At 41.2% G+C, this 123,605-nt stretch overlaps 2 protein-coding genes and 1 long non-coding RNA gene across 7 annotated transcripts; 1 reads left to right on the top strand and 2 right to left on the bottom strand.

The window, feature by feature from the left end:
- Positions 1 to 992: 992 nt before the first annotated feature.
- Positions 993 to 66,613, bottom strand: MARCHF6 (membrane associated ring-CH-type finger 6). Of its 2 annotated transcripts, none has more exons than XM_073237834.1 (26): positions 66,373 to 66,613; positions 50,407 to 50,503; positions 49,549 to 49,622; positions 47,471 to 47,614; positions 42,809 to 42,881; positions 40,267 to 40,435; positions 36,941 to 37,130; positions 35,451 to 35,512; positions 34,802 to 34,834; positions 32,678 to 32,729; positions 29,280 to 29,338; positions 27,940 to 28,020; positions 27,620 to 27,688; positions 27,466 to 27,540; positions 26,568 to 26,702; positions 24,691 to 24,810; positions 23,782 to 23,882; positions 21,139 to 21,276; positions 19,953 to 20,157; positions 18,015 to 18,084; positions 15,009 to 15,205; positions 14,214 to 14,348; positions 9,762 to 9,851; positions 7,704 to 7,836; positions 6,572 to 6,707; positions 993 to 3,736 (listed from the first exon to the last, which is right to left on the bottom strand). In XM_073237834.1, the coding sequence occupies exons 1-26, from the start codon at positions 66,389 to 66,391 to the stop codon at positions 3,646 to 3,648; spliced, it is 2,748 nt and encodes a 915-aa protein (XP_073093935.1). In that variant the 5' UTR covers positions 66,392 to 66,613; the 3' UTR covers positions 993 to 3,645. The 2 variants fall into 2 exon arrangements, with proteins under 2 accessions (XP_073093935.1, XP_036880916.1); XM_037025021.2 differs by having other exon boundaries at positions 15,009 to 15,190; positions 66,373 to 66,612.
- A 17,321-nt stretch (positions 66,614 to 83,934) lies between these two features.
- On the bottom strand, positions 83,935 to 98,310 carry LOC108396097 (uncharacterized). Of its 4 annotated transcripts, XR_005063142.2 has the most exons (6): positions 96,989 to 98,310; positions 95,824 to 96,066; positions 92,101 to 92,346; positions 87,352 to 89,796; positions 87,027 to 87,198; positions 83,935 to 84,488 (listed from the first exon to the last, which is right to left on the bottom strand). It is a non-coding gene; the product is annotated as an uncharacterized lncRNA (long non-coding RNA). The 4 variants fall into 4 exon arrangements; XR_005063143.2 differs by lacking the exon at positions 95,824 to 96,066; XR_012131827.1 differs by lacking the exons at positions 87,027 to 87,198; positions 95,824 to 96,066.
- Positions 96,315 to 116,623, top strand: CMBL (carboxymethylenebutenolidase homolog). Its single transcript, XM_017658818.3, has 7 exons — positions 96,315 to 96,574; positions 104,556 to 104,586; positions 105,920 to 106,153; positions 108,173 to 108,280; positions 112,622 to 112,764; positions 115,054 to 115,145; positions 115,877 to 116,623. The coding sequence occupies exons 3-7, from the start codon at positions 105,939 to 105,941 to the stop codon at positions 116,054 to 116,056; spliced, it is 738 nt and encodes a 245-aa protein (XP_017514307.1). The 5' UTR covers positions 96,315 to 96,574; positions 104,556 to 104,586; positions 105,920 to 105,938; the 3' UTR covers positions 116,057 to 116,623.
- The last annotated feature ends 6,982 nt before the right edge of the window (positions 116,624 to 123,605 follow it).

The following is a 123,605-nucleotide window of genomic DNA, read 5'->3' on the forward strand; positions in this document are numbered from 1 at the left end:
TATTGAAGCAATCTTGCAACAAAGGAAAAATAAACCAACCAATAAAACCAGGCTACAACTAACATTCATTTTCTTCATTTTGTTCTCTAGACTTATTAAGGCAACAAATGACCACATAAAAAACGGGAGCATTGTAGAATATATACACATAAAATTGGTCTGGGTATCTAAGGTGTTTGCTTTAACAGAAAATTGAAAGCCCAAATAACTAAGTGTTCTATTTAGTTTCTGTAATGGTCATTTCTAGGCTTACAGTCATTAGATTTTCATTTAAGGTACAGTATTACTTTCATGACCACAAAATGAGGCACTCATACAAAATAGATGGGAATGAAAACAGATATATACTGTCTCATCTTCATGTTGTATTAATACCAAACATATTGTTGGTGATTATTTGAAAGAAGCCCTTACTTTTGATGGCTGTTTTAGAAAGGGACATAGTGTAACTGGCTTAAAAGAAAACATCTGATTGAGGGGACAAAACCAGAGATACAAGACAGTTCAACCAAGGAAGTTTTAGACAATCTCCAAAATGAGGTTTTTAATAATACTTTAGTGGTAAAACATTTTACTTATGTCTATCCTTGATGGAGACTGAAAAGGTAACATTTTAAAGGAGGGTTTTAAACATAATCAGTTAATTGTACAATGTAAAAAACTTATCACAGTAAGTAGAGAGCTTAAAATACTCAATCCTGAAAATGAGGTAAGTAGCTACCTTGCAAAATGTGCCAGTGTTCTCCTACTGGTGCTACATCTGTGTGTGTGTGTACATGTGTGTGTGCACCCGTGTGTGCACATAAATGCAATGGAATGTAGAAATATCCAGTGTTTTTTTAAAAAGTCATCAATTCAACCTAAACTCAAGAATTATACTTTAATAAAGCATTTTGCCAATATAGAAATGACACACCTAAGGTCAAATCATTTGAGAAAAAGTTATTCTCTATTACTTGAATAAGGGAAAGAAAAAACACAAGACGAGAATCCACAGTAATAACAGCTATATTAAATGTTGAAATAAAAACTACTTTTTGTTTACATCTGGAATTGAGATGTCCAATCTCCATTGTTTCTCCAGAGAACTAACAGGAAAAAATCATCTAAAAACATGGAGCTTTTTTAAGGCTAGCTGTACACAAACTTCACATTGGCATTTTCTTCAGTTTTGATCTCAACTATTAGTACTTCATAGTTTTAAAATCAAACATAATTTGCTAATATTAAACAACTGCACACTTCATATTATGACCATTTGATAACTGGTCATGTAAAACTAACCCCAAATGTTGATTTGTCTTCAATATATAAATAGTAAAAATTAAGCAGAAAGGTCTTCTTTCCTAATTAACTTCCTTGAAAACTGTTTTGCCCAATGTAAAATGAAGCAAACTACACTGTTAAAAAAAAACTTTTTTTAAGAAGTGCATCAATACTAGCACATTCTCCACTAGAGGTTTTAAATATTTGTAAGACTATTAGTTAATAAGAACATCTTGGTGCTACCCAAATTAAGTATTATGCCAGCAAAGGCTTTCCTTGCAGATGTACTCATCTTACTGAAAACAGCAGGACAAAGCACGACTGGAAAGCCCAGGGGTCCTTATGACCAGAGAAAAGTTACCTGCCAGTGAAAAGGAGGGCAACTTGCTAGCCATTCATCTATATCTGTATTTTTTTTAACAAAATATCTCATAAGATTTAAAATTTTGTAGAGTAACAATTTTTAATCTTTTGTGGAATCTGCCTAAATCTTTCTTATAAAACAGATGTGTTCCAATTACTTTATATAATATCTACAACTTCTCTGAAAAATTAAACCTAAATTGTTATATGCCCAATTTGTTATTTTTCTCCCAAAGAGCAATTTCTATAGACATATACCACAAAAGGTGGCATTACGTTTTTAATGCTCCGAGTTTTTCACAGTAGAACTGAATTTCTAAGTAAAGGCAGGGCTAGCAAAGACTATTTCAAACACAAGAGAAGGGCTACTACAAAGTGCTGAGAAGTGTAACACTGAATCCTATGTCAAGCATTTTTTTTTTTGATACTGATGTTTAAAAATATATCTCAAAGTGAAGTTAATTGCTTACCTCTTCAGGAAAATTGTTGAAATAGAAAACAACTAGAACACATTGCTTTTTATTTTGGTAGCTTATGTTTGGCTGACTTTCATGTTTTAAAAATCCTCATTTGAGTCTATGGATTTTAATACTATGTGGAAATTCCTTTATAGATTCTGAAGACTGACGCTGTCTATTTTCTCTGAGAACTTCTAAGTTCTCATTCAAAACAAACACTCTCCTTCCAATATTAACGATCCATTAAATAGTTGGATCATGTGCCCAACCATTCTCATTATTTCCCTACACTGCTAACTTGGAGCTTTGGTTATTAGAGAAAAATCAAGTTTATAAGTGTTCAGTTTTCTGAAATTTTTACAGCATGTTTCCAACAAAATACATTCTATTCGCCTATGTTAAAAGGCCAGTTCAGCCAGTTTCCTTCTGGGCAAATAAAATCAAGTTGGTTGTATTTGTAGTTTTATTTGTAAACAAAAGCTTTGGAAACTTTGGGATTTCCTCATGGAAAACTAGGAGAAAAGTACCCTAGTCCTCAGCCAATGTGGCACTAGCAAGCAGGACTGGGTATTCTAACCAATCTAATGCTGTCAGGCTACAACTACAAACCACACCTTCATTTAACAAACATCTCAGTGTGTCCTAACTCCAGTAAGACTCAGGACTGGTGGTGACATTATCCCGTAAGATTTATGATCTTGTATAACTTTTGGCCACAGCTGCCAAAAAAATAGCTGCGTATGGGTATGGGGGTGGGGAGGACTCATAAAAATCTTCTTCTGGACTTTTTTCCCTCTAAGTATAGACATGCCCCTAACAAGCACAAAAACCCAACCCCCAATGCTGATAACTAGGGATATTAAATTATCAAAATTAAAAATAATTTCCTCATCTAGCACAAGATACTATACAATATTACAAACACAGACACATGAAAAAGAAATCAAGCAGTAGAAAATGTACAACAGCTTTGGTGTTATACAAAATAACTTCCAAAAATGACTGACAGTGAAGCACAGAGTTCATGTTTTCCTACCACAGACACTCCACTGCTGATTCTACTTGCTTCCGTTTCTGTCCTTGCTAAGATCTGAACAGCCCAGACGGACAGAATGTACAGTTTACTTAGTACGAACTGCTAGGAACACATGACACTGCGCTGCAGGAGATGTCATTATAGTCTTGCCTCTGCCCTATGGCTCTGCGGCATGTTTCCTGTTGAGATCACAGCAGGTCCAAAATAAAGTGACAACTAGATTTAATAAATTAATATACATTTTGTTTAAAGATGTACAATGCACATTCTGTTTAATCCAAGGTTTTGGGGTATCCCGGAACTTCTATTTACACATATACAACTCTCAGACGGCAATGCTGAAGAGGCAGGAAGGGCAGCAGAGCCTTGCACTGCCGCTCTGAACGCTGAGAACACGAGTCAAATACATTTTAACTTAAAAACAACGCTGAGAAATCACTGGGAAAAGTCTCCAAAGAGAGAAGTCCACAAAAAAGGACCTGTAAAGGCGAGGGGAAGGTCAAGGTAGCTGAGACAACCACTTTATTCTTGGGACAACTGTGGAGGCAGCGGAGATGTGCCTTGTTTGCCAGATTTCCGTTCGTAATTCACGAGGCGTTGGCCCACCAGGTATCTAGGTTGTAAAAACAGGGTTACTCCATGATCTTACATATTAAAACATTATTCCTAAGAGCAGCCAGTGATACATTTTTTTTAATGCAATCTGATCTTCACTCCCACTTAAAATTCTTCAGAAATTAGGTAGCAGAGAAGTTGAGAATGAACACCTGCAAGAGGCCCAAAGCAGGCACGTGCTGGTGAGGTATGGCTTTGTGGGAAGCCGTGGGAGCAGCCAAGGCTGGAAGGCTCAGGTGCAGTGCAAAGGAGCACGTGCTCCAGTCCACACATGAGGGGCTCTCATGAACACTGGCACCGGGAGCTGAAGTGGGTCAGAGAGTCAGCTTATTCAGGGGACTTACTGTTATGGATCACATTTCATGAAAGAGCTTAGTAGACAGACCTGAAGAAACAGACTAGAAATATGACAACGAGTAAGTGGGGTAAGGAGGAAAAGTAGGACCTGAAAAGCTCTAGTTCTAGAGAAAAGGAGAAATAAAAAGACAAACACTTCAGTGAGGTCAATGGGTAGATGGCAGAGAAGTCAGTATATGCAAGTGACAGAAGGTAGGACGCCATGGTGCAAGAAGAGAGTATTCAGTGTTCTTAACTTACCTGGTGTGACCACAGGGAGGTATGGCAAAGGGCACAGGACTAGACAGAGACAGAAGCTACCGTGGCTGGAATGGCACAGCTAAAGGCCCTCCCCCAGGACACTGCATTCCATGAGGAGGGCAGGAGTTGCAGAGGAGAAGCAGTGATGTGGGGCAATGGCCTAGAGGTGAACCCCCAGAGGACAGTGGATGACAAAGGTGATGACAATGAACTGGAGGGTCTGAGGAATAAGTGTGCATGGTACCCGTTTGGAGGCAGCAATGCAGATCAAGGAGCCCTGAGTAGTGCAGGGCATCTGTGCAGAGGACAGGGAGGGAGAGGAGACCCACGCTGGGGGCCCCGTGTGACAGGGCTGCCAGGGAGCGGGGCGCTTTGAGACCAGTCTCCTTATCAGTGAGGTAAGGACAATAGCCCTATGTTCTGGGATTGTGATGAGAAACAGAACGCACACAAATAATTGGTGATAAATGAAGGTCTGGCATGTGCAAAGGGCTCGGTGTAGTAACTTTCATTTTTCACCATCACTTTTTCTATCACTCTTCCCTTCGGAGAAGGGAAACCTAATGAAATGCTCTGGCAAAGTTCCCCAAGTAGCTTAACATTTCACTAATCCCAAGGCTTCTTCATCCATGATCTCATTGTTAAATCCATTTTCTTTTTGTTTTAATGAATTCTTTTCCTGAAGTTAACCATCCCTTACCTCACTGTCCCCCAACCCACCAGTGTTCTGAGGCTGTGAGGGTTTTGTACCCCATACACAATGGCCCCACCTGACTGACACACCCATGATCACCAAGCACGCCGAGGTTCACCAAGGATGGAGTTAGCACCACAGCAACAAAAGCAATGAAAAGCACAGAGAGAAAATCAATGACAGTGTACCTGCCCAGGACCAAAGAGTGAGTCGGGGGCAGGAGGCAGAGACTCTGAGCCCACACCCCACTCTCCCTACTGTGGTAGTCCCTGCAGGCGCCCCCAGCCCACCACAGGCAATGGCCCACACTCAGCACTGCATCCAGGCCCAGCACTTCGAGTGGGTATCAGAGGTGATGGTGCAGGGTCTGGCCTCAACAGAGCCTATGCTTCAACAGTATCCTGCACGAAGGAGCGCGGGGATGGTAAGAGTGCACAGGGCTGCAGGGAAAGAGCGGAAAGGAACAGGTAAGAAATGATGAGAGGTGGGTGGGAAAGGACCACGGGGAAGACCAGGAAGGGCAGGTGACAAGCTGGACAAGACAGCAGCAGGGAGCTCCCCCAGGGCATGTGCCACGTGCATGCTGTCAGCAGCACTGACTCTCCTGCTAAAACCAGGGAACTGAGCAAAACTGACTTTCATCACTGAAATCCTTCCCTGTCCTTACATGTCTGTCTTTCACAGACTTTATACACAGAGCTCCTAAGTGTACTTGTGTCAGCAAATGCTTTGGAGAAACCTTGAAAACAGTGAATTTCATTCTTAAAACCCCTTGTAAGAGCCCTCAGAGTAAACAGACCATATGATCTGTTGTCCAAACCAAGGCACTCACAAGTAAAAGGGGGGGTCTTGTTAATAATGAAAAAAGGCAACATGTGTAAGCTGGGGCTCTTTTGGGCAAACCAGGACAGATAGTTATGAACTCACTTTCTCTGCCAGACACTATTAAAGCCGAGGAGGATGCAGCCTAGGTTAGGACCTGAAGTCAAACAGCTCTTATCCCCAGAATGTGTCTTCCTTGGCTGTCCTCAAATCTCTTACTGAGATTAGGTTTCAAGAGTTGCCAAAAAACAGAGAGCCTATGACACTTTTGCAAGAACTTTACAGGCTTCCTTAGCACTTGTCAGAGAAACCCAAAGGCCCTTGGTTGCAAGGGCTTATGTAGGCACCGCTAATTCCTGATGTAGGCTTTTTATTTTTATCTAAAATTATTTAGTATGTCATCAGACCAAAACATATGAAACAGACTGAAAACTATTAAGGAATGGGCATTAAAAAATTTTCCTCCCAAAACCAGTTTCTCTTTATCTGCTGCATTTCCATAAATGACAACTCCACATTCCCAATTAGTTGGCCCAGCTGAGTCTTTGATTGTGTTTTCACCTTCCACATCCCATCAATTAGCAAATCCTTTCATTCTACCTCAAAATATATCCAGAATCTGAGCACTTTTTCTTCCTGTGATTTATCACATTAGACACAAAAATTAGGAAATGAGACATTTTAACAAGAGTGGCTGGATGAATGGTAGTATAGACTTACTTGTCATTTTTAATATGTTCATAAAGGCGCTTAAACTGGCGGACCTGGAAGGACAAGATCCCCATCAATACCACAACCATCAGTAAAAATGGGTAAATCCGCCGGTGGACCAAGTTTTGCATTTCTGCAGTAACACCTGTAAAACCAAAAAAGGAAAACTAAGTATATACAGAATGACAGTGAAACGATAGTAGTCCTTTCCTTAGGAAGATGGACTAGTGGCGCTGAACTGAATCTCACTATGGACAAAACGGAGTGGGGCACAGAGTGAGGCAGAACTGGGGTGGCCACAAACCAGAGGGGCCCTGAGGACTACACCAAGGAATTGCACTGTGTCTGAAAGGCCCCAGAGGAACCAAGGAGAAGATGTTCCCCGAAGAGTGCTAAAAGGTCACAGTAGCTGCAGGGAGCCGAATGAATTAGGTGGCAGCTTCAGAGAAGGGAAACCAGCTAGGAGGCCACTGAGATTCAGGTGGGAGGTGCAGGAAATGAGAAATGGTTCAGGAAGTTGGGTCCCTGGGACTTGGACATGTGAATATGGAGGGCAGAGAGCCTCAGGCAACACAGATGACCTTCAGGGTTTCTGACTCATATAACTGGTTGGATGATAATGCTAGTCACTAAAGAGGGGATTCAGAAGAAAAAGATCTGGAGGCAAAAACTTTGTTCTTGAAAGTCTGACCGTAAGCTGGGTTTAAGGTCCCATGAGGATTCCTCAGTACACAACTGATAGGACAATAACTAATTGTTGAGGTATCACTAGTTAGCATCTCTTCCTTTCTTTTCCTTTTATGCCAAAGAACATTTTAAAAATTTAACATAGCAACACTTCCCCCTTAATTTTTTAAGTATGTGCTGAAAGCACTTAAAGTCAGGAAAAGACAACCTGAAGGAAATCTGTTTCTGCCTATTTTGGGGAGAGTGTAAATGTCAATACTTTCTCACCTGCCTAGAGAAAAAAATACCAGAGAGCTTTATGATCCTCCTAATTCTTCTGAAACTACCATTTTAGCTTGATTTGTATTTACACATAAAGCATTTGGAGCAAGACCGCCTAGGATAGTGGGAGTGACAAGAATGTAATGATGCTACCAAAGGTACTCTCTCAAGCTCCCCAACCAGCATTACCCACCTAGTAAAGGAACAACACCGGATGCTACGACATAAGGTACACACAGGGAAAGTAAGAGCACAGAGATCACTGGGGCAGCCAGCTTTCGAATGATATAGTGAAGGTCAATGTTCCGGATTCCATTTGCATAAACCTGAAACATGGGAAGAAAATTGGAACAAGGATACAATACAAATTCCTCCAGATTAACATGTGATCTCTACTGAATCCAAGCTGTGAGGAATCTACTGGTCATTTTTTTCCAAAATCAAGGCAAGTTCCAGAACACAAACATAAGTACAGTGCCCACGAGTTTTGAAAGGAAGTCCATTTACTTCCATATGCAGTTAAGTTCATAACTGCAAAGTTTAACTTCCTTACACCTTACTTACAGTTAACTCTGCTAAGGAATGAAATAATAAGACACCAATCTACAATCATTACACTAGCCTTGCACTCTATAATACCAGATGGCATCCAATATTAGCTGAAGACCAAATAACTTCATACTTATCTTGTGTAAGAGTGATCTGTGTTGATTACTCACTCAACAGTCTGATCTATCACCCAAGACTTCATTCACTTTATCTCAGTGTAAGCATTATAAACAGGAAATACGTTTCCTAAAAGCTTATAGAAACAAAATTTAACCAAAAGGTACATTATGTAAAAATTTAGTGTGAAAGAAAATCTGCAGTTGTTTTTTAACTTAAGAATTTCTAGAATATTCCATCATCACACACAAAGTTCTACTGAGTGTACTGCAGAGAAAAGAATGGATGGAAGTGGGAAGGCTTTGAACAATGGAAAATAAAGACAGCATGCAGAGGGGACCAGACCCAAAAGTGTTGTTCTCCTTGTTGCCTTGGCACTTTCAACCTCCCCAGGCCCACAGGCACACAGCATGGTGTGACCACCTGAAACCTCATGAGGGGGCCAGAGCAGTCAGCTATGAATGACAAACAGGCCTAACACTGCAAAGGCATGCTGCTGATCTCAAAGAAACCTATTAACCCAAAAATACATTTAAATCAATGCAGCAAGGCATCCCAGTGTTTCTCAACCGTTTTACTTACACTTACACGTGTGTATGAGAAAAGAATGCATCTGAGAGCAAAGTACTATAAAGGTCAACAATGTTTCACAACCTCCAGCTGTAATTAAGCCCTTAGTCTCCATATTCCTTTGCAAGGAAGGATCAGTGTCTCCCCTGGAGACTAGGTGGACAAGCTGGCACTTGAGAGATGCATGCAAACACAACAGCAATTCCCTGGCTCTCTCCAGCCTCACACATCTCCAGGTACAGAAATTTTTTTGCCAATTTTCTTGTGCATACTGGGCTGAGAAACAGTGTCTTTGTTTTCTATACATCAAAAGGAGGTGTATCTGTACTGCTACCGAACTTTAACACTTTATATGGTGCTGACCTAAGTAAGGACAAGAGGGTTATCTGCAGATATGTTTTCTAGGTAACTAAAATTTAAAAGAAGTAAGTACCAAAATCTGTTACGTTGGTTATTTTGGATTGAAATCTTCCTAAAATTAATTACCATACTCCCTGGCCTTATCATCACAATGTAGACACACTATTTATCTTTTTCAAGGTTATCACAATGACCAAATTATCTGATGGTTCTGTAACACTATAGTCCTAGGTGCTATGCAGCTAAAATATTCCCAAACAGCTCTGCTTTTTTAACCTATTGTTTTTGTCTTGCCTTGAATAATAACCTCTCTTCTCTACTACAGGTTTAGAAACCTAAATAGCAAGTCTTCATCAGAATTCCTGCCCTGAAAAAGACCCACATGTGGTAATTGTTGCCTTTATTTTGGCAGGATTCTAGGTACTTTAAGCTACTGGTTAACCTCCAGATAAGGGAAGTCTTAAGAGTGGTAGATGAAAATCAGGGTGATAAAACGGCAAACTGTCTCTCTAAGAAAAAAAGCTATATATATATATGCTTATTTAAAAAAACACAGAAAACTCAGAAGTGGAAAATGAAAAGAAAGAGTCCTATCAGCCAAAAACACAATCACCACCACTCCTAGTCTTTTGCTGCAAGCTGCTTTTTTGCTTACCTGCTCAATGACGGTCTTCAGCCACCACTGAGGCCCCATGAGTGTGATAGCTGCAATGATCTTGGCATGCAGGACTCCAAGTGCCCAGTCCTAGGATAAGAAAAACCATTTAGCAGATGTCTGTTTTCAGCAAAAGAGCCAGTAGAGGGTATACAGTTTTCTTGCACTGTTTCATTTCAAAAGAGAAGTTCTGCAGGATTAGTGGCAATTTTACACAAGATTAACAAATGCTGGAAAACCTAGGGAATTTTTCCCCCAACAGCTCACAGTTGGTGTTTCCATCAAAACTCATTCTCTTATCTTTTGAAAACCTCCATTATTTTCCCAAGAAAACATGTGGACCTTAATGAGATCTCAACGAGCAAATGAATAAAATAGTGCCATGACTTTATTTCATCAAACCAACCTCAGGCTGCTGTATTGGTTTTGACTGAGGTAATTATGTCAGAGTAAGTCTGTGGAGCTGTGTTTGGCCTAAACCATCCCAGAAGGCTTCTGGTGTGATGCACTCCCAGTTCTGCTGGTCTGTTAACTGGAACCTCCCTGCCACACTGGGCTCCGCCCTGGGCCTATGGCCTGCCCACCCTGCTCTGCACTAAGCAGTGGACATTTAGGTTGTTTCCAAATTTTGGCTATTCTAAGTAATGCCACAATAAACACAGGAGCGCATGTATCTTTTCAAATCAGTGATTTTGTTTCTTCAGGTAAATTCCTTGTAGTGGAATTGCTGGGTCACACAGTATTCTATTTTTGGTTTTCTGAGAAACCTCCATTCTGGCTACACCAATTTGCAACCCCATCAGTAGTATATCAGGGTTCCATTTTCTCCACACCCATACCAACACTTTTTATTTAATGTCTTGTTGATATTAGCCTTCTAACAGGTATAAGGTGCTATCTCAGTGTGGTTTTGATTTGCACTTCCCTCATGATTAGTGATGTTGAGCACCTTTTCCTGTGTCTGTATGTTGGTCATCTGTATGTCTTCTTTGGAAAAATGTCTACTCAGGTCCTCTGTCCATTTTTTAACCAGATTACTTTTTTTTTGGTATTGAGTTGTATGAGTTCTTTATATATTTTTGGTATTAGCCTCTTATCAGATATATTACTTGCAAATATATTCTCCCATATAGTAGCTTGCCTTTTCACTTTGCTGATGCTTTCCTTTGCTATGCAAAGGCTTTTTAGTTTGATGGTCCCGCTTGTTTATTTTTGTTTTTGTTTCCCTTGCCTGGGGGGACATATACAAAAAAAAATTACTAATGCTAATGTTCAAGAGTTTACTATGTTTCTTCTAGGAATTTTACAGTTTCCTATCTTATATTTAAGTCTCTAATCCATTTTAGTTTATTTTTGTGTATGGTGTAAGACAGGGATCCAGTTTCATTCTTTTATGGTCCTGTTTTCCCAGCACTATTTATTGAAGAGACTGCCTTTTCCCCATTGTATATTCTTGCTTCCTTTTTCATTATTTTAATTGACTACATAGGCATAGATTTATTTCTGGGCTCTCTATTCTGTTCCATTGATCTATATATCAGTTCTTTTGCCAGTACAATACTGCTCTGATTAATGTAGCTTTGAATTATTGTTTGAAATCAGGAAGCATAATACCCCCAGCTTTGTTCTTTCTTAAGACTGCTTGGACTATTTGGGCCATTCTGTGGTTCCATATAAATTTTAGGACTCTGAGTTTGATGAAAAATGCCACTGGTATTTTGATAAGGATTGCACTGAATCAGCAGTTTGCTTTGGGCAGTGTGGTCATTTAACAATATTAATTTTTCCTATCATTGGGCATGGGATAGCTTTCTATTCAGTTGTGTCATCTTCAATTTCTTTCATTAGCATCTTACACAGTTTTCAGAGTACAGGTCTTTCACCTCCTTCGTTAAATTTATTCTTAGGCATTTTATTCTTTTTGATGCAACTGTAAATGGGACGGTTTTCTTAATTTCTCTTCCTGTTTATTCATTATTTGTATGTAGAAATGTAAGAGTCTTCTGTATACTGATTTTGTGTCCTGAGTTTTACAGAATTCATTTATTCCTTCTAGCAGTTTTTTGGTGAAGTCTATGGTTTATACAGAGTACCAAGTGAGCTGCAAATAGTGACCATTTTACTTCTTCCTTAGCAACTGGCATACTTTCTAATTTTCTTCACTGATTGCTACAGCTAGGACTTCCAGTACTATGTTGAATAAAAGTGTTGAGAGTTGGCATCCTTGTCTTGTTCCGGATCTTTGAGGAAAAGCTTTTCCACTGAGTATGACGTCAGCTGTGGGTTTGTCATATTGCCTTCATTGTGCTGCAGGATGTTCCCTCTATACTGACTTGAGTTTTTATCACAAATGGATGCCGCATTTTGTCAAATGCTTTTTCAACATCTATTGAGATGACCATATGGTTTTTATCCTTCCTTCTGTTAATATGGTGTATCACAATGATGGTGGATATTAAACCATCCTTACATCGCTGGAATAAATCCTGCTTGGCCATGGTAAACGATCCTTCCAATGCATTTTTAAATCTGGCTTGCTAATATTGAGAACTTTTGCATGTATGTTCATCAGGGATACTGGTAATTTTTTTTTTTGTAGTGTTTTTGTCTGTCTGTTTGGGGTATTAAGGTGATACTTGCCATGCAGAATCAATCTAGAAGCTTTCCTTCCTCAATTTTTTGGAATAGTTTGAGAAGGATAGGCATTAACTCTTTTTTAAATGTTTGGTAAAATTCTCCTCTGAAGCCATCTGGTCCTGGACTTTTTGTTTGTTGAGCGATTTCTGATTATGCTTTAATGTCATTACTAATTATTGGTCCGTTCAGATTTTGTTTCTTCCTGGTTCAGTTTTGGGAAATTGCATGTTTCTAGGAATTTATCCATTTCTTCTAGGTTGTCCAATTTGGTGGCATATAATTTTTCATAGTAGTCTCCTAATTTTTTGTATTTTTGTGGTGTCAAGTGTAACTTCTCTTTTATTTCTGATTTTGAGTCCCCTTTTTCTCATGATCAGTCTAGCTAAAGGTTTATCAATTTTGTTTATCTTTCCAAAATACCAGCTCTCAGTTTCACTTTTTTTTGTGGGCTGTTATTTAGTCTCTATTTCATTTATTTCTGCTCTGATCTTTATTATTTCCTTCCTTCTACTAACTTTGGGCCCTGTATATTTTTTCCTATTTCTTTTAGGTGTAGCATTAGATTGAGATTTTTCTTGTTTCTTGAAGTAAGCCTATAACACTATAAACTTCTCACTTAGAAATGCTTTTGCTGCTTCCCAAAGATTTTGCATTGTTATGTTTCTATTTTCATTATTCTTTAAGTATTTTTTTATTTCCCCTTTAACCTATTTATTGCTTAGTAGCATCCTGTTTAGCCTCCATGTGTTCCTGTTCATTCCAGTTTTTCCCTGTAATTGATTTCCAGTTTCACACTGTGGTGGTCAGCTTTCTCTCCAAATCTGATCTGTGAGTCTACTTGCTCCTTCCTGAAATACATTTCTTCTTTTCTTACCAGTTCCTCTGTACAATACTATGTTGTCCTGGACACTGTCCCCTTCTGAAACTTACAAAGCTAGGTTAAGTATCTCTCTTCGCAGTGCTGCAGCTCCTTGCACTAGCCCCAATCCCAGTACAGTCTACCTGTGCACCAGTCTATCTTTCCCATCAGCCTGTGAGGTTTTCAGGAAGCCTCTACAGTGGCCTCATTTCCATCTGAGTTATACAGTACAGGGTTTTGGCACTCATCAAAGTAATCAAATACTTGCTGTTAAATGAAGTTTATGGAGGTTTTTAACCTGGAATGTAAAGGAAGGGAAATATGTCCCAAATAATTTTCATTTCTAAAAAATCCATTGTAATATACTTAAGAGGAAATAAAAACAAGGCTGAACAGCCTTTGAATGGCAGAAGTCAATGCCTAGCTCTTTCACCTAATATCTCTTAAGAACCTGAGGTCTATGATGCTAACTGCAAGTTCTGAGTATACTACGTAAAAGTTCAAGTTCTTTTTCCATAAGCTTTAAAACCTTTACTGTGACCTAAATAATCCTCCAGAATGCTTTTTAATAAGCCTGTGACTTTGTGGGGAAACATACTGTAATTATTCAAAAGTGTAAGTTGCTGTTTAAAAGCCAGAAGAAACAAGGCATTCTACCCCAATTAAAAAGTGAAAAGAGCAATACGTGTTAGTTTGTGTCTTTAATTATTGGTGAAGCCTAAATGACTTCTGACACTTTAACCTACAAGATAAGATCTTCAAAAAGAGTTTTTGACCTGCATATTTTTAAAGCAAGAGATTAAAATGCACTATTTAAACATATTACGAGAGTTCCAGGAATAGAAAAAAATTAAGGAATCTTTCTACAAAATGCTTAAAGATCACTTAAAAAATTACGTATTTTTTTCAAGTCCAAATCCTTAAAGAAATATCATGAACAGAAGATAAATACTTACCTGCCATGGGTAAAAAAGAGGGGTTTGATCCAAGGGAACCCTCAGGGGTGCAACAATGACCAGCTCAAACAGGAGCCCCAGAAGGAGTGGGACGACACCAGCCAGTAGGATGGCAACTATCAATGTCTTCATTATCTATCAGGAAATGGAAGCCATGTTATTAAAGACAGTCTTTCTGATGATGGCCAAACTCTTTCTTCCATCTGAAAGTTTATGTTTCTTCTCTACTATGATGCCTAACAGACGAATATATTACCATAAACATCTTACATGCTTTACTTTACGTTTGAGATTTGAATGTATAATTATAAAATCTCAAGCTGTAATGAAAATGTGAAATTACTAACCAATGTTGCTATAAAATTATAGAAAATTCATTTTATTACATATATTAACCAGGTAGCTATGTGGTTTTTCCCAACCCCATCCTCAGGAGTAGGCTTTTGTTTGTTCAAGAAAAGCTACTGAATGTCCCAGGCCTCTGATCCAATGGTGACCAACCCACAAGCCGACCCGTGACCTCTGAGGTAGACTGGTATAGAGAAGGGCTCCGCATAACCTTAGTTAAGGTAATTAATCATGCTGAACAAATTGGCTCCCTCTAGAACAGTGAAGTCCAAGAGAACTTAATATCATGATAGGAATATCCTGTATCTGTCTTGTTAAATAAGGTAGCCATTAGCCACATGGCTACTCTATTAGCACAGTTCTAGAATTTAGATAAGATTTAAAGAAATTACTAGAAAAATACCTACTACTGTCAAGAGAAGATTAGTCATTATTAGAAAAACCTACCATGAGGGACCACTCTTTAACCTTCTGGAAGATCACTCTACGTCCCTGCGGCATCCACGCCACCAGCACTGTCACTGCCCTTATGGTCAGCCAGCAAACATAAAGACCACAAGCAGCTGTATAGAGCTCATGTATTTTGGCAGTCCCCGTCCAAAATGACATTAACCAACGGCCAGCAAATACTGAAAATAGAAAGGCTGATAAATGAGACATGTGACTATATAAAGAGAACTGTTATCTTGATGTTCATGTTGTTCTAATAGTATATTCAACCATTTCAATCATTTTAAGTGATTAGTAAAAAGCCATCACATCTTAATACATCAGTGTCTTCATTCTAAATAACCTCCATCTGCCCCCTCCACCAAAACTCTAAGGAATGCAATTATCTGATTAAGACACAACCAACACAGTAAGTACGTCACTGGGGATAAGCTCTCCCATGATACACACTCTGACCAGCTATGCCAGTTACTTGTTCTTTCAGAAATGAAAAGCCTTGAGGAGGTTGTTTTCATTGTTTTTATCACCAAATGAAATTATTATGCACATAAAGGACAAAAAGTGGAGAGCTTATTTTCTATTACTTGTGCTGTGACTACTTTTAATATTTAGGAATATTACAAATAATTCAGAGTAACTTTCAATTGGTTTGTTCAAGACAGAAAACTAAGCTTACTTTGATAGGAAGTGGGCACAATAACATTTTAAAGCACAATAATCAAAGGACACCATATTAATTTTCTGGGGGAAAAGTAAGATCTAAATATACTTACATCTTAGGAAACTTAGGAAAATAGATTTGAGAGCTATCTAAGGGACTGCCTCTCACAGATTACAAATAAATTCTACAATATGTCCACAAAAATCTAACTCTCAGGCAAGATCATTTAAATAACTTTCTTTATATGGCTACTTCTTAATAAGGCTAGAGAGAAGAGAACATCAAGACCCAAATTTCCAGTGTATTTTTTATGGATTGATTTCTCCTTAACACAATATACTGTCATTTTTGAAAACCTAAAAGGAGCTATTGGCTATGCTGAGTATCTTCTATACATAATCTAATTAATTCTTCCAACAACCCCCAGCACAGCCATTACCATCTCAGAGATTAAGAAACCAAGGCTCACCAATAGAACTTTGCCCAACCAAGGTCACACAAAGGTGGAGGTTGAAATGAACAAAGCTCATGCTCTTGATCACTGAATCACACAGCCTCCAATCAAACTAAACCAACTCAACAGGCAAGCCTTTCAAGCCATAACATGCTGATAATCACAGGTTTCTTTGCAACCTCATAAAATAGCTTAGGTGTGAAGGTAGCTCTTTTTAAAGATAAATACATGTAAATATTACATAAAATAAACACATTTGGTGCATATTCACCTGAAGCTATAAAAATCATCACTGATTGCTCTGTAGAAATGTTTAGTATTCTCTACATATATTTCTAGTCCAAGGTGTTTTGTTGCTGTTATTGTTTGGTTGGTTAGTTTTTAAAAATTTAATGACCATACTTTATATACTTCTAATCAAAAGTACTTCTGAAAGGACAGGGTTAGTTTCTACTTTGTAGTAACTTAGTATCAATTAAACTGTGGCTACAGGAATGGAACCTGGTCAAGGAAAACAGCATCCTCACTGCCTTAAATGTGCACTATAATACCAATGACTGCTGTGATTAAACATAAATGCATTTCCTCTAGATGGTGGATGGAATTAAAGGGAAATATTTGTTAACAATTTTCAATGTAATTAAGGTACTTTTAGTGCCAAACTCAGCTACTAAAACTAGGATTCCTTCTTTTAACTTTCTTAATATCTCTGATAAAAACGTGAAAATGGAACATAAAAACCATAAACACAAAACTGCCTTAAGTTCAAAAACTAGGTATTCTCAGCATTATGCTTACTACATTGTACCCAATGGTTAATTTGACTTTTATCATTTCGGCAGCTGTAACATGAGGAACAGTGAGCATTAGAGCAAAGTCCTAGAGGTCAGAAATCATTATGCAGAATCAGTAAAAATTTTTGATTTAAATTTTTTTTTTTACCAATTTAAGGCAAATCACAACTTCTACAGATTTGAAAATTTTTTAAATTTTTTTAGAAACCTCACTTGAAATTAAATTTCCTGCTTGTTCCTTCACAGCCTTAGCCCTCATGAGAAAACTCATGGGAAAACAAATTCAACAGAAATTTGATTTATAAAATTATACTTGGTTCGATAATCAAGATACTAACACAGTATACATTAGTATGGTTGGTAAAAGCTGAAATTTATCTTCCACTTAATGATCATTTAAATGGCTAATACATACCAGCATGATTTAGAATTTTCTGGCTGGCACTAAGCACAACCTGGGCTGGGGAGGTGGGGGACAGGGGCAGCAAGCTGTTGCTGCCCCCCAGAGTCACTGGTTTTGGACTCTACCCCCAGTTACCCCTGACCTCTGCAGAAGAAGACAAACTACTGTATCATGCAGAGCTTCTTTCTTACATTTTAGATGAAGAAACACTGTTTAGCTGAAATTTAAATATTAGTATGTGTGAATACCAGATGATAAAGGGAATCAGTCTGCCTTCATAAAGGTCTCTCTCTAGCAACAACAGGCACTGAACAGGAAAAATAATTACATAATGAGGACAAATAATTAACATCAAATGGTTGGCTTGAAAAACTGACTGAAGCCACAGAAATGACTTTTGAAAACCCATACTGTAATAAGACAGTGTTCATGAATACTGAGTGACCACAAGTACTGTAATTCCAAAAATGTGTTAAAAATTCTATCTTGACTTTGTGCCCCTCTGCTCCAATACAAATAAGTCCCATGAGATGAAGAGCCCTAAACAGATCAATATTCAGCCAATCAAAAATAAGGGGAAAACTATTTTACACTTATATTTTATGAACGATACATCTGACCAAGATATGCCCTTTTAAAACAAAGCATCTTTTCATAATGTCATTAGCAGAGAACTAGGATAAGCTCATACCTGGTAGAGTAAGGCATATGAGGCTGGCAATCAATAAAGTTATACACATGAAGACAATCAACAAAAATATCTGTAAGGCAAAACATGAAGAGTGCATAAATGGTTGATGTGTTCAACATTTTTATACCTCTCAAAGAATCAACACATTTCTCTCAGTAAGAAGAAATTGCCTATATTTGCATTTCCAGGTTTCCCTACATTTCATATAAAAAGAAAACTTTTATTTTTCATAAAATTACCTGTAATTAATTTAGGCCAAAAGAAATTAAGTGTTCATTTTCATTATGAACAGATATATCAGCAAGTAACAAGTACATTTTTTTACAGGAAAGCATAAAAACAATCAGCTTAAATTAAAATTTTCCTTCACTGTTAATTAAAACCAAGAATACTTCATCAAATTTTCAAAACCAACTTTTCATGAAAGGAAAGCTTCTTGTCTCTATTAGAACTTTCTCTGACAATGTTGCTATCTACCCCAGCATCACAGACACAAGAGCCACTAGCACTTGTGGGCGATGAGCGCTGGACATGAGGTGGTCAGTGAATGAGTAACGCAGTTTCAAATTGTATTTATTTTGTGTGTATGCATACTACCTATAAGAAATGGACTCTTTTTTTTCCTTTTCCAGGTTTATTGAGGTATGACTGACACTGCAGTCTATCAGAGTGTACAATGTGATTTGATATACCTGGACACCATGAAGGGATTCCCCCCTTCAAGGTAATTAACACATCTATCACACCACATCTTTAAAAACTGGATTTTTAATTAAGTTTACATGTGAACTGTTTATGTGTAAACAGTTGGTGACTCCTGAACTGAGAAGTGCAGATAGAAAGGGAAGGTGCTGAGAGAGGGAAGCAGCTGCCCTGGGCAGAGGCGGTACCTGCTAACTGCCTTCTGATCGCCAAGGGCAGAGGAGCGTCTGAGGCTCCATGAGTTGTCACAGCGTGAGGAACCCCCGAGGAGCTCCCTCTCTGACCTGGGCCAAAAGGACCACTGCCCATCCAAGAGCCTCTCTCTCACAGCTTCCCCTCCTCTCTCACAGCTCCTCCCATCTTCTCTTGCTTGCTGTAAATTTTCCCTCACTATTGAGTAAAACTAAAAATATTCCTTTTTTTTTTTAAATCAAAAAACCCCATCCCATCCTATAGGTACATTCAATTCCCAACAGTTACAAACCTACCATGTCTAACCTGCCTCCATCCTAGAACAGCCTGGAATGCCCTTTCCACTTTCCATTTTGTTCTTTCTGGCTTCCTACTTGAAAGACTTAAAGGTATCACCTCCTCCATAAAGTTCCTGGGACACCTTTCAAAAGACTTCTGCACAGCAAGGAGTGGCCAGTTGTGTAACATGCTACTAATACAGCAGTTGAGATGAGGGCCAAGACCTGATTACCAGATTAAACAACATAAAAGTCACTAGCAAACCCTGTCAGGAACAGTTTTGGTGGAGTCTGGGGGCAAAGTCTCACTGGGACAGGCACTTCCTTAACCAATCTGGTCTTCACTTTCATCAGATGCAAACATGAGATTACTACTACTACTCACAGTTTGCAGTATTGGATGAGAATTAAATCGGAGAAAAACATTAAAATGCCCATTCCAAGTCCTGACACAGGACACAGAGTTGAAATGTATCAATAATGTTAATTTCTTATTTGCTCTAGGTCCTTTATATTGTTCCTTTCAAACAGCAGGGAGCAACAGCACATGGAGTCCCAACACTAGCCACATTTCTAAAATGAGACAAACCTATCTGATATTTATATTTACTATGCTGCACAGGGAGAGGACTAACACTGGTGTCCTTGTCAGGAGACTGTAAGACACGCCTGCGAGGAGAATTGCATGCTACCCCAACAAAGGCACCAAAATTTCTTGAGAGATTTGAAAAACCTCGACTTCTGGTTTAGTCTGTATAGTACCTACCCTGAGTGGAAAATTTAAAGGTCGGCGGTAGGGCTGGAAGCCAACAGGCCCTCCCTGCTGGAGAATGGCTTGGTGGGCTGCATGCAGGCCTTCCCCCACCACAGGAATAGCATTGTTATTCCGAGCATGCTGGTTATTGTTAACTTGTTGGTTTGCACTGTTCTCGTTTTCTTCCTGGTCTCCCAATAAATAGGAATGAAGATCCCTGTGTAAAAATTATATAAGTGAAAATTCTCACTTCAGACTAGAATAAAAATGACAGACATGAAATTTACTTTCTCAATACTTATTACATAGGGTAGAAAAAGTGCAGAGAATCTATACACAGCAGTATTTCCTCTTCTGGTGTAAATGTTGGTGCTGGCTTTAAATGGAACCTTTCCAAAAGTAATGTTAGTTAACATACAGAATACTCCATATATTCAATCTACTTTATGTTTTCTTCAGCTAATTACCTAAGAAGAAATCAGTAACTGAAAAAAAAAAAAAGGTACAATGTACAAGATACTCAATGAGATCTTCAGGGAAAAAAACCTTCTTTTCTTTTCTATATGTGGCTACGCTGTCTCCTGTGACATGTAGCTCAACTACAACCTCCAAGCCACAAACCAGCTAAGGCAAAAAGGAGGCAGCTGAGGGGGGCATGGGTCACTTAGAGATTAATCAAATGCAACCAAATGCATTATTTCATATTAAAGTATCTATAAGATGCCACACATTAAAAAAAAAAGTTTAAAGTACAAAGATTTGGCTTTTAAATAAATACGTAAAATATATATACATACAAAAAAAATGCAACATGCTGACTGAATGAGAAACCAAATCTGAGAAGAGCTCATTTACCAAGTTAAGACTCCAAAAATAAGGATAAGTGGGTTTGCTTTTAATGCACTAAAAAAAAACACCTTATTTTTACCCTGTGAAACGGAACAAAAGAACCTGAGGCAGCAGCAAGCCTGTGTAAGAGGGTAAAAACACACATATTTTCTCCATAAAATGATGGACAACAATTAGAAAAAGAAAAATGTAAAATTTTTGGAAATAAGCATCATATACACTTGCAGATATCACTACATCATCTTCTATTAAAACTAGTATTTCCTAAGTGGGACATGGAACTTACTTGTCAGAAAGGTTATGAAACCGACATAAATGACATGCCTATGGGTCACCTGCCTGTACTTACAGCAAGTATCCAGCAGTGACAGTCCACGCTCGCACAAGCCCCTTCAGCCACTGCCGAGTGTGTCCTTGTTCAAGTAAGGCTGGCAAGACAACCTGAAGCAGAAGCAGCTCCAGGGACAGTTCACTCACAGGAGCATCACTAAGACAATTACAAAGAGCCATAATTTACGATGTGAATTCCATTTTCCATTATAACTGTATCATATTAAAAATTTAATGGGATGACAGCGAATAAACTCACTGTCTGTATCACCTCACCTCCATTCTCTTTTGAAGCCAGCAAGGCCTCTCCCTCAAACTGCACCAAAACTGTTCCTGACAAGGGGTCGCTAGTAAACTTCATTCTGTTCAATCCGATGGTCAGGTCTAGATATTACACAACTGGTCACTACTTGCTCTGCAAAACACTTTCTCCTCAAATGACTTCCCAAGACCCACTGGCTCCGCTTCATCTACCCAACCTGCAACAGTGAAAGGCCCCATGCTCTGTCCCTTCTCCTCTCACCTCCAGGTGCTCTATGGATGAATGCAACCTTGAATGGCTTAAAATATTACCTGTCTGTAAATTTCTAGGTAGTACTCAGACACCTTCTCCAACTCCTAACTTACCTATCCAAAGGGCCAACTCAAAATTTCATGCAGTCATTTAGATATCTTAACCTGATCATGTTCAATATCAGAGTTCCACTTTCCCATTTATCCTGCTCCTCCACAGACTTCCTCACCTCCACAAATGGCAGCTCCATCCTTCCAGATGCTATAGACAGAAACTTAAATCACTGACGGCATGCTTTTCACCCCACACTCAAACAGCCAGAGAATTCTGTTGGCTGTACTCTAACAATATCCCAATTCCAACCACTTCCTACCTCCACTGTTACTTCCTTCATCTCAGCCAAGCTCACCTCTCACCAGGACCATTGCATTAGCCTCCCAGCTGGTTTCCTGTTTCTGCACTGGCCACCCTGATGCCAGCAGCCAGAGTGCTCCTCATTACATCTACGTAGGATCACTCCTCTGCTCAAACCCTTCCAAGAACTTCTCAAACCACTCAAGTTAAAGTCAAGGTGCTTGCAGTGGCATTATGAGGCTCTCTGGAATCTGGCTTTCTAAGACCTCTTCGACCTCATGGTCAACTACTTTGCTTTCCTTTGTGTACTGCAGCCAAACTGGCCTCCCTGTTGCTCTTCAAACAGACTTGATGCCACTGTACTGCTCGACTACCTGCAAGAATATTGCCTTCAGGGATCCCCAAAGCCCATTCCTTCATCACCTCCTTCAGGGCATTCCTCAACCATCACCTCCCCAGATCCTCACCAGTCACTTCTAAATGACAACACCATCCTGGCCACTCTCTATCCCCTTTCTTTACTTCATTTTCCCCACAGTACTTGTGACTCTCTGCCACATCACATATTTTATCTATCTTATTTCTGTCTCCCCCCTGATATGTATACTCTACAAGGGCAGAGATTTTTCTGGACTCTATTTTGTACAATGGCCTCTCTCTCTAGTTCATAGAAAAGTATCTGGCATATACAGGGCCCTCAATTTTGTATGTAAGAATGGACTAAATACTGTATACAGCACAAAAACCTAGCTACACTTCTAGGTGTAGCTGACTACCAAAATGGGTGTATCCCAACATATAAAGCCAGAACCTGGGCTCTCTGGCCCTCACTATGACCAGACCCACATACATACAGAGATGGTGATTTTACTCTATGGTTAGGCAAAGGCTCAGAGACTAAAACCTTGATTTGGAATTTGAGGAAAGACAGATAACAAACATGGGGAAGAAGGCCATTCCAAACAAGAGAGAGAAAGACAAGCAACAGCCTGGTGTTTATGGGCAGATTTGAGATTTGATGGGGTTTGAGCATGTCTAGAGAGTAGAATTCAAGTCAGACAATGCTGAGACAAGATGCTGGAAAGGCAGCATGAGATTATTCCAAGCCTTGTTTGTTACTCTAATTAACCCAGACATCATCACGTAGAGTGTGCAGGAAGAGGCAGGGACATTAAGAATGAATGATAAATGGAGAATAATTAAAACGCCTAAACTAAGGTCATAAATGTTAAATCAAGTTGGATTAGATAAGAGATCTTAAAGAACTGGAATTAATAAGATTTAAAGACTAATCAGAACAAAATATGAGGAAGAAATCCAATTTGCCTGGCAGAGTTTTGGTGTAGATGATTGAGGAATAGTACAAGTGACTGAAAAAGGGAAAAAAGGAGGAGTGGTGGAGACTAGTTTTCAGGTACTTTTGCTTTTAAATAAAAAAGATTTTCCATTTATAAGCCTTATATCCTGTTTTTAATTCATAATTAAATGTACAGCTATGGCCACATTCCTTCTGATGTGCTTTTCATATAAACATATGCTACTAACATAGTCTGATTAGGTACGGTAAACATTTCAATGCTAAATAAAGGCACACTTCTTTGGCAGGAAAATAAAGTCTGTCTTCCTTTGGAAAATATAACTGCTAAATTAATATTTATGTGACCTAGAACATGGCAAAATTTAGCTATCAAATGATAACCAGTACGTATAAGAAATGAATTTTAACTGTACATACTCTGAATATCAAATCCATAACAAAGTTAAATTAGTAAAGCTTCTGATTTTCAAACTTACCTATAGAGCATGACATTGTATGGAAGAAAATGAGGCAGCAGACTCTTAATGATACGTATAGGAAGCCAAAGCATCAGGAGGACAATGGAGCCAAAGACAATCTGCAGGAAGAGGAAGGGCAGGACCATTTCCAACTGCACTGTCAATCATTCCAGGGAGAGACATGCCGACTTCTGAATATACTCAAACAAGATGTAGTCCAAGTCTACACCACCTGACACAACACATTATGCTTGGGTCACTCTGGGTAAATAACGTGTTCCTGGGACAGCTGCTCCTCTCTCTCTCTAGGACACCAGGGCTGGAGCCACAAAGGATAATCACTGCATGGTATGTGATGAGAAAGTCAGAAACTCATAATGAAGGATAAGAATTGTATGCGACTTAGTAAGTCACCTGTGACCATTATAAGACATAATCCTTATTATCAGCTACAAAAATTTCCAAAGGGCACAATATTGCTTTTGGAATTTTATTTTAGAAAAACTTTAACTAGGTAATTTCTCTTCCAGGTGGGGAAGAAAGTTTGAGATGCTTCTGTTGAGAGTTTAACTTAAAAGAAGTTAATGAGTATCTATTCCTTTAATGCAAATTAAATATAAACCAGAAACCTCTAAGTTGGCAATCAAGTATACGACTGAAGAACTAGAAGGCATTTTTGTTTTAGTAGACGTAACCAATGAAACACCTACTTAACCAAGTAACACAGGCTTAGATAAACATAAGTTATTCAATCTATTCTATCAGTCCCCAGACATCATCATGTAGAGTGTGCAGGAAGAGGCAGGGACATTAAGAATGAATGATAAATGGAGAATAATTAGAACGCCTAAACTAAGGTCATAATGGTAAATCAAGTTGGATTAGCTAGCACACTTTACTTCAAAAGCAGTAAAAAGGTATTCTTACCACTGACAAAATAAATCTTCGGAGATGCCTATAAATAGGCAAGTGGATCATTTCTTGTACTGGATTAAAATCTGGATCATTCAAATTCCTTAGAAACCACAAAACACCAGGTCGAAGTACCTGCAAATATATTTAAACACTTTAAGTACCCACCTGTCTTCAGGCTCTGCAAATGAGCTAAAACATGAACAGAAAAATAACCTCTTAAAATTATTTTGCCATCTTAATAAAATGGACCCCCAAAACTGCATATGGCTTTTCTGGGAAAAGAAATTCCTAAATCAGAATTTTTATGAAAACTATCCTGTTTGATGTTTTTAATCATTCAATGAAAAAAAATTTATTAAGTACAATTTGTCAAGAAATCTAGATTTCCAAGACGAAAATCAAGTATTTTTTAATAAACTGTTACTGTATTTATCATCTGGTGAAAGGATTAGGTTGCAATTTATAAATGTCCCAAAGAGAAAAATCTAACTTCAGTCTTACACTTCCTAAGAGAAATTATGTTAATTAAGAAACACTACAGTTTCCCATTATCTTCATTTTACTATCAACTTTTTTTTCCCCTTTCAGTGGGAATCATCAACCCAAGAGGTTGTGGGTGATGGGGTAATGGATGATTCTGGATATTAGTCCTGGGTGGTCCAAACTCACTGAGTTACCCTGTGCAGAGCACTTCATTTGCCCCAACTTGATTTTTCCTTCTTCCAAATGAGGTTATTATATTATATGACCTGTAAAGTTCCATCTACTCCCATATACTATGATTCTGTCTAAAAAAAACCCACCACGTTGATAAAATGAAAACATTCAGTATAAAGTGTGTTATCACTTAATGTAATTTAGAGGTCACAAATAATTACAACTTTAAAAATCACTATATTGGGTTAGTCTCAATCACTTCTTTCAAAGAAAGAAAAAAGTCTTCTATTTGCAAATAGAGCTTGTAGTCTCAGGCCCCTTCCAAACTCTTCAAATCTCTGAAAGAGCAAAGAACGCCAAGAACAGCATTAAGGCTTTGTGCTTTTGTGTGCCACACACACTGGGAGTAGTTGGCCTGCTCATTCCAGGCTTGCACATCTCTACCACTGCTCTTAAAGGAGTAAGTTGACTTGTTCAATGGCTGCAGTCCTTCCTCAGATGTAAAATCAAAGAGCATCCTGTCTGCTTCTCACCATTATCCCACCATATGCACAGTGAGCAAATGCAGTAATATTTGGGGAAAGAATGCACAGCAGCAAGTAGACTCATCAGAATTACTCCATTTTATACTTCCTATTGGTCTACAATGACTCAGCAGGAGATATACACTCATCAAATACTGACCTCATTTTCACTGCCTTCAATCACTAAGGACTTTGTTCTAAAAATAGGATTAGTAGAGGTACCCCCTTGACAAGTGAACTAGAATCATAAAGGAACCTCACTGTAACTCTGTACTTACAGTGCCTGCTTCAAGACCATTTTATATACCTGATCCTGCAACACCATATCCTTTGCATATTTCCAGCACTATATTTCCTTGAATGAAGTCTAAGACAGGCTCACATCACAGAGAATTTGAGTAAAGGATGATAATACATACCAACTAAAATAAGTACTTTTATTTTTTTCCCTCAGTCTATTCATCTTTCATACTCATACCTAATTATACACAGAAATATTCAAACTTGTCAGGTTTTGAGACAAATGACTGAAAACATTTTAAAGCAACTGAGCCAAGCTCATCTATCAGTAGTTCCCTCTTAGAACAAATAACAGAGAAAATGATTTAGTTAGGAAATCACCATAGCCTTTGAGGCATAACTTGTGGCTAAAACAAATGTTTCTTTCAAAATATACCGCATGGTCACATTCCTACAGGAAGGACTTACCTCTCTCAGTAACAGAATGAAGGAGGCGAAGTAGAACACATACACCATTCCCACAAGCCAATGCAGAAACATGGTGGTACCTGGAGCTGACTGAAAGCTCAGTTCTCGATCTTTCAGAGTAGCATCAAACATTTCCTGAATCAAAATAAACAGGTGAGAAAGATTTATACCACTTACATTTGCCAAATTAACATCTCTATCTTCCAGAAAGTGAATAAATATGCATGTAGGTTATGATGTTCTAGGACTCCAGTTCACTTAATGCCATTTAATGGTGTCACGGAAATATATGATACTATTTCAAACACTTTAAAAAAATGTAAATATAACAAGATTGATAAACCAATTGGCGAATAAGAACTTTCCTAATACTGCTACTGTGATTTGGTTAACAATACCCTCTTTTCTTGGTTACAGGTATGTAATTCCTGACAAATTACAGTAAGGTTTGGAAGAAAATGTCATCTTAGAACTACAGGCAGCTTTTCCACATATGAAGTATTTTTGGGAAAGTCAAAAACTGATGATCACTGACAGGCATTAAAGACTATAATCAAGATTGTGTATATTAGTCAAAACAAATGGTTAGGGTTGAATTACTACAAAGACAGTCTTATCAGATTGCTCTTTTTTACATCATCTTGGCATTATAGTAAAACTTAAAATTCTCCACTGGTTATTAGAAAGGTTCCAGTCAAAATATTCTGACATCAGAAATTTGCACAAAACTTCAAACACAGGTACTCAAGAAAAATTAGCAACAATTAAGACTCCACAATGATAACATTCTCAGAAAAAAAAAATTATCATCAAATATTAACTTCACTTTAAAAAGAAATCATTCCTAAAGATCTTTTTTAAAGCCTTTATTAGGTATGATAATGAATAATAAACTCACCAGGGAACAGATATCCAGCCACCAGCCGCAAATGAGAGGGAACACTCCAATTTCCACGACCACTAACAAAGAGACCTTAAGTAAAAATACAGGTCATCAATATCACCCAAATGGGAAGAAATCATCCAGTTTTAACTTTTAAAACAAGAATTACCTTAACAACAATATAGCAGACTCCTAGCAAGCGACGAGACCTATGAAATTTAACAAGAGTTGCCAAGCCCTACAGCATCCAGTCAAGGAAAAACTGAGCATTGAAAACTACAACAAAGGTAATCATTTAGGTAACACTTAATATTATTTGATAGACAGAACTGACTTTTTTCCTATTTTGTCTGCCCTCATCCTTACTACAAATACCTACAACTTTTACTTAGAGGAGAGGAAAAAGGGAAATAGTTTTGTTTTTAACAGGAACTTCCCTTTGATATGAATAACATTACCAAGCACACAAGTTGGTTCACGAAAGGATACATGACAAATTATCAGCGTTATTGCTAAAAGTATATAACCAACTATGGTTGTGATTAGGCCTTCAAAATGAGATGCTTGGACCTGGAAATAACAAAGAAGAGGTTTAATTTTACCACATGACCTACACCCCAGTTTAACAATGCACAAAACAACCTGCTCAGACTAAAACTGAACCGTCTAGGCAATCTATAACTAGAAAACAACTGTAAAATCCCTTTGGATGACATCTCTGCCAGACAGACTCCCCCACTGACTGCTACCTATTACCAATGGGTGAGGAAAAATTAAAGAATTACATTTTACTGAAGTAGACAAAGTAAGAGTAGAGTGAAATAAATTTTACAAAAATAAGAAGCTGTAATACAATAGTCTGCACTCTCCTCCACTCTGAGGTGGCCTTGCTAATGGCTGAGTGCAGACAGGAACAGCATGTTGTCCACACAATGCTCCTGGCAGGGATGCCCTAGCCACCCCATTTCCTACCCTAGATGTGACTTTGTTACGTTTCCCTTGCTCTCCAAATTTGTTCCATTCTCAACTTACAAAGTGTAAGAGTTTGCACTTGGAAGCGGCCAAAGTTTGGAGAAGTCAAAACTTAACAAAGCATCTATCTGAACCTTCCACGTTCCTACATTCAACTAGTGAGAATTCAGAGAACTAGGGAAAATCAGTATTAAATAATAGCACATGACTCTTTTCCCTTACATAAAACTTTGGAATGTGGTATCTCAGGATTCACATATACAAATTGAACAGAATCTTCCAGATATGTCAGCTCTTCCCTAAAAAGACTAAATCTTTCTGGGTTGCCCCTTCCAAAAACATAATAGTTGTTGTCCATGCAAACACTTATCTACCTGTGAAAATCAATGATATAATTTCAAAATTAAAACAAATTCTTTAGGAAACACTACAGCCCATCATTCCAAGACAGACCAAACCTTTTTTTAATCGACTGACATACTGTAACATTTCTAAATTCACTATGGGGCAGCTGGGGAAACAGGAGAGAAGGGAGCATAGGAGTTAATGGCACCGGTCAAAAATCAGCCTATAAGAAAACTTCCCTGCAGTAGGACTCTGGCCCGCCCAACTGGAAAAAGACAGTGAGTTCATCATGGGATTCAGAGCACATCTTCCTAAGCTCACAACATGACCTACTGTGTGTCTTGAGCCACTGTTAGTTTAAAAGAGAAGAACGAGACTATGTTGGACAACTATTCCCTTTGCATAAGACAGACTGAGAAGTGAAGTAACTCTTTACAACATTATTACTTACTCAACAAACATCAAATTTGGAGGTAATTAATAAGTAAGTTTTTAAAAGTATTTATACTCACGTGTTCTTCAAATCCCAAACCAACGAGGGAGAAATGACCAATGTGGTAAGGGCAAAATGCTAAAAGGGGGAGAAAAAGACTCAATGAAAATTTCAAAATCAAAACAATGAACACTCCTAGTACCAACCCCCACTAAAAGGAACAACAAGAGCTTCTTGGAGAAATGGAAGAACTCAAGAGTCAGGGCCAAAAATGTACTGCCTGGGACATTCTCTATAACCAGAAAACAACAAAGTTATCAAAATCTAATAGGTGTATGGCAAACACAGACCAAAGAGAGGATATGAGCATCAAAAAGAATAATGACTAAAACTGATGGAAACACACAGCATACATACAAAAATATGTGAGTTCATAATATTCAAAGAAGGGAAACCAAAAACAAAAACCACAAAATGGAGAAAAGCAATGTAACAGAAAACACTTTCATCACCAAAGAAAGTAGTTAGTGCATCAATTCCTTAACCTGCAAACTATGAAGAGAAAAAACTGCACATCTGTCCTGCTGCTTCTGGACAAACAAGTTCAGGTTAATTAAACAGTTCTAGCTGATAAAAACAAGTTCTTCTTAACAGAAAAACCAGCCAAGAGGTTAAAAAATGACAGAATTTGAAAATCACCATTTTGCAATGCCTAATAGAATAAACTATTTCAGGCAAGTATCATCAAGGGTAATAAAGCCATTAGGTGAAATGGTGATGTAACACTAGATACTTTCATGATACTAAAACAAACCCCCTGCAGATTATTTTCTTAAGGTTACGGGAAAAATGAAACCTCACAATAGAGTCTTCAAGATACCACCACCTGTACCACCAACAAAGGTGGATAACCAGGCATCATCTCCCTCCTGATACGTCATATTAATAGGCCAAAGCAAGACCAGTAGAAATTTTGTCCCATGGGCATCAGCAGGAAGCAACAGGACAAACAGAACATGAGGCATCTGCAGATAGCTAACCTAGTCTCTCCAACAAATCAATGGCACCACAGGGTAGAGGCAGATGAGAGGAGCAAAGAGAAGAGTATTCTAGAACAAAAGGAATTTAAGACTTAACAGTCAATGTGTTGGCTTTAATGGATCTTCATTCAAACAAAAACAATCTAAGAATTTTTCATATGGTGTATTATCAGGAAATATTAAGTTCTATTATTTAGTAAAGTGTGATATTACAGTTCAATAAGAAAACATAAATATTTTCATATTAAGAATTTTCATAGTTTGTTCTCAAGTCTTTCTTGCCATGTCAATAAAATTTTAATTTGTTCTTCATAATAAAATTTAATTATCCTTTCTTTATGGCAAAAATAATTTAACAGTATAGATTATTAGGGAAAGGGGAAGGGGACCTCAATCATGAAGACAAAAGTCAGTGACTCTATAGGAATTTAGCCACCAAACCTTTTGGATCAAATATTCCATGGGTAGAAAGTTTTGAACAGTTATTCCCAACATATTTAAATATATGTAAAAATTATACACACAAATTATTTCACTAATACATTATGTGTATTATAAAGCACAAGAAACTTTAAAGGGTAAGAAAAAACTATATGCAAAATTTTTCCTACTTTGACTCTGAGGATGACTCAGGCCACTGGGAAAGGCAAATTTTCAAGTTTCAACTCTATGTATGTAAATAACCTGAAGCCCCGATTGCAACAATTTCTACTCCATTAGGCAGCAACCACTAGATATGTATCCTGAAATTAAAGTTAATTTCTCACTCCCTTCTATGGGAGACAAAAGCATTGTAAAGTCATATTTTGCAAAGTACATGACCACTAGTGTCCAAAATATGCCAGTGACAAACTGCAGTAGAGCGACCTAAGGAGGAAAAAACGTGTGCTTAATCCCACTGTGTTCACCTGAAAGGAAAAGTATGCTCCTGAAAAGAGGAAAACATCTTGTTTCATTTCAAAATATCCCAAGTATAATGTATTTAAGTTAATTAGACAAATTTTTTTTGTAGTATATACTTGGGAGGTTCAGTAAGAAAAAAATTTATTTAGATGAGACTTGCTTTATGTAAATGAACGTTCTTATTTCTACAATTCACGTTTCAAAGGTGACTTGTTCCTCCTGACATTAACATTAGGTATTTCTTGCAAGAGCAAAGACTAAATTCTGTAAGTTATTTTTTTTCTCTCAAAGAAAACTTGGTCAAAATCAAAACAGTTTCGCAGTCTATATATCAATTATTTTACATAACGAAAAATATATGCAGAATAATCTGCTAACACGTTTCTGCCCCCATATGCAAGGGGCAACAAGAATGAACTTCCTGTTAATCTGTACCATCTAAAGTATCTACTAGAATTAAAAATCAATGGACCTTTTCAAGACATTGTTTCAACAACGTATCTATAAACTTCTTTTGCTCTTTCATAGATAATATTCAGAAGTTAATTTTTTGCCACATCCTCAAATCAACATATTCAGTGTCTTTTGACCACATGACTTCTTGTTTAAAACGACTATTTTCTGAGTCACAATACAGTGCTCAACAGAGCAAATAACTTGGAATTCAGTGGAGGAATCTTAGAAAATTTTTATTCCTCCTCTTCAGCAGAACTCAGGGGTAACTCACATGCACTAAGGAAGGAAATTCTCAAAGATCACCCCGCTAGAGAGATTTGTAGCCCAAAGTTCATTATGAAATGCAAGTCACAGCACAGTCTAACAATAGCCCGATATTGTCAGATTCCACCTTCTTTCCCTCAAGAAATGCAGGCATTAAATTCTAAGGCCTTGGTTTACTTGACTGTTTCTCTTATCTTCCCAAAGCAGAAAAGTATGTCAACTCTGTCTCCACAAGCCTCCCCTTCTCTAATTATTCCCGGTGGAAAGGGCTCCTGTGTACTGTGACAGAACCCTCTAACTATGACTGTGAAAGTGTTTGCAAGTGATTTCACATTTACTGGAGTCTGGTTCTAAGGGAGTTTCACACTTGGGGGTTGGTTGATCACTATGTTCTCTCAAGCCTCTCTCCATCTCTGGTGACAGCTCCCAAGCCAGGGTCTCTGGTAAGGCCTTGGTCAGCATTTTGACAGATGAAAACAAGATCTTCCATAAGGAAGAACACCCAGACAATAAGCACAATATTAATTTCAGAGGTGAGATATTACATATTCTCAAGTCAGTCTAAAACTGGCTTCTGTAAAAAGAGATGGGAATGCCCAAGAGGCACAGAACTCTGTTGTAGTAACTGTGGTCAATGTTGCCCAGGAGAAAAAGTATCTGTATATCTCGCACCTTCCTAAATAGATTACCATCTGAACATGTTTCATATGGTCCTATGTTTAAAAACAAAAACAAAAACAAAACCTACAATAAGGCTCCTAGAAAATGAAGCTCCTACCATACTACCATGAATAAAAGCATGAATGCCACTTACCAAAAACAAGAATGAACAGTGTGTTTAAAGACACCACCCAGAAGACATGTTCCTAAAGGAAAAGAGCATTAATAAACTATTCAATTCCTATTTTATACATGTTTAACTGACTACTCCACTTAGACTAAAATTTTCACTCTGTAATTTTGAGATTTCATTCCAGAAATTATTATATGCATCTTATTTTTCTTTAGATACCTCACAAAACTAAACCTAATAAAACTCCAAGTTTATAATGTTGCATGTCGCAAAAAATCAAAGAAACCAATCCATAAACATCTCTTTAAAAATTAATAATCCACCACAAACTACATGGATTGTCATAAGTAACTACCAGGTTTCACTTTAACTAAATGACACTGAAAAATTCCAAAAGGAGAAAAATCTGAAAACCACATTAATTTTGAACAACATACCAATGTAAGCTGCCCTGTGCTTCTTTCATGGCTTCTCTGGCCTGCTCACTCCCTGTGGCATGCTGATTTTCTTTGTTCATGTCTCAGAATATTCACTCTCCCATGGCTGCTGATTCACTGTCAGCTGCATTATCACCTCCAAGATGCCTGCTACCCCTCCCATCACATACACCTTAGTCATGCTCCATGCCGACACTCACTAAATGTCCAAGCCCATCTCCCCACCACTGTCAGGTTAAACGGTCCTTCCACAAGGGGTCAACACTGTAAGATTTGCTTTTTAAACAGATCAATCTGATCATGCCCCAGTTTGCCACAAATCCAAGTGGCAAGAAAGGAGATTAGTTTGCCCAAGAGATGTTTGCTACCTTCTTAATCACTGCACACCGGCTCCTATCACTTGAATGTTTTCAGCTTTTCTACCTCAAGGGCCCCCAAACTGTCCTCTCCAACATAGGTGGTGCCTCAAACTAAAAAATTCCTGGCTGACAGATTCCCCTGCTTTCAGACAGACCTAACCAAGCCTTTTTTTCTGTGCCTCTTGTACCCTATGCACACCTCTTACCACTTTTGTCACCCAGTACCTCCAAAGTTCCTTATTTACATGTTCATCTTTCTCCACTAAATCATAAAGCATCTTTGGGAACAGGGACCTTATTTCATTAATCCACGAATCTCCCAGTAACTATCACAATAGGTGGCAAGGGTAGATACTAAAAATAATTTTCATTATGAATAGAGTCATCCTGTGAACATTTTTTTCCAATAATTAGAATGGATATGAGACAATACTACTGCCTTAGCAACTGCTTGTCATTTATCCATGAGACTGACAAGGTGGATATAAATGAGTATGTAGCCAAGTAACACCTTCTATGTTGACCTTGATCAGACCATGAGTAGGAGCACACTAATATCCCATTCTCACTAATCTGTGCCACCAAATACATTCCTCACATCCTCACACCATCAACCTCAACTTCTTATTTTGGCTCCCATTTGGAACCAGCCCAAGGAGGAAGCCAACACAACACCACAGAGAACAGAGGAAACAGACAGAAACTATTTGGGTCTCTGATGACATGGTTGGGTCTCTGGATCAAGCACCCCTGAGCTCATCCTTCCTCTGGACTGCCTCTTCCCACTGTTTCAGTCAACAGGGCTTATGCTACCTGCAGTCAAAATCATCTTGATACCCAAAGCTATTTAAAATCCCAAATGACAAGTGGTTTTGTATTACAGAATCTGAAAGCAGCATTTTTCCTTTGAAGAACAGGTTCTTTAAAGAATTGCCCCCCACCTTTGAGTTGTACTTTTTACTGATTAGGTGGGGGTTCAGCAAACAGTGGAAACCTATGACCACCTGAGGCTCTTACAGTGAATGGCTCAAAGCTGTCCTGTTTTCATTAGTTCAGGTATTAAACATTGCAAGGTGGAACTTAAAAAAGAACATGTTCTTCTTAACTACCATTAACTTTGTGTTCTGTTTTCTTTCTAAAAATCAAGTACTTACTAATTAATTTTTTAAATAATATAACCTTTATGGCTCTGCCAATATTTTCAATATACAAAACAAAGACTTCCTTTGACATCAAAGACATTCTGATCTTTACTATAAAAGCCAGTATATATTATACATTTGAAATCATATCGAATCACTCAGATAAATAAGCCACAACTTTATTAAAAATATATTAGCTTTACTTACTAGAAAAACTAGTGATCCATCAAGTCCTAGCATCTAAAATAAATAATAATATATATTAATTCAAGATTCAACAGGATTTTTTTATTCTATTTATGAAAAAGGACCATTTTCCTTTCAGTATCTTCAAACATAGTCCTTTACCCAGTTTCCAATACAGTCTATCATTTTCAGAGAGTAAAAACTTCTGTTTATAGAGGTTTTATATTTTGGGTCTCCTTTTATTCCAAATCATATTATTATAAAGTTGAAAATTTCTATTTGTGCTTAATTTTTACATTAGATATGGAGCCAGTCAAGATTTCATGACTAAAACTCTATTTTTTTGTCAACTGAAACATTAGAATACCTCAATTTAAATTGTTAAATCATTTTTTGAAAGTTCATAATTTCAGGTTAAACATACCCTACATGGAGCCTAAGGTTTGTATTAAAAGCCAGAAGACAGAAAAAGAATCATTCCTATATCATCATGTTTTTAGTATTTTCACCACAAACAACATATCATTTAGTTTTCTCTAGAAATTAAAGTTCTATTGAAGTTTTCACTAAGTGTAACTACATAATTAGTGTATACGTCTAAATATATGTCCAACTTTAAAATATACTACAGGATCAAAATACTAGGACACTTGATAAAAAGAAGTCTTACTCTTTCCCATGTTAGCTCTTCTGCAGCTCGGTCCCATTCTAAAGCATTCCAGTTCATGTCATCTGGAAATGTAATTGTAAATTAGAGATTACTGATAGAACTTGAATTATAGGAAATAAGAACGCATTCTTTTACTTTGGTGTTTTCAAAGCTGCTGCTGAGAGGCTAAACCACACCTAAAATTTTACCATATTGAGTATCTGCTTGTTAGGCAATAAGAATACATATAACAAAAGTAAATAAGGTGATTCTTCTAAATCACTGTAAGTGCTAGAAAGAAAATAAATAGGGTTATATGAAAGAGAAAATTCAATAGCTCTGGAATGAATCAGAAATGAATCTGGTGGATTTGTGAAAAGGAAGGAAGCCAGGGGACTAGAATTCTCTGGGTGAGGAGGAAGATGACGGGAAATACAGTGTGAAGGGCAGGCAGAGCTCAGATCACCTAAGAGGAATGTGAAGCCTGGACTTCGTTTTGTTCTTTAAAATAATGAAAACACCACTGCAAGATTTTAAAGGCAGACAGCAGTTATGATCCCATGTGGGTAAAAATCCAGTGGAACAAGAATAAAAGGAAGACCAGCAAGGAGTACCCGCACCAGGCCAAGGGAAGGATATGATACAGGCACTAGGGGAGCAGCTGGCTGTCTTCTCAGAGCCTTGGAACATCTGCTCGCCTCTCCATGCAAAGGCCCCTTGTTGCCATTACACAACTCACTTCTTCTCAGGTCTCAGCTCAAATATCACTTACTCTGAGATAACCAGGGAATCTTACTTAAAATAGCTCTCTCTTCAGTCACATCCTCAGAGCAACCTGTTCAACAACATTCAACATGGTGTACAATGGTAAATTCATTCACTTGGGCATTCCTCCTCTTTCACTAAATCAGAAATTCCATGAAGGCAGGGGCCTGCTGTCTGAGTGCCTGGCACAGGGGAAACACTCAGATACCAGACATAGTACAGCACCTGACAGGAAAACCTGGGGGTGGGAGGAGAAAAAAAGGAGGTGGTGAGCTGCTGCTAGCTAACTAGCGGGCTCAGTCCCAGATCTTCCTTTGCATTCTGGAGTTACACTGCTAGCAAATGAGGAATTGGTTTTTTCTTTGGGTGGCATCCGGCCTGCAGGGTACACGTCAAGATTTCTTCTTTGATATAAAGTTGCACTGACTCAATAGAAATGGCAAAGGAAAAAGGAAATCTAGCAAATTCCTTAAAAAAAAAAAAACAGCTCCATTGCAACCTACAGTAATTTCTTCCTATCCACCCTGTAAAAGTCCTATGTAAAACAGTATCTTAAAACACAAAATGTGCCCCTCATAGAAAAAAATGTGTAGATCTATATGTGAAAGTTTGTCAAAATAAGGTAAAAATAGATTAGAAAAAGAACTGCAGGCCCACTAAATTATAAAGTCCTAATCCTCCCATGGCAAGCTGGGAATGGACTCATGGTCATGAAGGAAGGGAGAAGAGAGGCCGGCAGCCATTACCCTGGGCCCCATTGTTGGCATCTGCTGCATCCTCCCCACCAGCGTCATCTTCCTCCTCATTCTCCTCTTCCTCCTCTTCTGCCTGATCATCCTGGGCATCGGGGTGTTCCCCCACCACTGCATTCTCAGCTGGTGGGTTAGCTGCCTGGTCAGGAGCAACATTCTCAGCACCATTTCCTCCTGCTGGAGCCTAAAATGACAGACGAGCCCAGAAATTTAGCTAATTTCTCTCAGTTTTGCTGTATCTCCAAATTGCACTCTCCTTTCCAAAAAAACAAAATTATCAAATACAAACTCCACTAAAATTTCAAAATACATCTCCCAAAGTCATCTTTTCTAAAATTATCCAACTTATAGATCAACTTGGTATACAAGAACATGAACTCACTTCATAGTGTATATATGCATTATGATTTAGGGATTAGGATTTCACAAAGAATTATAGAAAATGGGTTCACATATCTGGCTATCTTGACTACATCATTCCATAATCCTACTTCTTTTTTCTTTTAATATTTATTTGTTTATTCATTTATTTATTTTTGTTACGAACCAAACATCTTTAATATTTCAAGTATGTTACTGATGGGGTAACAGAAACTCCCATTCATGCCAACAAGGCAAGAATCAAGAACTCTGAAAGTTAAAGCAATTACCTCTTTGGATACATTAAAAGCATTAAAGTATGTCAAAGTGAAGAAAAGGAGGCATTCAGCAGAGCAAAAATAGTGTCAGGCTAACTGTCTAAGAAGGTAGCAGAGAACTCCTTCTGGAATTCACCGTCCAAGAAACAGAGTTGCTTCAGCAAAAAGAGGTCCAGATATGGGTTCTGAATGATCCTTTGATTGGTCCTTACTACTAGTTAAAGGTAAGCTCAAACAAAACCAAGCTTCATATTTCTCATGACTGCAGTTGATTCTTGCAAAAAAGAGAACCTTTGGTTAATTCTCACATGTAGGCTGAGCAGAAGGGAGCAGCAGTACTCAGCCGGTAATCCCAACCCCAAGCTGACATCTCTGCCTCCAAGCTCTGAGCTCCTCAGGTAGGACTGTTTGAAATTACTCTGCACCAGCATTTCCACAATCTGCTCTTCCTTGGTATGAATGTTGGGTTTCAGCCACTGTCCAGAAAACTCCTAGAGACGTCTGAAGACATCTCCTGGGCCCAGCTACATCCTCATAGTGGCACTTCCTGAACTCCTGGTCTGGAAGGTGCAGAGTTGGGAGGATTCCTTCATGACACGGGTTGCAAGGTCTTCAACAGAGTCTTTATTGAGGTGATCTGGTAGAAGACCAGAAGGCTCTTGTGGACTTGGACCAAGGGAGTCGCTGGTTGATGATATCTGACTCCTCAGCTATGATCGCATTTGGTGGTGACCTTATTTAAACATTCTGGACTTCTCTATTTCTTTTGTGTCTCTGGGTACCCTTAAGTCCCCAATCTGGAACTCTGGAAAAGACTAACTCAGACTTCTAGACAGGTGCCACCTCAGAGGGTAGGGGAATTGGGGACAGGGGCAGCTCATGATGACACTCAAAGTCCCACAAGCAACTCTGGGTAAGGGTCATAATCCTTCATTATAAGGCATCTTCTGCCTTTACTGACTGATTTCAGAGATGAAAATATATTTATTTATGTATCTGTTCGTTAACACGCACACACCAACTAAATTTCAAACACTTGAGGAAAAGGTTTCTAATTTCTGCTCAGCAGATTAGACTGTGTATCAGCTCCCAATGCATCCTCGTCTGGCTCTTCCTGAGTTCTACTACCTACCAAATGCAAAGTTCATTAACACACTGGAATTAATGAAGAATCTAAAAGAACAACTGCATTAAATGCTTTAAAACATGAGGCAAAATAACAAAAGTAAGAATACTAGATTAAAAACTGTGTCCTTAACAACCTAAGACAGGCATAGTCGCAGGGGGGCCATCAGGTGAGAAATTGGGGATCAACAGAGGTGAGGCTTAGAACCTCACCCCCCCTATTTTGAGAGAAATCTTCTGCATTGGTGGATGTTTTATTGCCCTTGTCTAGCTTGGATTAACACATAGTCTACAGGCACACACCTGATCATCTACATTTGCTCTCTTATAACACTAAACTATGTTTTCTACCTTTATCTTGCATCTACCTACCACTTCAGCATTTTATTAAAAAAATAATAATAAAAATAGTAATAAAGGGAGAAATGTGGGATTCACATATAAATCAAGCATAAAAATCAAACAAATATTCATATTTGACCTGATTGTTTATAGTTCATAATGAGTGATCAAAAACGAAAGTTTTTGTGATGACTGACTGCCCTTGTACTGTTCACCATGTAAGAACTTATTCACTATGTAAGAATTTGTTCATGTAAGAACTTGTTCGTCATGCTTCAGAAGATTGGAGACTGACGAGAATTAGGCTGGGGGTGGATTAATGATTGTGCATTGAGCATTGACTTCCCTATACAGAATTTTATTGTTAACAACCATTTGATCAATAAATATGAGAGACGCCCTCTCAAAAAAAAAAAAAAAAACGGTGTCCTTCCTTCCTTTATAGTCTCATTTTTTATAATATGTGTGGTTTTCAAAAGATCAGTTGCACTCTTAATGCAGTAGAAGACAAGTTATGGCAGAACTTGATGAAATCAAACTACACACTGGCAAAAGCAGATCCTTATATGAAAGATTATTTATTATTTTGAGTATCTAACAGTCAATTTTTCATAATAAAATTTTATGAAGTGCAAACTGTTTTCATATATAAGTAGCTAATTTTTTGACACTTTCCTTCCCATAATTTCACAGCAAGATGCTAATAATAATTTCTCATCTCCTCCTCCTCCTGATGCCTCTAGCAATGCTCTTGCATCTAAGCAAGTCATCTCATAAAGCAAAAGTAAAATTGCACAAGACAGTTATCAACACAGTGTTGCAATTTTTCTACTTTTGGTAATGTTCCTACTGGGTGCAGCCAAGGCGAGGCATTGACATATGAAGAACCCAAAGGGAAAAGAGGGGAATCAGCCTCCTTACTGTCATGCAGCACATCAGAGGCACATCCAGGAAGTCTTGTATCTTAACCTCCAGGCCAGTGTAGCAGCACTCTGGTGCACCCCTAATATTGTTCCAATCTCACCAGACAACCAAAGGGCAAAGTAACAGGAGCCTTCTTTTGCTTTTACACATCTCCCTTAATCTTCTCCCAAACGTTTTCACTGTCTAGCATTGCCATGAGTGACACGGGAGTCAGAGGTTTGGGTCTTAAAGGGCGACAATAATTCTCATGTGCTATCCGAATAAAATCAGTTCAGGGGTGGAGGGAGTCACCTCATTTTGGTGGTGTCCAGCAGCATTGAAGGGCGGGGCAGCATGCTCCAGCCAAACAGGCGCTCCCCCATGGACTATCTGCTCTCGCAGCCACACCAGGCTGATGAATGCACACAGTGTGCATGTCACCACAAAACAACCCTGCAGACAGTCTGCCAATAAATTGTCCCTATTAAAAAGAAATTACATAGAATTACTCCAAAGAACACTTAAGATTAAGAAATCAAAGGTAACAACATTTCATGTTACATTAAAATTTCAGAAAGAATAGCTAGAAAGGCTTTGGGTGAAAATTAGTTTCTCAAAAAGCAACTATAATTATTTCTGAGAAATTCATTCTATTTATGTGAAATTCTATCCTATAAGCTGGCTAAGTGTTTCTACTCATATACTTGCATTATATCTATTTATAATATAGTGAACAAAGAACAACATCAGAAGTACATAGAAATTAGCTATCCAGCCTTTCTTTGAACATGGCTTAGAAACAGGAAAGTGGCAGGCAAAAAACTGGACAAAGGCCAGGTACATATGTAATTTACTGAAGGTGAACAACTCTGTCAGACCCTGGCTAGGAATCTCCTTATCCTTATTTTATATACAAGTTTAACAAACTTGGTTGGCTGATACCTAAGCCCAAGCAAATGAACAGAATCAGCAAGTCAGAAAAGTGGAGAAGCACCTCCAGGAAGGCCCAACAACGTAAACGAAGGCTGAGACTGAAATCAGTGTGCACTATGTACAACAAAGAAGTCTGTAATACACTTTAGAAATCTGTCACTTAGGAAACAGATTAAATTTTGATGCTAACTACAAACCTACCAAAAATGTATTATTAGTTCCTCAACAAATTAGTTCCTCAAGCAAATAAAGTATGCTTTCTTTATAATTATATGTGAAAATACATTTAAGTAGTTTAACACTGAAAACCTTTGTTCTTTGCCTCTCTGAAGTGTCTTAACCTTTCCCAGCCTATGTCTGATCTCAGAATAATTCCATAACTCAAGAATCTTGATAGCCTCTGGAGAAACCGCTCTCATATGGAACTCAAGTCACCTTTTCTAGACAACTGAGATACTGACCAGTCGCCACACTTAACTCTCACTACTGCAGAGGTATACAGAATCTTCGCCTTGAACTAAATGGAACAAGACTGCGCTGTAGAAATGGTTCTTTTACTAGTTTACGGACTTTCAAATGTAACTACCATCACTCTTAGCAGTCACTTCTTGTTTTTCTGACTTCCCCTGCTACTTCGAATATTCACCTTTTTTTCATGTACAATTCTGAAATGAAAACCAAAGGTTAATTATATATGTCATATACAGCAAGACGTAATGAATGTCTGCTGAGACACTTAAGACTGATTATTCCTGCTACTACATTAAGACTGTGTTCTGGATAGATGAGATGAAAATCTGATGTCCAGAAATAGGGATGTTGCTCTATTTGTTTCTACCGCACCACTTCAGAGAAACTATGTATTTTTTTATACAAAGGGTTATATCTTCTTACACAATTCCCAAATTTTCAAGTGTGTCAAATTACTGGTTCTTCTTTTTGTCATTGTCACAGCCATTTAGTGTCCTATTTCCAAGGCCGTTGTCTACTGCTAAATATTCAAAACTGTTCTTCAATAATGAAAACAAAAACAATTTTAATGTAAATAAGGTTTAAGTTTTAGAAGTTTTTATCTATTGCCTATACTGCCAAAGAAACAGACAAGTTGAATAACTTGCCTATTCTATATGAAAAAGTTATGACCAACAAGTAGGAAAACCAAATCGCAGACATGTCTAATGTTTCTAAGTTATTTTCAACCATGATTAAAAATGATGCAGACACAAGAGACTTAGAAGACCTCCTTCTTAATTCCTTTTCTATCTTTTGCCATTTAGCTTATTTTTATGGTAATATACTCTGCTTCTATTCCATAAAAAGTCTCACATTATTCTTTGCCTTTACTGACACAGGGATCAGAAACCTAAGGACAGGTGGGTACAAAATATTTAGCAAATATATGTGCAATCTTTTGCAGGTTTAACAGTCTAATGATCTTGATATAGTTAATTACTTATAGCATTTCTAATTCTGACATCAGTGATAAATAAAACACATGTATCTTTCACAGGAGAACAATTACGGTGAACAAGTTTTTAGAGTACATACACCAATAAACATGGGAAACATTTTAAAAATAAATTTGAATTCAAATGTCTATATTGTTAAACACACAAGTTTAAAAGACCTCTCAGCATATGAACATAATAGCACATGCAGCCTGTTTAATAAGCTGTCTCTCCATTTCAAAATAATGTTACATCCTTCAGTTACATCCTTTAAGATGGGTATGTTTTAAAACGAACATCATTTATATACGTCAGCTACTTCTACTATAGCTATCACTGTTAGAATTAAGACTAAGTTACTATTTGTCCTCCAAACAGGACTTTCCGAATTATAACAAAAATAAGTATGTGAAAGCAAAAATGAACACCAGCTATGTTGTGCAGCCTTGCACTATAGAAGATTTAATACTCACGTGGACAGCATGTCCAGTGGCAGTGTCAGTAGTGAGCTCACAGAGCCAGTAAACAAGCACTTGTAGATGCGGCCTAGCAAAAAAGGGCAAGATGGAGTACAGTGACAACTCTCATAGTGAACCTCACAGTCAATTAAACAAGAAAAGTGGGGCACCATGAATACCACCGAAACATGTACTTTTTGCAAGGCTGAGTCTCAAAATACTAAATTTTGTTTTGTTTAAAACATAACAAGAACATGGTCAAGCATAATAGTGACAATGAAGAGTAAATGTTACACAACAATGTTTAAAATTTAGATTCTCTCTAGATTTACTTTTTTTATTTAAAACAAAACAAGAACATGGTCAAGCATAACAGTGACAATGAAGAGTAAATGTTATACAACAATGTTTAAAATTTAGATTCTCTCTAGGTTTACTTTTTTTATTGAATAAGCTTAGAAAAAGGAAAAAATATCTAAAGATCTGCAGCATTACAACAGATTTTTTTAAACCTAGAATTCTAAAATTCATTAAATTTACTCAAAAAAAGTTTCAATTTGGGGGGGTATATATTTTTGAAATTAAGAGGACATTACAGTAGAGTACATGCTCCAAAGCCATGAATAGCAAAATAACAACCAATTTTTTAAAAACACAAATTCAAGAGTCCTGAAAAACAAAATATCATAAGTCTGGCCATGAAGGGAAAAGATGAAGTATGGATAAGTACACAGCCATCCCCTTATGTTCTTAGTCAGAAGAGGCAGGTGGAGATCTGGAAATGGGGCCAAAGAGGAAACAACTGAGATTTTCTTTCAAACTGGAACTTGTACTCAACTTGTACATTACTTTAGGCATTCATACCCTATAGCCTTGTGTCAGAAATTTTCAATGACTTCAATGGCTGTTTTCAAAAGCCAAGTCAAAATGGAAAGGTAGGAAAAGATTTCTTGTAATAGAAATTACTTACATATGTATGTATAATATTCAAAGCAACCATGCTTATAATGAAGTAAAACTGACAACAAACCAAATGTGTATAGATAGGAATATGGATTCATATGTAGTCCTCTTTACCATACATGTTATGCATCCATTAAAAATGAGGTAGCTCAACATGTTCTTAATTGGAAAGGCAGCCAGGGAACATTACTAACTTAAAAAAAATGCTACCAATTATGCATTGTATGATCTAATTCAGATTTTAACTGTGTGTATCTGTAAACAAGTCAGAACAGAAATTAAGCTTGTTAACTTTGTTGATTAAATCTTCTAAGTCCTTACTTAATTTTTGATTACTTGGTCTACTAGTTTGAGAGAGGAGTTACCCTTCCATTGTGACTGCGAATGCCTCACATACTTCTAAGTCCTGTTTTCCACTGCACAAAAGTTTTTAAGTTTTTGCACTAGTGGGGGTGAGGATTTAATAATATGGGTAACTGTTGAACAACTGTGCTGTATACTTGAAACCAATATAAGATTGTGTGTCAACTGTATTTCAATTAAAAGAAGTTTCTAAGTTTTATTTTCATAGTGAACTATCCTTTTATTAACATGAAATGTAGCTTTTCCCTTCTTAAAGATTTTCATCTTGAATAGTATCTAGCTGAATAATACTGTTCCAGTGTTTTGTTGGTATCTGCTAACAAACTCCTCCACTATTAACCCGGGCTTACCTCTTTGTATTTACCTCTTGTAGTGGAACCCTTTTATGTGCACACAACCATGATGTTCTTTCTTGCAACAGAGAAATCTAAACCCTTGTGATCACAGATGCTGCAACCTTATCCTTTCCTCTTTTACTTTCCTCCTGCCTCTCATTCCTCTTTCCTGTCATTTGTTGGGTTTTCCAAATTTTATTTGTTATTTCCTACTCCCATTCCCCAGGATAAAAATTCACCATCCTAATTCTGTTCTTAAACAGTTACCTTTAAGTTGTTTTGTACTTAGTAAGGTAAAATTGACATAAATCTTAAGTGTACATCTGGGTGAATTTTTATACATGTATACATCCAGATAACTGCCACCTAGGTCAAGATACTCAACATTTATAGCCCCCCAGAAGGTTCCCTCAAACCCTTCCTATCTCTGGCAAAAGGTAACCACTATTCTGATCTCTTACCACCATAGTTCAAGTTGGTCTATTTTTAAATTTCACGTAAGTGCTCCATATAATCTTTTTGTGCCTGGCTACTTTTTCACAAAGAAGTGAAATTCGTGTTATTCCACGGCACAATAATCAGCTCCTTTTCACTGCTATGTAGTATTTCATTGCAGGAATAAACCACAATATATCCATTCTACTGTTGTTGACAGGCATTTGGTTGATTGCAATTTTTACCTACTATTAGCAATGCTGTTGTCATCATTCTTATAACATATGTCTTTTAATGGATGCAAGGTTCTAGTTTCTGTTAGCTATATTCTCAGAAATGGAACTGCTGGATTTAAGGTATTTGTAATACTTAGCAATGGTAAATACTGCCAGTTTTCCAAAGTGGTTATACCATATATACTTTCCACCATCAATGTATGCATGTTCCAGACACTCCACATCCTAAGAAACACTTGGCATCGCCTTGTCTTTAAATGTTAGCCATTCTGTTGAGCATGCAGCAATATCTTCTTGTGTACTTCCCTAATGACTACTGATGTTCATCATCTTTTCATGTGTTTACTAGCAGTTTAGATCCCTTTCTTTCCAGAAACACCTGTCCATATCTTCTGTTCACTCTAACTGGGTTTTCTGCCTTTTTCTTACTGATTTTGTAGTTCCTTACATACTCTAGATACATGTCCTTTGTTGGGTATGTGTACTGCAAATATCTTCTCTCATTCTGTGGCTTGCCTTTCTCTCTTAATGGTATCTGAACATGAACAGAAGTTCTTAGTTTTAATTAAGTCCAATTTATCAGTATTTTCTTTTATGGTTAGTCTGTACGTTCTTTTAGTAGTTCTTTGGTTTTAAAGTTCACAATCAGGCTTATTTATGATCCATCTCAAATTCATTTCTGTGTCAGGTATAAAGTAATGATAGCATTCATTTTTCTCCATATGGCCATCTAGTTGATGTTATACCATTTACTGAAAAGACCATCTATCTTCTATTGAACATACTGAGTTGTTAATCACGTGACACTGCAAGCATGGGTCTAGTTCTAGACTCCATTTGGCTACCCTTATATCTTAATGCATAGTTACACTATATTTTCCTATCTATATTTAAAGTATCTATAATCTTCCCATAAATAAGACAATCCACTTAAAAAAATTCTCTTTCCTATCCTCCCCTCATAATTTCTCCCATGTGAAAATCACCTAGAATTTTAATTTCACTGTTACCTAAAAATTATTACTATAGATTAAAATAACTATATTATACTGTAAATATAATTGTGATTTAGGTATAAGAAGCATTTCTTTCTCTTTGTAGCTCACACCTTTCTCTCTCTTTGACTCCTTGCTCATTTTAGTGAAGTATATTCTCAAACACTTTTCTCATAATATTTGAGGTGGTAAACTTTCCAAGCCCTTGCATCTACTGAAATGTCTATTTTGTCCCTCCAACTGAGAATAATTTATAAGAAGATTTTAGGTACAAAAATTTTGTCAAACGTTGAGTCGGCTGTCTTCCAGCATTTGAGAGCTGACTTAAAGTCTGATACCAGTCTGATTTTCATTATTACTTTGTAGGATAATCTGAAATCATAACATCTGTTCACCATTCTACTGAGCACTGGAAACTATAATGGGTCTAGATTTGTGAGTCTCTTTCCTTTATCATGGTCTGCTCTGTCTCTTTCAGTCTCAAAGAGGTCTCCCATTTCCTCATGTCTGTTACCTCTTTTACCTTCTCACACCACTTACCAGACAGATACTGAATCAACGGGACATAGCCTCCATCTCTCAATTTTTTCCTCATACTTGCAACCTCTTGTCTCTTTGAGTTACATCTTAGAGAAGAACTCTTTGCTCAATCTTCTAGCTCACTAATTCACTCTTAAACAGTACCTAGTCTGTTCTTGGGTGTATCTCCCAAGATTTTTATTTTCGTAAACAATCATGTTTTTTTGTGGGGTCATGAGGATATTAATTATTCTTATTCAAAAATGTTTGCATTTAACTCCTTATTTATACACTCCGGCACCAAATGCTACCTGTCTACCCCTTTCTATGTCTTTAAGAACAAAGGACCCAAAAGGGATCAACTGAGGTTAGTATAACAACCTCCCAGAGAGCCTCCTGTATTTGAAAAATAAGCCTCCCAATTATTCAGGACTATTAGATACATGAAATGAAGGTCTTTTAAAAGGGGGAAAAGAAATCTCAAAATAAGCCATCTTTTACAATCCTTGAAAGCTCTAATATACTTCAAGAAATAAAATTCAAGGCCCTACCAATTATGGTTTGATTTTGCTTTTTCAATTCTTTCCTGAACTTTCATTATTAGCCTCTGTGTGCTGTGTTTTTAGTTCCTACACTCATCTGAGAAACTGATGTTAAAAAATAATCTTAATCCAGATTAGTAATGTTTTCTAAATGAGGCTTTCCTAATATATGACACTATAAATCTAAAATTAAATAACATTCAAACAAAAATGACACCACATTACTTTATAATATTAAATAGTTATGTAATGTTTAAGTAACTCTAACCACAGAGGAATGAATACTCACATGCTGTAAGAGGAACAACTCCCAACCAGGCAAAGGCCACAAGTGTATAATGAAACCAGTATCTTATAGCAGTGCCAATACTTGTAACCAGTCCAGCAAATATATCTTGGATTGGAAGCCGTGAAGGCATATCTGGGGAATAAACTATAAAAGAAAGTAAGTACATATAAAATTTCATGAAGATTTAAAAATAGCTTAATGAATATAAAATATGCATGCAGAGCTATCTTAACCTCCAATATTTGTACTGTACTTAATTTTCTCCTATAAAAAGGTAAATCAAATATTATGACAATACATTTACCCATAAATCATATATGGAAGCAAATCACATGCGAAATGTAGAAGCCAATAAAAAGGCCTAGAGCAGGAAAAATGATCCAAGGAAGTTCACATCACTTACTCACAGCCATGAACTTCATGCACAGCTAATTTACACATTTTATCATGCAAACAATGTAATTATCTATTTCTCAAATTATAAAAGATCGGATAAAGCGAACAGGAGCAAAGGGTTAAGCTGGTGGTATGTCATCAAAAAAGAACTGTTCTCTCAAATACAAGCCTTAGACTCAGCACTCAAAAATCACAACAGTCAAAAAAAAAAAAAATCTGCCACATTTTAAAAAGATGTCCTTTTTAAATGGTTCCATTGAAAACTACTGCTCTGCCACAGGATCTCAGAAAGAATACATAGGAAGAACAACTGCCTCTTTCTCCAGTAAGGACAAACAAGAAAATGTGATGTATAAAGTCTTTAAATCAATGATCCAAAATTTATGAAAGTACAGTTTGCAGCTACAAACACTGACAAATAAACATGTACAGCAACTTTTTACAACACACCCAAAAGTAAAAAATTACTTACATTAAGAAGATACTTATACATAAGAACAAATCATTAAACCAGTAAATAGGGTTTTTGAGAAAGAAAAAAATAGCATTATGACTGTCAAACTAAAACTAAAATGTACAAACACAAAGCACTTACTGGCTTCAAAGAAAAAAGCTCACATGAATACGTCCTCTCAATCAAACTCCATGGAAATAGTCAATTATTTAGTCTTACAATTTGCTATAAGCTATAGAGTTTTTATGTGCTCCAGAAAACTAAAGACCACAAAATAACACAATTGCTGCTTTTTGATGATGATGAATATAAAGCTCCAAAAATGAAACTGTAAAAACTTTGATCATTTATACTTATTACATAAAAACAAAGTAAAATGAATATAAATTTACAGCATTTATATTCAGAAGCTCGATACTTAAAAAAAACTAAAACACAAAAAGACTTTCAGAGGAAAGCAATATACTAGAATTCCAGAATGAAAATATGCTTCAAATTCTTGATAATTTGAAGTTATTTAAAATGAACATTAAATATCAATCAATAGGTACAGGAATTACATAATTGAAATTTTAAGTACCTGCAAAATATTTACTAAACGTTTACAAAATATTGAGCTTAAAATGTCTCATTTTAAAAAAGGTGAATTAAAACTTTTTAAAATTATTATTCCAACACAATTTTAACTCAAAAGAGAGCTCAAATTTCAACACTGCTGGAGATTTGATAAAATCACGGCATTATTAATTCTTCTGGGTGAATAATGGTATTACACTCATGTTTTTTTAAAAACAAGCCTTACTTCCTAGAGATAATACTAAAAATATGCACAGATGAAATTACAAATGATGGGATTTGCTTTTAAAACAATGCAAGGGTGGAGAACAAGAGCACAGATAATGCCATGTAAAAGCCAAAGTTGAAAAATGAGTCAAGCTAAGTGATGTGTACATGTGGACTCATTATACCTTACTGTATGTTTGAACTTGTCCATAATAAAAAGGAAAAAAAAAAATACCCCACAAATAAAATCTCTCTCACACGCACGTATGTATTTGTTAAAAGCTGGCATGAGTTTTTAAAAATATTTTCCAAAATGTTATAGCAATACTTTCTATTACTATCAAAGACAAGTTAAATTGAGAAGAGTTGCTTTCAAAAAATGCTTAAACACCATTATGCAGCCAGTATAAGCCAAAAACACAGGGAAAATTTGTAAAGAACTTACTTGGTGTGAAAGCAAATCTATGCTTGCATAATTCACAGTATTCTTTTCGACTGTGTTTCAGCCACTGAACTAAGCTGCAAGAACAAAGACATTTATAAGTGCAGTGTTTGTAATAAACTTTAAAGTTTCAATGAAAACTAATTTCTGTTTTACAAAAACTACATATCATAGAGCTTTTACAATTCTAACAATTTCAAATTTAGAATATTCTTAACTTTTTATAACTGATGTTTCTAAGAGTACAGAACTATAACAGATAAAGATAAAACAGTATGTATTTCTACTCTTAAAAAATTGAATTAATCTCACTTGTAATCTCCTCAAAGCTAATGGAATAAGAGACAATCGCCAAGCATGAACATCCATTGTAATACTGGTCTGATAACATGGCTACCCTGCTAGCTAGTGTGAATGCTGATTCTGTCATTAACCGGCTGGTGGCTGTAGGACCTAGAACAAGTAACTTAACCTTTCTGTGCTTCACTTCCCTCATACGCCACCTCACCTTTTGTTGTAAGAATTAAATGAGTTAAGATGTGTAAAGTACTGAGTACAACTCGAACAAAGCATTTCATAAATGATAGCTACTATCATGTAAAACAAAACTAGGAAGTCTTAACACCTCCAATGGAAATAAAAAGCTCTCCATGGCAGAAATAAACAGATACGTGCACCTGGAAGACAATACATCAAAATGACATGGCATGGTAATAAGTAATTTGGGTAATTTCCAAATTTTCACAACAAAGTTTTTAAACAATAACCAATTACAGAGGAAGTTCATTGAAACAATCCCACTTATTACAGAGATGACAGAACTGAGGCCCAGATACAACATTTTCTAAAAGGATGACTCACCATTCTTGATGGATAAACTTAATACTGCCAGTACATACACAGGGATGATAAAGAGGTTTCTCAGGTGTTCCTTCTGATCGACACACTCTACATATGTCTGTTAGTGAAAAAGAAAACTTTCATTATCTTTGGTTATAACTTAAAAAAAAAAAAACAGACCACCCAAAATTAAAATGCTTCATGTTAAAGAAAGAATCACTTGGTAAACATGAACCAACAGCACAGGAGAACTAAAATGTACATTAGGATGATAATCAAGTATATATCTGAAACAAAAAAATTTCCTAATATATAAAAAGGCCAATTTACCTTTGAATAAAAACTCTGAAAATCAGAATTGAAAATAACAAATGGTTACTGAACTCTTCCACAACTAACAAATACTAAATAGAAACATGTAAAATCAGATCATCCTTAGTGTCCTAAATTTTAAAAGTCAATCCTAAATTTAAACTCCACAAAACACATCTAAGGACTTAACATACCAACAACAATGGCCAGGCACAGGAGACATACTTTTCATTTCACCTCACTCCAGGAGAGGGAGAGAGAGAGACAGAAGGACAGGGCACTCACTCTCCTCTGTGTGGGTTGTGTGGGGAGTGGGAGGGAAGGGGAGCAAGCAGGCAGGGTACTCCAAGACCGTAAGGTGCCAGGCCAGAAAAAGATGAGCCAGGGCAGAAGCTACTGGAGCCCAAGGCTACCGGGACTGCAACAAAAAGGCAACAGCTCACCTCTCATACCCCTCACCCACACCCCAGGTGGTTCTCAGAGCACATATGTCCCTCTCCTTGCCTCAGGTGGCCAGCACTGTATGGAAAGGGAACCTGCCAGATTCATTCTGCTTCATCACTCCACGGTGCTCTTTCCACAGGACCACCAAATAACACTAATTTCAACTTTTATTTAGACTGTCTACTTCATGATCCACCAGGCACACCCCAAGTGGGCAATCTGAGCAGCAAGAGGCAGTGTGTATAAGGGGCAGAAACTTAACGCAAACTTTTCATCCACTCTCTTACAGGAAATTCCTTGCTAATGGGAATAATTGCAATCCAAACCCATCACTAATGGATTTAATGGGCCCGCAGCACCCACCGGAGTAGGGTGCACACACACTAAGCAGCATGGCACGCAGTCTTGGTCCTTTAAGAATATCACTAACTGGCGACTGTTCAATGTTGCAACTGAACGGATAGTGTGGAAGTTGATGGATGCTGGGTACCAACAAGCCAGACAAATCTCTCCACCACCCCCAGAAAGGCCATGCACCATGGCCCACGGAACAGCTATCATGTGCCAACCCTGTCCGTGCAGGAGCTTGGTGGGATTGCCCGGGATGAGTCAAATCAAGCCAGACTCCACTGCCGTGCCTTTCAATTTCAGCTTTGGAACCAGACCCTCCAGCCACCACCACCGGAAAGACTAGTTTCCTGGAGCTGCCGACACGTCATGAGAACAACGCCAGCAATGTTTATGAGCAGAACTATACGGGATCTGAACCTCTTCAAACCTCCCACTTTAACCTTAATGCTTGATTAAAGAAAACATCTCTGGCAAAAGCCTCCACCCTAGTCCACCCTGCACCATCTAAGACTGAGCTCTAGCAGTGCATTACAATTGCCTGAGCCACACCGCCTCAGTCAGCCTCAAAAATTATATCTCTTGACACAAACAAAATAGAACCACACACCCATTCCACGACTCCCAGTACCCAGGCAGCTCGCATCCACTTGGCTGAGAGCAAGGAGGCACCCAGAGGCAGGCGGCGGAGACGGGGACAGTGGTTCCCCTGGGAGGGACCACTGTCGCGTGGGAGACCCATGAACGCACATTTTAACTGGACCAAATATTAAATACCCTGCGCTTAAACTGAGATTACCGCAGCTGCTGGTACCTGACCTGCCCGGCAATGGATCCTCCTTAAAGGATTTAAAGCGGACTTATTCCAATTACAGGACCTCGAAGGAGTCCAGTGGTGTTTTCCCTCACGGCTCCCTCCAGGTGCGAGTTGGTAATTTGGGAGTCTGTTACCTTCCTTGGTTGGGGTAATCAATTACCTGGCTCCCTTTACGGAATGGAACCCGGATTCCCCATCACCGTGGTCGTGGCACCATTGGCACTACGACCTCCACCTGAATAGTTAATTGGGCCACGGGATATGTGATGGATCCAGCATTGTCTAGAATTGCCAGAGCCGCTGGCACCCACAGACATCAATAAATTAGGGAATTACCACGGTTATTCAGATAGGAGCGAACAAGTGCTCAAAGCTTTCGCAGCATCACGGTACCAGCCAAACGCACTTAGATGCCTGTGGATTACAGATAGGCATGTGTTCTGCACCGTCAACCAGGAAAAGTGGGCTGACCGCACACGTGGATGGGCCTGTCCTACCTCACCCGCCTCTCCAGTCAGCTCTAAAGCGGCTGGCAGTGGGACACCATGCTCACACTGATGGTCGCCACGGAGCCCTGCAGAAGCACGGTGACTGGTCAGCCACCGTATATGCAGTAATGGACTGCAATAGGGCAGGGTCGGCCCTTGTTGGCAGGGATGCAGTGATGACACAGGGAGCAACAGCCACATGGTGGGAACCACTGAGGGCCAGGTAGGCTCGCCAGCGATCGGGACCAGCCCCACCAGAACAACCCAGGCACAGGTGGCGGGAAGGAACTGCGGCAGGAACACACAGCGGCCAGCACAGCACATTTCTGCCACTCCCAGGATGGGGGTGGGTTGACTTTCATAAGACCGGGTCCTTCTGAACGACCAATCAACACAAAATATGCAAACACAACACACTTAAGTCAAGCTCCAGGGCTCTGCTTAACACAGTCCAGAGTAGAGAACTGGGACTCAACAGGGCTTATGCAGACAAAATATTTTCATTTATTAACACTAAGATGTTTTTATTCTCATGGTTTTGCCAGTGTACGGTGGAGTTTTCCAGATGCTACCTAAGACAACTGACTGAAAGCAGTCACAGATGAGAAAAATCCAGCTGCTTCCCATCAAGCCAGACATTTAAGAGATTTGCAAATATAAAACAAATCCACTCTTCTCACCAGTATTTTGGGTTTGAAGTATATAATTTTTGTGAAAAAAAATTATATTAACAGATAATGGGTGTGCTGTTAGGTGAGTTAATATTTCCAATTTTTTTCATTTTATTTTCTTGTATGACAAATAAAAACCCCTCTGAGTATCTTTTTAAAAGTATAAAGGGATCCTGAGATCCAAAAACTTAAAGAGCCACTGCTCTATAGTCATTCTTTTGTTCTTTCTGTATGTGCTGCTCATGGAGCCTTTGGGAAAGAGCAGAGAATAACTATGATTGTCTCAAAATATAAAATTTTCATTATCTTATCAGGGGCTTTACAAGCCTCTGTTGATTCTATGAACACAGAACTCCAAAATCATCTTGTTTTAGAGCCATGGAAATCTTTCACACAAGTATAAAATGAAATTATATCAAAATAGAAAATAAGGAGCCCCTAAATCAAAAACAAACCAAACAAATTAACTTACAGGTATCAAGCTTAACCACAGAGAATAATTATTTTAGAGCCTTTAAAACAGTAATATGATCATACATCATAAGGATATCCTACAACATAAGGAACTGCAAAGAAATCCCAAACAATTCAGTAATCACTGTATTAATAGTAATAATACTGGTAGTCATTTTTATACTTGGAGGATAAAGCCAATTAGTAGGATGATAGTGGTATTGTTGATTATAAGTTTTTTAAAGAAATTATCTCTTTGAATACAAAGTTACTTACAGATGAAAATATATCATCTGGGATTTGCTTTAACATATTCCAGAAGAGGGAGGAGGGAAAGAGTTGAGATGAAAGAACTATCAGCTGTACAGTTATATCTGTTGACTCTAGATGCTTGATTTATGGAGGTTTATTACTCTTATTTTGTGAGTGTTTTAAATTTTACATAATAAAACTTCTTTTAAAATAAAACCAAACATGCAATTTGCCAATATCACAGCTGAACTTTTACTTTGACACTACCAAATCCAATTTTATCAATGAAGCTCTTAAGCAAGAGGGATTACCCACAAATTTGAAAAGAAATGTTAGCAACTTTCTTACTTCACTAGTCATGTTTTTAAAAATGTGATCAAACTTTCACTGGCTACATCTTCATCAGGGAAGAAGAATAAGATTAAAATTTCTGTCTCAGCATTCCTAAAAACCTATTTCTGTGCAATCAACAACATATTCCTAATTTAAAACCATTTAATCTAAATGACTCTGCTATGGAATTTGGTCCAAAAACAATTATCACAGATCTCTTGTGCAGTATTGACTGTTTTTTCCCACATGATGAAAATGCGACTAGATGGTTTTTTTCAAATAGCACCTTATGTATAAATATTTTCCTAAATGGAAAGGCCAAGATTTTGGTGTAAATCAAGTAGAATGGCGATAAGCCCTTGCTGTAAAACACTTGTAAGGCAACCACTTGATTGTTTAGCAGACCCTGAGTCCTGTTAAGATTGTGTCACTAGCATATCCACATCTTACTAGGGAACTGGAGGCTGGGAAAAGCTGCCAAGGAAATAGGCTGCACCTGCTCTTGCTCTATATATTCTCAACTAAATCTCCTCAGCTGGTCTGTGTGTGGACGGGCTAAAAGGAATGGAAGCCTCTCACTGATAATCCATATTCCAGCAGAAAAATCTGAAACAACACATACAAATGCAAAGATAAACATTTGTTCTGGAAGAGTTATGTAAGAAACCATTAACAGTTGCTACCTTTGGTGGATCAGGGTTGGAGGAAAGAAGTCTTTCCCTTATTTTATATGTGTGTGATGTCTATAGTATATGTTTTTGTAGTATTTTGTTTTTAAAATTAATTATTTTCTTATGTATTTATGTTCAAAGACATGTACAAGAATGTTCACAGCAGCACTATTCATACTAATAACTAACCAAGCGGCCTATCAACAGCAGAATGAATAAATTTTGGTGTATTTATACAATGAATGCTATACGGCAATTAAGACTAAACCAACTAAACTATGAACCACAATTTGGACCTCAAATTTAACATCAAAGCAATGTTGAGTGATAAAGAACCCAAATACAAAGAGTACCTATTCAAACAGTAAAAATGAAAAAAACATACTCTTACCATATGATTCAGCAATCCTTTTCCTGGGTACTGAACCTACTAAAATGAAAACCTATTTGCACACAAAAGCCTACTGGAATATGTATCCTGGCTTCATTCATAATTCCCCACATCTGATAACTGTCCCCAGCATTTCACAACTGGGGAATAGAGAAACAAAGTATGATACACCCTACAGTAGAATACTACTAAGCAATAAAACGGATCTATGAATGCATGCAACAATACAGATAAATCTCAAATGCATTAAGTGAAGGAAGCCAGACTGTATGATTCCATTTATGACGTTTTGGAAAAGGCAAAAACAGTGGTACCCCAACTCCCTCTGCATGCTCACCCATCAACCTTGGATCTGCTCTGGAGAATCACTGTCTCCTCCCCAGAAACTACAGACCAGCCTGGTGCTGACAGCTCCACATTGGTCCAGTGAGGTTTGAACTACAGCTGGGAAGAGGGGTCCCATCCCTTCCAAGTCCATACTGACTTGGATACTCTTCCTCTTGTCCAGGGTACCCTTTATAGTATTCATTATATCCTCATAGTTACCCTCTTACCATAGCTTAGTAAACTTTTTCTAATTAAATTAGTGTGTTTTCTGCCTCCTGACTAGACCCAGACTGCAAAGAAGATAGAAGATTCAAAGAAGAACCAAATGGAAACTTTAGAACTGGAAAACAGGGAGTGTCCCTCCTGGACTTAAGCTCAACAGCAATAACTGCTTCAAGAAAAAGCACTTTTACAATTCACTGGAGTTGCCAGTTCAACTAGCTGCTTTTTTTCCTCTACGAAACACCATTTCTACCATGGAAAAAAAAAGCTGACATAAGTTTTCAAAGTTATCTGGGTACCTGGCAGACATTTTGTCACAAAACAATAAAGTGAGCCTAGGAGCCAAGGAAAACAACTGACAATATTGACTGCCAATGATAAAAATCACACTTTCAAGCAAATATTGGGATTTTGGAAAACGTGTATGCACCACAATGAGCATGATAGTTTCCCCAATTCTTTCGAGATAAGTGAAATCAATAAATGTAAGCTTTTGTATCACATATGAAATCTAACAGCTACCAAACAATCAATACACGATGTTAGAAAATCATTCATGAGTAAAAAACAAACCAATGGATTTTTAAGATAGCCTTATTTAAGAACAACTGACATATAATAAAATGCACTTATTTAAAGGGTTACCACTTGATAAGCTTGACACTGGTACAACTGTCACCATGATCAAGATAAAGCACAGATCCATTACAACCAAAATTAACTCATGTCCCTTTTTACCCTTTCATACCACCCTTCTCTCACCCCATGCCTAGGCAACCATTGATCTGCATGCTACTATAATGGATCAATTTCCATTTCCTAGAGTTTCATATAAGTTGAACATACCCTCTTTTGTCTGGTTTTCACTCAGCATAATTGTTTTGAAATTCATCTATGTTGTGTGCATCAACACTTCATGTCTTCATCGCAGACTAGTATTTCATTGTATGGATATATGAATTTGTTCATTCATCTGTTGATGGACATTTGGTTGATGCAAGTTTGGAGATTTTACAAATAAAACTGCTACATAGGTTCATATACAAACCCTTGTACACATTGACTTCTCTTAGTAAATCCCAAGAGTACTATTGCTGGAACATATGGTTAAGTGCATGACTTTTTAAGAAACTACTATACTGATTTCCAAAGTGGTTATACCACTTAACATTCCCACCATCAGTACATGAAAGTTCCTGTTTTTACACCTTCTAACCAACATTTGGTATAGTCAGTCTTTATAATTTCAGTCATTCTAATAGGTATGTGGTGATGTCTCATTGGAGTTTTCTTAACAGCTTTACTGAAATATTATTTACATACTCCCAAGCTCAACAATTTAAAGTGTACAAGTCAGTGGTTTTGAATATATTTACAGTTATGCAACTATAACCATAATCTTTTTAAAAATAAACATATAATTTTTAACTTAAGTATAGCTGACTTTTTAGTTTCAGGTGTACAACACAGTGATTCGACATTTATATACACTATGAAATGCTCACCATGGTAAATGTGGTTACCATCTGTCATCAAACAAGTTATTTCAATTATGCTGTACTGTTCATCCCTGTGACTCATTTATTTTATAACTGTAAATTTGTACCTCTTAAGCCCTTTTACCTATTTTACCCATCCCCCACAGGGAACTACCAGTTTATTCTCTGTATTTATGAGTTCATTTCATTTTGTTTGGTTGTTATAATTTAAGATTCCACACATTATATGGTATTTTCCTTTCTCTATCCAACTTATTTCACTTACATATACCCTCTAAGTCCACCCATGTTTTTGCAAAGGGCAAAATTTCATTATTTTTTATGGCTAAGTAATATTCCATTGTTTATACCAGATCTTTTTTATACATTCATCTATCAGTAGACACTTAGGTTGCTTCTGTATCTTGTAAATAATGCTGCAATAGAGGAGTGCGTATTTTTTCAAATCAACCACCATCATCTAAGTTTTTAACATCTTTATCATCCCAAAAAGAAACTTTGTAACTGTAACAGTCACTTGACACTCTGTTAGCCCTCCCCACTAATCTTTCTCTTTATATAGATTTGTTTATTTTGGACATTTCATACAATTTGTAATGTAACATGTAAATGAAAGACTGGTTTCTTTCATTTATCATGTCTATGAGGTTCATCCAACTTGTAGCATATGTCAATATTTCATTCCTTTCAATTGCCAAATAATATTCCATTATATAGATATACCACATCTTGCTTATCCATTCATCAAATGATAGACAATAGGTTGCTTCTACTGCTTCTGAACATATATTTTTAATTATTTTGCATATATACCTAATATTGGAATTGCTGGGCAACATGGTAACTCAATTTAACTTTGAGGTTAATCAGTTACACTACTTTACATTCCCACCAACAATAAATGAAGGCTAACTTCTCCACATCCTAGCCAACACTAATTATCTGTTCCTTTTGATTATAGCCATCCCAGGGGGTGTGAATTATCTCACTGTAGTTTTGATCTGCATGTATCTAATGACTAATGTTGCTTAGCATCTTTTCAGATGCTTATTAGCCATATGCATATATTTTTCAGTAATGTGTCTGTCCAAATCTTTGAGCCATTTATTAAACTGTTATCTGTTATTACTGTTTTGAGAGTTGTTTTTACATAATTTAAATAAGTCATTTATCCAATATATGCTTAGCAAACATTTTCTGTGGTTTGCCTTCATTCCCTTAACAGTGATTTTCAAATACCAGAATTTCTGAATTTTGATGCCAACCAATTTATCAATTTCTTCTTTTACAGGTCATGCTTTTAGTATTGTACCACAGAAATCCTGACCTAACCCAATACCACAAAGATTTTCAACTACAAGTTTCATATCCACGTCTAATATCCCTGTAAGGCAATTTTGGTATATAGTACAAGATATGGCTCAAAGTTCATTTTTTGCCTATGGATATTCAATTATTCCAGCACCATGTGTAATTATATTTCTCCACTGAATCGCTTTTGTACCTTAGTCAAAAATCAATTGACCACATATGTATGGGTCTATTTCTGGACTCCCCCTCCTGAACCATCAGACCAATGGTTTTAATTTAAGGTGATTAAATTTTTAAAAGATAATTGATGTGTTTTCAGATATAACACTACTTAAGGAACTACCACTTGTTTTGGCGTATCAAAGAATATCAAAAATTATTTGAAGATATGCTTCCCTTTTCAACCTGTCTGTGTGAAGCTTAATCTTCTTATACTTTGAACCAAAACACATGGCAACAGAGTAAATGCAGAAGCAGAGATGAAAATCCAATTGTCTTTTAATAATCCAGACATTAAAAAGAGATTTGCAAAAAACTAAAACATGCTACTCTGCTCCTTATAGTTGTCTTGGATAATACATTTATTGTAGTTATTTCTGTTAACAAGCATTGTGTAAAGTTCTGTTTTCATTTTGTGTGTTTGTGTGTATCCTCAATGTAAACAAAAATCCATTGGGTCCTCAATTTTTAAAACTGTAAAGGAATCCTAAAACCAATGGCCTTCAAACTGTTCCACTCAGTAGAAGTGCCTCTAAGCAACTCTGCCATGTCTAAGAATGGGGGGAAATTAAACCTATGCAGGAAACAGTGTTGGCACAGGGCCTAAGTACACAGGGGGTCTTCAATATTTGGTAAGCGGAGAAGAAAAATAGACAAGAAATCTCCAAATCTTTTATAGCAAAAGTGCTAAAATAGAGGTGCACACTAAAAACAGTAGGTCTTGAAATGCCTCAATGGCTTCCAAACGTTCAAGAACTCATCATACCTCATGGGCTTTACTGCATCATTTCCTCTATCTCCACCGAAGTCATTTGTTCAAGTCCTAACCCCCAGTACCTCAGAACGACTGTATTTGGAGATGGGGTCTTTAAAGAGGTAATTAAGTTAAAAATAGGTCATTAGAGTGACTCCTAATCCACTATCAATTGTGCCTTTATAAAAAGAGGAGATTTAGGATACTCAAAGAAAGAATACCACATGAAAACACAGGGAGAAGACAAAAATCTGTAAGCCAAAAATTCTGAGACTCCTCAGAAAGAAACCAGCCCAACCAACACCTTGATCTCAAACTTCTGGCATCCGAAATTGTGAGAAAATAACTTTGTTATTTTAATAGAAGGTTAAAGAACTTTAACCACCCAGTCTTTGGTACTTTGTTACGGAAGCCCATGCAAATTAAGACAATGTCCAAGCCTGCACTTCCCTCCTCCCATTCATAGTTAATGCAACTAACTACATCAGAAATCAATCATTTAAAAATTCTCCTTCCTGTATCACCTCATCAATCATGATAGTCTATTGGTTTTATCCTCATCTGTTTTTTCTTTCTCATTCTTTCCATTCCCACTGCCTGAATTTAAATTTCTTTTATCTTGATGAGCCCACTGCAATAGCATTCTAAAATACAGCCTGAATTAGAAAGTTTTCCCTTGGAGTCCTGCTTCCTGCTACTTTTTTAAGAACTCTTTCCACTCTACCTGTATTATAATAAAAATAACTGAATTTCATGTCCTTACAGGGGAGAAATAAAAGCCACTAAAATAACCCTGGTCTGGAAGAGGACACCAGGGTATCCCACATTACTCACTCACAGCAGTCCAGCCTAGAAGGTACTCATGTTCAACAACGTAGGAAAAACCTTTGGGGATGTCTCCCAGATCAAAACTGGACACAGCCAGCCATGATTTTTTTCTTTTTTAAGTTAGAATTTAACTGACATATAACATTATATTAGTTTAAGTGTGCAACATAAAGATTCAATATTTGTACACATTGTGAAATGATCACCACAGTACATCTAGTTAAATCCATTACCAGTTACAATTCTTTTTTTGTCATGAGAACTTTTAAGATATACTCTTAGTAATTTTCAAATATATAACATAATATTAACTATAGTCACGCTATAAATTACATCTCCAGAACTTACTTATTTTATAACTGGAAGTTTGTACCTTTTGACATGATTTTTATTGTTATCTTACCCACCACCACCCAGCTACCTGGATCATGAGACCTGACCCAAGATTGGCCAATCAGATTCTAGCTTCCAGAAATTTGGTTTAAGATTCAGTTGGTTGGGGAAGAGATACATTCAAGGAAGGAGCCAGGGACAGTGGCAATATAATTTATGTCTCACCTCTGCTCAAAACCCTCCCATGGCTTCCTCTCATTAAAGTAAAAGTCAAGGTAAATTCTTGCTCCCCCTCTACACTGCCCACTGGCCCCATGATCTCTCTGACTTCATATTTTACTTACTCTACCTACCCCTAACTCATTCACTCCACTGCAGCTACTCTGGTGTCCTGTGGTTATTACTTGAACATTCCTGGCATACTCCTATCTTAGAGATTTCACTTTGGCTATTATTCCCTTAGCCTACAGAGATTTATATGTCTAACTCCCTCTCCTCCTTTACTTCTCAGTGAGGCCTTCTTTACTGTGATATTTAAACCTGCTACCCTGTCTTCATATCCTGGTACTCCTATTACCTCAATTTTCTGTTCTCCACAGCACTTACAACCTTCCAGTTATGCCATATAACTTATTACATGTTTGTTTTCTGTCTTCCCTTCCTCCCTTACCAGAAGCAAGCGAAAAGCAAGAACATAAGGTCTATGAAAGAAGGGATTTTACCTATTTTGTTCCCTGCCTGGCCTAAGTGTGCAAAAGAGTGCCTGGCTTGTAACAGGTGTTCAATAAACATTTGTCCAATAAGCACATGTCTGCTTGGTCATTAGCATGCCAAAGCAGTGAAAGTTGATCAGCTGTGAGAAGAATGAAGCAGACTTGTCTGGAAGCAGAGATGAAAGACCATGTGGTTCCAGAAAGAAGGTAACTAACTACCTGTCTGGTTCTGATGGCTTCCCATCCTTTGAACTCATGCCTTCCCAATCTATGTCACCTCATTTTTTTTTTGATGTTATTAATCTATAATTACATGAGGACTCCCCCCTTCAGCAAGTCCCCCTCACCATACCCCATTAGTCACAGTCCATCAGAATAGTGAGATGCTGTAAAATCACTACTTGTCTTCTCTGTGTTGTACAGTCCTCCCCGTGCCCCCACACACATTATACATGCTAATCGTAAGGCCCCCTTTCTTCTTCCCCGGCTTCTCTCTCCCTTCCCACCCATCCTCCCAGTCCCTTTTCCTTTGGTTAACTGTTACTCCTTTCTTGGGTTCTGTGAGTCTGCTGCTGTTTTGTTCCTTCAGTTTTTCCTTTGTTCTTATACTCCACAGATGAGTGAAATCATTTGATATTTGTCTTTCTCCACCTGGCTTATTTCACTGAGCATAATACCCTCTAGCTCCATCCATGTTGTTGCAAATATTAGGATGTTCTCTTCATATGGCTGAATAATATTCCATTGTGTATATGTACCACATCTTCTTTATCCATTCATCTACTGATGGACACTTAGGTTGCTTCCATTTCTTGGCTATTGTAAATAGTGCTGCCATAAACATACGGGTGCATCTGTCCTTTTCAAACTGGGCTGCTGCCATTCTTAGGGTAAATTCCTAGAAGTGGGATTCCTGGGTCAAATGGTATTTCTATTTTGAGCTTTTTGAGGAACCTCCATACTGCTTTCCACAATGGTTGAACTAATTTACATTCCCACCAACAGTGTAAGAGGGTTCCCCTTTCTCCACATTCTCGCCAACATTTGTTGTTGTTTGTCTTTTGGATGGTGGTGATCCTTACTGGTGTGAGGTGGTATCTCATTGTGGTTTTAATTTGCATTTCTCTGATGACTAGCGATGTGGAGCATCTTTTCATGTGGCTGTTGGCCATCTGAATTTCTTCTTTGGAGAACTGTCTGTTCAGCTCCTCTGCCCATTTTTTAATTGGATTGTTTGCTTTTTGTTCAGGTATGTCACCTCATTTTTGCCACAGTAAATATAGAACATGGTCAACTGCAATACACTTCAGCATCATACCTTTCCAATGAACGTTTCATAAAGGATAAAGAACAACTGCTTTGGCATTCCATAAAAAAAGTTGCTGGTAAGATTTTGTATTATGTTCAGCCAGTGAAAGGAGTAATTTGGCAAAATGAAAAAAAAATCAGCTCTGTATGTCACTGGACTGAAATGAGCACTCTACTATAGCAAAATGTTTAATATCTTCATGAGAGTTTCATACATCAATACTTGCTTGAACATTTATTCCAATGGTGCAATGCTTTTTTTTGAAAAATGTATATCCTTGAACAAAGGGCAGCTTTTCTCCTCTGAAACTGCTAAGTCTTGATGCACTGCAGAATCAGACTCCTAATCCACAAAATGTAAAGGTTGCATATCTAAGGTCTCCTCCAGCTCCGAAGTTTAAAGATTTGATGATGGCCAGCAATTTACATAATACATCTGCACTCACACAAATGCTTAAGAATGATTCATCCATCCTCTGTGTTATGAAAGTGGATTACAAACCCATTAATTTTACAAAAATAAAATTTAATACACTAAGAACTTTAGAGATCTTTAAAAGTCTAGCAAACAATATGAAGGGTCAAAATTCATCTGGCAAATAACCAATTTTCTAACAGAATTCAGTATTTTTTACTACGAACACAAAACACTCTGAGCATTTATAACATCCTATATGGTACCACTAGAGGAAAGCAAAGTGCTATTTTTAAAATAGAAGGAAGAATTACACTATTTGCATGGTTGGTACTTTAGTAACATTCCTAGTCTGTTTGCTCAAACATATTTTTAAAAAATAGAAAAGTGAATACCAGTAACACTATGGTTAACAATGGGTAATAGGATTAAAAGATTCTTTAAAACTTAATTTTCTTTATGTTTAGTCATATTTGTTTAGTCTCCTACAAAAAGAAACCACCTTATTTTTGTAATATAAAAACCACTTGCATTTTTTAAATTTAAGAAGTGATCTGTAATAACTAATCTAGCAAAAAGAACAGCTGTTTCCAAGCTTTTGGGCATCTTATCATTTTTATCATGAAATCCTCTGTAATCTCCCTTTTCTCTCCGTTTTTTTTTTTTCAAGAGAAATTTAAATTAATTTACAAATTAATTTGAAATTTGAAATTTTCAAAAGACTTCCAATTTGGAATTTTGCAAAAGTTGGCATAAAAGGTATTAAAATTCACTTTCATTTCACGACTGATAGTTTCATAAAACAAATGCAAAATAAAACAAGGCTGTCAAATTATGTAAATGATTCATCCTATAAAAGGAGTGACAAAAATAAGTTACTTCAACATTGGACACTAGTAGTAACATTTATAAATATCTACTTTAACTACTGAGCCTGACAGAACTGAGCTTGAATCTTGCCTCTGACATTTTCTACCTGTGTAACTTTGAGTACCATACTAACCCCCAGTTGCTTCCATCAGTTAAAAAAAATAGAGCCTACCTAAAAACGTTGACAGAATTAAATGAGGCATGTATAAAATGTTAGTGTATATGCCATACATCAAGTCCTCAGTAAATGTTAGTTATTTCAATAGGGAACAGTGTTCGAGGCAGCAAATATCTTACCCTGATTATAATTTTACCAAGAAAACAGTATGTTTAAGCACCAGAAATACATTGGAAATACTTCTTTCATGATTACAGATAAACGTCAAGATTCTGCAATTCCTGAATTACAACTATCTCATCAGAAATTCGCGCAAGTACTAAGTGCCCAGGCTCAAAGAATGTAATATGCAGTACGTATCCAGGGTTAAATAAATACATGCCGTACTACATTGAGTCATTAAAATTTAAATCCAAAAGGATGTGAAATATATGCAGATGACAATTTACACACAAGGACCTACGGTCAAAAAGAAAGTAATGCCTTACCTCTTAGCAGTTTTTTACTATTTTTCCAAGGGAGTCTCCTGAGGTGATCACAGTGTATATGACAAACACAACTGAGGCATCACGAAAACTCTATTGTGATCAGAATATCTAGGTTCAAATCTCTTACGAGTGTGTAACTTGAACAAGCTATTAAAATAACAAAGCTTGAATTTTCACATCTATAAAAAATAGTAATACCTACCTACTCCACAGGGTTGTTATGAAGATCAAACGTGAACTCAGGTGTGTATGCTTTGTGAACTGTCAAAGTGTTACAACATGGAAATGCCATTACAGTTGAAGTTCCTAAGGAAGACTTACTTAAAAAATGATAAATCGAGTTCTATCAACTCATTACGCATAGACAGTATCAAACTTTTATCACTCGTTGTTGCACGCCATGACGGTGCTCAACAATTTTCACCTAAAACCACCAAAATCGCAATCCATAGTTGAAAGATGCTTATCAATATAACCGCATAAGTATACTCAGGGCATAAATATACCTTCACTGATCACCAAAACAAGAAACAAAATTTACTAATATCCTCTACAGACTCACTAAATTATTTGATAGACTCTAAAAAAATAAAACTAAAAATAACTTATTTTCAGCGTTGCGGCAAGCAAATGCACTTCAGTACTCATATCTTTATGCTTTACATATTCAGTTTACAAGGGTCAGGTTGGTTTTAAAACAACCATATCCTCCAAAACGCACGCACGCACACACAAAACCAACACGAAAAACCCTGCTTTATTGGTATCAGGGATTAAACACAAAATAAACTACACCAAACAAAAGAATTCGAAGGAGCCTCCCTCCTTCGAATAACCTCGTTGGACCGTCCTCTTCCTCGTTTAGTAAACAGATTCTTTTTGCGCACGCAAGCAGAGGCCAAGGTTTTTAAACGGGGTCAGCTCGCTCCACTCGACCGTCACCTGGCGGGTATTTTTCGCCAAGTTTCAGAGTCAACAAAGAAGTTTTGTTGTGAGGCACTAGGGCCTGGCGAGCAGTAGGCAAAACCACAAAAAGACAGACAAAACCGAGTGGGGGAAGGGTGTGGACAACACCCCCGTACTAGGAGCAGCGACCACGGCGCCGTCCCCCGGGGCTGGCGGGATGCAGGGCGCGGGGAGGCCCTGGCCGGCAGCGACCCACCCAGCGCGCGCGCGTGGGCGCGGGGGGCGCCACGGGGTCACCTTCCGCTCGCCGCGCCGCCCGCCGCCCCTCGCACCGGCAGCTCGGCAGTAAATGGCCCGGGCGCCAGCCCCGCCGCTGTCACCGCGCGCCCCGGACCGAGGGGAGGCGCCCCCGCCGCGCCGCCCGGGCCCCGCCGCACGTCCGGCGCTCCGTCGACATGGAGCGGACGCGGGGCCACTCCGAGCGCCGCCGACTTACCTTCCTCGGCGGTGTCCATCTTGTCTGGGGGGGGCGGTGGTGACGCAGCCGCGAGGCTCCCGCGGCCGAGATCAGAGCCTTCCGGCCGGGGCGGAGAGGGAGGGGCAAGAAGGAGGCGGGAGCGGAGCCGGGCCGGGCAGGTGCGCGAGCTCAGGTGCGAGAGAGGAAGGAGAGAGGGGAGAGGGAGAGGCTGACGGAGCGCGCGCGGGGGAGGGGCGGCGGCGCGGAGCGGGAGCCTGGGCGGGCGTAGGGGCGGAAGGGGCGGGAGCGCCCGGCGCCGTCACTTCCGCCGGCGGCTGCCGGGTCCCGGGCCCTGCGTGCGGTGTCTCCGCGGCCGGCTGACTGCCGCCTGAGCAGGTGCCGTCCGTGGTGCAGCTCGGAGCTGGGTGAGCAGTGTGAGCGAGCGCCTGCCCCAGGCGGCGAGCGCAGGCCGGCCCGGCTCCGGGGGCCCAAGAATCCCTGAGCGCTGGGAAAATACAAGTTCTGCGCCGATGCTGGCGCCCAAGAATGTGCCTTTTTGTTCGTCCCCTGGGTAGTTCTGGGTAGTTTGAAGAAGTACCGAAACATCACTGAAATGTAGGAAGACAAACACTAACTTCACCAAAATCCCTCCAGTTGGACGCAGTTGGAAGCCCTGCGTCAATAGGGGAAACCCGTTCAGTTGCGGACAGGGCTTGATAACTCTTGAGTTAAGGACGCCTACCTGCCTGGAGAACTGTCTCCGCCCACGAAAGGCCGAGCTCCGCCTCCATCAGTACTCCACCTTTCCTCTCCAGAGCCTTGACATAACACTTCTCTAAATGGAGAACTATTTAGAAACGTGAGATGAGAAAAGACCTCACCTTGGAATTGCCTGAGTAGAAGCCAAGATGTCTCTAATCCCAATAAAGAATATTTTAAACAAATCGCAGACGGCTTACAGAAATAGATTCAAGAATTCTAGCAATCCCTTTCAATCTGTGTGAATGAAGGAATTGGGAAGACCCTCCCTCAAGCCTCATCAATCAAAGTGGGTCTTATAAAAATAATGAAATGGAGTCCTCCAGAAAGAGCAGCCCTTGAAGAGTAATGTCACTGATTTAACTGTCACTTAGGTTGCCCAGGGCAGGAAAGCAAATTTTTGACACAGTCCTGGAGACCCACTGATTTCAAGGACTGACCTTAAGAACTGAGCATATTAAAACTTAACTTAAAAATGTTTATACTGTCTCCTAAGAAGCTGAATTTGAAGGAGGGTCATTCCCAACCCACAACCCAGACATGAGCTCACCCCTCTCCCCCATGAGCTTATACCTGTTGTAAGGCCTGTGTTGAGCACCTGTCACCCAGCTTAGACTAGAGCACAGTTCAGGACCATCAGACCCAGTCTAAAATGTTGTATAGCATAAGGGGGAAGGCTACTGAGAGACAGATTGAGATATGCCAAATGAAGTACTAGTAGGGTTTCAGGGCAGGTATGTGAAACTCAGCACAGCAGAGCCGGGTTAGGAGTAGAGGGTGTGTGTGTCTGTCTGTCTGTCTGTCTCTCTGTGTGTGTGTGTGTGTGTGTGTGTGTGTGTGTGTGTGTGTGTGTGTGTGTGTGTGTGTGTGTGTGTGTGTGTGTGTGTGTGTGTGTGTGTGTGTGTGTAGGAGTAGAGGGTGTGTGTGTCTGTCTGTCTGTCTGTCTCTCTGTGTGTGTGTGTGTGTGTGTGTGTGTGTGTGTGTGTGTGTGTGTGTGTGTAGAGCTCCAGCCTCCTGTCTTTAGTTGTCTTCCTGAAGGAAAGCTACTTCTAGAATTGAGATTGCCCCATGTTAAATATAAGAATAATAAGCCAACATTTGTTGAGTCACTACTATGTACACTGATCATTGTAACAGCTCTTTGAGTTACGTAAAGCAGTCACACTTCACTAGGTTGCCATTGACCAGAAGTCAACTAAGCTGGTATGCAAGAAGGAGGACATACTGGTGATAGGAACAAAGTATGGCCAGGGTAGTGGTCTGCCAGGCCTCAGGGACTACTAGAAACAGAGGCCCTCTCTCTGTCTCCAACCCTAAACTCCGCTGCTCCCAGCACATTAGCTTCAAGCTGTCAGACCAGCTTCCTCCACATGGCTGGAGAGAAGGCCGAAGATACCTCTCAAGGTCACATCTTCAGCCTCACTATCAGACTGAGGGTGATGATCTCTGGGCCCAAATTAAAACTTCTTAGGGAAGGACAGCTAATTGGTCTAGCTGGATTCCCATGCCTGAACCAAATATTTGTGCCAAGGAGTCAGGTTCTGTAAGAACATGGACACTGCTTTTGAAACACATTATTCAACTGGAGAGAGAACATTTCCCATAAGAACAGACAGGACAGAAGAGCAGTGGCTTTTTATATTAGAATTCTCATTGTTTTCAAATGAGAACACCAATATTATCCAGAGATATTTTCATTTGCCACACTTTTATCCAAGGAAACCAATGTTTAAGTTGGCACAGAATTTCAATCTGGACAAATGTTATTTTGATTAAAAGAGACGCTAAAAGTATAGCAACAACATGGTTGTAGCCTCATTTATGTGTGTGTGTGTGTGTGTGTGTGTGTGTGTGTGTGTGTGTGTCTCTACTCTGCCATGAGGATACTACAGTCTAGTAATGCTAGGTTTCCATATAACAATGAAATGAGCAAGAGAGGATGAATAGGAATACAGGATGATATTTTGAACACTAACCATAACAATAACAAATTAACAACAACAATAATTAACCAAACTATTATATCCTGTAAACATCAATAACAATCCTATGAAATAAATAGTATACCCATTTTACAGGTGAGTAATATGATACCCACAGCTGATGAGTAACTAGCTCTTGGCCATACACATAGAAGAAGAACCAGAATTAAAGCACAGGTCTGTCTGATTCCAGGCCTCCAAGTTTTAAACTTCATCAGTGTGCCATTGGCAGTCACCTTCTTAACACTGTCATTAAACTCTTAACTGCTTAGCATATAAATAAGCCCATTTACATAGAAACCCATGACTGCCACAGTTGCACAAAACTGCTGCTGAATAAGGATAAATTATGAAAATTATTAACATTAAGTTATTGAAGGCAATTGATGGCATTATCTTAATATTACTCTTCCCCTCCTTTCCTATTTTCTTGTCCCTTTTCATCTTCCCTACTCATCCCATCTTCCTTTTCCTCCTATCTTTCTTTTTTGTTTCTCTTACCTTCCTGAGTGAGACATAATGGCAAATGGACAAGAACACGGGGGCTGAAAGGAAAGGCATGCAGGTGGCAGACTGAGAAGACTGATGTTGTTGGACAGTTGATTATGTTGACCAAGTAAGTAAAAATATTGAGAATAATGATGGCCAGATTTCCCACTGTTGGAGAAAATACAAGCATGGAAAAGGGTAAGGCTAGAAAGAACACTGAGATGTTGGATTAGAATAGCAGGTATCATTATATGCTTACTTTAAAAAATATAAACAGATACAGAAATATATATGCATGTGGGTCTATTAAATATATATATTAAATAATAAATATATATATACTGGGAAATATATGTAGATCACATATATATTTCCTAGTTCCTCTGAGAGGGTCTAGAAGCAGTGATAGTACAGCAGCTTTGAGCACAATGACTATCAGATTTTAGTTTCTAATACCATGCTTGACTGAAAAGTCAACCAAGGAAGTCTGATAACAAAATGATGGATACATGTTATTATGCATTTATGCAAACCCACAGAATGTGCCACACCACGAATGAATGGCAGTGTAGCCTATGGACTTTGGACGATTATGATGCATCATCGTAATTCACCAGTTGTAACAATGTCCCCCTCGGGTGCGGGATGTTGATGGGGGAAGCTGTACATGTGTCAGAGCCGGGGATATATGGGAACTCTGTGAACCTATTGCTATGAACCTTAAACTGGTCTAAAAAAATTAAAATATGATTTTTTTAAGTACTCACTCATATGGGGGGAAGAAAATGAACCAAGACTCTTTGAATAAATACCAGATTTTAGGGTTGGAGCAGGAAAACTACAAAATGAGCCAAAATCTAACTTCCAGAAATTAAGGAATTGCTCAAAGACTATTTAAAGAACACAGAAACCAGCATAAAGGAGCTCCCACTGGACAAATTAGGGACATGAAGATAAATATTTACAGTAACAGATTATAACCTATTGAATAAAATAGGACTCCATGAGCTAATAGTGATATAAATAAATAAGGAGGGAGAAAGAAAAGCTCTTCCTTTGCAGGATAATGTCAGCCAATAAATGTAAAAGCAACAGTATAAACAGAAAATCTTTTGCCAGCCATCATAGTGGTTCAGCCCGTAGTTGAGGCTGAGACTGGGTGAAGTTTCTGTGCAGAACAGGAATTTGGCATATTGATGAAACATTTTCCAACAGTTACAGAAGAAAAATAGTAACTCTATAGTGAAGACATCAACATGACTAGATGATGAAGGGTTAACATCAACAGTGATGGGTGAGTTTCCTAATGACCTCCTTCCTAGACCAATTCCAATGCTTATGTGTGGCAGGAGATCTTCCCACACATGACACCAAGCAATTCTTGAACACCAGCAGGGTGTCAGAGAATTCCACTCAATTCTGACTCTACTTGCCCAAAGACAGCACCAGATTTCCTAGGTTAAGAGCTTCATCCTACAAGACTGCCCTCCACCCCATCAACTCCAGACACCAGTCACAAACCCTGTTACCTTGTGCCTCTGACCAACTAGCTACAGAGAAGAGGTTCCAATGACCCCCACCTTAGGTTTGACTAATTTGCTAGAGCAGTGCACAGAACTCAAGAGATCACTTAAGTTTACCAGTTTAATAAGGGATACTGTAAAGAATATGTTTAACAGCCAGATGAAGAGGTAAATAGGGCAAGGTTCCAAATCAAGGAGCTTCTCTCCTCATTGAGCTTGGGGCCTGGCTCGGTGGCACATGGAAGCATTCTGGTTTCCCAAGCATGGAAGCCTCTCCAACAGTGAAGCAGGATGCTCTTCTCAGGGGGTTTTGTGAGGACTTCATTGCATATACATGATTGACTAAATCACTGGCCATTGGCTGACTCAATCAAGCCCTTGGGTGTGGTCCCTAAGTCTCTCATTAACAGGATAAGACACCTATTCACCTTTGATTCTCTGAAGTGTTTTCAGAAACTGTGGATGAAGACCAAACATATCTGGGAAATATATATTGGGTCATCTGAATGAATGATCATGGATGTGGGTGCCTTTGAGTCCATGTGTAAACCCCAGGTTAAAAGAACCTCTCAGTTAAAGTATTGAGAAAAATAAGGATGTTCACATCCCTTTCCAAGAATACAGCAGGCTAGGTTATTCAGACCAACCGTTGAAAATGCTAGATAAAACATAAAAAGCATATTCTTACATGTTGAGAAAAATAGTAATGTAACTACTGGACCAAAATCTAAGGAAAAGAGGTAATGGAACATGGAAGTTGCTTTTGCTTAGCTGATCCAGACAAACTGGAATTTACATTTTAACAGCTTCTAGGGGCAAGAAGAATAGCTGTCAAAGCCCAGAGGCTTGCCCAGGGGGAGGCATCTGCTAAGAGACCTTTCCCCAGAATCCTTCCCCAGGCCCCACAGGGCTGCTATCTCAGGGGAATGTGAGCCAAAGCAAATCTGACCCCTCTCCAAGACTTGTAGGAAAAGTTTTCTTTGCGGAGCCTTATTAAAAAATTGGGGACTCTCTTGTCCCCTCCTAGCGTGAGCCGGGAGCTCTGTCCTTTCACTTTATCTCTAAATAAAAGCCTATACCTTGCTCTCCTAAAAAAAAAAAAAAAACTCTACCCATGCACAAGCCCAGGCATGAATTGCCCCCAAACTCATGTCACTTCAGTGACCAAATAATCTCTAGGTGCATTTTGTTCAAAATAATCTGGACTGCTGGGAGCCCAAAACTCCTGGCAGGCGCAAACACGACTTCACGTTGGAAGAATGCACTCGTTTCCCATGAGTATTAGTCTACTTGGGTAGGCCATAAAGGAATCCCGCACAAATAAACAACAGATGTTTATTTTCTCATAATTTTGGAGGCTGGAAGTCCAGGATCAGGGTGCCAGCAGGGTTGATTTCTACTGAGGCCTCTCTCCTTGGCATGCTGATGCTGCCTTCTCTCTGTGTCCTCACGTGGCCTTTTCTCTGTGCACATGCATCCCTGGTGTCTCTTCTTCCTGTAAGGGCTTGTGTCCTACTGGATTTGACCTCATTTAGTGTTAATTACCTCCTTATAGGCCCTATCTTCCAAACCAGTCAAAGGCTAGGGCTTTAACAAGGGGGACACAGTTCAGTCTATAACACTAACTCTCAAAGAACCTCCATAAATAAATTTACAAGGTCAATGAACTGCACAGAATAAACATAACCAAATGTGCAAGAACTAAAGGACAACAGATAGCAGAAAGCATCCCACAAAGACATCAAATATGGAAATTACCAGACACAGATTATAAAGAAACTCCTTTTACTGTGACTTTTTAAAAAGTGACAAAATAATTTATGATATCAATTTAATAGCAGAATTACATCTTTTTCTGCCATTTAAAAATCAAATGAAAATTTTAATTGATCAAGAAAGAAAGGTGTACATAACTTTTTAGGGTATAAACAAGCAAAATCTTTAAAGAACTCTGCACTTCAGCATGGCCAAAGCTACATCTGTCCTTGTGCATACGGGCATCTGTGGCCTGCGGCTCTTCCATGACACTGGCCACCTTTCATATATTGATGTTTCCCCGAGGCCAACACAGGTCTTGGCATGTAGTAGCATGTCAATTACTATTGGCTGAATAAAGTAAAATTTTCCAGGGGAGACTTTTTGTTGCTGAAATAGCACCATGTGCGTGAATGCCTTTCTTAGCAAAAAACAAATTCATATGGAGCTGAAACATCAGTTGAGCAACAATGATACATTAGGTTTAGTGTGTCTGTTCTTTAATATCTACAATTCTTGGAATATAATACCTTCAATTTCAACATTTCATGCAAATATTCTGGATAATGATGTACACTGAGTGAAATCAAATCAAAATGGAGTGCCAAGTGGTTCTTATTGTTAACATTTTCAGAAACAGCATTCACAGAAAAATCACATACAATTTAAGCCAAAATGCTGCTGAGATGGAGGCCTTCAAGATCACAGTTCTTCCTTTCTGCAAACTTTTATTATGAACATTTTCAAATATATAGAACATTGACGGAATCGTATAGTGAACACCTATACACCTTCAATGGAGATTCAACATTTGTTATCTTTTAGCCATATGTATTTCAACTATGGTGTTTTCCTTTTATAAATCATTTGGAAGTCTGTGTCTGAACAACTTTGCCCTTAAACACGTTAGCATGTATCTCCTAGAGTTAAAAAAAAAAAACTCCTTTAAAATCATCACCACTCCATAATAATATACAGAATCTAAAATTTCTGTAATTGTCCCAAGATTGTAATTTTTTTTAACAAGGATCCAATCTAGCTTCAAGCACTGCCGCCAGTTGAAGTCTATATAGTCTCTCTTATTCAAAAACAGTCAGTCCCTATACCTTTAGTTTTCCAATGGCAAAAACCTGTTGGAAGATCACAGGACAATTGTTTTATACAATATCCCATATTCTAGATTTGCCTAATTTGATTCCTCTCGTCATTTAACTTGTTCCTTCAGCCCCTGTATTTCCTATAAATAGTTACAGGAAATTAGCCTAGAGGATTGCTCTGATTCAGGTTAAACATTTTTAGCAAGAATATTTCATAGGTGGTGGTGTGTCTTTCATAGGACAGCACATAAGGAGGTCAGAAAGTCAGGCTGGACCACTACTAGTATTGCGAGTTTGATCACTTGGTTAAGGTGATGGCTACCAGTCTTACCACTTACTAATAATCTGTGGAGTAATACATAAAAGCCATAGTCCTTCATCTCCTTTCATTTATGGACCTTTCTTTAAATAAGACAGCCAAATTATAAAATTACTCTTAAATTTGAAATTGCACGTTATCAATAAAAACATTCTTGTTGATATTCATGACAAGTGTATGTTATGAAACCTTCTAAACTCTTTTATCACAAAATGCTCCAGTAATTTTTCCAGTGAAATAAAGCCTTGGGCTGTTTGTGTCCATCTCCTAATTCTTACAAAAAATAAAAATAAAAGAAAGACAAATTACATTTGACTTCTAGGGGTCTTCCTGAGTGACAGCACCTGGAACATTTATCCATGCAATGCAGACCTGGCCTTGAGACTCATCAAAGAGACCAACAGAGGAGAAAGGGAAGTAGGGAACCCCTTCTTGAGCCATACATAAATTCAGATCGAGTTGCCACATTTCTGACCTCACCACTCAGTGAAGACAGAGAGAGGAGATGCTTTAATGCCTATGTTGCAAAAGCTCACCCACAGACGAGGCATGTTCCCTGATGCTGTGAAAGGACAGAACATGAGGAGGGCCCCAGGGGACTCAGCACAAATGGGGACTCCATGGGCTGGTGCAGCCATCAAGCAAGACCAATAAGTCCTGGGCAAACACGGCTGAGTCCCGGGATGAAGGAAACATCAGCAGGTGAGCAGGTGCCTAGCAGGGACCAGAACACATTAGAATCATCAAGTGGCACCAGCCCTGGGATTGCAAATCAGGTCAGAAACGAGGCATAATCTGACATCCCTCATTCTGTAAACCCAGAGGAAACACAGTGTAAACACATGCTCATACACTTCCTTTTCAGTAGGTCTCCTGTAGTAAAGCATGACTTACGAATTGTAAAGGGTTGCAGCAAAGTTGGGAAATACTAGGCTTCTCTGCTATATGGTTTCTGGGTGCCTTTAATCTATTAAAATATGTTGAGGATCTATGAGAGGGAAGTATAGTCACCAATTCTGTCTGCATGTCCTTGGCCACTGAACCCTTCCTTGAGAGGCTGTGTCATATGGCTGGAAAGCCTGAGCCTGCATACATTACATTCAGCGAAGCTCCCTGGGCCCCAAGGGAATATCTCTCTAACAGGCATCTCTTGAAATGCACGTTTTCATCTGATCTTCTGGTTTCTAACCTGAAATTGTGTAGTTTGCCCTGAAGTTAAGCTCTTCCTTAGAGACTGTATCTTAGATATATGGAACCCAAAAGAATCTTTAGAGCTTATCTGGCACCCCTCCTTTGTTTATGGAAACCATTAAGCCCTGAATCTGAATTTTGCTATCTTCTTATTCCTTCACTATCATCAAACATTTACTGAGTGCTTTTTACATTAGATGCCAAAGATAAGCAAGTCAGGCAAGCTGAAGACCTGATTCTTGTCGGCAAAGTAGGTTACTATTAAATTAGGGACTATTGCTTAGTTTTACTGGGAAGGAATCTTTTTTACAACCTCACTTGGAAAATGATTGCAATCCTGATTGCTGAGACATAACTTTGAAGTTCAACTAGAATTTCTGGATTTCTTAAGTTTTAGTCTTCTCTTTGACCACAAATACTAAAGCATGTGAATACACATACATGTTATTTGTGCTTGTGAAACTTTCCATCCCCCTTCTCCTGGCAGCACAGAATTCTAGGGGAGCTGCCAGTCAGTCTCCCCACTGACCCACCCCTCTCTTCCTCCTCCACCCTGGCAAGAGCATCCAGTCCAGCCTGTACCAAATGTGTACTCTCTTGGCCACCACCTGTGCTGTGCTCTACTGCTCGCCTCTTCAACACACTTGCCACCCTCTCCACCCTGCTCTGAGTCCAGCTTTCTGACACTTTAGTTCATGGTTATACCAACGCAATTTGGATGCTGATCCTAACAATATTTTTTATTTAAAATTTGGACCAGTTATTCAGGAGCTCTAAAAAAATAACACCTAGTGTTGACTGAGCACTTGCTGAATGCCAGACCCTGTCCAGAGAACTCAGTGCATATACTCATTAAATTCCCAACACTCCAATGAGGTAGCTCTGAAGAGAGAAACCCCCAGGGTCAGTGAATTACCCAGGCCTGATCCCACTGAAGCGGACATACTCTGCGTCTGGCTTCAAGACCTGAGTCAAGAACACACCCCAGGCTCACAGAAGACTGAGTCCAAATCAGAGGTGCAGAAGTGTCCTCTGCTCCCCAAATTTCTGAGTTCAGTTGGGTGTCTAACCTCACCCACCGTCCTTACTTCCCACCCCACTTCTCCTGGGGTGGCCATCACAGCTGTGTCCCTACACTGCAAAGGGCCTCACCTCCTTGTTAATAAGACTGCGGGGATCACTCTCTTGACCTAACCTTGGTATTCATTCATTGATAGACTGAATATACCAACAGACAATGGCCACCGCATATATGGCGATAGCACTCTGCCCCATAGTCGGCTGCAAGCAGCCCAGAAGGCCATGCCATCATATCTGCAGCACTCAGCCCAGTGTGCTCAACACTTAGGAACAGCCAGCTTCTCTGATTTTTGGGCCTGCTTTCAGTGCAGGGCCAACCAGAGAAAGCCAAATGTGCATCCGTCACCAAGCACGGAGGCTGCTCTCTTCTAGTTAGCCCACCACCAGCTTCCCCACGCTAACAGCCTCCACTCAGAGCACATCTGAAGCCGCCCCTTTTTCCTGATGAAGCTTCACCTCTCCTCTGCCTGCCTTTGAGCATCTGCCAAACTCGGGAGGATGGCCGACTTCCTGTGTACAGCTTGTTCTGGACAAACAGCCTTTGCTTTTCCCGTTTGGGTGGTCTTTGTTAACCTCCACAGTGTTTTAGTTTTAACTGGTCCTTAGGCTTTTTGTTGGTGCCTTACCCATCCACGCCCTTCAGATAACCTTCATCACTCTGAGGCCTGTCCCCCAACCTCCCCTCCCAACAAGCATCATCAGGCCACTCGGTAGGCAACAGGCGAGACCTCCAGTCACAGCCAGGACACCCACAGAGCCTCACACTAGCCTCAGTAGTGAGGGAGCAGTTGCTATAGAGATAGATGCGGCCGACAGCAGGCGGAGGGGCTCGCAGCACCTGCCCACGCCGGTGGGCTGTGGGGGCTGAGCTGCCCCAACTCCACCCTCGCCCCCCACCCCACGCCCCCACCCCTCCAGAACGGAGAGAGCTGTGGGTGGGATGGTCCACCTCAGTTACTCTCAGATCCCAGACTTAGCACATCCCCCGCGTAGGCTGGTAGGGGTTGGCGTCACTTGGTTGTGCAGTTTAGACTGTGTTGCTTAGCAATGAAATAACAAACAACGTAAATCGAATCTGTGTAAGCGCCTGTTAATACCTACAAGTTCTCGGCACAGCAATGCCCAGGGCAGGGAGGGGAGGGGATGCAGATGGTCTAAACCTTTTAAAATGGATGATTAGCACATACAGGAAAAAGTGAACGGAGCTTAAACGCACATCTTGATGAATTGTAACCACAGTCAGATCAATATACAGAACATATCCTGGACCGCACAGAATTTTTCCCTGCTGCTCCCACTCAATATCCACTCCCCACGCACATGACTGTGACTTCCATCACTATACGATCAATTTGTTCTGCTTTTGAACATGATATGAATGGAATCAGTGCGGACCATTTGCGTCTGACTTTATCACTCATCTCTATGTCGGCGCCATTGCTGTGTGTGTAGGAGAAGAGGGGTGCTTCCCTCCACCCTCCACCGTAGGACTGTCAGGATGTTGGACTTCAGCCTCCTGGCTTCTCTGCCTCACATTCGCTGTTGAAACCCCCTGGGTGGATGTTTGGAACCAAGCTCACCATGCCTCCTAGGACACAGCCCATCTCTCTAAGTGGATGGGGGTTACCTAGCTGCAGTGCCAAGGGTTCCCCACCTATTTCCTCCTGCCAATTGCATACTGCATTAATTATCATGCTTCTTCAGTTCCTTTTAATAAATAATTCCTTAGTCTTTCTTTATTGTTCACGATGTTGACATTTTATAGGGTTTAGGCCAGTTATTTTGTAAAATGTTTCTCAATTTGTTTGCTATTTCCTTACAAATTCAGGTTTTGCATTTTTTGGTCTGAGCAGCACCAAGCGATGCTGTGCCCTTTCGTGGCATCGTATCAGAGGTGCATGTTGTCAGTTTGTCCCATTACTGGTGATGTTAATTTTGATCCCTGGCTTAAGACGGCTGCCAGGTTTCTCTTCCATAAAGCTGCTCTTGCCCCTTTTCTGGTTAGAATCCAATGGGGAGAGAGTCTGAGATCATGTCCAAATCCTGTTTCTCACCAAACTGTCACCCACCCTTTTAAAATCCATTGATGTTTCTCCCTGACATAATTATTACTCTGGTGGCTCCAAGTGATGTTTTCTAATTCAAAAGGAAGAGCTTTTCCTTCTCCCCATTTATTTCTTCTGTAAAGTTATATCCATATGCACGTGTGTGTTCTTACTTTACGATTATATTAGAATGAAATGAGAATAGTTACAATTCAATCCTATTTTATTTGTGGTCAAATTATCCCAGATCTGTCCAGTTGGGAGCCTCTTTCCGCTAACTTCCTTTTGTCCTTTTCATAAGTTCCTATTACTCTTTGAGCACTTCCTCACTATCTGGCAGAATAATATGATGTAGGTTCACCTTGCATCTTTCCTACTCAAAACCTGAAATCATTCATTTCTCCGTGGAGCTGTTTGCTTTCAGTGAAGAATAGTATTTGGAAACCCAGATCTGGGCACAGGGCATTGCAGCCCTTTTAGCCAGTAAAATTATAGGGTGTTTTCATGTGGACATGGCAGCATTCACCCTAAGTGCCTTCACATATCAGTCTAGTTCTTAGTTGACTGTAGATATTGAAAACCTTGAGTTTCTTCTGAGTGATGGATTACGAGTGACTTATTTTCTTTATTTTTTAAATGTTTGTATTCATCTATTAGTTTCCTACTGCAGCTATAACAAATTACCACAGACTTAGGGGCTCGTAACAGCACAAATTTATTGTCTTACAGTGGCGAAGGTCAGAAATCTGAATAGGTCTCACTGACCTCGTGTGTAATCAACATATTTGCGGGTTCCTTCTTGGGGCCCCAGGGGTGGATCTGTTTTCTAGCCTTTTCCACTTTCTAAAAGCTGCCTGCATTACTGTAACTCCTGTCCCTTCCTCCATCTTCAAAGCCAGCATCGCATTCCTCTGACCTCTGCTTCTTTCCTCACATCTCCTTCCCTACATCTGACCCTCTGTCTCCTCTTCCAAGGGCCCCTGTTATTACACTGTGCCTGGATCATCCAGGATAACCTCCTATCTCAAGATCCTTAATTTAATCATCTCTGCAATGTCTCCCACTTTTTTTTTTCTAGTATCATAGAGCATATGTACGGGTTTGGGGATTAGGAGGTGAACATCTTTGGAAGGCCACCGTTCTGCACAATGTAATTTATATGTTGTTAAATAATGAACATATATTATTTTGGTAATTATAAAAAACAGTTATAAGAAAGAAAGCCCAGATGGACATCCATCCTCTTGATCACCCCTATAAATCTCACTGGCATCTGCCACCAGCTCCGGAAGCATTCCTGCCATTTGGCCAGAGGGCAGCCGAGGAAGTAACCTGTGACAAGGTGGCTCAGGCTAGCCCTAAAATCAAGGCTCTAGGGTCACCTCCTAAGTGAATGGCTGCAGGCTGGGCAGGGGCTCTCCTTTGAACCTCCAGCTCCCAAGGCAAGACTCCCTCACCCCCATTTTCTGTCTGGCAATTCCTCCAGCTGGCACGTTTTAGAGGCAAAAACCAGGATACCGCGGGACCCCTCGGACCCGGTTTCCATTCAGGCACATGGATTGCAAGTACACGGTGCTGTTTGACACGTTCCGTGAGCCCTAGGCACACGGCACCTACACCTCCGCCCCCTTTAGAATCCCCGCAGCTGGCGGGCTCTCAGCCATCCCGGTGCCGGGTGGCCGCCAGCAATGCAGGGGTTCTGCGGGGCCCTGGCGCGCCCCGTCTCCCACACTGGCTCTGGGCAGGCTTGTTTCTGTTTTCTCCCGCGACCCCCCGAATCCTGGATACTCCTATGTGTTTTTCTCTCTAATACCAGTATTGCGGCTTTTCAAATCTCCCGCCCCCTGCGGCCCTGTGATTCCGAGCTAGGACTCGCTGCAAGAGTCAGAACGGATGCCTCTCCCTCGGCACCCAGTGGCCCCGCTCCCTTCCGCACCGCCAATCTCGGGGGCCCTTGGGCACAGGGCGACCGCCCACCCAAGGACACCGCCCCTCTCGGCCCCTTGCGGTGCTCCGTTCTCCCCTCTCAGCCAGAGGTGGGCAGCCACCCTGAGGGACGCGATCCAGGCGCCAGGTGCCACCCAGGTGCGCTCGGAAACGCCCTCACCCCGCTCGGGGTCCGGAGTCTCCCGGGTCGGCTGGGTGCGTCTGGCGTCAAACAGCTCGGTTGGTGTCGGGTGTCGCCTTTTCCCAGACAAGCCCTTGCGGGGTTGGGCAGGTGGCTCCGGGACAGGCCTGCGCGACTGCAGGCTGGCTTCGCGGGCCGCCTTCCTCCTGCACCAGCCGCTCGAGCTCCTCAGCCACCCTCTGCTGCCTCTCCCGACCCCACGCACCCCATCCCAGAGCGGGTGGAGGGGAAGGGGAGATGGGGGCTTAAAGAAAAGGTGACAGGGGCCAAGAGGCAGAGGCTGTTTCCAAGGCGATCTTCCTGCTCTTGGAACACGAGCGCTATGCAACACACAGCCCTCTGAGAACTAGAATATTCCTTGACAGAGCTCAAAGGGCATTCTTTTTAGCCTCTTTACTGAGTTAAAAACTCACGGGTACCACTCATCCGGTGGAAGTGTACGAGTCAGTGGCTTAGTGTATTTGCAGAGTCGTGCAATTGTCACCATGAACAATTTTAGCACATTTTCCCATCGGTAAAAAGAAACCTGTGCCCATAAGCATTCACTCCCCATGCCTCCTCTACCCTCAGCCCCTTGCAATCTCTAATCTTTCTGCCTCTGTAGATTTGACTCTTCTAGACATTTCACATAAATGAAATCATGCAATATGTGATCTTTTGTGTCTGGCTTCTTTCTCTTCGCATGTTTTCAAGGTTTTTCCATGCTATACCATGTGTCAATATTTCATTCCTTTTTTTTTTAGTCGAATAATATCCCACGGAGTGGATATAGCACATTTTACTACTCCCTTCTTTAGCTGAACAACATTTGGGTTGTTCCCCTTTTTAACTCTTGTGAATGATGCTGCTATGAACAGTAGTACATTTTTGTGTAGACATTTGCTTTCGACTTTCTTGGCTATATAAGTGGGAGTGGAAGTGCTGGGTTTTATGGTAACTAACATTTCAAAAAACCATCAGAGACTTAATTTTAGCTTTTTTGGGAAGAGAGAGGTGGGGCCAGTTCAAAAATCAATTGAAAAGGTCTTCAACATCACCAGATACTTGACTTGCCACGTGATGACAGAGAACTTTCTATACAGAAAATGCACTTTATGGAGACTACTGGAGGAACAGTGCATTGTACTGGGTGGAATAAGATGGAGCTCAGGGAGGGCTACAGCCGTCAAGGACATTGTCCAGGGGAGAGGTGAGATGGGCATCCCAGCTCCCAGCTATAAGGGTCACAGAGGCTTTAATACAGAGAGCAGAAATCCGCAGGGACACGCAGCATCCTCGTTGGGCTGGGGGTTCTGGTGAGGACCTGGGCAGAGCGAAGCCTTACAGCTGAAATAATATTTATCTCCACCTCCAAGAGACTTTTCAGCAGGGAGGAGGGCACAGCATGGGTTAAAGCCCAGCTGGGCGAAAGCGCTTGCTGTGTTTGGCAGCAGTGAAGGAAAGAGACAGATGGGAGCAGAGGAGACGGGCCAGGAGAGTAACCAGAGGCCCCACTTCAGTGACACCACAGGGGATTTGGACTTGAACCTTTAGGCTCAGAACCATCCTGGGCCAGGGGGTTAGCAGGGTCCTGGAGCCATGCCCCTGGAGGGGCAGGAGGGAGGGAGGCCTGAAGATGGGGATCTGTGTGGAGGCTGCTATCAGGAGAGAGACCAGGAGGGCCTGGAGTGAAGGCCTGGGAGTGAGGATGGGGAAAGAGAGCCGGAGACTGCCTGGGAGGCGTGCGGTAGTGAGGAAGAGGGAGGGGAGGATGGGAGGGGGAGAGGGAAAGGGAGGGGCACCTTGCTTCAGTGCGTTAGTAATTTTCTTGAGAGAAAGAATGGCTATGACATTTACAACATGCAGGGCAGGTATGGCTGCCAAAAGCTTTAACTGTGTGTTTCCCCTAGTTGAGTTCCCATGAGAAGATGGCTTCAGATGAAAACTAAGAATTTTAGAGTGGCTTGCAGAGTCTTTGGGTCTGCGGCTGCACCAAGGGTGGATGTGGGTGTGGTGTGGGAGGTGTCCTGTAGCAACTGCCCACCGTACAGAGACCCCCTTCTGGGGCACACACCACTCCTGCCGCACATCTGCAACCCGCTTCAGGCTCCTTCTTGCTGCCAATTTAAGGCCTCACCCTAGGGTCAGAAAGGAAAGCCTTGTCTCCAAAAACCATCCTTTTTTCTCCCTCCTTTCCTCGTTTCTGTTTCTGTTTTTTCTCCCTACTCTTCTGTTCTCCTGGAGAGCCTGGAACTCTCTGGCTGCCCAGGGTCTCTGCAGGATTTGTTCCCATAGTGGTATTATTTCTCCTGCAGCATTAAGGCCCTGAGCTCAGTACAGGCTGGGGGCATGCAGAAAGGGCCCCTGACTCAAGGGGTCAGAGAAAAAGCATTCCCTAGGATGAACAGAGGCAGAAAACCTGGGCTGGGAGCACGAGTGGGCCAAGCCAGAGCATTTCCCAGATGCCAACCCCCTTGCTTTGATTTATATTACTTAACCCCTGGGAGTCAAGTTCAAGGTCAGAGAGGACTGGTAGTGCAAAGGCTTTGAAGTGGGAAAGAGCATAATGCATTTGATGAAAGTGGATAATTGGGACAGTATGTGGACAGTTGCCCCCACCTTGATATTTGTACATGCACTTTCTTCTCAGGGAATTCTTGGAATTAGTCCAGACAGCAGAGGTGGTCAGACGTTGGTATGGCCCTGGCCCCCATACTAGCATTGCTCCTTATTGTCAGAGTGTGACAGGTTTGGCAGCCTATGGTGACAGAGGACCAAGCCTAAGCTGCATGTGCAAGGATTATCCTGTTTTTCTCTGTGCCTTTAGCTCCAGGGACCTACCAGCAATCCAGCTCTAGTTCACAGCTATGTTCAGGTTTTCCACATCCTCTTGGGAACTGGATCCTTTCATAATTCTACACAACATTGTGAAATGTTTAGACATTAGGAAACCTAAGGGAGTTGACATACGATTAAGTAATAACAGTGCATTTAAAAACAGCTAATGGATTCCACATTACTTTTCTCTTAGTTAATGGTTAAAATCTTAAAAACCACAGGGTCAGATTACTCTGACTCATCTATAAGTGGTTTCTGATGTTTTAAAATAAAGATTAACTATATCAAAGTGGGAATGAATTAGAGCTGCTGACCCTCAGTGTATCTTTAGCCTGATTTCACCCAGTTTCAAAGTCAAGAGTAAATTTAATTAATGTTTACACAGGCTTTAAACATTATTGACAATAGAGTGGTATATTGTGACAGCCATGGCTCCCCAACAAAGAGTACCCTTGTGTCCTTTACTCCTTTGCAATGTGACTTTGCTGTTCCTTTCTAAATCAAGAGGTGGGACCTATTTCTCCAACTCTTGATTCTGGCCTAGCCTCACGATTTGCTTTGACCAAGAAAATGCAGAAGAAATGACCGTGTGCAGTCTGTGAGACTCAGCCTTAAGGGGTATTGTAAATTCCATTTTCTGTCTCTTGGAGCACCCAGGGACCACATGGAGAGAGAAGCCCAGCCAACAGCCATAGCAGGGCCCCAGACATGTGAGTGAGGCCTGCGTAGACTCCAGCCCTAGGAATTCCACCAGCTGTCTGAACCCAGGGGAGACCAGCAGAAGCTTGAGAAGCAGTACATTGTTGCTTAAAGATTTTAAGTACATGTGTTATGCAGCAAGAGGTAACTAATACAAATGTACCTTAAATGGGGACAGAATGGAGTTGTTTTTCTATACAAATAGACTTCATCTCTTAAAAACAAATGAGAGTTGTTCCCACTTCCTCGAACAGTAAGGTAGGTTCTCCACCTTTGAAATAAAGAAAGCAGAGTTGTTCAAGAAAGTCCATACATTTAGATTTGAATGTCCAAACATAATAATGTTTATAATCATGAGTCTTATTATTCAGACCAAAAGCTAGTTGGGGAGAAAGGAGTTGATAAGTGGGTTCAGAGATTTCCTCTCATTTTGTCCTTACTGGTGTTTTGCTCACTTTCAACTCGAAGGAGTTGGAACCTGCCCTTCTTTGCACTTGGCTTTGAATTAACAAAATTGTGCTCTCCCCTCTGCCCTTCCCTTGCTGATATTTCCTTCACAGCAGCTCCCGCCACACTAGCAGACATTGTGTTCCCACACTGACATCACGACCTTTCTCTTTTGCAGGAATTTAAATTAAAATTTATATCCCATTATCAGGATTTCAGGAAGGAACTCTGCTGTGTTATTGAAAAAGAAACACATTATGGCAATACTCTTTTCATGGGATTCTCTTGAAATCAAAGAATTTGATATCAGAATTATTCCTCTCTTCAGCACAATACCGAGCAACAAATACGTAGAGAAAAAATGAGCTAAGGAATTGCTGTTTAGACTTCTTGATATTTGCCTGTATATTTTAAATTATTTAAAATCGACATGCTCTAAAATAGACGTGTGATTTTAGTGCACAGTTCTGTGGATTTTAACATATATGTGGATATGCAAATCCATCACCAAAATCAGGATCAAGAACATTTCCAGAAAACTCCCTCCTGTGCCCTTTAGCTGGCCAAACCCTCTTCTCACCCTCAACCCCTGGCAACCACTGGCTTGTTCTCCTTTACTAGAGTGGCATGGAAGATCTTGAGACCCAATTCTTTCTCTCACCCCTCCATGCTTTTGGGCATATGAATGATTTATTCTATTCTGTGTCTGAACAGTATCCATTAAGGTTTGTTTATTCATTTACTCACTGCAAGATATTTGGGTTGTTGTAGATGTGCCTCTGTTATGAATAGAGCTGCTGTAAATGTCTCTTCATTTTAATTCATAAAACTTTAATGTTTATTTCAAAACTACTTTATCAGCACATTTATTAAACCACAGTTTATGATGCTTTGATTTTTATTTAAAATGTTTTTTCTAGTAATTTTTGGGGGATTAAATGAGGATTTCCATTGCATACCACTTTTATTAAATAAATATCTTTTAATTAAATACATACCATGACTTAATACATCCCCACAAATTATGACAAATCAAGGCAAAGCAAAATCAAGTCTATGTAGTGGATATAAAGGCAGTAAAATGGTGGTTTAGAGCAGGGCAATTTTATACATGATCTAAGATGGAGAGCTATAAATACATTTTTTAAAAATTTAAGGCACTTGGGTTGGACCTTAGATAGTCTTCAATGTATTGCCAGTCAGAAGTGGACTAGGATGGCATGGATTTGTTGACATGAGGATTTTGGCATCCTTGAGGGTAGTTTTGGGGTACAGAAAGAACTATGCTGATGTTTATTTTGGCTTTATATTTTATTTTTCAGTATGTGAACATTACAAACCCTAAATCCTTATTCTTTCAGTTAGTAAACTTAAATAGATCTCATTTTGCTTTACATATATGTAGCAAATCTGAGGCATCAGTTCTAAGAAATCTTTGGAAAATACTTGGTCCCATTTGCTAACCTAGTTAATTAGCCATCTTCATTTTGTTCTGTTTTGTTTTTAGTCCAAACAAGTATAAAGGTTTTATAATTGGAACACAATTGAAATCAGAATTATCCTATAACAAATCTAAAACCCACAAACGGTGGGAAAAAGATAAACCTCACAAAAAGAAAAACACTACAATGTATTTCTGAATTCAAAGCTAAAGCAATAGCCATGACTCACACTTTTACAATAATACACTTAAAAATGTTTTTACATATGCATCTTATTTCATCCTTAAGAGAACTCTGTAATAGCTAAAATACTGCTACTCCAAAGATGTCAGTTCAAGGGATTCATACTCCTCTTGTGATGAATGCACAGAATGACATATAACTTCTTTGTCATCCCCTGTGGGCCCCTCCAGTTGAGATTACATAATTTTCCACCTTATTAATGAAATATGCTATATTCCTTACTCCACTGGGCCTTTCATGAATGGCTTTCTTATTGCCACAAGCTCAGATTTTCATCTCTTTGGCTGCCTTATTCCTTTTCTTTTTTAAGTTTCAGGTGTACAGCTTGATTGTTTGATGTAGGTATACTGTAAAATGATTACCACAATAGGTTTATTAACTCCATCATTTCATATAGACACAATAAAAAGAAAATAAAAAATATCTCAGGATGAGAATGTTAAGGATTTACTTTTTTATGCATAAGAGGTGCACTTGGGTCAGGAAAAGATCTGGGCCCCAGGAAGGGATGGGAATCAGGACCTGGAATGTGGGATCCTCTCTATTTATCTCTGTGTCTACTTCATTGTTTTTCCTCACTTTAGACGTGCTTCCCTGTGAAGTATGGCCACCCCAGAGCTCCTGCATTATATGTTACTATCCTAGACACATGCAGAAACCAGCAAGTTTTTGTGTACCTCAAAATCAAAGCTTGAATGGTCAGGTGCCCACCCTGGTTTGGTCCATCATGGCCCCGGGGGGCAGGATCTAAACATGGCTGCTGATGTTCATGTCTGTGGATCAGCAGAGGGATTCTCTGAGCAAAGCAGGGGTAACCAATGTCTACTTGTAGCTAGTGCTTCCCCAATCCTAAAAAAAAACAAAAAACAAAGTACTAAAAACAACAATTCTTAATTTTCACCAATCTACAGGCCAGCTGATCTAGGCTGGACTTGGCTGGGTTCATCCCCTGCTTCAAGGGTTGAATTTGTCTGGGGCTCAGGTTCAGGGGTGGGCAGGTACCTGGGAGAAGCTCTTCTCGTGGTGATGGCAGAAGCACAGGAGGGCAGGCACAGCAACCAGGGAGCTTCAAACCTCTGCTTGACTCATGTGACCTAACATCCTGCTGGCTAAAGCCCAGCCTTGGTGGAGGCGGGGAGGACACTCCTCTTACTGCAGGTAGGCTGCGTGGGGAGGACTTTTGAACTAATAGCTGACCCACCATATAACACAAGACTTTTAGTAAAGGAACCCAGTGATCAAGTTTGGGCTCAAATTCAAGGCTGAGGAATTAGGTTGTCATTCTTGGTTTGCCTCGAAGGAAAAGGAAAACTACTTTTAAGCAAGTGCTCTTCCTTCATGTAATATTCCTGGCAAGTGGGTGCCACATTAGCTTCAAGGAACTCTCTGCCTGAAGGAGACACAGAAAGGAATACCTGGTCTATTTGTGGGCTCCCTCTGCTAAGCCAGGCAACAAAGCCACATTGAAGACATTCTAGACACACAGGAGGAGCAGAACAAATCAGAAACTGATGTCAAGGAGGAAAGCCAATGTGCTTTGCAAAAAGCAGAAGTTCCAGGACTTTTAGTGAAAGTCTGAGAAGGAAGGTGGGGAGGTATAGGGGTGGGGAAGGATACTCCCCTCAAACTTCCAGCCCAGTGTTTCAAAGAAAACCACCAGGAAACCTCTGTTAGGCACCAAATGACTCTTGGAAGAAAAGGAGGGAGAATTGTGTTTGAGGTCAAATCAGGTGAAGACCTCAGGACTGTTCCTTCAAAACAAGCCCACATGCCCTAGTTTAGACTACTCAAAAGGAATCCTATGTATTAAATGTGAAGTCAATACTAAAATGAATAAATAAATAAAGCATTATTTCAACATCCTATAATAAGTTTACTATAATCTATTCTAGATTAAATGAGTATAAAGGAAAAAGAAAATCTCAAAACTTGGAAATAGAAAATGGATAATTCAGCGTTCTGTCCTTTCAATATCATGCAGGGGCACAGTCTAACATTCTAGGGGGTGCACCTTCATTCCAGACCATTTAAGATTAATTAAGATAGTTTACAATTCTGCAAGGGAAGTGGATAACATGTACAAAATTGTTATGATGCAAATGATTCTTATCTGATAGCAGTTGAGATTAAGTATGTCTCGTAGAGATGCAAATGATTTGTCTGGCTGCAAAGATAATCAAAAATGTTTTAATTATGAGTTTTATTTCCTTGGAGGTTGTTAACCAGTGTTTTAAAAATCTAACTTAGCAGTCATTTTCCAATGCTTCAGTCTCTCAAAGTGTCTTTTAACCAGTTTAACCATACTGCTGCTTCCCTCATTCATGAGTTGATTAACTATTTGATACTTAGTTAATTTATGTTCATAGGGAATGCATGGTTTTGCCTTTTTGAAAATTCTACCTTGAAAAGAGATTTGAAAAACAGCACCAAAAGCAATATGTGGCCTTATTTGGAGCCTGTTCTCCAACAAACCAGCTATAAAGGTGTTGCTAGGGAAAAGGAGGACATTTATCAGATGATCTAGTATTAGATGATATTAAAGGTAATTTAAATGTCACTAGGTATGAAAATGACACTGTGGTATGAAGGAAACACACAGGTATATTTAAGTGTACTTGTTATCTAGTGCTGTTCAACAGGTTGCCCAAACCATAGTATTTCAAATGTAGGTTTCATTATTATTTAATTATGGGAAGGTCCAAAGATCAGGAGGTGACTACCATCGAAAAGATAGTTTGTTGAACATTCCAAGAGGAACGAGCGTACCTTGCCTCTGACAGGCCACCTGGAGGAGCACCAGGGATGGCTTTGAGGTGGAGTAAGGGGAACGAATGGGAAAGAGACGTTCTCATGGCTTCCATGGGAAGCAACGGGCAAGGCAGGGAAAGCAGGTTGAGGATAGGATAATCTGAATGACTTCAGTGGGCTTTGGGGCATGGGGGCTGAATTTAGTTGCCTGGGGCAAATAGTGCAGGTAGATAAGGTCCCAGAGTGTGAGGGCCCTGGGTTAAAGACCAATGAAGGAGGTGGTTACGGTTTAAATTCTGTATTGGTTGGTTTGCATGGGAAAGGCTTGCCCTATCTCTGGGAATCAGCGATGTCTAGAAGAGATGGTCTCTTCATGGTCAGCAAGGTCCCAGACAGCATAACAACAGAAACACATGATTAATGCACATAGTGACTTAAACACTTTTTAAAAACAGTATTTCATAAAGTTTCTGAGGGTCAGGAATCTGGGAGTGGCTTAGCCAGGGGGTTCTGGCTCAGGGTCTCTCAGGAGTTCCACTCAGGATGCTGGCTAGAGCAACGGTCATCTGAAACTTTACTGGGGCTGAAGGGCCTGTGTCTAAGATGGGCCTGGCACACGGCTGTTGGAAAGAAGCTTTGGTTCATTGCTGACTTTGGCCAGCAGCCTCAGTTCTTCACCATGTGGGCATCTTTACAGATCTGACAGAGAGTGACAGAGAAAGAACAGAGAGTCACACTTATACAAATAAGTTAATATGAGAAGTGACATGCCATTATTGCTTCTGTGCACTATTGGCCGCAGAGTAACTGTGGTACAGTTGTGGGGGACACACATACATAGAGTATGAACACTAGGAGGTGGGGATCAGTGTGTGCCAACCTGCAGGCTGCCTCAGTCCACTGAAGGTTCAAATCCTCCTCTCCAGATGCAAAACAGAGTCAACTCTTTCCTGAGTTCCCAGAAGTTTCATCCTATTACAGCATCTGCTCAGAGTGCAGAATCTTAGCATCTAAGTCAGGTCCAGGTGTGACTGTGTTTCCTTAAATACAGTTTCCTCCAGTATGGTTCTCCTTGGCAACTTGCCTATCCCCCCACTCCTTACCACCACTCATTCTGTGCCACAGACTCGGGGGCTCCTAAACAACAAACACTTATTGCTCACAGTTCCAGAGACTGGGAAGTCCAAGATTAGGGTGCCAGAATGGTCAAGTTCTGGTGGTGCCTCTACTCCGCCTGGCTGGGGGCTGCCTTCTTGCTGTGTCCTCACATGGCAGGCAGAGTGAGCTGCTCTCTGGTCTCTCCTCATAATGGCACTAATCCCATCACGAGGACCCCAGCCTCAGGGCCTCATCTAAACCCAGTTATCTCTGAAGACCCCATCTCCAAATACCATCCCCTTGGTGGGAAGGGCTTCAACGTATGGATTTTGAATAGACACAAACATTCAGTCCAAAACATCTTTCCCCACTAAACATGTAATGCAACAGACATAGAGTAACCATTCTAGACACTCCTGTTCAAAACGGGAGAAAATAAGAGGCATGAAGAAGCAGCTGATCCACACAGATTCGAGACTCCAGCCAGGCAAATGTTGTAAATTCCTGGATTATGTCTCAAGGTTTGGGAATTATACTCCAAGGCTCTGGACTCTGCCTTCTGAACCCTTGGTTCTTCCCTTTTTGTGAAAGGTGTCATGTCTTTGCAGCTGAGTAATGTTTTCTTCATGCCAGTAGAATTTTGAGGGTCCAAAAGCCTCTTTTTATTTTGTACTGTCTCTGTCCCTTTCAGTCTGAACTGGTGATGTTTCTGTACATATAGTTCTCTTTAAAACTTTCTGAATTTTCTGTGACTATCTTTGGGATGCCCTCCGTTAGGCTGAGGCAGCACTCATGAATCTCCTCCTTGGGCTTCTGCAGACAGCTGAGGGACATAGTGAAGCTTTCTAGAAACACTATCCTTTGGTTGAGAGGGTCTCAGTGTCTTAGTCCATTCCAGCTGTTATAACAAAATACAACAAGCTGTGTGGTTTATAAACAACGGACATTTATTTCTCACTGTTCTGGAGGCTGAAAGTCTGAGATCAGGGTGCCAGCATGGATGGCCAGCCGCGTGTGGGCCCTCTTCCAGGCTGCAAACTTCTCTCTGTGTCCTCAGGTGTTGGAAGGGGCAGGGAACCCTGCATAGTATCATTTGTAAGAACCCTAATCCCAACACAAGGGCTCCACCCTCATGACCCAAGCACCTCCCAAAGCCCCACCTCCTCACACCACCACACTGTGGGGCCAGATGTCCACATATGAATTTGGGGGACACACCTAATTCAGACCATGGCAGTAAGCACATATTTACTCTTTTGACATTAAGTCCCTCTCATCTAACCGAATAGTACTCTGCGGTACCACCTTATCTCTTTCTGAAATCCTAAAAAAATGATATTACAGGCACACTCAAGGATTTGTCTGTGGACCACAGTTTTTCTGGCAGGGCTGTGCATTTCATCTTTGCTTGGAAGCCATTACTTAATTCTAGCATAATTTGCTATCTGGAAAAGCTGAGAATTTCAAAACCATCCAGATGTAATGTCTTCCCACTTTTGGTTCTCTCTCTGATACTATAAGCAACTTCGAGAAGAAACCAGCGGCACTTTCAACACTCGGGCTCAAAAAATCTCCTTAAACTAGATCAGATCAGGAGTTCATTACGTGCATTTGCTTCTGTCCACATAACTGTAGGCAAGAGCATTTCTAAGCACATTGACCTCACTGACCTGCAAACTCTTCCTTGAACTTTTAAAGACCTTGAGTTTTATATTAAGAGCTTCTTCTGGGCGCTTCAGGTGTTTCCTAACACAACAAAGCCCACTGCCCAGTTCCAAAGCCACCCCCACACTATTGGGTTTTGTCACAACAGCAACCCACTTGCAAGTATCAAATGTGTATTATCTATTGCTGTGTAACAATGTAGCCCCAAACAGAGCAGCTTAAAACAGTAGGAATTATTACCTTGCAGTTTCTGAGGATCAGGGATCAGGGATCAGGGATTTGGGAGCGGTCAGCCAGATGGTCTGGCACATGGTCCCCCAAGAGGTTCTGATCAAGATGTTGCCTGGGGTTGCAGTCATCTGAAATTTGCCTGGACCCGGTGGATCCCTATCCCCAGTGGCCCAGACACATGGCTGCAGATTAGGGACTTTCTTTGCCACACGGGCCTCTCCATGGTATCACACATGACATGGCAACTGACTTGCCCTGGAGAAGGTGATGAGAGAGAGAGAGAAACATGAGATGGAAGCCGTGGTGTCTTTTGTAATCAAATAGCAGAAGAGCCATGCCATCACTATTTCTGTATTCTGTTGTTCACACAGACCCACCCTGGTATATATAATGTGGGAGGACACTAACCAAAGGTGTGAATTCATAGAGACAAGGAGCATTATACGTCATCTTGGAGGCTGACTACTACACATTTCTTTAAGGGCAAAACGTCATGTTGTCTGCAATTTACATACTTTAGCAAAAAAAATTAATTAATGAAGCAGATTTAGCAAAATTTAGGCTTTCTGTCTGGGGGTGACTTAGACTTAGACTTCTGACTGGATGGCTTATTGGCTGAAGAATCTTCTAGAAACCAGTGACTTTCTTTTCTATCAGACCCTCTGACCTGTCTTCACCAGCAGCACGTACCTTGATTAGAAAGACTCAGTGCTTTCCCAGCTGGCTACCTACAGCTGCACTTGGGAGGGTGGGGGGCTGAGTCAGCAACACTGCCCCATAAGCAGTAACAGATGAGCTAAAATATGTTCTCCCTCAGGTATTGTTTTGAGATGTTCTGAAACACACCAGCACTTTTTCTGATTTTGTTCCAACGTTTCTGTATCGAAGCAGTTCCACGGAATACTTTTCTTGACCTTGCTTTCAAAGTCAGTGTTAAGCAAGGGGTTTTAGCAAAGTCAGCAGTCTCCTTTAACTTTGCCTTTGCCCCGTTTGTTAATTCAGCTTGGGCTCATTCAGTCCCTGGAACTGAGTTCCTTCTTTCATGAAGAAAAATAAAACAACTTTGGAGGGATAACCAGCTGTGACTGCTGAGTTATCAGCTTCAATTTATTAAAGAACTCCATGAAATCCAAGTGCTCACATACCCAAAGGGTTTCTAGAAGAATGTAACTTTTAATTGTTTTCGTTAGAACCTGGGTTAAATATTAACTTGTGTGATGAATCTTCTAGAGGACTTTGGAACTAAACTTGGTGAAGCTGAGAACTGCCATTCTAGGTGTTGCAAGCAGTTTGTACATGTTAGCATAGAAATAAGAATTTATGTTTAGGCTGCTCATCAATTTGTTCTGGCTAATAACACTTTGGGGGCATCTTTTAATTATTCAGATGTTAAAAAGAAACACCTTCCCATTACTTTGGAGAAATCCTAAGGCCATAAAATTATTTGACTGCAGCTGTTTCAGAGGGGGACATGAAGGGATCTGTTTGATGGTGAATCAGTTACTCTAGTAGGGTAACACCTTTGCCTCTGGGAGGACTGAAGAGTGCCTGCATGGAACGATGGTTTGGTAATGTGCCCACTTGGATAGGCCCAGCTATTTTCCCAGAATTCCCTTTTCTTGTATGTTTCCAGTTTGAACAAGCTACAGGAGGTATTCTATCTTGAGAGTCACACCTGCCTTCCTCCAGCGGGACTTTTCTTGCTGAATCTATCTGTAATGTAAAATCATGGAAGGTTGACACAGACTTGGTCTGTACAGATTATCTAGTTCAACTGGGTCTTCAACATTAGAAGATCCATCTGGGGATCTTTATCAAATATGAGTTCCCAGTGATTCTGGTTCAGTAAGTCTGAGCCCAGGACATCTGAATTTTACAAGTTCCTCAGTGGTTTTGATGCAGTCAAGTGGGTTTGCTTGTCACTGTGATTCTGATCTAGAGGCTTTACGAGTGTGGTCCTTGGACCAGAGGAGCATCGGCATCATTACATGAAATTTTGTGGGACATGCAAATTCCTAGCATCCACCCTGAACCTCCTAACTCAGAGGCTCTGTGGTGGGAGGCCGGCACTCTGTGGTTTGACAAGCTCTCACGGGATTCTGATGCATGCTAAAGTTTGAGAACCAAATCTAGTCAAATCCCTCATTTTATACTTAAGGAAATTGAATTCATATAGAAGGGACATGTCTTTGGGTTAACAAAAACTGATGGGAATGGTTGGCATCCACTCATCAAGCTCTGGTGTTTAAAGGGGAGAATACCACAGCTTCTGTCTCGAGAAACCTCAAGTTACTGCATTTGTGAAAACAAGGTTTTTATTAACCAGAACGATATGATCCAGTGACCCTGTTTATAGTACAAAATGCCAGGGGAATGATTTTTTAGGAATACAGATAAGGTGCTATCAAAAGAGTAGTAGCACTCCAGCAAGCTTTGTGGATAAGAATTCTAAAAGCTGGACAGGATTTGCATAAATGGAAAGAGAGAGGGTGGCCATCTCTCCAAAGTGGAAAAATCACAGGAAGGAAGGGGCACGGCCAGGAAGATTCCAGCCTGGCTCAAGTGGAAGGTGCACATTAAGAGAATGAGTAGACTGTAGAAGGGAGCAGTTAGATTTAGGAAATAGGTGGGGACACGGTAGGAATAAACTGTATTTGAATGCTATTACCAAGTTGTATATGGCTGTCTCATAAACTGAGTCCATAGCACACTTTGCCAATTGAGACTGATCAGGACACAAATTTTTTTTTATTATTATCACTTTTAAGTACATGCATAAATTTAACACTGAGCTAGGAAATTGCAGCAAGGCCCAGAGTCTTGGAGAATATGACATTCCTCATATTAATAAAAGTGTTATTATATAAAAGGGTAGTATAGATGCTTGGGGAGCTAAACTTAGCAAATAGAGAAAAATGATATGTTATTAGTGGTATCCAGTCATTTCATGTAAATGGTATTTCAAGATGCTGGAAGATGCTTAAAACGTCTTATAGAAATAATTTTGTGTTTCAACGGAAAACCATGCTTGTCTAGAGGACACCCTCCAGCCGATCTGATTCTTGACTTGGAGCTATTTTACACTTCTCTAAGTTGTAGGTAAATGTAGATGCGTGAATTCTATCCTGAGGTTTGATTGACCTTCCCAATTCTGTGGAAAAAAGCCAGTTTGCTTCCATCTGCTTGAGAACCAAATCCATTCAAATCCCTCATTTTATAGTTCAGGAAATTGTAGTTATAGTTTTACAGTTAAGGAAATTTTATACTTAAGGAAATCCTTCAACACCCCTTCCTCCATGTAAATGCATGCTTTGACTTTTCTTTCAAACCGGGTTTAACATCCGCCTGGTTTCCTCATTAATTAGTGAGTAGCATAAAATCTTTAACACATGTCATATTTATTTAGTTAGTTATCTAGCTATCTATTTATTTATTTATTTATTTTCGTATCATTAATCTACAATTACATGAGCAACATTGTGGTTACTAGATTCCCCCCATTATCAATTCCCCACCACATACCCCATTACAGTCACTGTCCATCAGTGTAGTAATATGCTTTAAAGTCACTACTTGTCTTCTCTGTGCTATACTGCCTTCCCCGTGCCCCATCCCCCAACATTAGGTGTAACACATGTCATTTTTAAATATGTGTGAGCATCTTGACTTTAGCTTTGTCTGAAAATTACCCTTTAACAACTGGAATAAGTCTCTCTCCTCTTTTTATCTTACTGATTTGCCATCTCTGAAGTAAAGATGGCTAAGGAAAAGGTCCTCCGCGATCTGAATTCACATTCACAGCATAGTTTTCCAATTAGAAGCAATTAGAAGGTTCCATCTCTGCGGTCATGAGTGTTTTCGTTCAGTTCGTGTGGCGTCAGGAAGCTGCTGGTCGTTTCTTTACTGTCTCTTATTTTCCCGATTCACCTTTATTCCTGCTTTCTTTCTGTAGCCAGCTGAAGTGGTTATCACAACCTTAGTGGAATGATCAGACCAAAGATGGGGTGGGAGCAGGGCAAAGGGGGGGCAAGTATGAAACTGCAATGACTTAGATTTAAAAATAGCCTAATTATGATTGACAGCAAGGAAGTCACTTACAGGTCTAGGGAGCCAAGCACAAATGTAAATTTGACTGGCTGGCGTCTTCCTCTTCCCAGCCTCCCTCCCGCTCCCTTCTGGCCCCCATCTCCCCTTCCCCGCCTCCCCTCCTGCAGGCCCCCTGCTCCCTTTCTACCCCCCCAGATCCCCTCTTTTCCCCGGCCTCCTCCCTCCCCTCCTCCTCCTCCTTTCCCCCACTCCCTCCTCTCCAGCCTTCCAGGGAGCCGGGCACGCCGGGCACTGCCACTGGCCGCCGGGGTCCCGCCGCGCTCCGTCACCGCGTCCACTTCCGTCCAGACGGTGCCTCCCCTCGGCCCGCCCCCGACTGTCTCCCGGGCCGCCGGCCGCCTCTCGGGTGGAAGCGGTGTCCAGGCGGCCGGACCAGGTACGTGCGCTTCCCGGCGCGCTCAGCTCTAGCTGTCGCGCCATTACGGGGCCAGGAGCCTTTGCCGTGCGCCCGGGTAGTGAGCCCATCCGAGTGCATTTTGGAGACCTGACTTTTACCAAAGCAGCACATTGTCCTTGCAGAAGAGCAACCCCGCTGACCCACTTGGGAATGTTTTCCTGCTTTGCTTAGCCTACCTTTTAAAAACAGTTGAAATCATACCGTGTACAAATTTGTATTCGCTTTTTTCCGTGGAACAGTATGTCTCGAATCTTTCCCCCATGACATTAAGTACTCTTTGTAACTCTTTTCCTACAGGTGGTCATGTTGCTTGTGTAGTTTTTGCTGATATAAAACTATGAGGAAAATTATCATATTCACATCAAAATCTTTATACACATTTGGCAGTGTTACCTTAGGATGGCTGTTAAGCGAGGAGGTGCTGGGTCCTGGAAGCCGGTGCGTGTTGCCAAGGAAGACCGCCCAGTTCAAAGCCACAACCTGTGGCTCCCAGCATAGGCCCTCCCAAGCCTTGCTAGCTCTGCGTACTGCAATTAAGGTTTACTTGCTGATGGAAAAGGCCACCTGTTGTTTTCAAGGCCCACTTAAAATAAGGTGCTCAGAAGTGAGGCCTGCGGGTAAATGGGGAAATATTATCCAGGCCTCAGAACAGCAGGACTAAAGGCCAAAGGTAAGCTGCCTTCTGGCCAGCATGCGCTGATCATGCCTAGCGTTCTGTTGAATGCTGGATAGGCCGCATACCCTAAGGAAAATGCGCATGATTGCCGAAAAATAAATATTTGGAGTTGCTGACATTCACAGAATCATTGATGGAGAAGCAGGGCCCTACTTTCACGGCTGTGAGATTGAAAACCAGTTGCACCAAGTTCCAGCACTGTTTACCCAGTGAAGGAAGGGCACTGTGCCTGCCACTAGCCACAGCCCCTATCATCTTTGAATGTTGCCTTCATTGCCTGTGCAGTTTCCATTTCTAAATCTTCGAAGCTTCCAGCAATTTATTCTGAGACTTCTGTGCTTGTTGTAGTTCCAGCTACGGAAATAACTTTGCTCTCAAAAAGTCTGTTTCCTGTATCTCTCTTGGAGAACTTCATTTTGCACTAGGAAGTCTGACTTCTGAGTTATTTAAATCCTTCAGAGGTATGAAAACCGGAAAACCACTCTTGTCAGGCCATACTTTACCACCCACTTCTCACTTTTCTGAGTTCCAGGGAGAAAAAGGGAATGTCGTTCAGTTATACCCTTAAAAGACAATATTCAAATAAGGTAAAATCATGACTCTCATATAGGTATAAAGATGAGCATGTATTAAAAGATTTTACTTTCCTCATTAAAGAGGGAACCAGGCAGATGCTATAACTGGTGCAAAAGAAAAGTCGAGAAGCTCAAATTCATATGGAGTAAAGGAATGCCTTGGAAAGGTACACTTTAGGAGAGGAGGGACGGACGGGCAGCCCCCGGGGATTTGCACATCAGACAGCCGCCAGTGATTTCCAAGGGTCTTGACTTGTAATTTTGTGGTGCTACCTGTGTGAACAGAGCCGCAGGGTGTTAAAAAATTATTCATTCATGACATTGGTAAAGAACAGGCAGGCTGACCTTACTCAGGGAATGCCGTTCAGCTACACCGTATTACACATATTCAGTTACATGACCTTAGTCAGGACCACAGGAGGAGGTGTAAGGACCACCTCAGGGGGTTTACGGTGACGGAGAGATGGGGCTCAACTCCAAATACAATGAAGAAAAGTGGGAATTTATAGCCAAGGAGCAGAGGGAGGGGTCAGTGGATGGAAAATTGGTAAGAGGAAACATCCTGGGTAAGGGGAGTTCTGGCTGAAGGGACCTAATAAGGCTCTTGCAGAAGGCCAGCCAGAATGGGTAGGCACCACCTGGGGCATGGTGAGGAGGACCTGGATTAAGCTCAGGGATTCTACTAAACCGATTTAGGATAGGATTCTTACTAAAGCTGGACAATGCGGAGATGAACCCAGAAGTTCCAAAGTCAGGATCTCATTGAGAAGAGACTTCCGAGGAGCTTGGTCAAGGAGAGAATCTTTGTCAAGAGGCGGCAGAAGTCACTCTGCTGGGAAGTGGGCCTGGAGGTCATTCACACATACATGGCATCTTGCATGAATGTTATGGGGGAATTGTGTGCTCCTAGCCAGTGTGGCATTGCCAAAGAGCATGCTAGCCAGGGCCTCTGCAGGGGTGTGTCCCGGTTATCTTTGGCACCATGAAGAGGGCCCTGACTTCCAGAGGCTTTGCCACTGGGGACCACAGATCTGGTCTCCAGTTAGGTAGCATATGTTGCTAAGCCCACCTTCCATGATACAGAAAAGTCCTTCTTGACACATTTCATGAGGGCCCCACTGGACATGTCAGACCACAGCCCCATCCCTGAGTAGGAAACTGAAACCGTATCACACAGTGAATGACGCCCTCATGGCATGCACAAGCAACTGTTTCAGTGGGAAGGTGGGAGAGTACCCGTGGCCTGCCACACACTGGGCTGATTCCAGCCCTGGTCCTTGTACGTGAGCATTTTGCAACTCTAAGTCTTGGGAACTGATAGGTGTGTAAATTCTGCCCTGTCTGGTAGAGAGTTAACCAGCTCTGCCCCTCCTGTGGAAAAACCAGTTTTATCTCCATTTGAAATCTCAACATGCCTTTACTCCATATACATTTGTGCTCTTTTGGTTTTTCCTTCTAACCATTTGGAACATTGGCCTCATTTCCTCCTGTTGTATGAGTAAAATAAAATCCTTAATGTGTTCATTTTATATCTGTATGAGAATTATGGTTTTACTTTTTTTCTGAAAATTATATTTTGGCAAATGTGTCATGGCGAGGAGGGGAGCCAAATCCTGAAAAGTATATACAGAAACTTATCAAGAGTACAGTGGGTAGAACTTTGAGGATTGTTCCCCAATGCTCTTTCCCGAAGGGCCACGAGGGGGCGCAGTTGGGAGAAAAGGTCTGCCTGCCCACGGTGGTCGGGTCCCAGGACACACTTCGCTGCGCCACAGCAAGGGCCTGGCAGGAGTCCAGTGGGGCACAGGAGGCGCACCCAAGCCTCCCCTGGCCACGGCTCTTTTTGCAGGTGCTGCAGGAGAAAACTGCAGCACCACCTCAGACAGTGGCTTTCCTGGTTGTAAACACTCCTTTTGGAAAGTGGGTATCAATTGAAGATATAGTAAAAAGGTTCAGATGCAAGGCTGCTTTGGAATGGTCAGGATTCTCTGGAGTCTGCATCCTCATAGGACACAGCCCACATATGCAATCAGCCCAAGGAACTGATTCTCAACAAACAGTGCAGTGGGACATAGAATTTATGCCTATTGGTACTGGATTGTTCTGACTTCTCTCACTAAGGTAGCTTATGAAAGCAAAACCATGAAAACAGACTCAAATCTTCTTTGAGCAAATGACTAGCTCTTACTGTGTCTTATCTGAAAATTCAGTTCTTTTGTTTCTACTTAGGAACATTTCCACTGTCCACATTCCCTGTCCACAGTATGAGAGCTGACCTGAGAGGGCCGTGTCACCTGGTTCAGCCTTGGCTGGGACTGTGCTTGCTGGTGACTCAGACTTACCACAGCTCTACACAGGTCCATGGAAGATGACCAAAGTCTGCACACATTACTTTTAGAGTTACAAATAAACTTAGCACATAGGCACATCTTTGGAACATTTTTCTATTGGGTTTGCTTTTTCCTTGTAGATTTTTATGAATTCTTCCTATGTTTTATCTAGATACTAAATCCTCTGCTTTGAGAATTATATGTTCTCTAGTCTCTATCTTGTTTTTTTACTTTATGGAGGCTTTTGTCTTACAGTGTTTAAAATTTTGATGAAAGTGTAAAAGCTTTTTGTTGTGGAGAATCTCAAACATATATAAAAATAGATAGTCTAGTACAAAGGACGCTCCTGAACTCACCATCCAGTTCAACCCTGTAAAACATGGGCTCTCGCCTCACCTCTGCCACCCACGGGGCTGCTTTGAAGCAGATCCCAGACATCTGGTCATTGTATCTGTTACGGACATCACTATGTGGCTGTAAAAGATAAGGACTCAAAATTAAAAAAAAAAACATCTCTGCAATACCTTTATCTCCTCCTCCCCCACCGTGAGCAGTAATTCTCAATATCACCCAATATCCAGTTAGTTCAGTTCCCCCAGCTGCCTTATAAGTGTTCTTTACAATTGGCTCCTGATGTGGATGGACGTGTATCCCTCACATTCATATGTGGAAGCCTCCAAGGGGATGGTATTGGGGGTGGGGCCTTTGGGAGGGGGTTTGGTTTAGATGAGGGCATGAGGGTGCAGCCGCATTTAGGATTTGTACCTTGTAAGCAGAGGAGGGGAGCTTGTTTCTCTCTCTCTGTGCGGAGTGAGGGCGCTGTGAGAAGACAGCATCTGCGAGTGGGAGCTGGTCCTCACTGGACCCAGAACCACCCTGGGCCCCGATACAGGACTTCCCGTCTCCTGGAAGGAAGGTCTGTTGTCTGAGCCCCTCGGCCTGTGGTGTCTTCTTATGGACACCTGAGCAGACTAATGCATAAGTAATGAAATGAACTTTATTAACCCCTTCCTTTATGGTGTATGCTTTGGGGTCCAATGTGAGAAATTCTGCCTCACCCCAAGGTTCAGGAAAAAGTTATTCTCTCTACAGCTAAGTTTTTGCTTTTCGTACATAGGTTTCTAACCTGACAGGGTCACTGTGTGGGTAGGTAGGGGTCCACTGATCTGCCCTCTCCCCTGCGTCACACAGCATCGCACCTTAAGCCCCCTTATTGGTCAGTGTGTTCTCCACGGACTCCCTTGCCCTCCCGTGTTGTGGTTACCTCTGTTCTGACTGCATCTCTCGCAGCTCCAAATCTGTGCGCAGCTGGGCCTGGCAAGAGAGACCTGGCTTCACTGACCATGTCCGTTTTCCAGGCCTGCACCTACCCGTGCCTCCATGCTCACACCTCCCCTGCTCTCACCCTGAGCTGTTGACTCTCCTTCTCATTTCTCTGAGCAAACAGATGCAAATAGGGAGCACCCACAGCCTCCTGCCCGACATCACCCACGGCCTGTGTCTGTGTCCACACCCTCTGCCTCCCTCCTGGGGCTGGGGGGTCCCAGCCATGCTCCCGCAGAAGGTGGCCTCCTCCACCTTGCTGGCCCGTCCCCTCACCTAACCAGAGCCAGTCCCCCCTGGCCTCCCACTTCGCCCCATCATTTTGGTTTGGTTTTGCTTTGTTTTCCTCTCTCTGGTATCATTCACATCCATGTCCAAATTTGCTGAAATTTCTTCCATTACAAAATGAAAAGACTTGCTGCCATACCCTCCCTCCATCTACCACAGTGAAGTCTTTAGTGTTGAAGGACCCCAGGGCTCAATCTTCTAGATTTTTCTTTGTCTATCATTCCTTTAATGATGCCACTGACTCTCAAGGTTTTAAATGCTGTGTACAGCCAATTCTCATTATTCACAGTGGTTATGTTCCATAAAGTCATGTGAACACTGAGCTAATGAATTCTGAACCATTGCTCCTAGGGGAAATACAGTTAGGTTCCTGCAAGCCGGTCATCACATTTCTGTCTACTGATCATCAACACATAACCTTGTTTTATGTGTGTTTCTATTTAAAGATACCTTATTTAATATACAGTTGATTTATTAGCATTGAACTCATGGCTGGCAACTCTCTAACTCATGCCTGAACTAAGCTTGTCTAACGCACATGTTTCCTCTGTAAGGCATGTCTCGGCCTTCTTGCACTTAGAAACACCACATAGCACTTCAGCACTGTGCCCGGGAGCCATTTCTAAACAATGAAGTCACCAACAAAAAGCAGAAAAGTGCAGAAGATGTGGCATTAAATAGGCTCCCTGTCCACAGTATGAGAGCTGACCTGAGAGGGCCGTGTCACCTGGTTCAGCCTTGGCTGGGACTGTGCATGCTGGTGACTCAGACTTACCACAGCTCTACACAGGTCCATGGAAGATGACCAAAGTCTGCACACATTACTTTTAGAGTTACAAATAAACTTAGCACATAGGCAAATTCATAAACATGGAATATGCAAAGAATGAGGTTTGACTTTATGTGCTGATCACCCAAGTTTATAGCTTTAGCTTGGACCCTGCCCTGAACTTCTGTCTTGGTTATCTAGCTGTCCATTCAGCTTCTCTAATAGACACTTCAAACTTAATATGCTCCCTCTGTAAGGCCTGATTTCTTCACACCTGCTCTTCCTGCAGCCTCCCCTTCTCATTAAAGACACTGTCCTTTTCCAGTTGCTCCGGCAAAAAACCTATGCATCACTGACTCCTCTTTTTACCATCTGCCAGCAAAAACAGATTTCACCTTTCCCTGTAAAATATATCCAGACCCTGACCATTCTCACCCTTTTCACCATTATCACCTGGGGGAAGCTACACTGCCTCTTGCCTGGGCTATTGTAGTAGCTACCAACTGGACTTACATTTCTTCCTTTGTCCCTTGACAATCCTTTCTTAAAGCAGCACTTTCAATGGTGCTTTTAAATCAAGTCAAATAAGGCCACTCCTCTTCTCCAAACCTTCCAACAGCTTCCATCTCAAACTGAGGAGAAACCAAAATCTTGCAGTAACTTGCTCACATTTTCCCCACTCATCTCTCCCCCTTGCTCCTTCTGTTCCAACCACATGGGTCTCCTTGCTATTCCTCAGAAATTCAAGGAAAGTGAACACAGGTGTACTGGTCATCTAGATGCAACAGCTACTTGAAATTTGCCATAACTGCTTTATGTATATATATATGTGTCTGTGCACATGTGTTTTACAAACAACCAGAGGGTGAATTGCAGCTACTGATATTTCATCCTTACCACTTGAACGCACACCTTCTAAAAATAAGAACATTCTCCTACGTAACCACTATGTTCACACCTTAGAAAATTAATAATTTATGATATCAACTATCATTCATGTTCACTTCCCCAGTTGTCTCTGATAGCTCTTCATTCTGAGTCAGAATCTCATCAGGATCACAGTGTGTTTGGTTTTATTTCTCTTTAGTTTCTTCTGATCTAGAGCAATCTGACCACTCTTTTTTTCTTCCAGTGATTTTTGAAGTTGGATGTAGAAAAGACAGGGAAATATTCCCTCTCTTTTACACTGCATATTTGTCAGTTTTTTCTGTTACCAAATTTATTAGCAAAGCTGTTCATACTAATGTTTTTTGATTTTTAAGGAGGACTTCTTTCTTTACTTATGTCACCTTTTTCACTCCACATAGTGTTTCATTGTGGTTGTTGTGTGTGTGTGTTTATTGTTCTTTCCTTTTTATTGATCAGTTTTGCTGGAGATATGCCTACTCTGTCACTCTTCAAATATCTGATTTTTATCTTTTTCTATTTTCTCTGTTGGTTATTTCCATCTCATTATTGTCTCCTTTTGGGTTTATTCAATTTCCCTCCCTTCTTGAATTGGATTATTTAGCTTATTTTCATTCTTTCCTCTTGTCCAGTATACACAGTTGAAGAGGATCAGAATACACCACCACAAATATGACACTTTGGTGTATTGATTATTTTGAGCTGAAGGCAATTGGGAAACAGCAGACACAAGAGCATTTTGCCCTTCCCCTTCTACTTAAAGCCTAGGCATGAATTCACATCTCCCTTCCCCCTCCTGGATGGAGAGAGCAACCCTCATCACCAGAAATGGAGAGAGCATTAGATGAGTCTGTGCAAAGGAACCTTACTAAAATAACCTTTATCTTTCATCAGTTCTGCTAATATTTCCTAATCACTTCACCACAGTTTATCACCCTTTGTTAAAATGGTATGTATATAAGCCCTGAGTCTAACCATTTCTTTGGTTATGACTTCTTTTCTGTGAATTCCCAGGATACTTAAATTAAAAATATTAATAACATTTATATGCCTTTTCTCCTGTTAATCTGTCTTTTGTCAATTACATTCACAGGCTCCCAGACATTGAATCTAAGAGAACAGAGGTGAGACAACATCTAGGCTATCAGTATTTCTCTGCATGCCACTGTATTGTTTTAACTTTTGTTCTATTGTTTTCATTGTAATTCAGTTCTAACCCTTTTGAGTTTTTATTATAATTTCTTCATTGTACTAATATAACATGTTTTATATAAAATCTTTATTGACTTCCTTTTGTGGGGTAATACGTGGGTAGTTTTAGTAACTGTTCACATCTGCTTGAAAAGACTGTATGATCTTGAATTACTAATGAAGAGATTTATATCTTTGGGTTTAGTGATCCCAGTTCCTCCTTTCTGACAGAAATTTTTTCAATTAAAAAGAAAAAATTTCCATTGGAAAATCTGTGTCAAATAGTGAATTTAATCTATTTGTATTTATGTGGATTTATTCCAGACATGTTATTTCTTGCTTTTCAATGGGTTTTCAATTTTCTTTTTCTTTTCCTTTCCTGCTTTCTGTTTGGTCAAGCTTGTTTAGGTTCCTTGCTCATTTCCACTCCCAGTTCTTTCTCCTGATTCTTGTTTTTATTTGAGTCTCTTCCTTGCGTGTAGCTTCTTAGAATGAGCATCTCTTTCATCTGGGTAGAGATTTGGGGCCTGGATTATGAAAGTCTTGGTGTAAAGTAGATCTGCATTTGCTGCTGCCTGGTCTCCAGGGATATCACTGCTCAAGGTCATAGTCTAGGTATTTCTACTTTGAAAGGATAGTGATATTTGGGGGATTGGCTTCTTTTATCCTTCCCTGGGCTTTCTAACTATAATCCTAGTACTGGTTGGCAGAGTTTTTTTTTTCCTCTTTTGTTATTTATTTATTTTTACTTTCCCTACTAACTATGAACCTTTGAGGGCTCTGACATTGTATAGGGAGCTCTTAGTTACAAATCCCCATCTCACGGGGTCTCAGAGCCTCCCTGGACCCCAACTCCTATGCACCTTTTGTGTTAAGGCTCATTTCTGGGTCTGGTCTGTTCCCCAGCATTGATGGGCTCCCTCAGCACCTGCTCATGCTGCCCTGACTGTGGCTTTCCATTTCCTCTCCAATCCTGGCTCGAAGTTGTTCCCATTTTCCTAGGAGCTCCACCATTTTAGTTTTTATATGTTGGTTACAGTCACTCTGGTACTTCAAGTGTTTGTAAAGGAATGGATTCCTGTTAGCCTTAATTTGCAGTGTTGCCAAAACTAGATGTTATCAATGATTTCCTTTATGAATTTCCTTTATATTTAAAATTAATTTAAAATTAATTTTTTTTCTGTAATCTTCATTTTCATTTACTTAGTGCTTATGTTCTTTGGATTTGCACCATTTAGAATATAATGCATGTTTCTCTCTACATAGCCCAACTTCATTACCTCCAATGGCTAATGAAGCTCAGCCTTGTCCGTGTGACATTGGCCACAAGATAGAGTATGGCGGGATGGGGCATGAAGTCCAGGTCCAGCACATCAAGGCTTATGTCACCAAACCCTCCATTGACACGGGGAAGGCTGTGGTCGTCATTCAAGATATATTCGGCTGGCAGTTGCCCAATACAAGATATATGGCTGATATGATTGCAGGAAATGGATATATGTATGTATAAAGTTATATTCCTTTGCTTAGATTCATGTAAATTTCTGTGATCCATTTTCTTCCCTTCAGGAAAAGCAAAACCAAACCAAGCCATGACTGTATTCTAATTTACAGTATCTACTTCCTTATCTTACTGGGCTGCAGGTAAATGGGGAATGCCCATCTGAAATTTTAACACGTGCCCAGTGTCCAATGGAAGCCACCTGCTTCTGCCTCAGTCCCTGGGCTTCAGACCTTCCTCACGGTGCCTAGCCCTGTTGATGTGTGGGACACTGTGAGAGTCCTTGCTAATGGGGGTCCCTAACAGATGCAGGTACAGGATGCCTGGGGCAGACCTCACCAGCTCTGAAATGGACCCATTATTTGGCTTTTGATGTGTCTCAATCTCAAATCCATACTTTGCAAGCTGGGCATCCATGGTTATCTTGGTGTAAACACACTATTCCTAGCATGGTACTGTCTGAATTAGACGGGGTTCCAGAACTGGCATAGTGACACCTCACTCATCTCCTAAGGATTATTTTTGTCACATTCAGTGGCGTGGCCTGTGGTGGATGCTGTCCCCCATTTGCGTCTCATGCTTTTGTTAAGAGTGTCAGTAAACACAGGAGAGTAGGACCCATTCCTTCCTCTCTCCAGCCTCAGAAAGCACAGAACCCGGGGTGTGATGCATCCAATATCCTTGTTTTTTTCAAACAGAGAGGCTGGAAATCAAAGCGTGCCTACCTCGTTTTCCTGTGAAGAGAAGCCCATTTAAAGAGGCACACTCACTACCACATGGCATGTTTAGTGTGGATGGAAAAGAGGACTTCCCCTGGCTTTTCACTTCTTTATGTCCCCAAATTTTTCCTGGAAGATGTGGCAACGTAACTTTATAGGGGCAAAAACAAGTAACAAAAATAACAGCCAAGCCTCATTGCCTTCCGGGCATGGGCCTTACGGGGGTAACTTTCCTTAACCCCCAACAGCCGCCCCAGGGCAGGACTATCTTTGTTCCCATATCTTTGAACCAGGGTGGGTTCACTTGCCCCAGTCACCCAGCAGCAACTGGCAGACTGAGTGGAACTGTGGCTTCTGCTGCCTAATGGCAGGTGGGTCCTTCAGCTAGAGACCCACCATGAAAAATGAAGACGATGCCTATGATTTACAAGCGCTTCCACACTTACAGGACTCATCTTGCCCTCAAAATAATCCTCTGAGTTTGGGCGGTGCTGGGCGCAGGTTCCATCTGTCAGAGCAAGAAAATGAGGCTAAAAATAGCCAGATGACTTGTTAAGGTAACAGGGCAGAATGGGGCAGAACTGGAACTCAAACTTAGATTCTCCTGAGCCCGACCTCAGGGTCCCTTCCGCGCGGCAGGAGGGGCCGTGGCCTGCATCCACAGCGACGGCCTTTATTTTAGGAAATGCTCTCTGTCTGGAGTGGCCTCGGCCCGCCCCTGGAGTTGATTCGCAAGCAGATCGATGTAGACTTGAGCGATGTGGCATGTTTTCTCTCCGTGACCCTTTTTAGAACCTGCACTAGACCATTCACTCTCGTCAGGAGATTGTGCCCTGCTGGCGTCCTGGGCAGAGGCTATGAAAATTGCCTTGTCATAATGACTGGACATGCTCCCCAGGTGTGCCTTAGGTCAGCGTTGAAGACCAGCTGAGAGATGCGGTCCCTTCTCCTGGGGCAGGAGGAGCCCTGTACTCACCCTGCCCCAGGCACTGCTGGCCGGGCCCCCAGCCTGTGCTTTAGTCTAGAGTGGGCAGTGTGCCCTGCAGGCTGGTCTTATCATTTCCCATGGGCTGGGCCCTAAGCAGGCTGCCAGAGGCCGTGTACCTACAGTTGTGAAATCCGAGATGGTCTGGCCTGAGGCCAGTACGCATCTTTGCTGCCATCAGAGTTGGCCTTCGTGGCCACTATTTTTCCTTTCCTGGGAGCCAGAATTGCCAGCGTAGCAAGTTTAATGAATATAAGCAATACCAAGTCCCAGTAGCACTGAAGCTAAGAGTAATGAATGTCTTTATTTTACAGAGCCATTGTTCCAGACTTCTTCATAGGTCAAGAGCCCTGGGACCCCTCTAGGGACTGGTCCACTTTCCCCGAGTGGTTGAAAACAAGAGACGCCCGAAAGATCAATAAGTAAGTTGTTGGCGGGTGCAGCTGTGTTTGTGGTGCCCCCAGGGCACCAGGGAGAGCAGAGGCCAGGAGAGGTGGCTGTGGCCTCACTGTTCAGCACCCACCCTCCCTCCCTGCCAGTAGCCAGCCAGGGGAGTCCTTCCTAAAGGGCAAAGGGAACCTTTTAGCAGCGGCTGCCCTGGAAGGTCAGAAACCAGCCAGCGTTCCTCTAGCTGCCCCAGGAATCTCATTGCTTCCCTTTCTGGGAAGCTTCATGGCACCAATGCCAAGGGAACCATGGAAGGGCCAGTGGTACAATTTCCCTGGACTGTGGGGCTTTGGGGTCCATGGGGTCAGCGCTCTGCTCCTTCCTTCCCCTTCTGGCAACAGCATCAGTTGAGAAAATGGGCAGAGAAATGGAACTAGAGCAAATGCCAGCCTGTTACTCCTCAGTGGGGACCCATGGCTTTGGATCTGAGGCCCAAAGGGCCAGACCTTCCCCCCAGTCTTGACCTTGACCCTCTCCCTTACTGCCCAGGCAGACTTTGGGTCTTTAGGTCAGACCCACCAGAACTGCTATCTTGCCAGGGTCCAGAGGCCAGTAAGAAGGAAAGGGCTAGGGGATCCATCCCCTAGGATAGCAGCCTTGTGTTAAGATAGTTCTGCCAAGTCCGGAAGCAAAGACCAGAGCTCTCAGCTGCCATCCAGACCCAGAGGGGACCTAAATATGGTGGGGGGAAGAGGCCAGGAATGCTTTCTAATGCCAGGCTCCTCCTGAATAAGAAAACCTGAGCCCAGGGCAAAGGGTGCCCCCACTCCCACCCCGCTCACCTTGGCCATTTGTCCTGACCGTTTTCCTCTCCCATCACCTGATTCTACCGCCATGCACCTGAGCCTTATGTTTGATCAGCCCCCGAGCCCACGCTGGGGCCACTGCTAATGATGTGAACCCCTCCACCTGTGGCCACTCAGTCCCTGGAACTCTCTACTCCTTTCTTCAATCACTGAGTGCCCCCCAGAGCTGAATCCGGGGCTGCTCCCCTCCCAGCTGCTGAGCCGTGGGGAAGACATGGCCCACAGCCCCAGGGGCATCTGCCCTACTGAGTGCCACTTCCTGGCCACTCAGCCTTGCTACCCTCCCCACACTCACTGGGGCCAGACTCTCCTGGGTTCAGGTCACCCTCTTTCTGGGGGCCTTTGCAGAGCAGCGGAGCTTGGTGGCTCAGGCCAGGGTCTCCCTAGAGTCTCCGTGCCATCTATCCATGGAGATACTGCCCTCTGTCCTGGGGGCTCCCAGCACGGCTGTGTGTATTAGCAAGTATTAACCCCAGGGTCTTGCAGGCTGAAGACTGGGTCATCAACTCTCCTTGGAATTGCTTCTAGAATGTCAGCCACCTTCTCTTACCTGACCCATCCTGGGGAGTCTCACTGCAGGGGTATGAAGGTCTGGCTCCCTCACCTGAGTAGGGGGGATCCCTAGGACTATGCCTGCTTGGAGCTACGCTGGGAGCTGGTTGAGGCCTTTGCAGAGACCGCATCACAGCCAGCATCCCTGTGCCCACTCTGGCTTCCTTCCCCCACTGCCAGCATCAGTTCCAAGACTGCTATAAACCTGCTTCCTTATCCGCTTGCTAGTCTACTCCAGGGACCGAGCCTGCAACCCCAGGCGAAACAAAATGAAGCAAGAAATGAAGAGTCAATTAGTGGTAAAGCCACAAGAGAACCAGAGACTGATATGAACACGAAATCCAGCTTTGCATATGAAGAGTTGTGGGGTAGGGATAGTTAGGACATTTTTCTCCTTTTGAGGAAAAGCTGTGTGGCTCAGCTTTCCATTTGTGAGCACAAATAAGGGTGGCCAGGCATTGGGGAAGCCCAGGGGTAAATATGTAACAGCCACATATTTTAAATCAAAACGAGACGTTAAATGGCAACACTAACGTCTGCACTCGACCGAGGTCCTTGTATCTGGTCACCTGTCGTTTGTTTGAAAGTGATGTAAAGCTCATCTTGAGTGCTCACTGCTTAAGCAGTCTTGGAATTTATTGGTTATAGAACTGAAAAGAGGCAGTTTTTGGCTTCAGGCGGGGATTGGCGCATAGCTCAGAAGATACCCCCAGGAAGTGCCCTCCACCATCCCTCGGCAGCCGTTCTTGTATGCTGACTCCGTTCTCAGGCAGCTTTCGCCTCTGGGTGGCAAGGTGGCGGCAGCTCCAGTGTTGCCTTGGCCCCTTTCCCAGAAACCCAGAGAAATTCTCATTTTGCATGGATGGTTCTGAGTCACGAGTCCATCCTCGAACCAATCACTGTGGCCAGGAGATTGCTATGCTCTGATTGGCCAGGCCTGAGTCACGCACTCCACTCCTGGAACCAGAGGCAGAACGGCTCCGCCCCCTTCCCACCACTGCATCCGCCACCACAAGGTATATGGACTGAGCGTGGGGAGGAAGGGTTCATTCAGAGCTAAATCCTGGTGTTCCGTAAGAGTAGGGACAGGTTCAGAGCAACACAAGCAAACATGTTTACCCGAGTCAGGTAAAGAATTTTATGGAAATTACCTCTTCTTTCTTGCCCCTCCAGTTAAGGCAGTGTTTCTTACTATCAAAGCACTCAAGAAAAATTTAAAAATTAAAAATGATTGTTTTTTTCCATTTTATTTTGCAGAATTAAGTACTATACTAACACGAAAATAACTAGCACAAAGTGGTCCAATACAATATGTTTAAATGTGTTCAAAGATAGGTTATGACTGGAAAAAAAAAAGGAAATGCAACAGAATTGCTTTTGTAAGATAAATTCTAGCCGAAATAAGCAGGCAGAGAGAGGCAACAAAGGGCCAGGTAATTTATTTAAATACCCCCGGGAGAGGTTCCGTGGCCTTCTTGCCAGAGGCCAGAGAAGTCACACCTGGTTAGGGAGCTGGGGCGCTTATAAGGGATTAGGAGGGGGAGGAGTGGGCAAACTAGCTTAGGGGGGTGTTGAGAGGTATAATTGGCTAAAGGTGACATAATAGTCAACTAGAAACTTTTTTCCTTCCAAGAGGGAGGAGGCTGACATCCGGGTCTTAGTTGGCACATCAGGATGGAATTCAGGGAGAGCCGTCCCCTTTCCATATACGGCACGGACTTTGGGGTCTGGTCTGTTCTCCCCCTATGGCACCTCTCTGTTCTGTTTGCATGTCCTTGTTTTATCTTTCTCCAGCCTAACAGCTTTCTCTGCTTTTTTTTATTGCAAATTGAAGAAATCAGCATTTCTTCTTTAGTAAATAAACAGAAATTCCTGGGCTGGCCTTCAGCCCTACCTCCATTTGAGTGTATTGCTCCTAGTTGAAAATGTGAGTTCCAAACAACCAGTGTGCAAATGAACCACCCGAAGGACAGGGCCACTGGTCCTGGGCCCCGCATGGCCTAAACAGTCCTGGTGGCTTTCCAGATATGCTCTGCTGTTTGGGCCTAGGAGGAAATGAGCGATGCAGAGTTGGGGTGTTAGGCAAAGAAACTGAATGTGCCAAGTCAGAGTTTGGGGAGTTGCCCAATTGCATCTGGTGCCTGTTGAGAGGAGGAAGAGGAGCCTGGGGCATGGGATGGGGCAGATATTGGGGGTCAGGTTTTGGGAGCTGTGCTGTACCCTTGGCCTTTATCCCGAGGCTGTGGAAGACCTCAGCTTTCAGCTGGAAAGTTTGCTGGTCAGACCCAGTGTTTACCTAGAGCTCTGCAGCCCTATCAGCTTGTGGGAGGAGGCTGGGCTTCCGGTGTGGTAAGGAGACCTGTCTGGAGACTTTTGGGAAGATGCGTCACCCAGGCAGAAGGTGATGAGGACTGAGCTCCAAGAGCAAAAACCCCAGAACCTCAAGGAACGCCTGCTGTTCCATGGGCACAGTGCTAGCTGCCCAGAGCCTTTCCCGGGCACTCACAGGTTTTGGTCGGGCTTTTTGCCCCCCCCACCCCAGTTTTATTGAGCTGTAATTGAGACATAACCTTGAGTAAGTTTAAGGCATACAATGTGTTGATTTGATATATTTATATATGCAAAATGATTACCACCATGGCCTTGACTATGTGCCAACATCCCATTACATAGTTACAGTTTCTTTCTGGTGGTGAAAATATTTAAGATTGATACTCTTAGCAATATTCATGTACATAATACCATATTATTAGCTGTAGTCACCACGCTGTATGTGACATCCCAAACTTGTTACTCTTATACTGGAAGTTTGTACCCTTTGTCCAGTATCTCCCATTTCTCCCATCCCGAACCCCTGGTAACCACTGTTCTACTCTGTTTCTGAGTTCGATTTTTTAGAATTCACATATAAGTGGTATATACCTCTTGCTTCTTGAATAACTTTTCTTTCTGTTCTAGAGAGGTAGAGGTTGTCTTGAAGTATCTGAAACAACAGTGTCACGCCCAGAAAATTGGCGTCGTGGGATTCTGCTGGGGTGGAGTGGCCGTCCATCACGTGATGATGAAATACCCAGAATTCAGGGCAGGGGTGTCCATCTATGGTAAATCTGCCCTGTACGTTTTTACACAGTGAGATCAGGAGGAGTGAATGAAGGACAGCCACAAGCCCATTCCCAAGCCAGGGGTTCTGGGTACAACGCAAAACCCAGGTGTGCAGATAGCCTGTCGTAAGGGACTGTCTTACAGATTTGGAAGTAGAGGTGGAGGTTTGTACTGTAGTACCCAGAATATGTTACCAGGAGTGAGGAGTCCTGGGTCCCAACAGTGTGCCTTTAGGAAAGGCACCCAACCTGAGGTCTCATTTCTTCCCCTAGGATTAAGGGGATGATGTGGATTTCTGTGATAACGGTTAATAACAAGGAGTATTTTCCTGAGAAACGTCTATGAAAATAGTTTTCCGGAATTATTTTCAACTGTGTGTGCACGTGCACACACACACACACACACACACACCGGAATTATTTTCAACTGTGTGTGCACGTGCACGTACACACACACACACACACACACACACTCCGGAATTATTTTCAGCTGTGTGTGCACGTGCACGTACACACACACACACACACACACACACACACACACTCCGGAATTATTTTCAACTGTGTGTGCACGTGCACGTACACACACACACACACACACACACACACACACCCATAAAGAAGGAAAGAAAAGGAAAACCCTCTCTAGAATGTAAATAGCAACATGAACTTTCAGCCAAAGGTATCATAGCAATGAAATGAGGACATTGTATCTGTATAAGGAAATGGCATAGTAAGTTCACAAATAGCATTCAGACCATAAAAATGTTAAAAAATGTAAGATACATAAGGAAGTTTTTGGCCTTTCATAATACTGTATCAAGCAGTTATATAATGAATATTATTTGGCTCTAAGGTTTCCCCACTACAAGCATTTTAAAAAAACCTTTTAAATATTTACTTACACAAAAGGAAATGACCATTTGCCACGTGCCACGCGGCAAAACGCGGTGGGCGGTTGCTAGCCTGCCTAGAGCCCTGTACACAGCAGCGGACCTTTCTGAGCGCCGTCTCTCCGGTGCCCCCTTCCGGCGGCTGCTGTGCGGTGCACTTGCTGCGGAGCGTGACCGCGCTCAGAGCCTGCGGGCACATACCGTGGCGTTAACCGAGGGGGCAGGGAGCGTGGCCATGTTTCCCGTGGCTCCCACTGGCTGGGGAGAAGTTAAACGTGAGGGGAGGCTCTCGGGGTTACTTAGCTTTGCTGTACTGCCAACAGGTAATGGAAAAAGAAGCTACCCGTTATTTTCTCCCCCCTACTGACTAGAACAACTCTCCTCAGCCAGACGAGTCCTCTTTCTGAGCCGGCCCTGACCTTGGCCCTGCCGTCGGCCCACTGGGTCAGTTTAGCGAGATCCCCCACCTCGGTATATTCTCAGTCTCCTCATCCCCTCTCTCCAGACCTCCTCACCCTGGCCTCTGTGCTGCAAGAATCCTGGCAAGTCCTCGGGCCAGGACCTCCTTACCCTGCTGTTCCCTCTTAGTAATTTCCACCCACTGATGCCACCCTGCCCCTTAGCCAGAATCCCCTTGTCCTTGTTCTCGGCTTGAGCCTGATCTCCCTCCTACTGAAAAACCCCATTGCGGTGGTCCCTCTGGGGTACAATCTCTCTTAACGAGTGTCAGAATAATCTTTTCTTTAACACTATTCTTATCTTAAAAAGGCATCATATTGCAAAGCTTTTGCTTATTTTCCTATAGGAGTGGGCACACCCACATTGTCTTAATCCCCAAGGTAGAACATGCTTTTGACAAAACGAACTCTAAATTCTGAAATGAAGGATGAAAGCTAATCTTCACGGATGGCCTGCTAGGACCAGGTGCTGTGTCAGGAGCAAATACTCTGTTGTGTGTCTAATACTCTGCTGAACGGTCACTCTACCTTATGAATGAAGCCACTCGGCACACAGAAGTCAGAACCTGTGGGGCTTGTTTGTGTAGACTGTGAGAAACTTCTAGAACAGTGGGGGTCAGATAGAGTTGTCAGTCTGTCAGTGAAGACACATCACAGAAGAGAGCGTTTTTCAGGCTGTTTCTGTATCTTTTCATGGTCTGGTTCTATTATTCATGGCCTGATGCCTTGTAAAGGAAGTGGAGAGTAGATGAACTTCTCTTTGGCACTAATTTTATAGGCGAGGACGCTTCTATGAAATTGCTAAAAAGAAAATAGGACCCTGAAAGCACGTATTTTACTTCTGCAACATCAAACCAAGCCCTTCTGGTTTTCTGTTTGGAAACCGTATGGCTCATGTATGGGCAGTCCATTCTCACATCCCTGTCCGCATTCTCCAGGCATTGTCAGGGACTCTGAAGATGTGCACAACCTTAAGAACCCCACGCTGTTCATCTTTGCTGAAAATGATGCCGTGATTCCTCTTGAGCAGGTAAGTTGGCGTCATTCCTCTTCCTGTTTCTGTATTCCATACATGATTTGACATTTCACGGAAAACTTCCCACAGCATTCATTTGTTGCACCAAATACTTTTAAACATTAGTCTTATAGGTGGGTTTTACTGGGAAGTTAGAGTAGACTGCAATCCCACCACAGTGCTCTTGGTGTGGCTGGTTACTGGGTCCAGAAGCAGGCCCCACCTCCTTGTCCCCACATGTAATCCACCAGTTATCATAAGGCATATATCCTTACAGACATGGATGCATTAACCCCAGTACATTGATAAGGAGAAAGTGGAAGAAAACTGTGGCTCAGTGCAGTCCTTTAGAAATCGTTGTTGTTATTCATAACCAGTGCTTTATGACTAATACAAATCTCAGGTAGTTTATACTTGAATATATATACTGCATATACTTGAATGTATTACATCTTGGATACATTGAATATTTGATTATATATTGAATAATATATAAAATATATTGATACAATTTCAAATAATTGATGTTGCATTCTTTTTATATTGCCTGCTCTGAACTCTCTGCTTTGCCAGAGGTAAGGACTGTGTTCGTTACAAAATTAAAAGTAAAAAATTCATTCTACCTATGGAACTTAATTTAAAGCACCTATGCAAAATCTCTTTTATGAGCATTCAGACAAGATTTGGAAGATGGGGAGTACTACTAGGGGGTTAAAGTCACCATCATGATATCTTTTGCACACCAGGTTGCTTTGCTGACTCAGAAGTTGAAAGAGCACTGCCAAGTGGAATATCAAATTAAAACATTTTCTGGGCAAACGCATGGGTTTGTGCATCGAAAGAGAGAGGACTGTTCGCCTGAAGACAAGCCCTATATTGACGAGGCAAGGAGGAATTTAATTGAATGGTTGAACAAGTATGTTTAGCTGTCGCCAAGTACAAACTTTCTCAAATTAGTTTGCATCCAGAAATGTGCTAAAGACCCGGTCATTTGATTTAATTTTCACTTTATATAAAATAAATCAAGGAATCCTGAAATTCATTAGTTCATGTGAAACACAGATTCAGCAGGAAATGTTAATGTATGAAATAATTTAACACACACATGAATCAAAATGTAAACAGCAGGTCAATGCCTGAAGAATTGGAATGGTGACATAATATCCTAACTACCTGGTTATTCAGGGGCTAGCCCAGCTCAGGCCTGGCCTTTCTGGTCTTTAACTGAGCACATCCTGTAAAATGATTAATATGGCAAAGCTATGAAGAATGTGAACTATAAACTCAGAAAAATTAAATTCCCAGCTTAATTTGACATTTACTTCTATCTTAATACAGATGAACTTCTCGTGTATATATTGCAGTATGAGAAATATTGAGATTAAAATAGGGTTCCATTGACCTAATGATATCAAGCCAGTAAACCTCCTTTTGAGTTTTTGAATTTGTACCTTTTCCTAAAAGCTAATAAAACTGATGAACTAGTTACCATCCAGCTGTCTCCTAGGTAATGGTTTCCCAAACTGGTGTTTTTGGGTCCCAGGGGTGGGGGCTGCTTAAAAAATCTCTCATGTGGTGGTATAAAGGGTAAAGTTTCAGTTTTTACATTTAAGTTAATTTACCTAAATCACATACATAACTTAGCTCCTCAGGGGCCCTGGCCACATGTCAGGCACTCGGTAGCCATATGTGGCCAGTGGGAACCACAGGGCAGGGCTGGTCTTCAAAGGGGAAGGGGCTACTGCTGGGGGTTGACATTGTTTTACTTGGTTCTTATCCCCGCTGCAGCAAAGAACTGAAGGGTAGAGATGCAGTAGTGAAGCCGGGCAAAAGTTTTATTTGAAATACACTCTAAAGAAGGAATGGGCCAGAGCCAAGGTGGACAAAGGCAGGTTTACTTGACTAAAGCAGAGAGAAAGGGGAAGCTCATTGATGAGAACTTGCAAGCTCAAATCAGAGCTCGTAGCAGCCACTCCCTACTTCCCTGAAGTAGGACAGAGAGAGTGAAGACTTGTGCTTTAAGTCCCGAAAACAGAATGAAATAGCAAAGTGACAGAGACAGCACTGGGAGAGCACAGAGTCAAAATGTAGTAAGTTGAACTATAAGAAGCCTTTTAAAAATACACACTCCAAGAAAGGGGAGTGTGGGAACTTCAGAGGGGAGGTGCACTTAAGGGCTTAGGATTCTGCCTTTTAAGGCTTTCATGCATGGGGCAAAGTGTGTGGATGGGGGTTGTTGGGCATAGGCTTGACTTGTCTCATGATGTCTATCTCTGATGAGAGACACTATGTCATTATCTTTCAAGAATGGGATAAAGGTAAAGAGTTAGGGGGTGTAGGCTTGTCATGCAGTCTCATGATGTCTATCTCACCTGCATTAACTGGAGAAAGTGTCGAGGTCAGCCCAGATTCTGAGTGTGTGGAATGAACTCACATTGTAAAGGGCGTTAATTCTGTGAGTCCTTTCTGACTGGCTGGCTGGCTTTTTCTGATTGACTCCCTGAGTTCCTGACGGGCCCCGCCCTCTTTTCATCCTGCTCATATCTCTCTGCTTCACACTCCTGTCTTCAAACTGTGTCCCGGTGGCCTCCTGTGACCCTATTGTGCTCCCACATGACAGCCCTGCAGTTGCTCATTCTCAGTGCCAGCCCTGAGAATTTCTGTACTTGGCAAGCTAACCAAGCATAGACCCAGTAGCTGGCCCCCACAGCAGCAGCTCTCAGGGTCTGCACACACCGGAAAGGCTGCCTCGGTTCCCCTCCGCCCAGGGCTGGGCCTGCAGTGGGCTCCCTCTGTCAGGTGGGTCTACGGGGAGCAGGTTCTGCTTCCTGCGTTGAAGGTGAGCTGCTCTCATCTCGTGCATGGCCAGCTTGGGGCCGTTTCTTGTTGGTCCTGCAGCTGCAGCGGGAAACTCATGGCACTTGCTTTCTGGGCTGGAGCCAGGTGGACCCTGCAGCCTCAGGTCCACACCACCCTCTTGTACTTCCATCCTGAGCCTGAGAGTATGGCGGAGGTTTTTAGTTCTTTGTGTGAGGCCAGCAGGAGGAACAATGTGGGCCCGCAGGGAGCAAAAAGCAATGATGTGGGCCTGACCCCAGGCCCGGGTATGGAGAGGAGAGGAGGGATTTCAGAGCTTTTAGGAGAGAACTGGAAAAACAGTGAACCATCTGAGACTGGCTGAGAGATGATCCAGGCTAGGGAATCTGGGAGGAAAAGCAGTACTGTGGGAGAAGTTTAGCTTTGGTCCAGCCTGGAATATCAGGTTTTCTGGGGATGCAGCTAACAGAAAGCTTGACTAACAGTGGCTCAACTAACTGTGGCTAAGAGAATAACATTGAAGTCTCTCCCACAATATCTCTAAATTGATCTGTTAAAAAATCTATCCAAGTAAATTTGAAGCTCTAATTTACTTTATTGAGGGATTTCATGAATTGGGTGGAGAGATGCTATGAGGAATTGTACAAAATGGAAGGTTTTTATAGATGGGTGTGGGGGCAAGAAGTTATTAGCTAAAGAAAAGAAGGGATTGTTTCAGACAAGGTCACTTTCTATTAGGGGGAACAGCAGGGGTCTTATGCAGATCACCTTCCTAGTCATGAGGAAATTTCAGACTGACTGGTTTAAACTTCCACTCCTGGGAGAGGTCGAACCTGCCAGTATGTGAAGTGTTAAGCCCGGGTTTGGTGACTTGGTCCAGTAGAAGTGACCCCATGTCCGGCCTGCATCTTCCCAACAGAGCCCAGCCTGGGTCAGGGCTTTGCTGAGGTCAGGACATGCATAGGTGCCAGCCATGCTGGACCCTTTCCTCCAGGCTGGCTCCAGGCCTTGGCCTCACAAACACCAGCCAGGGTGGGTGGGGAGGCGGCTCTCTTCCTGTGCATCTCCGTTTCTGTTAGGGAGGAAACTCTTTCCCAGAAGCCCCCATATGGGTCCTGAGGCAGGCTGGAGGGAGCATCAGCTGAGGGGCCCATGGCCAGGAAGGATTAGATCTCACTCACAGTGAGGCCTGGTGGGCAGCCTGTGAAGGGGACCTGAGGACCGGGGAGCCGCCTGCTGGAGGCCTATGGAAGGTGTAGGTGAGGAAGAGTGTGGAGTAAGACAGGGATGAGAAGTGACCGCTGGGGGCAGGGTGGGGTAGGCGGAAGAGTTACAAGGGTCCAGGCCTCAGCGTGTTGAGCCAGCTGTGTGACGTTGGGCAACTTACTTAGCTTCTCTGATCCTTTGTTTTTTTCAGTGTAAAATCTATGAATGAAAGTATTTCTGCGAGTAGAGGGGGTGCTTGGCAGGATAAATACAGCCTCACAAAGTAAGTGTGCTTGGGGTCACGGCAGGGAGAAATGGTGGTTGTTTCTGGATGTGTCCCTTTAGGCAGCTTGAGGGAAATGGAGGAGCCAGGGAGGCCAGAGGAACTACAGGGGGCAACTTCCACGAAAGGCATGGCAAGAGTTTCAAAAAGAAGGGTGTAGGGAAAATGGAAGTTCCATGGCTAGGAGCCTCACCTGATCCTAATCTAATCTACCCACTGTGTATGTGCGATGATGTAATAGTTGGCCTACTGAGCACACCTTGTATATGCATTGGCCATAAGCCATTACTGCCAGTATTGCTATAAAAAGAGCTCCCCAGTGCTAAGAGCAGAGCATAGAGAAGAGAGCAGGAGAGAGGAGGGAAGAGGCTGGAAACAAGGGCAGAGCCTGGGATAGAGGCTTGTGGATAAAATGAGAGTTCCTGTGGCCTGGATTCTCACCTGGCCCTGGTTGACTAGCTCACTGCACACCTGTGGGCAATACATGGCTGTTGACTATATAAAGAACTCCACCCAGTGCTCTGGGCATGACACAGTGGCAGAGCTGCAAGGCTGCAGGAGAGCAGAGCAGAGCAGAGGACAGAGGCCCAGAGGACGGCTGTGTGGGACGACTGTGCAGACAGAGCAGCCCAGAGGCAGAGACTGGCTTGCTGCATACAGACTCGCTCTGAGTGAGCGGGATTTTACTGACTGACCTGCCACCTGGAAATAAAGTTGGGTATAACCCTTTCACCCCAAGAACGTTTTGCTATTTCTTTGTTCACATTGAATCCATAGTAAACTTGCCCAGGGCTGAAACCCATTGGCAAGACAGGCTGAGCCAGAGGCAGAGACAGAGGCAGATGGAATTCTAGCACTCAACCTACCCCTGTGAGAATAAAGCTTGGCATGCATGAGCTGCCTGTGGAGGAAGTGAAGGTTCCTGTGGCCAGAATTCTCATGTGGCCCTGGTCAGCTAGCTCACTACGCATGTGTGGGTAATATGTCATTATTGAATCTATATAAAGAGCTCCATCCAGTGCTCTGGGCGACACTGGCATGGCTGCAAGGCTGCAGGAGAGCAGAGGCTGGAGTGGTGGCAGTGCCAAGGCCAGAGACCAAGATAGCTGTGGGGATGGAGAGGCCCAGAGACAGAGACCAGCTTGCTGCATGTAGACTTGCTCTGAGTGGACAGTATTCTAGTGACTGACTGGCCACTGTGGGAATAAAGTTGGGTATAACCATTTTACCTCAAGAATATTCCACTGTCATTTCTTTTCAGTCTCATTGAATCCATAGTGAACTTGTCCAGGGCTGAAACCCATTGGAAAGACACCCCCCAACATCTCATTGTCGTTACTGGGACTTACTGAATCCAGAGTGAATTTGCCCGGGGCTGAAATACTCAGGTGAGACAGAGGGAAACAGTAGAAAAAAAGATGACAAGAGCTCATGGTGTGTCCCCGCAGAAAGCAGGCCTGGGACTCAGAAGTGGGAGAGCTGGGTGGGCCTCCCTGCAGGCCCAAGTGGAGGCCAGAAGGGGCTGCAGAGGAAGAGGTGCCCGAGGGGGCAGCCACTGGGCTCTGAGGGGCTTGACTTTGTCCTGATGTTAGCTCCCAAAGGCGAGGCACCTGATGAGGGAGGGTAAGGAGGGGGCTGAGCTGGCTGGCAGCAGGCGGAGCCCAGTCCTTGGGCCTCTATCAGAGAGCTTGGACTCTTCTAGTGCTCACGCCCACTGCGTATTGGCGGGCCTCCTGCTGCCATCACCTCCTGGGGACCCAGGCAGGTGAAGCAGCCACTCTGAAAGGGAAAGGAGAGCTCCAGAGGGTCTTGAGTTGGCACGCAGATGCTTCAGCCTGGAAGTGACGCTTCTCACAGCCTCTGGCCTGGGGTTGTGCCTGGTCCCAAGCACCAGGAATCCCAGAAGTACAATCCTGTCACATGCCCAGAAAGGGAGCCACTTGTCTCTGAGGCTCAGTACTAACACGTGACTACCCCAGAAGTGGGGACTAGGAAACCCACTTGAGAGATGGGCCCTCGGGGACGTTAGGAGGCACCGGCTAGTGCAGGAGGACTGCCTCCCTGAGGCAGGATAGGGGTTTATGACTTTTCTTTTGCGGCTGTGACAAATTACCACAAACTTCGCAGCTTTGTAACAGATTTATCTTAGTTCTTGTGGATCAGAAGCCCAGGCGGCTTGGCTGGTTTCTCTGCACTCATTTCACAAGGCCCAAGTCAGGCTGCTGCCTGGCTATCCAGAGGCTGTAGAAGAACCCACTTCCATGTACTTTCAAGTTTTTGGCAGAACTATTTCTTGCAGTTGTAGGACAGAGGTCCTGGGAGCACCTTCAGCCCTAGAGGCTTCCTTCCCTTGCACGTGGTCGCTGCAGCTGAGGCGGGTGGGGTCCCATCACACTGCCATCTAGACGTCCTTCGGCCACACCTCTTCCTCTCTCTCCAGGCCCTTCAAGGGCTCATGTGATTACATTGGGCCCACCTGGGGAGTTTTCCCATCGTGAGGTCAACTGACAGGCACTTAATTCCACCTGCAAAGTGCCTTCACAGCAGTGCCTGCGTTGATAGCTGAATGAGCAGGCTGAGTCTTAGGGGGCAGCTCTAGAATTCTGTCTGCCACAAGGGGAGGGTGGGTGGACTGCCCAGATGTCCAGCTCTGCCCAGGTGGGCGCACAGGAGTTGGAATTTCAAACTGTCCGTGTCTATGGTCTTTGAAATAGGAGTCAAAGATCATCTAAGTCTGGCCAACTGCAGATTTTTAGAACTTATATTAAAGATGTTTACTGTATAAAGTTGAAAAGTTTACTTCAAGAAATGAAGGTGTATTCAAATTATGAAGTGTCTCTTGGATTTGACAATGCCTAGGATTATTACGAGGATTAAACATGTTAATACAGGAGCTTCTCAGTGGTGTCAGGATCCTTTTATACTCCTACAACTATTGAGGATGCCCAGAGCTTTTGTCTTACGTGGGTTCTATCCATTGACATTTAATGTATTAGAAATTAAAACTAAGAAGTTAAACTACATTAAAAATAATGAACACATCAAATGTTAATGTAAATGATGTTTTAATATTTTCCAAAACAAAAATAGTTATTATAGTGGCATATTTTTCACTTTTACAAAAATCTCCTTCATATCTGGCTGAACAGTAGACAGCTGGATTCTTGTATCTGCTTCTAACAACGCATGCAGTTCAATACAAGGTGTGACTTCAGTTGAAGCATATGAAAAAAATCTGCCCACATGATAAAGTTGGAAAAGGGAGCATTTTTCAGTTGCCTTTCACAAAACTAGATATCCCTCTTTACATCCAAAACCAACAAATGGGTCGTTTCAATATGCTTTTCATTGTTATACTGGCCTGTCTTGCACTCAGCAAAGGTGTTTTACCTATGTGCAATACGTTGTAGTATCATACAGTACACTTAGAAAATAACTCATTTACTGAGCTATGCAGATCTCAAATGATGACATATTTCATACAATGTCAAAAAGTCATTCTTTAAATCATCATCAATCTTACCAGAAAAGCCTTGCAGAGCTTCTGAGTTCGTTATGGTGGATGCAAGCTTTCAAAAAACTAATTTTAGCTTAGAAATTCAAATTTTACCATTGGCTACAATACTAATCAGTTCTTGCTGTGGATTGGATGTGTTACTTTCTCGGCCTTGTGCAGGCTGGTACGCTGGCCCCACCAGATGCTGGGACTGCCCACACTTAATCTTGGATTTCTGGCCTCCAGAACTGTGAGAGAGAAATTGTTGTTTAAGCCAATCTGAGTGTTTTTGTTACAGGAGTTGTAACTAAGATAGTTGATCCACTGGTGACAGTTCACTGTTCATTTTTGAGGAAATGCCTCTCATGTCATCATCAGTCATTCTTAAAGGAAAATGTTTTGTGTTAAGAGCTAGTTCAGCTGAGACCACCACCATACTTGTTACATGGCAGCGCTGAGAACACTTAGTCTCTAATACTAGAAAGCCGTGTACCCAAGGGCCTACACTGAGCAACTCAGTAACTTGCATTGCTTCAGCAAGGCCACCCCTCAGGGCAAATGGCTCTTTTCAGCATGTGGTGCTGAAGAGCACGACTACTGGAATAATTTGGTGTCACTGCCCTGATTCACAAAGATGGGTTTCACCTACTGCTGCTTTTGCATCATTAGTGCA

The sequence above is a fragment of the Manis javanica genome, chromosome 1, assembly GCF_040802235.1.
Source record: "Manis javanica isolate MJ-LG chromosome 1, MJ_LKY, whole genome shotgun sequence".
Taxonomy (NCBI): Eukaryota; Metazoa; Chordata; class Mammalia; order Pholidota; family Manidae; genus Manis; species Manis javanica.

Excerpts from the sequence above, each read along its gene's own strand:
- MARCHF6 (XM_073237834.1), bottom strand. Across the intron at positions 34,835-35,450 it reads AAGAGCTAACATGGGAAAGA|ATGCTAGGACTTGATGGATC; the intron begins GTAAGACTTCTT and ends TATTTATTTTAG. Across the intron at positions 9,852-14,213 it reads CTCTTTTTTACCCATGGCAG|GACTGGGCACTTGGAGTCCT; the intron begins GTAAGTATTTAT and ends TTCTTATCCTAG.
- CMBL (XM_017658818.3), top strand. The coding sequence starts at position 105,939 with ATGGCTAATGAAGCTCAGCCTTGTCCGTGTGACATTGGCCACAAGATA. Across the intron at positions 108,281-112,621 it reads GACGCCCGAAAGATCAATAA|AGAGGTAGAGGTTGTCTTGA; the intron begins GTAAGTTGTTGG and ends TTTCTGTTCTAG. Across the intron at positions 112,765-115,053 it reads GGCAGGGGTGTCCATCTATG|GCATTGTCAGGGACTCTGAA; the intron begins GTAAATCTGCCC and ends CGCATTCTCCAG.